The 139,390-nt window shown below is 44.9% G+C and overlaps 12 protein-coding genes and 5 non-coding genes across 25 annotated transcripts in view; 9 read left to right on the top strand and 8 right to left on the bottom strand.

Annotated features, from left to right (window-relative positions):
- Window positions 1-6,070: 6,070 nt before the first annotated feature.
- Window positions 6,071-7,737, bottom strand: foxi3a (forkhead box I3a). Its single transcript, XM_030746880.1, has 2 exons — window positions 7,221-7,737; window positions 6,071-6,810 (listed from the first exon to the last, which is right to left on the bottom strand). Exons 1-2 carry the CDS (start codon window positions 7,735-7,737, stop codon window positions 6,149-6,151), a joined length of 1,179 nt encoding a protein of 392 aa, XP_030602740.1. The 3' UTR covers window positions 6,071-6,148.
- A 5,989-nt stretch (window positions 7,738-13,726) lies between these two features.
- Window positions 13,727-30,915, bottom strand: lcp2a (lymphocyte cytosolic protein 2a). The gene is made up of 21 exons (XM_030746479.1): window positions 30,442-30,915; window positions 26,743-26,805; window positions 26,390-26,436; window positions 25,571-25,636; window positions 23,816-23,838; window positions 21,886-21,926; window positions 20,957-21,137; window positions 20,601-20,686; window positions 20,437-20,494; window positions 20,164-20,241; window positions 19,889-19,914; window positions 19,706-19,725; window positions 19,140-19,238; window positions 18,961-18,979; window positions 18,550-18,562; window positions 18,278-18,365; window positions 17,744-17,796; window positions 16,583-16,659; window positions 15,227-15,301; window positions 14,813-14,962; window positions 13,727-14,406 (listed from the first exon to the last, which is right to left on the bottom strand). Exons 1-21 carry the CDS (start codon window positions 30,517-30,519, stop codon window positions 14,257-14,259), a joined length of 1,491 nt encoding a protein of 496 aa, XP_030602339.1. The 5' UTR covers window positions 30,520-30,915; the 3' UTR covers window positions 13,727-14,256.
- Window positions 30,916-37,969: 7,054 nt separating this feature from the next.
- Window positions 37,970-41,753, bottom strand: zmat2 (zinc finger, matrin-type 2). The gene is made up of 6 exons (XM_030745846.1): window positions 41,633-41,753; window positions 39,685-39,784; window positions 39,433-39,556; window positions 38,998-39,071; window positions 38,685-38,830; window positions 37,970-38,581 (listed from the first exon to the last, which is right to left on the bottom strand). Exons 1-6 carry the CDS (start codon window positions 41,648-41,650, stop codon window positions 38,438-38,440), a joined length of 606 nt encoding a protein of 201 aa, XP_030601706.1. The 5' UTR covers window positions 41,651-41,753; the 3' UTR covers window positions 37,970-38,437.
- Window positions 41,754-44,625: 2,872 nt separating this feature from the next.
- slbp2 (stem-loop binding protein 2) lies at window positions 44,626-50,664 on the top strand. Its single transcript, XM_030745845.1, has 9 exons — window positions 44,626-44,710; window positions 46,724-46,882; window positions 47,038-47,118; window positions 47,911-47,991; window positions 48,319-48,462; window positions 48,628-48,798; window positions 48,974-49,136; window positions 49,413-49,539; window positions 50,140-50,664. The coding sequence occupies exons 1-9, from the start codon at window positions 44,658-44,660 to the stop codon at window positions 50,202-50,204; spliced, it is 1,044 nt and encodes a 347-aa protein (XP_030601705.1). The 5' UTR covers window positions 44,626-44,657; the 3' UTR covers window positions 50,205-50,664.
- An 880-nt stretch (window positions 50,665-51,544) lies between these two features.
- fam53c (family with sequence similarity 53 member C) lies at window positions 51,545-58,898 on the top strand. 7 transcript variants are annotated; one of them, XM_030745841.1, is made up of 6 exons: window positions 51,612-51,674; window positions 53,173-53,288; window positions 54,022-54,366; window positions 55,516-55,573; window positions 55,806-56,818; window positions 57,056-58,898. In XM_030745841.1, the coding sequence occupies exons 4-6, from the start codon at window positions 55,567-55,569 to the stop codon at window positions 57,347-57,349; spliced, it is 1,314 nt and encodes a 437-aa protein (XP_030601701.1). In that variant the 5' UTR covers window positions 51,612-51,674; window positions 53,173-53,288; window positions 54,022-54,366; window positions 55,516-55,566; the 3' UTR covers window positions 57,350-58,898. The 7 variants fall into 7 exon arrangements, with proteins under 7 accessions (XP_030601700.1, XP_030601701.1, XP_030601704.1 ...); XM_030745844.1 differs by lacking the exons at window positions 51,612-51,674; window positions 53,173-53,288 and adding exons at window positions 51,710-52,166; window positions 55,281-55,325; XM_030745840.1 differs by lacking the exon at window positions 53,173-53,288 and having other exon boundaries at window positions 51,545-51,674.
- A 3,444-nt stretch (window positions 58,899-62,342) lies between these two features.
- On the bottom strand, window positions 62,343-64,476 carry LOC115792175 (heat shock protein beta-11-like). The gene has a single exon (XM_030746603.1). It carries the CDS (start codon window positions 64,402-64,404, stop codon window positions 63,769-63,771), a length of 636 nt encoding a protein of 211 aa, XP_030602463.1. The 5' UTR covers window positions 64,405-64,476; the 3' UTR covers window positions 62,343-63,768.
- Window positions 64,477-65,467: 991 nt separating this feature from the next.
- On the top strand, window positions 65,468-65,540 carry trnaa-agc (transfer RNA alanine (anticodon AGC)). The gene has a single exon. It is a non-coding gene; the product is annotated as a tRNA-Ala (tRNA).
- Window positions 65,541-69,463: 3,923 nt separating this feature from the next.
- On the top strand, window positions 69,464-71,953 carry LOC115792532 (early growth response protein 1-like). Its single transcript, XM_030747097.1, has 2 exons — window positions 69,464-69,996; window positions 70,538-71,953. The coding sequence occupies exons 1-2, from the start codon at window positions 69,789-69,791 to the stop codon at window positions 71,707-71,709; spliced, it is 1,380 nt and encodes a 459-aa protein (XP_030602957.1). The 5' UTR covers window positions 69,464-69,788; the 3' UTR covers window positions 71,710-71,953.
- A 2,831-nt stretch (window positions 71,954-74,784) lies between these two features.
- On the top strand, window positions 74,785-74,857 carry trnav-cac (transfer RNA valine (anticodon CAC)). Its single transcript has one exon. It is a non-coding gene; the product is annotated as a tRNA-Val (tRNA).
- A 1,977-nt stretch (window positions 74,858-76,834) lies between these two features.
- Window positions 76,835-76,907, bottom strand: trnav-aac (transfer RNA valine (anticodon AAC)). The gene has a single exon. It is a non-coding gene; the product is annotated as a tRNA-Val (tRNA).
- Window positions 76,908-77,120: 213 nt separating this feature from the next.
- trnav-cac (transfer RNA valine (anticodon CAC)) lies at window positions 77,121-77,193 on the top strand. The gene has a single exon. It is a non-coding gene; the product is annotated as a tRNA-Val (tRNA).
- A 658-nt stretch (window positions 77,194-77,851) lies between these two features.
- Window positions 77,852-77,923, top strand: trnad-guc (transfer RNA aspartic acid (anticodon GUC)). Its single transcript has one exon. It is a non-coding gene; the product is annotated as a tRNA-Asp (tRNA).
- A 933-nt stretch (window positions 77,924-78,856) lies between these two features.
- timd4 (T cell immunoglobulin and mucin domain containing 4) lies at window positions 78,857-99,213 on the bottom strand. Its single transcript, XM_030747022.1, has 8 exons — window positions 99,101-99,213; window positions 98,408-98,586; window positions 98,028-98,190; window positions 97,728-97,835; window positions 97,562-97,641; window positions 95,924-96,035; window positions 95,791-95,824; window positions 78,857-79,536 (listed from the first exon to the last, which is right to left on the bottom strand). Exons 1-8 carry the CDS (start codon window positions 99,159-99,161, stop codon window positions 79,452-79,454), a joined length of 822 nt encoding a protein of 273 aa, XP_030602882.1. The 5' UTR covers window positions 99,162-99,213; the 3' UTR covers window positions 78,857-79,451.
- Window positions 99,214-102,810: 3,597 nt separating this feature from the next.
- Window positions 102,811-114,727, bottom strand: LOC115792580 (uncharacterized). The gene is made up of 5 exons (XM_030747173.1): window positions 114,181-114,727; window positions 111,428-111,636; window positions 110,747-110,864; window positions 108,957-109,125; window positions 102,811-103,578 (listed from the first exon to the last, which is right to left on the bottom strand). Exons 1-5 carry the CDS (start codon window positions 114,658-114,660, stop codon window positions 103,529-103,531), a joined length of 1,026 nt encoding a protein of 341 aa, XP_030603033.1. The 5' UTR covers window positions 114,661-114,727; the 3' UTR covers window positions 102,811-103,528.
- Window positions 114,728-120,440: 5,713 nt separating this feature from the next.
- LOC115792420 (uncharacterized) lies at window positions 120,441-128,915 on the bottom strand. The gene is made up of 7 exons (XM_030746945.1): window positions 128,640-128,915; window positions 127,370-128,056; window positions 125,434-125,642; window positions 123,717-123,831; window positions 122,636-122,822; window positions 122,128-122,235; window positions 120,441-121,452 (listed from the first exon to the last, which is right to left on the bottom strand). Exons 2-7 carry the CDS (start codon window positions 127,835-127,837, stop codon window positions 120,998-121,000), a joined length of 1,542 nt encoding a protein of 513 aa, XP_030602805.1. The 5' UTR covers window positions 127,838-128,056; window positions 128,640-128,915; the 3' UTR covers window positions 120,441-120,997.
- Window positions 128,916-130,990: 2,075 nt separating this feature from the next.
- On the top strand, window positions 130,991-137,495 carry LOC115792066 (post-GPI attachment to proteins factor 2-like). The gene is made up of 6 exons (XM_030746438.1): window positions 130,991-131,614; window positions 132,897-133,065; window positions 133,648-133,897; window positions 133,986-134,092; window positions 134,945-135,053; window positions 136,689-137,495. The coding sequence occupies exons 2-6, from the start codon at window positions 132,898-132,900 to the stop codon at window positions 136,811-136,813; spliced, it is 759 nt and encodes a 252-aa protein (XP_030602298.1). The 5' UTR covers window positions 130,991-131,614; window position 132,897; the 3' UTR covers window positions 136,814-137,495.
- Window positions 137,496-137,804: 309 nt separating this feature from the next.
- LOC115792521 (post-GPI attachment to proteins factor 2-like) overlaps window positions 137,805-139,390 on the top strand; it is a 15,714-nt gene continuing 14,128 nt past the window's right edge. For all 3 annotated transcript variants that reach the window (XR_004021040.1, XR_004021039.1, XM_030747083.1), the window contains exon 1: window positions 137,805-138,105. The gene's annotated coding sequence lies outside the window, so the exon portion shown is untranslated. The remainder of the gene's footprint in view (window positions 138,106-139,390) is intronic.

The following is a 139,390-nucleotide window of genomic DNA, read 5'->3' as shown; positions in this document are numbered from 1 at the left end:
TCGCCCTGATGAGTGTCGGAGGTTGGACTGGATCTGATGTGGTTTCACTTTAACGGACATGAAATGAAACATAGGGGTCGTCTTCAGAAAGCTGTCACGATACCAGCATGACGAGCCGACCGCCAGCTCACCTTTAACTGTTTCGGCAGTCACGCTGTGAGGACGGCGCTCCTCAGGGGACAGAAAGTCCTCAGGCAGAAGCTGGCATAGGTAGAATAGGATAGCTTTATTGTCCTTATGTCACGTATAATGAGATTACAGGTCACTGTGCAGCAATATAAGTATAAAACTATATAGAAATAGAATAAGATAAATAAAACACTTTGTACACACCTGTTTAAGTTATATTTACACAACTATGAATAAATATGACAGTAAGTAAACACACTTATCAAGAATATGAGTATGGATGTATATGTGTGATATGGGTGTAGATATGTGTTGGATATGAGTAGCAGCAGTTTGGCAGGTACTGCACACAGTTATAAACATTATTACTTCATGGAGTTGAGCTAAGTTTGAGCTAAGATTAGAGTTAGTTTGGACGAGAGTCAGTGAGGTCAGCGTGAGTCATGTGTGCAAACAGGAAATCAAAGAGAAACGGATTTTTACACACTGATAAAATAACAGCATGAAGTGGTTGTTTGCTCTGCTGGCTCTTAGCTCCCCTCTTAAACTCTTTCCTTACTCCGGCTTTCTGCTGCAGGCTCATCTCTCAGACTCCGTCTGTGTGTGACGTTATGCAAATATGAGGCAGCCAGACGTCAGCGTGGCGGTTACGGGGTCGATCGTACACGCTCCAGCTCTGCCAGCTCCTCTGTCAGCCCTGCGTGCGGACGTGCCCTTGAGCATCGCGCCTCTGAGGCTCTGTGCTGACACATCTCATTGCACTGCCTGTAGTGTGTGTGTGTTTGCACTTCGTGTTTGATTAAAGACAAACTGCACCGTACACAGCAGAGCCGGGTTCACTCACATACGTTGGTTTGATAAAATAACATGTCAGTGTTGTGATGCATTGATCTGTGCAGAGATCAGGACGTGTTCAGAAGCTCGGCGTGCAGCGATGAGAGCGGTTTGCTGCTGTTTCGGGTTTTCTCTCCACAGCAGAGAGCAAATACAGGAAACAAAGATGATGGCATGATGAAGCACGCACCTTGGCTTTGCATCCTAACATAACACACAGTTTGATTTATTGACACAATCAGTGATAATTAGACGTGCAGGATGAGTGATTAATAATATAATCCTGTTATAGAGGTTGACTTTCTGCAGCTTGTACTTTCCATACTGCAAAATAAAGTTCAGGATAAAGAACCAAGAGGCGTTTTTGTGGTCTGAAGGAGCCTCACAGAGATCACATGTACTCCTGAGGCTGCTCACATTAAATCTGCAGCCGTCAGCTGATGTTTCACAGCAGTTACGGCCCATCAGAAGAGTCTGCTTCACATAAATGTTGGGTTTTTATACGTTTATTAGTGCGAATAAAAGCAGGAAGTGAAATGACTGGTTTATAAAGTTCTTATGAGGACGTCTTGACTGGAGGAGGCGCGCTGAGACTCGAACACTCGGGGAGATGTAATCAGGCTCATGGTGGTGACTCTGCTAAAAACAATAAGTGTCTGCACACCTGCACAGGTGATTAATTTATTCATTCACTCAGAGGGAACATTTACACTCAGAGAGGCGTGAAACCAAAAATATTCAGCGGAGAATTCGACTGAAACAAAACATGAAAAACACAAACGCGATGAATCGTCAGATAAGCCTGCGTTCATGCAGCGAGTTTTAATTTTGAGGTAAAAATAATAAAAGCAAAACTCTTAAACTTAATTAAAAACCAATAAATATGTCATGTTTCATGGATTTTAGTCAGCACTGATTAGCATTTCTGGTCACTTGTGGTTGCAGTGAAACAATGTGGCAGCAGCTTTAGGGCTGATGTCCATCTATGATATACAGTCTGTGGTGGAAATGCTGAGCGGACTGATGGCAGCAGCATTACAGGCTGATAATAAAGTGTGACATCATCAGAGCTGACGGAGGCACGTCCATCTTTGTTTTCCAGGATATCGGGATCCTGTTCTTCCCTCAGAAGAGTGATCGGGCTGTTTCTCAGATTAGCGTCAGAAACCTTTCTGAGGAGGACCTGAGCCGGCAGATCAGCGTCCTGCGAGTCTCAGCTGGAGCTTTGGGTTCGGCCTGAAGTTCAGAGTCAGTGTGATGGTACTGAGAGGAAGAGCCTTCATCAGGAGCCGTTCACACCGTAGATTAATATTCCAGTGTTTTTAATTCTTTTTCAGCTGCTCTTATATCCAACATTTTTATAACAAACTGAAACTAAATGAAAAAAGTTTACACAACTCATCTGCTCACCTGCCCTCCACCTGACCTTTAACCTCCCAACACACACACACACACACACACACACACACACACACACACACACACACACAGACTTATTACTGAGGCTCAGAGTGATCATGGAGGAGGGTCTGTCTGATTAGCTCGGGGCTTACATGATCCTGCCAACACCACCACCCTCCTGCTCTCTGATGCAAATGCTGTTAGTTAATGGGGATTGCTGGGGGGGTGTTTTGCCCCCACACGCAGCACTGATGAGGCATGTGGTGGTAAACAGACGGCACACGCTGCACCCTCCACCTCCTGTTGTGTCAATAAGAGTTTGATGAAAGCTATCAGATCCTGATGCTGCCCTGTCTGTGTGTGTCTGAGGATGTGTGAAGTGTAAACAAGCGGCACACTTACAGATCGAATCAAACGCACCCTGAACACAACGTGACTCCAACAGAGACGACAAGCTTTGCTGTCTAAACACACGACATCCTGTAAGGAGCAGATCTGAGGCTGCATGGCCCGTTTAAAGGATCTGCACCACAGGAGCGAGTGCATCATCAGTATCAGACCCACAGAGAGCCGGTGTAACTACTGCCAGCTTCATCTGTGGGAATATAACATCAGTTATCAGTACATTCACATTTCATACAATAAACCTCCATCAGACAAAAATGTAAAGTTTTAAAATAAGGGAGTAAATCCTGAGGGCCCCTCAGGCTGCAGGCAGGTGAAATCCACCAGAGTTAAAGACCTGTCTGTCTGCAGACTGCCTTCAGTTCAGCTTCTTCTGTCAGTGTGGATCAGAGCAGCTCAAACTCCCCTTTTCTTCATACAGCACTGTTAGAATAAACTCCTCATTTCAGCCAGTTCAAAGGTCAATCACCAGAACGACTGGGGCAGTACCAGCAGCTGAGCTCAGAGCCGAGGACGAGGACGGTCGATACCACAGGTCAGGAATCTCAACATCTGCATGGGCAGAAAAGAGAGACTCCTTCTGCTGAAAGTTTTAGCACAGATAAGATCAGCAGAGGTGTGTTGGGAGGGCTAAATGAGGCATTCGTCCTTTTGTTCAAATAAACATGTTTGCAATGACATCATTCAGTCCACAGAAATCATCTGAAGCTGAATATCTGTGACATTTTTGACTCGTGCTGGACTTTCATACTGAGCTGCTAACAGGAGCCCAGCAGAAGCTTCAGCCCGCTGCTGACATGAAAGCTCACTCAGTGTACTCTCAGTGATAAACATCAGCAGCTGGTTTTATCCTGAACTGCAGCAAACTTCATCCAGTTTGGTCTCTTTTCTGAAGTCTACTTAGATTGAATTGAGTGACTAAAACGTTTCTTCACACAGTTGTTGTTGCTGTAGCTGACCTGCAGCAGGAGAGTTTGTTCAGGAGATCCTCCAGCTGATACTGAGCTAAAGGAGAAGCTCCTGTGGTGTTGGTTGGTGTTCTCTGATGTAGGCACACTTTTTGATGTGTGAATGCAGGTATTTCTCTTATATTTATATTTTTGCATTTCATGCACATTAACTCATTCATACACCTTGGGGAACTGGAAAAGGGTTTGTGACTGAGAGGATGTTGTGTGAGGATGCTGTTCCAAATCCCCGGATTGGCATGTACTGGAAAAATGGGATTTCTACCCTTGGATGGATTGAAAACCATCAGGAATCTGAACCACCACCAAAAAGCCCCAGAGCCTCAGACTGGCACTGGAATATTGAGGCGTTGAGGTGCTGCCTGTCTCTACTCTCATGCTACTTTCCCACCGCAGAGGAGCCGCTGCTTGTGCCAGTAATGGTGCTGATTTCAATGAACCGAAACGCTTAAGAACGGGCCCACGTGTCCACCACACTTTGTGAACTGCTCCTTTACATATGAGTGTGAGCGGGTCCTCGTCTGGACACAAACGTGGGAGAACACGCTCCACTTTCTGTGCTGCAAACACATTTTAGGGTCCAAACCAAACTACTGCAGCATCTGTGTGCAGCACAGAGGGAAACACAGACAGCGATTAGAGCAAGACGACAAGTACACACTTTGTGTCCTTTTATCTGTGATATGAACTGATACAAAGCAGCAAGTTCAGCCTTAGAGCCCAACCTAATTCACAGCCGTGAAAATCGCTTCGCTTTTCTCCTGTAATCCACATGTAATATGGTAGAAAAGTTGATGTTGAGACGGCAGAGTCACGCCCTTCTGCGACCCTAACCCTAACCCTAACCCTTTCGTTCTTGGTTCCAGACCAGCTAGTTTTGGGGGCGGAGTTGAACCCGTTTTTCGGCCGAGCACCGAGTGCGTTTGTGTTGGGAAAACCGCTGAACGGTTCAGATACTGGCACCGGCACCGGAACCCCGTCGGTGGAAAAGCTGCCTCAGTGCACCACTATGGGCCCTTGTGGAAGCCCCTTAACCCCCAGTTTCTCCCCAGGCACCTTCTAGCTGCCCCCTGCTCTACATGTGTATGTGACAATAAAAGTTGTTTGTTCACACACACACACACAAATCCATGTTTTTTAATTATTCTTTTGATCCTGATCCTGATCCTCTTTGGCCCCTGTGGGACATGCACTCTTCTTTTCGCTCTTCTTTTTGTGAAAACTGCTGGAGAGGATCCTGATCCTGATCCCGATCCATATTCTGATTCCAGGCTCTGTGATTATAACAGCATACTGAAAGGACACTGAAAACCTCAGTGGGAGACGATGAGAAAGTTCTGATGTGTGGACTGAAACAGATCGCGGTCGTTTTGAGTGTTTGTGAAACACACCGATCATCGTTGTTGATATCTGAGCTCTAAAAGCTGACCTGAGATCAGATGAAGCCTCCTTTCACACACAGCATCAGCCGTCTCTGTGAGCTGTAATGTGCTTCATCATCTCTGCTGTCCAAAACTGCTGAGTCACCGAAAACACAGTTAAATGCACAGAGACCAGGTCACATGACTCGGCAGACTGACAAACCACAGCGCTGCACTCTCAGGAACAAGTTTCATATTTGATGGTTGTTCATGTGCAAATACCCACACAGAGACCCACAGACTCAGCCCTGCCTCACTCACAAGGGTTTGCGAGAGTCCTGCTGGCAGAGCTGTGAGGTTTCAGGCGGCAGGTGTAAGAATTAAGTAATGATTTAATACTTCAGAAAAGCTGCTGATAGAGAATAAAGTCACAGAGTTCACTGCTAAAACAAAGATGCTAACTGTAAAGCTACATGCTAAATGGCAGAAGTCATACAGATGCAGCTGCCCACATCCTGAAACCAAAGAAGGCCAAACACAGCAGCTAAAGCCACAAAAGATGCTAATCTGAGAGCTACTGTAGCTAAAGCTCAGTGTTACAGCAAACATCCAAATTTCAAAACCAGGAAGAAATCAATCAGCTAAAGTCCTGCTGAGGCTCTGGGCTCACAGTAAGTTATAATAATAATGCAGTACATTAAATAATAATCATTTAATGCATTACATTAGTTTATAAGTCATTATTTTTAGCTGGACTCGAGATATTTGAATCTCATTTTACTTCTGTTTATCCTGATTTTTCTGTCTTTGTATATATTTCATTTTGTTTTTGTGTGCATGTAAAAGTGTATTTCATGGGTAAATTCAGAAAAATGAAGGAACAGTACTGACTTTTAAAAGTTCTTTTTTTATTCCAAACATTTCACTCATATTTACGTGTTTTTAAAAACTCATCACTCATTTTAAAATAGGGAAAAGCTTAAGAAAAGAGATAAATAGAAATATCAACACAGTTTTACAGCGACCTCAGCATGGACAGGTGAGTCTGCTTCAGTGCTGGAGGACCAGTGAGTCCAGGGGCAGAGAGTCACTGAAGCCTACCGAGAACAGAGGCTCGCTCTGGGCCTGCGGCTGCTGGAGCTGCTGCAGCTCCGGCTGAGGGCAGGACGCCGTCTGCAGCTCAGTGTAGAGCGAAGGTGAGCCGGTCTGAGGGTCGGGCAGAGGGTAGAAGTTTCTGGGATTTGACTGGGAGGAGGGGAAGAGAGGAGGTGATGAGGTGTAGAAGGGTGGAGTAGAACTGCTGGTGTCCCACTGTGGCACCACAGCACCTGGTGAATAAGACGAGACGTACCCCTGGGGAGGTGAAGGTGGGGAGGCATGCTCAGGTAACTTCATGTAAGGCGAAGAGGAGTGAGGAGGAGGAGGAGAGAGGAAGCGTGAGTCCCGGAGGTGGCAGAGGAAGCTGCTGAGGCTGGGCGCAGCGCCTGAGAAAGGAGGCAGCTCAGTGTACCCACTGCTGCAGTGCATGCTGGGAACTTTGGGGCTGGGCTCTGAGGAGGATGGCGATGAGGAGGAGGAGGCAGGCGAGGAAGAGTGGTAAAGTTTTTTGTCAGTGGTCTCACAGTCGTTCTTCCTCTTCCTCCTGCGGCGAAAGTTTCCATTATCAAACATCTTCTCACAGTTTGGGTCCAGAGTCCAGTAGTTACCTTTACCTGCAGGGAGGAAGAAGAGGAGGAGGAAGGTTAGAGAGAGTGGTCAGCTTCACTTCATCCTCTCAGGTCATGACATAAAAACATGATTCAGGAGCAGCACAGAGGCGGCTTTCATGGCTCCATCTGTAACTGGAGGCCCATTCATCTCTACACAAACTCTGTTTTCATTTATTCTGTTATTCTGGATAAGAAGTGAGTAACAGTCCATCTTTGGCCTCACAGCAAACACAACCATATGGCTGTGTTTGCTTTGTTTCTTATTTTACACAAAAAATGAATGCAGTTTGGTTGGGACAAAAAAGCCATCATGACCAAAAAACAACAACAAAAGCCAGCTTCCTGTCACTGACCATTTGCTGGAATCAAAGCTAAAACATAGAAGGCCTAAAGCTCAGGTGTGTTCACCTCACCTGGGTCGTTCTCATCACGGGGAACTTTCTGGAAGCAGTTGTTGAGCGACAGGTTGTGGCGGATGGAGTTCTGCCAGCCGGCCTTGCTGTGGCTGTAGAAGGGGAAGTTGTCGGAGACGTACTGGTAGATCTGGCTGAGGGTCAGCCGCTGCTCTGGCGCGCTCTTTATTGCCATGGCGATGAGGGCAGAGTAAGAGTACGGTGGGCGAACCAAACTCAGCATCTCCTCCTGGGAGAACCAGGGCATGCTCCTCTGGAGCCCGTAGAGATGCGGGTGGAAGTCTCTGAATGGCATCGGGAGTCCTGGGGGACTTCCTGTGGTGAAGGGGGTCTGCTCCGGGCTGGGGGCGAAGCTGTGGTTGGTGGACGGTTGGAGCCAGGTGGACTCAGGTGGAGACGGAGGGCTGTAGAGGCTGAAGCTGGTCGGATCGAGGCCCAGAGATGGGAGCTCCTGCTTGGTGAGAGCGCGTCTGCAAGGGGGGGGGGACAGGCCCTGCTCGGGCACAAAGGACGCCATGCTGCTTCTTCCTGTCTGCCTGCACCTGTCTGCTCTGTACACCTGCCGCTCACCTAAGATACTTATACCCTGCTGCCCCGCCTCCATACCAGCCGATTGGCTGCTGGAGGATGAGAGTGAGGAGGGGGCTGATTTGAATAAGAACAGGTTAAATTCCTGCCCCGGGGCAGATCAGAGCCCAAGGTTTTAATGCTGACAAACAACTAACTGAGCCTCTTTTTACAGTTTCAGACGTTAGAGAGCATCACCCACTCAGATCCTCTGATCCACGGAGAGGAAAACAAACCACCACAGCTCCCCCGCCTCAGCTCAGAGAAGCTCAGAGGACTTTTCAGCTCATCATTCCAGAAAGCTATAATAAATGAGAAGAATATTTCCCCTGTGTTCATGGTTTCTCCAGCTTCATTTCAGACCTTTTTAATACTGAATTTCATGTTTGTTTTATTCTCAGATAATTAAGCTGAAGCTGTTTTGATGGTTTCAGCTTCTCAGATGTGAGAATTTGTTGCCTTTCTCATTTTTCATGTTTGGACTGCAGATGTAAAAGTATCCTGAGACCTCAGTTCATCCTCTGATGTTTTTTCTTGGCGAATCACCAGCAACATTTTCTTTATGGGCACAGATGCAGAGTGAAGCTCTACGTGTGAGGTTTATATAAACTTGTGCCTGCAGGAGACATTTGGATGAAGTTTTGATGCATGGCAGCTCAGACAGCTTCTGGAAATAGTTTGCAAGAAATTAATCAAAAATTTTCAGGACATCAGCAGGAAAACATAAAAACTGTATTTTTTTTTTTTAATTTGTTTGTTCACATTCATTTCTCTGCAGCTTGGGCATAATGATTACAGTCAGTGAAATTTAGTTCCAGACAAATTTTTAAAGGAATCAAAGACCAAGCAGAGCTGTAAACTCCCTCTGTTCATCTAAAAAATGTCAAGATTGTGTCTTCCAGTGTTTCCTCTTTCTTGCTGGATGTTTTTGCGAGGATATGAAGGTCCGTGGTCACAGAAATCTCCGCATCCCGTTCATCACTTATGGGAACATTTTCATGCAGAATGTCTCCACAACTTTTAGATAAACCTTCAAACATGACCTCTGTGGTGGAGGTTAAATATGTAATAAATATATAATAATAATAAAGGCTAATGAGTAGTTCATTTGGCCTTCATCAGATTATTGAGCTCCATCCAAAAACCAGTCCAAACTGGGTCTGTGCTCTGACTCCAGCCCACAGTATCTTATCTGCTTGCAGACCCTGAATGGATCTCAACAGCTGCTGTTTGAGGTGTTGCCCGAGCTCATTGTTCTCCAAACGTCCCCCAACATGCTTCCAGTCGGCACGTCTGCAGTCCTGATCAAAATAACTTGAATTCTCCTGTAAATGCTTCAGTGAGGCTCTCAGTGAGGGCTCGCTTTCTCCATCACAGCTGCTGAATTATAATCAGTGTGACTCTAACTCGATACTGTAAAGGTGTTAAGGTGGCTTTACTCACACGTCTTTACAGAAACCTGAGAGGGGAGCAGTATACTCCTGAGTTAAGGAGGAACTTCACACAGCCTGAGCTCTACAGAAATCAACATTCAGATGCACAAAACCTTTTAGCTTTCATTGATTGCATCTTTGTAAAATAACTGCAATCATGGCTGTCATGTTCCTGCCAAACCCTGTGCCACAGTGAATCAGTCCCCATAGACTCCCATCTTAAAACTTTCCAGCAGAAATAAACATGTTTACAGCCTGATACAAAAACTGCTTTGGTCTCTGTAGATAATTTACCCCTTTATAACATTTTATTACTCACCTGTTTAAATTGGAGTAAGGCTTAAAGTTTGCATTATTAGGGGCGTGGCCTCTGACTGACAGGTGGATGGCAACACAGGTGGCTGTAGCTGCTAGCTGTCTGCTAGACTTCACTTCAGCCACTGTATCTACAAGTAGCTGAAGGAGGTGAGGAGGTGGCAGAGACTGCTAGCTCCATCTTTGCTGCTTCAGGGCCTCATGTGTTCCTGGCTGTGGTCCAGGCCAGCAGTTTCACCAGAGAAGAACAAGAAATGGTGAAAATCATTCAGACAGCATTTGGAGAAGAGTCTGCAGATTACACCATGGTCTTGTTCAGGAGATGATCTGGAGGCAGATGGAGTCACTGGAGAAGAATTCATGAGAAGAAATCCAGCTCTCTGTGACTTCATCCATCAGTGTGATGGAGGATCCCTCTCAGCTGTGACTGGAGCTGCTGCTGGAACTGAGGCTGGAACTGGAGCTGGAGCTGGACCTGGTGTTGGAGCTGAAGCTGAGGATGGTGTTGGAGCTGTGACTGGAGCTGGTGTTGGAGCTGGGGATGGAGGTGGAGGTGGAGGTGGAGGTGAAGGTGAAGCTGAGGATGGTTTTGGAGCTGTGACTGGAGTTGGGGCTGGGGTTGGTGTTGGTGTTGGAGCTGGTGTTGGAGCTGGGGCTGAAGGCGGTATAGAAGTTGCTGTTGTAGGTGCTGTTGGACTGTTGGGGTTCCAGTGGAATATACAGTTGATGCCTCCTGCATCCTGTTCAGGAAGTTTCCTCATCTGAACCCAAGTTAGTATTTAGAGTAGTGAGAGCAGGGCTGAAGCGGATTATCTCCTGCTATAGGAAGCAGACAGGTGACACACACCTGTTTGTCTGTGTCCACAAGCTTCTGTCTTTGTGAGGACCAGTGTGGGTTTTAAGCCTTGGAAGAACATCCGTCTGATCCTCGACAGGCCGTGACAGGGGACTGTGTGCTGGCTGAGGGTCCTCACAAACAAGTGTGTGTGTGTGTGTGTGTGTGTGTGTGTGTGTGTGTGTGTGTGTGTGTGTGTGTGTGTGTGTGTGTGTGTGTGTGTGTGTGTGTGTGCAGCAGTTAGTGGTGGCAGCAGTAATCTCCACCAGGAGATGGCTTAGACAAAACAACAAGACCTGGACTGTAACGGATTCCTGGGATTATGGAGTGAAACTGGGAAAAGTCATGAGCACCTGTAACTGTCACACTAATCCACATTAAAGATCATTTTCAGAAACGGCTCTGAGTCAGAGTTCGTGGAATTTGCTTCTAGTATCTCATCTTGATTTGTCACTCACCTGCCATTTTATTAGGTACACCTGTGCAACTGTTCATTGATAAATAATTAATCAGCCAATCACACAACAGTAACTCAGTGCATTTAGGCATGCAGACATGGTGACGATGACCTACAGAAGTTCAAATTGAGCATCAGACTGAGGCAGAAAGGTAAAGGTGGCATGGTCTGAGAAACTGCTGATCTGCCGGGATTTCCCTCACCGCATCTCTGGGGTTCACAGAGAAACCGCACCGAGGCATTTTGTGCAGCTGAGAACGGTCGGACTGCTTTAAGTTGATACGAAGGTAACTCAAAGAACCACTCGTTATAGCCAAAGTACACAGAAGAGCATCCCTGAATGCACATCAAGCAGCAGAAGAGCAAACTGTGCCATTGTGGTCAGCTAAAAACAGGAAACTGAGGCCACAGCTCACACAGACTCACCAAAACTAAAAAATGTTTCCTACTATCAGAATCAGAATCAGAAACAGAATCAGAAGGTTTTATTGCCATATGGGTGAACAGGTTCACAGCATTAGGAAATTGCTGCGGTACTTTGTGCTTACATAAAAACAAATAAGTATAAAAACTATAAGACAATATTACAAATATACAAATTACAAATATACAGAGATATTAGAAAACTATAACACAATATTACAAAATATACAGTGCAGAGAATAATTAAAAGATAAAAGAATGTAAACTATAGTCCAGTAATATGTACATGACAGTGCAGTGATCAGTGCAAACAGACAGATGCATAAACGTAGGGTCATCAGTGTTTGTGGAGGGTGGTGGTAACAGTCTTAGGGTTATTGTTCATGAGTCCAACAGCAGAGGGGAAGAAACTGTTCTTATGGCAGGAGGTTCTGGTCCGATTTCTGCTGCAACATTCAGATAGTCAAAGGTCAAAAGTCAAAGAAATCTTTATTATCCACAGGGGGGCAAATAGTTTTGCAGATAGCAGTGACATTAAAATAACAACAGAACACAACTGTAATCACACGTATATAAGAATACATTTTTAAAAAAATCACCTCATGTTATTTAATAAACTTATTGCCACAGTAACAAAAGAGTTTTTGAACCTATTGGTCCCTGACCGTGGCACAACATATCTGCGGCCTGAGGGAAGTAACCTGAAGTGGCCATGAAGAGGGTGGCTGGAACCAGCCAGGACACGTCCCCCAGGTTGTTCAGGGAAACCCCGGCAATCTTACCAATTCCCTGGAGATGATTTCTGTTCCTCAAATTTAAAAGCCCATACCAACACATAAAAGAAAAAGTTAAAACATATTCTATAAAACAAAGATAAAACATTCTCATAAAAGTATGGTCAACATTAAAATTGCAGAGCTTACGATTAAAATATAGTCTCTGATGTGTTTTCTTGCACACGGCATCAATCTGTGGCTCAAATGTGAGTTTATCAGTGTGCTGAGGTACTTGTACTGATTAACCACCTCAACTAATTGGTTGTTGGTGGTTACAGGAGAAATGATGACTGGATTTTCAGGTTCAAATTTGGAGTAAACAGCATGAAGCATAAATCCGTCCTGCTTTGGATCAGCGGTTCGGGCTACTGCTCGTGTGATGGTACCAGCTGAGCATCGTTTAAACCCCACAGCCTACCTGAATACTGTTGCTGACCATGGCCATCCTTTTATGACCTCAGTGTGCCATCCTCTGATAGCTGCTTCCAGCAGGAGAAAGCTCCACGTCACTGTTCACTGCACTCAGATGGCCTCCACAGTCACAGATCTCAGGCCAGATCCCAGGGATGTGGTGGAAAAGGAGATTCAGATCATGGATGCAGCAGCTGTGATGCTGTCATGGAACCAAAATCTGTGAGGAACGTCTCCAGTAGATTGATGAATGTGAACCATGAAGAACTAAAGTGGCTCTGATGGAAAAAGTGGGTCTTGTCATGGTCCTGGGCCTCGGGCTCAGCGCTTTGTGTTTGTTTTTGATATTCTGTTATATGTGTTGTGTTGTTTTCCTTGTGTTAGGCTCCTGGTTTTTGAGTCCCCATGTGTTCTTTGGTTGTGGATCGTTGTGTGCTTATTGTTTATCCTCCTGTTCATGTGCCCTAGCCCTGGTCATTGTGTTTTGTTACTTCCTCTTTTATTTTGGTAGCTCTGGGTCCTTGTGCTTTGTGTCTAGTTTGCTTCCTGTGTCTCCCTCCCAGGTGTCGTTACCTGTGTGTGTGTGTATGATTTGCCTCAGTCTCCCTTTGTTACCTGTCAGGTTGTTAGATGTTTGATGTCGCCTGGTCCTTCCGCTGTGTGCTCTCCTTCCATGTTTCTACGTACTTCTGGTGATTTTGTAATTTGCTTCTGTTGGCCCCATCCAGCTTTGTTTTTCATGGTTTCCAGCAATAAAGCTGAGGGGGGTTTGTTGTTTTGTCTACATTGTGTCTCTGGAGTCTGCATATTGGGGTCCTAACCTGCCACACAGCACGTTACATGACAGGTCTCACCTGGTGCCAGCAGGTGCATCTAACAATCATCTAGGCCTGGATGTAGGTTTTTGTGTTTTCCTGCTGATTCTGGTTCTGCTTCCTGGTCCTTTCAGACTCTAACCGGATCATCATTCCCAAAGTGTTTGTGATGTTTTATTCAATAAGACCTGAAACTAGCAGCTGAGACCATAAACCCACCAGGAAGGTGTTTACAGAGATCAATTGAGCAGGAAGCTCATTTTCTCATAGACTTCCATACAATCACAGACATCACCCCCTGCTGGACATTAGAAAGAATACACGTTTGGACCTTGGCTCCTTCCATCTTTTATCAGTATTTATCATCTCTCAGGAGATACAGAAGGTTAAAAATCTTTAAATTAAATATTTCAGGAGATGTTCGTGCTTCTTTAGAAAAACCCGGACACGGCTGATAATTTCATGAAGGTTTTATTGAGGACAGCTGAGAGACAAACAGAATAGAAGTGCCACAGTTACAGTGAAGCACAGAGTAAAGTGGAGGGTGGGGGAAGTACACAGAGTCCTAAGAGGCTTCATTAAGCTCACGTGATATATAACAGTACAGTTTTCAGGCATCAACCTTAGTTTTCAAGCGTAGTTTGAATATATTTTGAGTGAACACTGTAAAAATACAGAATCATCCAGAGTCATTGAGTGTCGACAGAAGTCCCAAAATGTGAAAGCTAAAAAGGATTTCTTAGTAGAAAGTTCTTAAAAGTATGAAAGGTTTAATTGTCACAAACCTGTAAAAAATCATGAACAGACACAAAAATGCAAACAAGCAAATAAAGCAACATGTGCAAAAATCCAACATTTTCCTCTCACACCACAGGAAAACCGTCCAGGGAACGGGAAGATGCTTCACACAGCCGCTCTTGGCATTTAAACATTCATCGTAATTCTTCCTTCCGCCCTCAGTCCAGCCATACCACCTCGATCCAGATTAATCTGGTTCAGCCTGGTCAGGACCAGTTCTGTCCACCCATGTAGTATCCTGCCGGATCCGACAGCACGCACTGGTTCTGCTGGCTGGCACTCCGATTTTTGGCATCGATGAGCAGCAACGGAGACTGGGAGTAATGGTTGATGATGTTGGTGACTGATGGGAAGGACTGGACACACACAATACAGCTGAATATGCTGCCCTCTAAAGGCCAAACACTGAAAGTGTATCTTATTGAACAGTTAAGGGACATTTAAATGCGCGCTGTTTATTTAAACCAAAAAGATAAAAGTATATAAGCTTTAAGTAGACCTTAGCCTGTGCATGTTTGCTTGTTTGATGGGTAACAATCCAATCCTAACTTTTACACCATTACAATATACAGAAAATCTACAGTTTTTATAAAACTGTGGATTTTCCTATCACCAGAGTTGAAACATGAGCATCTACTGCGAATTTAACTTTCACTGCATGTCACCAAGTTAAATATTTTGGTGCTTTCAGGTGGGAAAAAGACCTTCTGTGTCTTAAAAGTGACTTGGATATTAAAGTGAAGGCTCCTGAAGTGGTTTTACCTCCTGGACTTTGAGTCCGGTTCCCAGCAGGAACTGCTGGTTCTGCTGCCTGATCTGGATGTTGTAGACTTTGTCTTGGTAGTAGACCATCAGGGTGAAGGGTTGGTTGGGCTGCTGCCGGGTGCTGTCCCTCACCAAATAGGCCCCATCCTTAATGATACAGATGTTTAAAAGGCTAAGAAACTGAACCAGCATCAGGATTTCTGGAGGTTTGTTCTGAATGAACTGAGAATGAACATGATTCAAATCTCACTGAGTTATGAATCTGAGAAGGTCAGCCAGTTGTGTTACTGAAAATAATTTTCATACTGCCCTCTAAGCCTGATGGACATGTGACTGTGACTCAACTGTGTCCTGTTGAAAGATCAAGTGTTATCAGCTTAAAACAACTTTTATTGTGTTGTTTTGTGTTACCTTGCAGAATCGCTTCAGACATCCTTCAGCCTGACCTCGGGTCACTTTACCCACGTACCAGCGAGGGTCCAGCTCCTACACACACACACACACACACACACACACACACACACACACACACACACACACACACACACACAAATAAACTGATGGCATGGTGTGTGTGTGTTTCAACAAACACAAAGGAAACAGCACTGCCTGCTGTTCACACTGAAGAACATCAGCCAAAACAAACTAAACTGGTATTTTCTGTAAAACTTCACATAATAATAATAATAATAATAATAATAATAATAATAATAATAATAATAATAATAATAAACCTTCCAAAAAGTTCAAATTAAAGACAGGGAGTGTTAGTAATCTCAGTAAAACAAATCAAATAAATCAATATAGAATAAGTTGAGGGGAAATTTTAAAAGATTTACTATTTGAAAGATTTAAAAATTTAAAAACAACCACTGAGTTTATTGAGCCTCCTACTTTATAACAAAATCCTTAAGTAATCACAGTAATCTGCGTTGTTAATGATGCTTATGGCTATTTAAGAAAAATAAATACAACTATTGAATTTATTGTAACTTTAATTCACCACAGTTCACACAGGAAGAAAGTATAAGTAAACAATAAATTGTATTTTTATAATTTAATAAATCTTGTTTCACACAGACATGCCAACCACTTTGAAACTTCTCATTTTAATGTTGTCAGTGTGTTATTTTCATGTTATTTTATCAACTTCTTTAACCTCTGTCACAAGAGCTGAAATAATAAAAATAACAATAAAATAGCAAAAGCAGAAGGAAATACCAGTAGAACTCTCTTTTACCTCTGTTTTGTTGTATAGCTGCATGACGTTTGTACAGTTTCATGTTTTTTTTTCTTAAAATCTGACATTTATGTCCTATTTTTATATTTACTGAAACCCATTAACATGCACTGTTCCTGTTGCATGATTTTCAAAAATCAGTCATATATTTCAAATTAAAAGCTCTCTAATGCTTCAGTCTTAATTATGAGACTTTTATTGTGAAACGTACTGAAATGTGCTCTGAAAAAGTCGAAGTTATTTAATGAAATGCAGAATATTCATAAAGTCATCAGGACTAATTATGTTAACTTACATCACCTGTGTGGGTTGTCTGTGTGCTCAGACACTTAAACACAGCACTTCATCTGAAAGAAGAAGTGCTGGCAGGAAGAAGAGTGGCAGGAGTTAATGACTGTGGGTCATTAACTCCTAGCACTCTTCTTTAAAAGGTTCTCATCATTTCAGCCTATGGCCCTCATAATGCCTTATCTGGCCCACCATCCCCATATGTCAGGAAGACAAGTGTGTGTGTACTTCAGTGTTACCTCTGAGTTTCCTGCTGCAGGCGGAGGAGGACGAAACGATTGTCTGTCCGATCCAGCGCCTCTGTGTTCGGCCATCCCTGCAAACACAATGCGATCACTTGTGGGGATTTTACATTCAGTTATTATCGTATCCTGAGGACACAACCAAACCACGATCTACATCAAAGTCACCATAACTATAACCTAAATTTATATGATGTTTTCAACATCGCACAGAAACTGGCTGCAATTAAGGAGGTGTTTGTAACATAGTCCTAATTGAATAGGAATGAATGGAGCTAAATGGGTAAAATATCTCCACCGGCTTCAAGACAAAAGCATTTTATTATCAAAAACACGTCTGAACTGACATTAAAACACGCCTGTCCTTTAGTTTTTGTCACAGTGAAACTGATCTTGATCATAAAACACTAACACCCTAATAATGGTCCATTTTGATTAGTTCAATTCAATTTAATTTTATTCATATAGCTCCAAATAACAACAGTTGCCTCAACCTCCTTGGTACGTTAAGGATGTAGGACTGGACGTCCTCACTCGATGGCGCCTGTTTCCAAGCAATAACTCCAGCAGACATTAGCAGCAAAGTTAAAGACCAGCAGAGACTTCACATGTGGAAAAGAAGCAGCAGCTGTTTGTGGAGGTTAAAGGTGAGCCTCAAATCAAAATGGAGGCTGTAATAAATCAGCTTGAGGTGCTGTGATGTCCCTAAAGCTCACAGAAAGGTGTTTTACTACAACAGAAACCTGAAAAACATCTAAACAAATTTCTTTATTTATCCAGGAGAGTCCAGGAGAGCAGTAGAAACACATGACTTGTTTTTTACAAGAGTCGCCCTCTACTGGACATTAGAAAGGTTAAACTGGTTTTATATTTCATAAATATTTTATGTGTTGTTACTGATAATTGCTTATTTTTGTATAAATTATTATTTGCTGTTGGAGCTGGTCAAATATGAAGATTGTTTTTTTTAATCATTAAATAAGTTTTAGCTTTGAACTGTTGGCCAAACAGAGCAGGCTGTCAGAGGTCCCTAAACATTTTCTCTGGTTTCCAAATTGTTTTCTGGAAGTTTATTTTGGAAAGAAATCATAGGTAGTTATACCCTCAAAAAACAGAAGAAGTAATGCTGTAATGTTGAAGTTTTAATTTTCTTCTTACCTAGTTGCAGTTTGGGTGGCAGAGAAGCAGTAGAGGGGACACTGGGAGGAAAACTGTGAAAATGAAAAAATCTCAATCATGCTAGAAATATTTAGCATTATTTAGCATTTTGGCTGTTGAGTGGTAGATTTTTGTTTGTTTTTTGTTGTTGTTGTTGTTTTTGATACTTTAATAAATTGGTGAAATTAAAAACTGCAACTGAACTAACTGAACAGTTGAAGTTACAGAGTGGTGTCTCTCAGGGCTCTATTCTCAGATCACTACACGCTTCACTTTAATAAATTTGCCACTAATTAAAGAGAATATTTTAACTTGTAAAGTTTGTGTTGAATAATTAAAAACAGTTCTTTTTGAAGAAAATCACAAACAGAAATCTGTGATGTCAGCTCAAAATAAAAAGAAATAAACATTAGAAAAAATGTGCTGAGTACTTCCTAATGGGAAATGTGTAAATTTTCATTAATACGTTTTCAAAGTGTATTTGTTTTGTTCTGAAGTTTTCAGATAAGCAAGGACTTACGGTAATTTACATACCTGTCTCCATGACGACTGGGAGGGCCAGGGAGTCCAGGCCGAGGAGGCATACTTTTATTGTGAAGGGGGAAGGTGTTGTGCTTAGGCACTGAAGGGGAGAAACAGAGCCAAATCAGATTCCCACACGGGAAGAAAGAAGTTTAAACAGGAAACTTTACAAATGTAAATTAAAAATGTTTAAAAGGCTAAAAAAAAAAAAACAATTTTTGATTATCTTTGGGTCGTTTCATTGAGAAGATGAAAAAAATAAATGAAAAATGGATAAATCTCACCATCATCTGGTTGCTGATGAGAAAACAGAAGAAAAAGCTCAGACCTCATTCATGCACAATTAAATAATTCAAATAATAAATAAAATTATCTGTAAATATAAAGGTCATGCCTACATAACTGTAAAACAAAATTTATCTATTTTCAATTTTTTTTATATGTATATAATATTGTCACCCCAAAAGAGTTTTATTCTAGATCAATTTTAATGCTATTTTAAAATGCTTTTTATGCTCAGTGTCAATTTATTTGAAGAAACATGTTGTGATAGATGCAAAATTAAATTACAGTAATTAAACAAACTCCCAGCTGGCTTTTCTTTTATGTCTAAATCTTATAAGTGAGCTAAGATAAGATATATGTGAGATATATACTTATGTGTTATTGTGATACTCTATAGCTTGTGAACGTACCTCTCTCCTCCCCTCAAACCTGTTAAAACAAAACGCACGGGAAAAAGGGATTATTTTAAAAATATCTTCCTTTAGCCGTTAAACAATGCAAACAATAACAACATGCTAGAAACAAACATGTTAAACAAATTGGAAAAGTCCAACTCAATAGGATATTTTGAGGTGATCTAATGGAGCACCTGGAACGTGGAGGCCTGGCGGAGGAGTTGCTTCTGTTGATGTTGGTGGGAGGGGGGACAGGAGGTTTATTTAAGATGGAAGGATCATCCTGCGGAGGCCTGAGTAGACAAGCATACACAAATATATAACTTTATACTCCCTTTTAAAAGGCATGGTGTGGCACAGGACCTGCTGATCATTTTTCTTTGTAAAAAAAAAAAGAAAAAAGTAACTATGTAACGAAATATTTACAGTCTATTAAAACTTGTGAGTAATTTCAAACTGAATTTATGTTATCACTGTAGCCCACACTTTGAGAACCACTGCTTTAAAATAATTAAAGTACTAAAAGGTGTGTATCTGTACTTGTATTCCTGTCTAAGAGGGGACCGTCATTACACATTCACCAACAGTGGACCCACAGATAAATGGGACATTTTCTGGTGGTAGGTTGTTGAGTCTTTAAATCATTCTAAACTTTTGGTAAAGTGTGTGTGTGTGTGTGTGTGTGTGTGTGTGTGTGTGTGTGTGTGTGTGTGTGTGTGTGTGTGTGTGTGTGTGTGTGTGTGTGTGTGTTTGTACACACCTCCGAAGTTGTGCGGCTGGCTGCAAGAAATAGAAATCATATTAGAGCAACAAATAAACTTAAAAACATTAAAATAGAAGTTAGTCTGTGAAGGTGTGACTGTGGAGTTCCTCAAGGTGTAACTATTCATCAATGTGTGTGTGTGTGTGTGTGTAAAAAACAGTTTATTTAAAGTAAACTCACCCTGTCCACTGTGCTGCGGTGAGGTCCTGTGAAGATGATCAAACAAAATCAGAATAAGACAAAGAAATGTGAATAAAAATGTAAAGTTAAACTGCAGTTTTTCTTCTTTTCCTGTGATAAGCCCCTGGGGCAGTAACTCTTTTATTGATGGATCATGATTAAAGAACAAAAAACCCTGTAGTTGTGGCTCTGTGACAAATAAACAGAAGGGGAACATGAATGTACTTTAATAAATGAAATCACCCACAGTCAAAGGCGGTTCTGGGTTATTTTACCTCTGATGGGGGATGGGTTGGATCCTGAATCTCTGCCTGGTTTGTTGTTACGAAAGACCTGCGGTGGTTCAGGATGAGCTGAACACAAACACAAACAGCAGCTTTAATAAAGCAACCAGAGAATAATCACATGACCTGAAAAGATCTTATGTTTTAAATGTGCTTTATGCTCATTTTTCAATGTAACTCTCTATAATTTGCAACATGCTCCTGGCTGAAGTTTTATGTTGAAGACCGTTTTCTGACTGTATCTGTTTGCAAGAAGTTACTTACATTTTCCTGGAGGTCGTGGCCCACAGTGAGGGGAGGGGTCTCTACGTGAGTCTCCAGGCTGCATGAATGCACACACAAAAACACACACACACACTTTAACAAGTTATCTTAAAACTGTGGCGCCCTTTGTGGACAGACTTTGTATTACAATGAGCTTGACTCACCATTCGAGGTGGTGGAACAGAGAGGGTGGAGACTGGAGGGCGGGGGGACACAGCAGGGGGCTGACCTCTGGATGACACATGGTTATCTACACACACACACACACACAAAGTTTATATATACTGATCCAAATACTTTAAAAGGAACACTTTGAAAACACATCAGTTATCAATAGGGAAAAAATGGGTTTTATTTCACTGATTTGAACAAACACTAAAACAAGTGAACTTTGTGAATGCGGCTGTTGACTGAAGTGAAAAAAGACCACCATGTTTGGTGGTTTAAAAGTGATTATGGGTGTACCTAAAAGGTATTTGATGACTAATATTTTCTTGTGCACGTGAAAATATGAGGTTACCAATGTAATCCCCGTCCCCGATGGGTCGGGTGGGACACAGCTTGTGGTCCTCTGCAGGTTCAGAAGGAGGCGGCTCATAATCGTTACCCGCGTCCTGGTCTTCATTCGGGGACTCGTAGTCCCCCCCGCTGCCTTCATCATCGCTGTATGGACTCTCATAGTCATCGTCAAATTCATCATCCTGATGGAGGAAACAAAGAAAAAATTAAATTTAACAGCTGTTACAAACTTTGTGTTTTAGACAAAAAATTAAAAAGAAAAATTTAAATATCTATTTTCTTGATCCAGATGGTGGAAAATGGATGAACAGAAATAATAGTAATAATTTTGTAATAAAAATAAATTATTTTTCTATTCTAAATATTCTTAAAAATTTGGTGAAATGTATTCTGTAATAAATATTAAACATAAATATTTTGGGACTATTTTATACCTTTAAGAGGCACCAGAGTGAGGATGGAAATAAATTAACTCATATTAATAATTAGAAATAAATAAGTTCAAAAAGCTTCTCTGTAAATCACCACCTCATCGTGGTGGAGGGGTTTGTGTTGTTTTTACCTTTAACAGATGTAACATATATATATATATATATATATATATATATATATATATATATATATATATATATATATATATATATATATATTTATATACTCTGATTTACACCACTAGGATCCACAGCAATGACACCAGATTACATAAATACAAGTAGTGAAATATATGCTCATAAAAAGGCAAATGTAGAAAATAACAAATTTGCTTGCATAATTAGTATTTATTTTACTTTATTTTAATTTAACTTTTGGGCTTCTATAATTCTTCTCATGTATATCGTCTGTTTTGTGGAATAAGGAACCTTGTGGGTTGTTGTAATCAAAGTATCACATAGATCAATGAATAAGCTTCAAAGAGCACATCAGACTCACAAATTCGTCTTCGCCCCATCCCTGAGGGTCAGGGTTCATCTCTGCAGAGGAGAAATCAGCAGGTCAAAATACAATCATCTGTATTTAAAGATCTGACTGATTGAAAGAGGAAATATTAACACATTAAAATAAAATTGAGTGCTATAAGCTGCTTGTAACTGCAATGTTGTGCATTGCTATAATAGTAATAATAATAATAAGATGATGATGATGATAATAGTTTGACCACAAAAAACATTTAAATTTCTTCAGTAAGACTGTCCTGCTCCTGATTTGATTCCAAAGACTTGACCAACTAAATACAATACAGTAAAAAGAAAGTACATCCAATGTTATGTGGAGAGGTGAGAAGTAACAAAGTACAAATACTTTTTCAAGTATCTGTACTTGAGTATTTTTCTGACTTTTTACTTTTACTCCCTACATTTTACATAAATATCTGTACTTTCTACTTCTTACATTTTCAAACAGGCTCAATGGTTTAAGATCTGAGGAATGTTTTTATTTCCCATCACTGCCTTCAAACATTAAAGCAATCTGGCCCTGAATGAAGGAACAATAACATATAAGGGGCAATCCTATTAGTGTATCCATCACCGGGGCTTATCATATGCAAATATACAAAACAGGAAAAACATGTAATTTATGTGTTATTTATAGCGCTGTACTCGGGGGTTACAGTTGAACCAGTGCAGCTGTCTCTAAGTTGCGGTTGTGGTACTCTGGGTTTGCAGAATTCTTTCATGCACAGCTCTCTGAACGTCCCACCACAGCATTCAGTCAGACTGAAGTCTGGACTCTGGCTGTGCCGTCGCAGCGGCTTCATTCTTGATGCTGTACTTGGGATCAATCCTCCTGTTGATCCAGTTTGGTCCAAGCTTCAGCTGTGGGACAGACGGCCTCACATGTGCGTCTAAAATTGTTTGGTATACAGAGGAGTTCATGGTCCACTCAGTGACTGCGAAGAGCTCAGATCCTCAGCCCTCCTCCACTGTGCTGACAGCTGGTCTGAGGTGTTTGTGCTGATGTGCTGAGTTTGGTTTCCTCCAAATGTGCTGCTTTGCATTATGAACAAACATCTGCTCTCTGGTCTCGTTTGTTCCAGAAGTCTTGTGGTTTGTAAACCTAAGCCATGCTGCCATTATTTTTTTATTTATTTTTTTTTTTAGAGAACAGAGGCTTTCTCTTGCAGCCCTTCCAAACCATTCATACTTGTTCAGTCTGTTTCTAATTGGCTTGTCATGAACCTTAACATGCTAACTGAGGCCTGCAGAGTCTGAGATGGAGTTCTTGGTTATGTAGTTTCTCTGAGCAGTGCTCATTCTGAGCTTGGAGGGAATTTGCTGGGACGTCCATTCCTGGGAAGACTGGCAGCTGTCTTGAATGTTTTCCATTTGTGAAAAATCTTCTAACCCTTCCCAGACTGACGGGCAGCAACAGCTGCATCTCTAAGATTATTGCTGGTGTGTTTGATCCTTGGCATTGTGTTAGCACACACCTGAATACTGCAAACTGACAAAGCTGTATTCATACACAGGCCGATGCATTTGATTATCAGCACCTGGCTGCTACTTACATTCTGAATTCCTGTGGGAGCAGTAAGAGTGGACTTTGTGTTCAATAACTGCACACTGTTTATGTCATATGTTGTTGTTCATTTTGGGTTGTATTTATCTAAACTTTAAAGGACCAGATGATTTTTTTTTTAATGTCCTGATAGGTAACCTCAGAATTGAAAGAGAATGTACTTTCTTTCTCCTGTGGCTGTATTATTATATATATATATATATATATATATATATATATATATATATATATATATATATATATATATATATAATTATTTGGAAGCTCTATCTAATCATTTTGGGAAATCATACTACCTTTATGAATCTGTGTAAAAACACTTTCATTGTTGATAAATTCTTACCTGGTTCAGTATATTTGGGCGTCCTGTGATGGATAAAAATAAACAGAAAGAAAAGGTGTTAGAAACCACAGAGCTGCTAAGATGACGTATTCAAAATTACCACAAAGACAACAGCATAGAGGTAGAACGAACAAAGGTCCAAGACCGTTATAAATAAAATACACAACTTTTTAGCGCCGTCATCTAATGTTAAACTTTAGGTATACACATGCACATTTTTACTGTGCTTGTCCCTTTGACATGAAATCTTTATTTTATTTTTAAATGCCTGTCATGTCTGGCAGTTTTTGCAAACAGAATCATAATCCGAATGCACTGCTGTACCAAACGTATTTGCTTTTACAAGAAGAGCTCTATATGTTCTCTATAGACTACACTTGTTAAAGTTTGTTCTTTTATGTATTCATTCATTTTGGTCACTGTTCATACAATATGACTGCCAGGTCTGACAGGCAGGAAGGAAAGAGCAAAAAGACAAAGAAGACAAAAGGAGAGAACAAAAGAAATAAGGGGACAGAGCTAGATACATGTGATTAGCTGTGTGTGTGTGTTTTATATATATATATACACATCTTTGCCCCAACATCACTCACATTCCTGTTTGGTCAGAGGCGCTTCACTCCTACATGAAGCCACATCAAATGTGTCAACATTTGATCCTGATGCTTAGTTTTTGCTGGAGTCTGTGCATACCTGTCAGGTTTTGTATTTAAAAATACGGGAAAAATTTCCGCTGCTGAAAATAGAGGTCACTATATGATGTCATCACCTAATTTGCATAACTGTTCATTTGGATGTACTGTAGTTGCAATCAAGACTGCAGAAGAGAGGAAAAACATCTTTGGAGAGACAAAAAGTGAAGAAAAAAACACCATGAATATGTTTAGAACTACAAATAAACTTTATGAAATAACTTAATAACTTTAATGCTTTGCCTAGACCCACATTACATAGATCAATTTTGTCCCGTATTGTTTAATGTTAGAATATCAAATTTAATGAAAACACTGTGGGGGGAGACTGCCAGCTACATTCAACCCTCCTCCTTTATCTGGGCCGCTGTTGCCAACTTGTGTAAGAAAAGTCGCTGTCGGCTGTCTCAAAGGTTGATAAAGGCCAAAGCGAGGACTGAGGATGGGAGCGGAGGGAGCGGGTGGGCAGGCTCAGTGTTTAAGTGAGGTTCAGGGGTTGGAGGGTGGAGACAAAGTGAAGTCTGAGCAATGGCAAAGCATACAAAGGGACACAGTAAGAAGGCTTTATGTACACAAAACATGGTGACAGCGGAGCGTTTCACTGTCGCTTTATCGCTTTATGGGGCAAAAAAAAAACGCTAAGTTGGCAACACTGAGCCCTAGCGCGGCTTTGTTTACGCTACTAAACTAAACCGGAAACACGTCACTAGACTCTGTGAAAAGGGCGCACTGAGGTCCAGTTGTTTTTATGGGGTTGTTCCAGCTGTCGGCACTAACCTAGTGATAGTGACAATTCAGTTTGGCGCGGCACAAGAATGCTTTAAAAAAAATTGAAAATTGGAAACTGAAAATACGGGAAAATAAATATACAGGATGACGCCGGGACAGAGGGGTAAAATACGGGAATTTCCCGGCCAAAACGGGATACTTGACAGGTGTGAGTCTGTGTTTCGTTGACATTAGTGATTAGCAGACAGTTTGATTGCCACGTATGACACACAAGCTATTCCAATAAGCAAAGTCTTAAAGGGTTCAGCTCTGAAGCTCTGGAACTTGAACATACTTTTTACTAAAGAAGCCACCCCTCTTCTCCTTCTTGTTGATTTCACTGCTGAGCTTGGAGATCATCCTGCAGTCACAAAAAAGGTGCAGCAGACATCACAGGGTGGTTAAACCCACTGAAAACACTCACCAGGGTCTCCATTCAGTGTCCAGTACAACCAGTACATAAAGCATTTCAAACATGAAGCTTTTTACTGCAATGAAGACTTTCTGTCAACAGTCCTGATGGTATTTGGGCTTCAGGCTCTGAGCTTCGGCACATCCAATTAGAAATGAAATAATGACACAACATTAAAGAGCCATATCTCAGCTTTAATCTGAGCAAATAAATAGAAATATGTGGGAGAGCCCTGCAGATTTCTGCAGCTCTTCTTCTTCTGGTCTCTAGCTTCAGTATGGTCTAACTTCATCTGATGGACTTCAGCTGGGGGTAGTCCTTCTCTTCACCCTCTGAAGCTCAGCGGTTGCTTCAGTGCTGTGACATCAAGGAGGCTGAAGGACAGAAGGACGTAAGGAAGCACAAGAACAGCTGGACTTCACCTGCATCATGAAGAAGGTTTCTGTCCTGGTGTGCATCATGAAGGACTTTTTCACATAAACACACTCTAAAATCGTAGGTCTGGTTGTGGTTTGTTTGGGTTTTTTTTAGAACAAGTTGTCCTCATTCTTTTGAACAGTCTAATGTGAACTCTTCATGTTGAAAGAACTAATTAGGCATTGGCTCTTTGATGCTGTGTCATCATTTGACCATAAAACTGTTTTGATTTATCAAAGATTTAAAAAATAAACAAACAGTGCAGCAACAGGGGGCAGGACTCACGGAGCATGAAGTTTGGGGAATTTCTGGAGGTCGTTGTCAATCAGATTCTGCAAAAACAAACAGTGCGAGGACAGGGTTACATCCTTCCCCTACATTCCTCTGTAGCTCTCTAGATCCTTCTTTCCATTCCTGGGTCTTTCTGTCCTTACCTAGATCCTTCTGTCCTTCCCTACATCCTTTTCTCCTCTAGATCCTTCTTTCATTTCAGACATCCTTCTTTTATTTCCTATCTTCTGTCTCCCTCCTATATCCTCCCACACTTATTTATTCTTCTTTGGCTCCTCTGTCCTTCTCCAGTTTTATATTTTCTTATTTCTTCTTATTTTCTTATTCTTTATTACTCTTAAACTCACCACAAATCTGGAGCCGCTGATGGAGTTCTTCAGCACGACTTTATCACAGCCGGACAGATTCATCTGTACATGAGAAAACAGGAAATCCAGAGCAGATATTTTATTAAAATATGAACGTTCAGATTTGTTTAACTCAAATTTTACAGTCTTCCTGGAAATATTCATATTTTTTTCAAATACTCATATATGAAAAAAATATGATATGTCCATATATTTCATATATGGACATATCAGTTTCTATGCAGATGACACCATCCTGCATTTGGTTTGTCTACCTGGGGATGTGAAACTACACCAACACGTGTAGTAACTGCCACATGAAATCGAAGATAAGAATCAGTTTATGATATCAAAACATCCGCGGTGCAGAACACCATGGGTTTGCTAATCTCAATTTGGTCATTAACTGCACATTTCTATGCACGAATATAATTTAGGACCTGATGTCCTTCTTTTCACCTTGCTCCAAACATTCATAACTCTTTAAATGTTCCACCAAAGAAAACCTGATGCAGTGCCAAAAATGCCAGAACTACTCCACTCATCCAAGTCACGGTATGGGGGGTTATGGTAGGGAGTAAAATCTGAGCGATGGGTGTCAGCATCACTGCACCCCATGTAATTTTCTCCCACAAAGATTTCCCTAGCTTCCACCATGTAACGCTGGTTCTCAGAACTTTTGAAATGCAGGCTTATTCTCAAAAGATACCAAAGCACAAGCGACTCTTCAGCATCACAGTGGAAAGGAGGTCTAAGAGGTGGTCTGGGGTTAGTGGAAAAGCTTGGAACCGGCTCTAGATTGGACACCAGCACAACAACTGTTAAAAAGAGGCATCAACCGATTTTTCACCAGCACCAATCTTCATGTTGTTGCCAGGACAGAGGCAATTATTCTTCCTTGGTGCCGTTTTGGAAACCTGCCCACATTTAAACAGATTTGAGAACCATACATCATGCAGCTTAACAAGCAAAGGTTGGAGTCATATCTGAGGTGGGCAGAATCTGTGGGCTGCCATTCAATTCAATTTCAATTCAATTCAATTTTATTTATATAGCGCCAAATCACAACAAACTGTCGCCTCAAGGCGCTTTGTATTGTGGGTAAAGACCCTACAATAATACAGAGAAAACCCAACAGTCAAAACGACCCCCTATGAGCAGCACTTGGCGACAGTGGAAGGAAAAACTTCCTTTTAACAGGAAGAAACCTCCAGCAGAACCAGGCTCAGGGAGGGGGGGTCATCTGCCGCGACCGGTTGGGCTGAGGGGAGAGAAAGACATGCTGTGGAAGCGAGCCAGAGATTAATATCAATTAATTGCTGCATCCACCAATCATTGGTGAATTTCTTGTGGATCCTTTTATAGCCTCTGATATCATACATTCTAAATATGGGTCTGGAAATTTCTTGTTGCTCTGCTAGAGCCAGCGGTTTATGTTAGTGAAGAAGAGCATGCAGGCAGGGTGGGGTGGGTGGAGGTTGGACTGAGTTAGAAATTAGTCCATCAGAGGGACAGCTTTGGTTGAGCGGTCGGAGACTGATATGATGATGAAGATGGAGCTGCCAGGCAGGAGGAAAAGAGGAAGACCTCAGAGGAGGTTCATGGGTGTAGCGAAGGAGGACATGCAGAGGGTTGGATTGACAGGGAGGATGCTGGGATAGGGTGAGATGGAGGCTAATAATCTGCTGTGGAGACCCTTAAAGAAGAAGTTCTAGATTGGACACCAGCACATTTACAGCATCGAGGGAAAAACTGAATCACAAAAAAGTTTTGCTGAACGTGATCTTATGTTCAAGCGTTTATTTTTTAGCTCCTCTTTTATTAGGCCGCCTTCTCCTAACACCTCACCTTTGGCAGCGCAGCCACAGGAATGAGTGAGGAGGCATTAAAGTTTAAAATGAGCTTTGAGAGCTCAGAGCAGTCTGAATGTGAGGTTTTGGCCCACAGGGATTTCTTCTAAATAAGTTCACCTCATAATTTGAATTTTGGGCCACGTCTGTAACAAGTTACAGTTGTTATTGCCCACCTGTTATTTTTGCCTCAGCAAAGTGCACAGATCCCAACACAAAGCAATACTGCAGACCTTGAATAACCCCATCTACCCCCAATGAAAAAAAAACACTTTTCCTACAGTTTCTTCCACTCCGCCTGTCTGCTCTCATACTGTATACTCCACTACTGCTGTTAACAAACATAAGCAAACAACTCTACAATGGTTTCATGAACTAAGAGAGCTGCTTAATAATAAGACATATACAAGAAAGGGGAAATCCAGCAGTGTGTCACATCGCAACCATCTTCATGCAGCCACCTTCAGATGCAAGCAGCTAACAGCTAACAGCTAACACTGCAGCTATTAGTCAGAGCTGTGAGCTTTTCAAGTGTAACTGATCCACACACAGCTATTGTTATCCTTCTTCTTGAGGAGTTTGATCCAAAAACACTGCAGTTACTTTTACAGTTAAACCTGCTTCTTCTTTCAGTAATTACATCACAGCCTCTGAGCCTCTGCAGAAACATTTCACCATCTGTCCTGGTTAGCAGGAAAGCTGTATGTAATCAGACTGAGCTGTAGGAGAAAATATTACTGAGTCCAACCTTTAAGTACAGGGAAACGGAGGTCAAAGGTGCAGGTGTGAAAGCAGCATCAACCTCCAGGCTGAAAACTGAAGCTCCAAAATCTGCAGTTCCTCTAACTGCAGCTCCCATGCCAACATGTTCACCTCTAGAGCCTTTTTTCCTCATAACCCACCTGTTTAAATTGGATTCAGGCTTAAAGTTTGCATTATTAGGGGGCGTGGCCTCTTTGATTGATAGGTGGATGGTGACACAGGCGGCTGTAGCTGCTAGCTGTCTGCTAGGCTTCACCTCAGCTAACGGGAGTCCCTGAACTGGACCTCTGGACCCTGTTTGTGCTGTTGGAGCCTTTTGAAGCATTTTTAATACAATTATCTGACCAATAATTTGTCTGCTGTGGCTTCATTAAACTAACAGACTGTCCAAGAAGGCGAAGCTCCAGTTTGGGTGAGAGAAACTCTGGGATTTTAATTGGATGTTACTGATTAGCAGGTATCTGTGCGTGAGGGGTGCTCCATACAGGCTCTGGGTTGATTAGCTGATAGCTTAGCGCTCTGCCCTCTCCGTCCAAATATGGTCACTTCAGGAACCAACAAACCAACCTGGTGATGTCAGAATGCTAATACTGCGGCCTTAAAAACCAACATGTGACATCACCTCAGTTATGTCAGTGTTTTATGTACGGTCCATGATGTGAAAGATTAAACATTAATGCAGGACATGTACAAATGGCCCCCCTGCAGGGTTTTAACACTGAGCTGCTGTTTTCCCTCTGGAAGTTAAACCCAGCCTGCAGCCTCCTCCTTTCTCTATATTTCTGCACCTGCTAAAGTCTGTGAGATCAGCTCTGGGCAGGTGCTGCAGCTCACCTGAGCCTCTCCGTGTTCAGCCTCTCTAATCAGAGCTGAATGAGCATTTCGTGTTTGGTCTTTGTGTGCGCTAACTTTCAGTTTAGCTCTTTCTACTCAGTGAAGTTTATGACTGTCTGACTGTCACCGTGGTCGTGAAGCTCAGGATTGTTTATCCTGTTTCTCTGTGGAATTCAGGACTCTTCTCTGAGGTTTGGAAGCTGAAAGAGAAGACAGACATGAGGACAGACAGAGAGTACCGATGGAGCCTCACCCTCTTCAGGTAGTCTGCGAGCTGCTGGGGGCTCCACCCCATCACATCCGATCTGGACGGCACGCGGTCCGAACTCATCCTGCGTCCTTCTCGATGCTCAAAACCACAACGTCAGTCCGGATGATGTCAAACCCAACAGTCCCCGGCTCTAACGAGAGGACACCAACATCTGAGTGAAGGAGGCGATCTTTGAAACTCTGCTCGGCCTCAGAGGAAGTTTCAGGGCTGTTGGTTTGTTCTCCTTCAGCTCGCTGTCTGACAAGTAGGGCCTCGCTGCTGCTTCCTGTGAAGAGTCAAAGCAGACTTCTCTGAAAGGCTCAGAGAAAACTGCAGCGCTGCAAACCGTCTTCAGCTTTTACTTCCCCAAACCGACTCGGCCTCTTCTAACCGTGCGAGCGTCCGTCCAACAGAGCAGACGGCAAAGTGCAGGCGGACATGTCACCCAGGCCCAAAATGGCTTCCTCCTCCTCCACTTCTTCACTCTCTCTCTCTCTCTCTCTCAGAGGAAGTGACTGTGAAGTGGGGGGTGGAAGAAGGCAGCATCACCCCCCCCCCCTCCGTGCGTCTGACCACAGAGCGGAACAGCGTCTGCAGCTGCACCCACTCGCTGCAGCTCTGCTGAGCGACGCTGTCGAAATGCCAAACAGGGGAACAAACAAACCTGGATCAGTGTGAGCAAAGAGCTCAGCTCTGACCTCAGGTCACCTCCATCAGCAGGTTCACAGCAGGCAGCACCGTAACACAAGCACTGAAGTTACTACGCAGCATTCATCTGTGCAGAAAACAACCTCTGGCACAGTTTTGGCACTTCTTCCAACACCAGAGAAGAACTAACAGTTAGTCCTACATCACACAATGAAGAGATGTCAGAAAAAGTGAGAAAAGTCACCATGTTACCAAAAATATGAGCTCATTTTGAATTTGATGGCAGCAAGATGTCTCATAAAGGCTGGGATGGGAGCAGCAAAAGTCTGGATGAGTAAAAAGAAAGAACTGGAGGAACATTTTGTAACTAATGAAGGGCTCAGAAACATGTTTGGGTATTAAAGAGCATCTCACAGAGTTCCTCAGCGGCAAAGATGGGCAAAAACTGTGGACAAATTATGGAACAATTTCAGAATAAAGTGTAAAACTGAATATGTGATCATCTACAGCAATAACATCATCAAAGGATTCAGAGAAGTCTGTGTGTGCAGGGACGAGGCTGCAAACCTGTGACCTTCAGGCAGCACTGCAGGAAACCCAGGCCCGTTTCTGTCCTGGAGATCACTGCACGGGCTCAGGAACACTTCCAGGAATCCCTAAGCACAGCTCGGAGTGCCATCCACACATGCAGGTTAAAGAAGCAGCCAGATGTGAACCTGGTCCAGAATCAGCAGCATCTCTGAGCCAAAGCTCTTTAAAACTGACTGAGGTAAAGTGGAAACTGCTCTGAGGTCAGAATCCAAACATGGACACTGCGTCCTCCAGACTAAAGAGCAGAGGGAGCATCCAGCTGTTCTCAGCTCAGGTCAAAGCCTGCCTCTCTGATGGTATGGGGGTGCATCAGTGGAACTGGCAGCTGGCACATCTGGAAAGGCTCCATCAGAGCTGAAAGGTAGATCAGGTTTCAGAGCAGCAAGCACTCCCATCCAGGTGTCTCCTTCAGGGAAGGCCTTCTAAACGCATCCTGCAGCTGTTCCAGCAGCACGGCTTCACAGCAGAAGAGTCCGGGTGCTGAACCAGCCTGCAGTCCAGACCTTTGACCAGCTGCATCAGGAGCATCAGGAACCAAAAACAGGACTGCTGAGCAGCTGGAATCCTCTCGCAGACAGGACGGGACAACATTCCCAAAGTCCAGCAGCTGCTCTCCTCAGTTCCAGATGTTTACAGACTGACTGAAGCAGAGGATGCTGCACAGCTGGAAACACGGACCAGTAACAGCTTTAGAGATGCTGCCATCAAACTCAACATGAGCTCAGATTTTTATTAAATTGGAGCATTTCCTCAGTTCAAATATCTGATATGTTTTCTGTACTATGAAGAGAATCTGGGGTTACGGCATTTTTACACAGCGATCCAACTTCTTTGGATCTGCTGTCAGATTTCAGTATCATTTCTCAGCCTCAGACTTTAATCTTTTAACATGAACTGTCTGACTTTATAATGCAAACACTCACAGCTCATGCAGCGCGATGCCCCGCCCCGGCACCTCTTATCTTCACACCGATTATCAGTTTTCATGGCAGAGCAGCATTACAGATAACAGTTACAAACAAAATATTAATATCAGTTCATGTAAAGAAGTTTGCATTTCTAAAATAGTTTGAAGTTTGCATACTTTGAACTCACAGTCACCAAAGTTACACAGAACTCATTGTCTTTTATTTATAAATGCACTCATGAAAATAAATAAATAAATAAATGCACTCATGAGCATTTTGGCACTAAGTGCTCTCCGTACAGACTCCAGGATGCAGAGATAACGATCTGCCCTGAGTCACAGTGAGATGATCACAGTGACTTTATGGAAGCTTTTATGTTTTTCAGTTATTTTCAACTGATTCACACTTATTTTAGTTCCAGAAAGCCCCTCATCTGCTTCCTCCTCCTCTGCTGCCGGCCGTGACAAGCTCATCCCGCATGAGTCAGCTCGGTGCTCACAGGTGGAGGCCACACTGGCTCCCAGTGACTCAGAGGCATGTGGCTGGATGTTACAGGTGCATTATGGGAGAGCAGACATGTAAACAAGGTGGTGACAGCTGCCGGTAACAACTCGCTGCGATGTGCAAGGCAAATTCAGAGACTATAATGGAGGCCTATCTCTTTAAGACCCCCCCGCCTTCTGATTGGATGATTTCAGGAAGCAACAACAGCAAAACCAGTAACAGGAGGGGTACAGTTTTTAAAATGACTGTTTGGTTGCAACTGCTTGTTGCTGTGTAGTTGCAGGCTATTGTCACCTTCCTGTTTTGATGCCGGTTTTGTCAACGATTAATTTCATCATTTTGCTGATTTCCTTCTCAAGTTGCGCAACAATCTGTTGACTGGTTCATAACATCTCATTTCCAGGCCTTAAATCCGTCCTTTGGAGCTGCTAAGCGTGACGTGGCGGCCTGCAGCGAGAGCAAAGCAGCCGCTGCAGCTGATGCTCATTCTGGTCATTAATCAGCAGAGCAGAGAGAAAACAAACCACACTTCCTGTTCTACTTCCTGTTGATCAAACTCAGTTTCAGCCACGACACTAAAATAAGAAAACCCTGAAAACGATTTCTGAGAAAAACCCCAAAGTCCAGAAAACTGACCCAGAACAACCCGGAACCTTTGCGCTTGTACTGTTTGGGCCTTCATTGAACCCAGTGATTGATCAGGCACTGAAGAGTAATCAATAATGACATAATAATTAGTCAGTCGGCAATCAAAACAGAATTATTCACCATCGTGACCAAAAGTATGTGGACAAGCCTTATGTGTCTTTTACATACAGTCTGTAGTTATGTCATGGGTAAAAAAGATGGACATGGCCACCATGAGATCACCCAAAAACAGTCCACGGGGACTGACTCACTGGTGGAGCCTCTGGTGGACGATAGGGGAGCTGCATCTGCTGGTGCGTGAGGGTGGATGCCTGGTATGAACTTTATTGCCATCCTGTTGTGTTCCTGGGGCCTTCAGGTGGTTCTCTCGTTCTAACGGGCCTAACAGGACGGTGGATCCTTTAATATGGTTACCTCTGACTTCACAGGTGAGACCGATGCTCAGCATCAGTGCAGAGCGGCGTCGGGCCGGCGTGTGTCCTCAGCTGACTGCTGCGTTTCTGTTTCGGTTCTGCTGCAGAAATCTTGCTGCTCTCGCTGACTCATTCTTTATTCTAATTTTGATGATGTGGAAGTAGAAATGAGAGTTTCTCCCCCCGAGCTGCTGACGTGGTCACGCTGACCTCAGCATGGAGCCTTAAAGCAGCATTATTCTGACCTGCTGCCATCTCTGTGGGTCACCTGACATCCTGCAGAGGTCGGGCTAAGGGGCGAGCTCCCTGCAGGTTTTACTAATAAATTTACCATTAGAATTCGTATGAATGGTGTAATCTGCAGTGTAAACCCCAACAGAGCACTTTGCTCTCAGGCTGCTGGCTTACTTGTGGTTCCTAGGATACTTAAGAGTAGAATGGGAGGCAGAGCCTTCAGCTTTCAGGCCCCTCTTCTGTGGAACCAGCTCCCAGCTTGGATTCAGGAGACAGACACCCTCTCTATTTTTAAGATTAGGATTAAAACTTTCCTTTATGATCAAGCTTATAGTTAGGGCTGGATCAGGTGACCCTGAACCCTCCCTTAGTTATGCTGCTATAGGCCTAGGCTGCTGGGGGGGTCCCATAATGCACTGTTTGTTTTCATTCACCTTATTTACTTTGTTTATACTCCACTCTGCATTTAATCATCAATTGTTATTGATCTGTCTCTCTCCCCTCAGCAGATGACCCCCCCCCCCCCCCCCGAGCCTGGTTCTGCTGGAGGTTTCTTCCTGTTAAAGGGAGTTTTTCCTTCCCACTGTCACCAAGTGCTGCTCATAGGGGGTCGTTTTGACTGTTGGGTTTTTTCTGTATTATTGTAGGGTCTTTACCCACAATACAAAGCGCCTTGAGGCGACTGTTTGTTGTGATTTGGCGCTATATAAATAAAGTTGAATTGAATTTTACGGCTAATGAGGAAAAGCAGATTCATTAACCTCAGTGTGAGAAACAGGGTCAAATTAATACCCTGAGACATGATTTCACACCTGCCGTTACAGAAAAAACACCTGAATCTGTTTAAGAAGAAGGCAAACGCTGCTTCACGGTCACAGGTTCGCCGCAGGGTCAATCACCTGTCTCTAGTGATGGGTCGGTCGTGAATGATCCGGCTCTTTGAAGTGAACGACAGGAACCGGCTCCTGATAGTGAGCCGTTTTGTTTTTATCTTTGCGTTCATTTGATTTTTTAAATTTTAATTTAAATTTTTTTTATTTATTTTTTTGGAAGCCGCACCTGATTGGTATGATATGATATGATATGATATGATATGAGTGTCTACACTGAGCGGGAGGGGAGGGGACACGGACACACTGCGCAGTGAGTAAACAAACACCAGAGAGGGAGGGGCTCCTGCCAAATGGAGACAGTAAAGAGCCAGAGGAAGTTGTTACATAGAGGCTACACGCGGGAACGGTGAGGAAAATGAGTGACAGAAAACGTAGTAAAGACTGGACACATTATAACCTTATACCTCCAAACATGTCAAATGAGAAACATAAAGTGTCAAAAGTGCCGCTGTTCATGGACTTCCAGCAACAAATACCACAATACCACTACATGAGAGTGAAGTGCAATTTCAGAGCTTTCAGGAACCATTTGAATTTTTTCAATAAGATAAAAGGTTGCGGAGTTATGGTAAAAAGCCAGCTGATCAAAGTTCTTTCATCAGCCGACTCGGTGGCGATACGCTACGTATTACTCAGCTGTTCATGGCTAATAAGGGCAGGAAACCGGCACTTCAGCAGCAATCGCCTGGCATTAAAGGATTAATGTGATAGACAGAGTGTTGACTGCAAATTTAAAATTTAATATCGAGCAGGCTCCACAAACAACCTGTACAGCCATATACAAATTGTTCATCCCTCAGTGCAATTAGAAGAACGAAACAGGGCAGGTCATCAGGCAGGAGAAACAGGATCAACTCCTGAAAGGCCCTTGGATTTTCTGAGTTCCAATCTTTTGTTTTATCATTTGTATTTGGAGAACTCTATTATACGTTGAGTATATAAAGAAACGTTTGATATAATGTATGTTTTTACATTAGTAATTCATTTTACACTTTTTTTTAGGAGAAGCCACTTGGGAGCTGAAAGAGCCGGCTCTTCTCTGAGAGCCGAGCCTAAAGAACCGGCTCTCTGAAAAGAGCTGGAATTCCCATCACTACCTGTCGCTGTCTGAGCAGCTGTGATTGGCTGCTGTCTCGGCTCTCCACACTGCCTCAAAGTTGTGCTCAAACCTGCAGGATTTTGATGGACCTACAGCGCTGTGCAGCGCCCTCTGGTGTGTCAGCCCTATAACTGCATCTTAAACTAAACAATCACAAATTTACCACGTGTGCACACCTGAGTGAGCAGCAGGTACGTGGTTACGGTTGTTATGCACTGATTAACTGCACGAGATTGTGATGATTCCTGCTTTAAGTTTTCTGCTGTGATGTTTGTGATTATGGATCCTTTTGCTTAAAGTTTGCTTAATGGTTACTGAATATTGTCACATGGCTGATCCAGGAAATGCTATTGGCTGATTAGTGATGCACACCTGAAAGGGCCTGTGATTGGATGAGGCTCTTCCTGCATGTATAATGTTTCTGACACAGGCGGGATGGACCGAAGCGTTGTAATTTCATACAGCAGGGAGCGAGTATTTGTTGCTATGGAAACACCTGTGAGGACCTTCAGTTTTAAGGACCTGATTTATTTATTTTACTCTGTGTAACACTTCCTGGATCAGAACAGACCTGCTCACACATGAACACCACCGGGAGACGTCGCTGTTTAAACACAGCAGTGACGCGTCAGATCAGAGGTCGCACTGCAACTTCCTTCCTTATTTAACACCGGTCAGGGTCAGAGGTCACACAACGGTGGTTATCAGCTTGGTTTAACCTGCACTTTCACATGAAAGGGGTGGAGCTGGCAGTATCCGACCAATCACAGTTACTGATTACTCTTGCAGCAACAGAGCAGCCGATTCTTCAAAATAAGATGATAATAAGATAGTTCTGCCACTGAATTCATCCATTTCCTCAGCTAGTTATAATAAAATACATGGACTGTTGCTGTCATCTTAAGGATGAACAATCAATGCAAGCCTTTGGAAACGTGTTCATTTTGATTATCTAAAGTTAGTAACCAAGAATTTAAGTCATTTAGGTAATAAAGACTTAATGAAAGGGTATTTTCCAAAAGCAACAGTCCACATATTTTGTTATAACTAGCTGAGGAAATGGATGAATTTAATGGCAGAACTATTGAAAAAACAATCCTGCATTTTTGACCTCTATTATCAGATATAACAGCATACAGCAATAGTTGCAAGTCAAAACAGTTAATATTGTGAACAAAAATAAGTTAATACTGCTCTTGGTGCGTTTCAGTTGTCTCAACAGCACCCCCTGCTGTCGAGGAGGAAAAGTGACTTTGGCATATCACGTGACTTTTGGCACAAACTTACCACGCAGCTGTTTCGCATGCGAGGAGAGATCATTTTGTGCTCGAGGACAGTTTGTAAAGTATGTTTTGTGTGTGTGTGTGTGCGTGTGTGTGCGCGCGATGTCTGAGTACAGTTTGTAAAACGTTTTCTTTGCGTGCAACAGGTTTTGTGTTCAGCGTGTGTTCCTTGTGTGTGCGGCATGTGTTCTCTGCGCGTGACCTTTTGGCTCGAAATAAACTCCATAGTGATGCCTTTAAAAAAGGTTGGAAAAGACAGACTTGAGGAAAGAAGCCTGTTCTGCGGTGCATTCACTGACACAAACAGCAGTCAGAAATAAAAAAAGGTTTATTACAATCTGACTTTCCCAGCATGCCGAGGGCCGACACAGACGGAGACTGAACTGTCTGAGCTTTGCTTTAAATAAAGTTTTTGTTTTCTAAATCGTGTTTGAATCAAAGCTTTATGTGAAGAAGCTCAAACAGACGCCTCAGAAAATAAAAATAAAAATTTCAGATTTTATCTGTGCAACCCTGAACACATCCTCACTGCTGACAGCTACTGTCTGACCTTTGACCTGCTGCATTTATTGCCTGCAGGATTTAACAAACACAATCAGCATCAGGTGACAGGAAGCAGCTGATTAAATCTGTGTGGACTACCAAAATAAGAGTCTTGTTGTGAATAACAAAATAAGAGTCCAAGACGAGGGGCGACGCCTGCTCCTCCCGTGTCTGAAGCTCTGCCTAGCGTAGGGGTGAGGCAGAAAGCAGCTTCCTGCCTCAGAGTGCTGGAGTTTCAGTGACTCTTCTTGGACGAGCCGAAGCCGGAGAACCCCATCACCGCCGCCATCTCGTCATCCTCCTCAAAGTCCACATCCTCCTCCGCCCGCCGCTTCCGCTCCTTCTGCTTCTCCTTCTTGTAGGCCTTCGCCTTCTCCTCCTGAGGAAACGCAGCAGGCGGTTTGACTGCAACTTCCTCTCACTGCCACTAAAAAACTTTATTTGTGTCCTGTCAGTAACACAAAGCCCCGCCTCCTCCTCACCTCCTCTCTCAGCTCCTTCATCCGCTCCTCGAAGTCGTACTCCTTCTGCTTCTCCTCCAGCTTCTTCTTGTTCACCTCAAATCTCTTCTTCACCTGATCCAGAGACGAGCGCTCGACCCGCATCGACATGCCCAGGTTCCTCTGATCTGAACAGGTAAACACACACACACACGCATGCACACAGATCGACAGGTAAACACACACACACACACACACACACACACACACAGGTAAGAAATGGTGTTTTTACCTGAACACTGATTCAAACCTGACGTGACTGTCAAAATAAAAGCCTCCTCTGATTGGAACTCACGTTTTTTGCCGTTGATGTGATCCAAGAAGTTGATGGAGTCTTTGACCACACAGTCACACACGTTGCAGTAATACCTGAAACAGCAGAACAGAAACACCTGTGAAGCAAACTGAACCTCGACTGAGGTCATCAAGTCAAGTACACTGAAAATGCCCCGCCCAGTTTCTCGAGGATGGTGGTTTCAGAGGTCGAACTGTAAGCGAGGTCCTCTGTGATTTCAGGTGTGAGCGAGGGGGCGCCATCACCTTCAGATATCAGCTCAAAGCTAGCACGGCCCGCCAGCTATCAGCTGACAGGGTGGGCGGGGCTTCTGATACCACTGAGAACAACCTGCTGACACCCATCTCTCAGTGAGGTCATACCTTACAGGTAAGCTCAGGTTGTTTTATGTGTGTATCAAACAATCAAACAGCTGATGTGTGAATGCGTCCCTACCCGCCCATCTCGGCCTGCGGCGTGGTCTTGGTGATGACGATGGTCTTCCCCAGTTTGGACTCCAGATCCACTTTGTAGTCCCGGTGACGCAGGAGGTCCCGCTTGACCGGCGGCGCCGTTTTCCCTGAAAGAGCCAACGGGACGGGTTAACACAGGAAGTGAATGAAAGCATAAAGTCATCACACCGAGTCTGCTCAAAGGGCGGAGCCAATTTTCAATTCTGAACAAAGACATGAAGTCAGACGTTCTCACCATCTCGCCGCTCGCGCTCTCGCTCCTCCGCCAGGCGCTTCTGGGCGAGGTTTTCGTACTCGTCTTTGTCCCATTTCCGCCGGAAATCGTTTTTACTCGACTGGAAGACAAGATGGAGAAAGCGCCGTTAAACACACACTTCCTGTCAGGCCTCAGATCGCAGAAAGATTGAGTCAGGAAATTATCAACGTGCAGCTGATATTATTGATTAGCTCCAAATCAAAGGTTTGATTTTTAGCTTCTACTCGTTCTTCATGTTATGTGTTTATTTCCTCCCCATGTCCAACGCGCAGCTCTGAGTGAACAGAAACCAAACCAGCCTCATCAGCTCCTTTACTCTGATCTCAGGTCAGATTTAACCTGTGAGCATCCTGTGTTTCACTGCTGTGTGTGACTGAACTTTAGCTGCTGCAACAGAGACACGTCTCAGCTTCTAGAATAAATATTCCCCTATCCCAGCATCCTCCTCTGTCACACCAACCCTCTGCATGTCCATCCATGAACCTCCTCTGAGGTCTTCCTCTGTTCCTCCTGCTCCTGTCAGAGTCACCATCTCCACACCATCCATCACGGCAGGTCTCACTACCATCCTGTAAACCTTCTCTTTCACTCTGGCTGCTCTCCTTCTGTCACAGGTCAACCCTGACACTCATCCCCACCCACTCCTCCCTGCCTGTGCTCTCTTCTTCACCACTTTTTGGATGGGTGACCCCAAGCATTTAAACTCCTTCACCTTCACCTGTCTCCCTCTCATTCACACACATGCATACTTCCACCTCTGCAGGCTCTCTGCAGGCTTTATCTTTAGTTTTATTTAAAAAGGGACCATGTACAATATTAACATAAATGTTGCCATTGATGCATTGTACCAGAGTTAGCTTAAAGCTCATTTATATCTGCAGACCCTTGGCAGGTTACATTCAAATAATATCACAAAATATCACATAAAAATCATCCCCAAACCCACAACCATTTATATATATATATATATATATATATATATATATATATATATATATATATATATATATATATATATATGTCTGTGAATCTTCCAACAAATATTTCAGTCTGTTTATGGAACTGTTGATAGAGCTACAATTCTTAATGATATCGGGCAGAGTACTCCATTGAGTTGAGACTTTCACATTGTCCAAAAGCAGAATAACAAACGAGTCCAACACAATCTTTAGTTGAAGATATCCTTATAGATTTTATGGATTAATAAAATGAAGCAGTGGAGATGGGGCAAAACCATTTAAAATCCTAAACAGCAAACACATATTAGAAAATAATTTAAAATGTTCTAATCTCATTAAACGATGCCTCTCCAGAATCTAGATGTTTAGATGTTTTTTTTTCCATTGTTTTCAGAGTTTTATAAAGAGACTCCAGCGGTTTAATAACTGTTTCCCCAGCTTGTCCCCAACATGTTATAGAATATGACATATGGGAAAGGATCACGGCATGCATGAAGGTCTTAGCGGCATCCATTGAAAAGCAGCCGCTAATGTGCATGAAATTAACGAGCTTGTTAGTCTCTCACTACAGATCTCAGGTCTGCAAACATCAGTCAGCTGTTCAAACACCTGGATCATCAGGAAGGTTTCCAAAAACCGGTTATCTTAATTTGAAAGTCAGGAAAGCAGCAGCTGCTTACACACACACACACACACACACACACACACACACACACACACACACACACACAGGTATATTATTAAAGGTAGTCAATGAACCCGGAACCCTTTACGGTGATCACAGTTAGCATGCTAGCTACTGCTAGCTGAGCGCGCTGCAAACAGCTGTTGAACGGCGGAGCACCGGACCGAACCGGAGCCGTTACCGGCCCCGGCCGTCACACACTCCGGGTGCAAAGCACGCCCTCCTCACATTGCGCGGATTCACGGTTTTCACACCAAAGAAGAAAAAATGCTCAGACACTCACCCCACTACCTGACGCCATCTTGTTTACTCTGTGACCGGAAATGACGACCGCGGCTTCTTGTTCTTGTTTTTCCGGTTTTAAATGGTGGTTGAAAACCACCTTAGAGGTGCATTACCGCCACCTAGTGGACTGGAATTGATGGACAGGAGAAAAAAACAAAACAAAAAATTAAAACTTGCGACAGCCCCTTCAAGAAGGTTCTCTAATGTGAAAGTAAACCTTATCTGTTTACAAGTGTCCATCACTCTGAACTGATTCAGGTTCAGTGCAGTGCACACACTGTCCATTTTGGTGCTTACCTATCAGCTGGAGAGTTTTATTAAGCAGAGGTGGCAAAAGTACTGGCATTCTGTACTTAAGTAGAAGTACAAGTACTTGTGTTGAAAAATACTTTGGTAAAAGTCGAAGTACTGGTTCAACTTCTCTACTTAAGTAAAAGTAAAAAAGTACAGGCTCTGAAATGTACTCAAAGTAAGAAAGTAAAAGTAGCTCTTTGGAGGATGTTTCTACCTGCTATTTTTGTGTAAAGCTAATTGAACCTCATTATATATTATTGTAATAATATAAAATAGTACATGAGAATACAAATGTTATTCCAATCTAAATTTTAATCCTAATGAATGCACTCAGCTTGAATCTGTTATGTAGGACACAAACTGTGAAAGGGAATTTAAACACAGCTCTGTTCTCTGTGTCCTCCATAGTAGAGGGTGACTGTGCCTCCACCTAAACACCAACATGAGGATACTCAGGGGTTACAGTGGGATTCAGAAGGTGGAGGAACCCTAAGATCAGCTGTAGTGGCTCTGCATGGGGAGAAGAACCACAGCTTTGTATTGTAGCTGCAGTAAATGATGTTGGTGTGCAGGCTGTGATCAGCTGACCTGCTGCTGCTGCTGCTCTGAGGTTTACTGCTCTGTGTGGATGAACTGAACTCACAAAGATGTAACCCAGTATTTCACAGCTCTCTGAGCTGATCTCCATCCCCTACACTGACAGCATACAGGCTGTAGAAATGCTGGACTCAGTGAATGAATCTCAGCATCAGCAGCTTTGATTCAGACTCATCTCTGCTGCACTGATGTAACCTGTAACTCTGACCATGAACACAGCCTCTGTGCACCAACACAGAGCTTTACTGTAAATACAGTACAACAAGCTGACCTGTTTATTACACACTAAACTGCAGTATTTTCATACAATCTTTGAATTACACAAAGTCGACATACTTCAGTTTGTTTTGCAGTCCTTATCTTTAAATCTAACCTCTCTTCTTTCTCTTCTGTCCTCTTTCTCCATCTCTGAGTGAACTTCTCTCTCTTTGCTCTCCCTGAAATACAGCAGCTCTTCTTTTAGCTAGCAGACACACTGTGTGACAAACTGCACACACTTTGTGTGTTTGCTGATATTTGTTGAGCATTTACAAACGTTGCATTTACCTGCCACACGTTACTCCCTTCATGCTCGCTCCTCCTCAGTAGCGCTAGCTAAGCTGTTTATGTCCCGCAGTGCAACTTACGGACTCGGTCCGGCCCGCTGTGACCCCTGATTATAGCGCTATAAATGAGACATTACTTATATGGGTTTGCGTATTTAATCCCTTTGTACCCGATAAGCCAGTGATGGAGGACACGCAGTACGATTGTCTCTTATGTGTTATTATTCCTCCGTTTATGCTCAGATCGTTTGAGGAAATGCAAACTTTACTCTGACATGTTAAAAAGTAACGAGCCTGTTTTGAAAATGTAAGAAGTAGAAAGTACAGATACTTGTGTACAAATGTAGGGAGTAAAAGTAAAAAGTAGTCAGAAAAATAATTACTAAAGTAAAGTACAGCTACCTGAAAAATCTACTTAAGTATAGTAACGAAGTATTTGTACTTCGTTACTTCCCACCTCTGTTATTAAGACCTGTGTGTCCCAATCTAAGACTATCTCTTCTGTCCGGTTCCTACCCACTCTCGTCCCATGACCAACATGCCTTTGAATATTATATAGATTCCTTCCTCTGTCACAGACGTCCCAGTGCTCCTGCCATATTTTCAGGACTTGAATGAATGAATACCTTTATTATGGGGAAATTACAGACTATTGACTATTAATAATGCTCTTGACTTCAGCTTTACTCAGTGGTATAAATCACCTGATTGCACTTTCAATGACTGCTTAGCCAGCATATCCACATCCTCATTCCCTTCCACACCTACATGTGCTGGAACCCAAAGAAAACCCACCTTTACACCCCTACAACACAAGCTTTGCAGACTATAATATATCTCATATACAACTTCTAATCTAAACAGATTCCCAGATCTAATACTCATTAGAGCTGACAACCTATCTGATGAAATAAGTACATCTTCCTGTTTCCCTCTGCCCACTGTAAACCCAGCATTACGGCCACCAGCTGTACGACAGCCGCGGCTGAACTTCTGTTTAAAACAGAGATGGAAAGAGCGCCATCTGCAGGAGGAGAGGAGAGGAGAGGAAGTCCAGTATGAACAGTAATCTGATTATTGTTGTTGTTGTTGACTTTTTAAAATATTGTTTTATTATTTATTTTTCCATCTATTTTTGGCAAACATAATAGAAACCACAATAAACAGATGTTATATATATATATATATATATATATATATATATATATATATATATATATATATATATATATATATATATATATATATATATATATATATATATATATATATATATATATATATATATATATATATATATATATATATATATACATATATATATGTAAAGTGAGAAAAAGAGGACAGGCAAAAATAAAACCTCTGAGCTTTTTACCGATAAAGAATTTCACAGTAAAAGAAAATATTTCAAAATAAAACGGAAACCCGTTCCAGTTTAACCCTTAAAAAACTGACCAGACATGAGTTCTTAGGTGAAGGCCCCGCCCTCCTCGCGGCCCCGCCCCCTCCGTACAGGTGGCGCTCATTAAAAAGCTGTGAAAGCGGAACGATGGCTTCCGTCCCAGAAGCGAAGCGCCGAGTCCGAATATGTCAGCGAGCAGAGTGGAACCGGCAGCGCAGAGCCCGCCGCTCTCATCCAGGTATGAGCCCGAGCCGGGTCCCGGTCTTCATTTAGGCTGCACCTGAAAACGTGTTCCCGTTTCTTCGCCTTAGGTTTGCGTGTCTTTTATAAAGTTCAGTGGGCTGAATGACCTCCGAGCAGCTCGCCCTCCCGTTCAGACCACCGTGATCGCATGTTTGTGAGCCTGAAGAAAACCTAAACCGGGCAGTTTTCCGGGCGCTCCCGCAGCGTAACGGAGCGGCTGTTTCTCGTGTTTTGAGGTTTATTGCCGTTGGTGACGAGCTGGGAGAGCAGAACTCCTCCGGCTCTGAAAGCTGCGTCTCCTGATCCTCAGCTCAGGGCTCCGTTTGAGTGTTTCACAGTAATTTGTGTTGTGGGGGCTTCAGCGCCGAACTCCGTTAAAAAGCTTCTTGTTTATATTTGTCAGTTCAATGAGCAGCTACAGACCGCTGTTTGTTTTCCGTGAGCGTCCTTAAAGAGCCCTGAGATGAAACCTGGACTCACCTGTTTTCACTGAGCCTGGAGCTCAAACATCTACTGTTGAACAAACCTCAAACTGCATTTAGCATTTTTATCTCAACATAATGTCTCAAATCGGTCAGTTTAATTAGCTCAGATTCACTGAGCAGTTTTTTTTTTAAAATGGTATTAATGTTCCACACATCCAGTGTCACTGAAAACATCTGTAACATCTGCACACCGTGAGGCCCACACGCTCCAGACCAGCAGGCCTGCTGATGATGGTGTAACTATAGAAGTTGTTTTTGTTTGAAAATCATTTCTACATTTTCAGTTCCTGATGAGACAGCAAAGCTGAGGCTGATCACGTCTGATCGTCTTTAGCTGCTGAGTTGTTGGCAGACTGCAGGTTTAAGCTGCTGATTTTTCTGTGAAGGAAACTCAAACTGAAAAAGCAGCTGTTGGGAAACTTGTCTGCATCATTTCCTGAGACAGAAACCCAGAAGCTGAAAGCAGTCATGGAGTTGGTCTCACTGTGGAGGTGCTCCTGAGAGTCGTTGACCTGTATGACCCCAGGTGTGAACCCTGTCATTGTGAAGCCAATGACTCTGATAACATTACAGGGTGGGGTCAACGACTCTCAGGAGCACCTCCGAGGTGACCGTGACCACCCCCCACAGGGTAAAATCTGGGACTTTCCATCAGCTTTCATCTTCCAAAGTCCAGCTGCCTTCCATTCAGGCACTTAAGCCTGAGCCTGACCTGGATGTCTGGGTTTAGAGCTCTGAGGGTCTCACCTGGGCTCATTAAGAATCAAGAGTCAGTAAAGAGAGCAGATTTCTCCCATACTGGCTTCTCTTCATTGGCTCCCTGTTAAATCTAGAATAGAACTTAAAATCCTTCTCCTCACCTACAAGGTCTTGAATAATCAGGCACCATCTTATCTCAAAGACCTCATAGTACCATATCACCCCAACAGAGCATTTCACTCTCAGACTGCTGGCTTACTTGTGGTTCCTAGGATACTTAAGAGTAGAATGGGAGGCAGAGCCTTCAGCTTTCAGGCCCCTCTTCTGTGGAACCAGCTCCCAGCTTGGATTCAGGAGACAGACACCCTCTCTATTTTTAAGATTAGGCTTAAAACTTTCCTTTATGATAAAGTTTATAGTTAGGGCTGGATCAGGTGACCCTGAACCCTCCCTTAGTTATGCTGCTATAGGCCTAGTCTGCTGGGGGGTTCCCATAATGCACTGTTTCTTTTCATTCACCTTATTTACTATGTTTATACTCCACTCTGCATTTGATCATTAGTTATTAATAATCTGTCTCTCCCCCCTCAGCAGATGACCCCCCCTCCCTGAGCCTGGTTCTGCTGGAGGTTACTTCCTGTTAAAAGGTTTTTCCTTCCCACTGTCACCAAGTGCTGCTCATAGGGGGTCGTTTGGACTGTTGTGTTTTCTCTGCATTATTGTAGGGTCTTGACTCACAATACACAGCGCCCTGAGGTGACTGTTTGTTGTGATTTGGTGCTATATAAATAAAGTTGAATTGAAGTGGGTGTCCTTGTTTCCAGCTTCTGTTTCAGTCCTTGGTCGTGTGTTTGTGCGAAGGGCTGGTCGGCGGCTGTGTGGAACGGCATTTCTGACCCGGTGCTGACCGCCGCCTCTGGATGCTCCGCCCCTGAGCCGTGGCTGCTCCCCGGCTGTAGCTCCGTGTATGACAGCCTGGTCAGGTAGGAAACTCACCTGGTGTTTCTGCTTTCTTGCTGAGGAGCTAGTTTGGAGAAAACATGTTCATTTTCTGTAGCACTCTGCAGAGCTGCAGGCAGGTGGCGCCCTCTCCACGTCTGTGTTTTTCCCCTGATGAATGGTTTTCTCCTCTCCACAGAAACGTCTCTCCGATCCCGTCTCCTCGTGCTGGCGGCGGTCTGCGAGGACAGGAGCGAGCCTTCAGCAGCAAACCACGCAGGTATTTAGCTTCTTTAATCCAGACTAATGAGCTGTTATCAGGATCAAATCATCCTGTAAGGCTGCCATTCAGAGACTAAAACCTCTGAGAAGTTTGCGTTCCACCTGCTGGAATGAAAATGGTCAAAATCTGAATCCAGTTAAATATTCTGTTGGGAGGTTTTTGGGGTCTACTTTTTTCCTGTAATGTTGGATCTTTTTTATAAATCAGGATTGAAAGGAACCAAATGCAACTCAAAGTGCTCTGAAAGTGATTTTTGGATTAAAGGAAACGGGCAGTGAGTCATTAAACGCCACCGGCTTTAACGTGTCACTTCCTGTCTGGTTGTTGGAGGCTCACTGAGGTTTTTGTTCCAGCTCTGAACCTCAGTTTAGCTTCAGAGCCACGATGGTTCTTTTAAGATACGTTCTGCCTGGAAGAACCTTTGAAGCACAGTGCATGCTGGGAAATGTATGCAAAATGGCTAACATCTGTTTTTCTATTTGAATTTTAACCACCTGAACTGTGCAGTTTAGAAGATCCTCAGTAAGAAATTTAAAGTTGAATGAGCTGAACGCTCTTCAGTTCTCCGGCTGAAGAACATGAAGGACTGTTTAAACTGTCCAAAGAAACTCTGGAAAGATTCAAAGATGCACAAACGTGTACCTGAAAGATGGCCGTGAATCCAAAGAGCTGAAACATTTTTACATCCTGAGGGCTCAGAAAGCTTTAGCTACTCAAATATGAGTTCTTCAGCCGTTTGACTTCCTTGTGTGTGAATGGCAGATGTTCACGGTGCTGTTTCTTCCTCAGGCCTTCCATCCTGGAGCGCTGCATCCTCAAAGTGTCCACGAGCAGCGTGGCTGTGGGGACGGACGACGTGGACAACAAGAGGTGGGTTTGAGAGGAAACTGTCAGGTCAGCAGGAGCGTGATGGAAACCGTAAAACCAGCAGTGCCACAGAGACGCACTCTGACCCCGAGCTGTGTTTGTCAGAAGGAACTCTGTGAAAATGATTCTTCTCGCTCCATTTGGAAGGTTCAGTTTCTTTAATGTGCTTCACTCAGTATCTTACCTGCATCAGGTGGCTGTAGGCCACACCCCCAAATAAACTGGCATAAAATCTGTTGGCCTGAGTGGTACCTGTGTAAAGCACACTGCTGGACTCACTGATTTTCTGTGGCTGATGCTCCTGAACTTTGTCGCCCTGTGTGTCTGAAGGCCCCACATCGGCCGCTGTTACCCCCGCCTGCCAGACCCCACCAACACCGAGACCAACGCCGCAGTTCTGAAGCGGCGGCAGAAACAGATCCAGTACGGCAAGAACACCAGCGGATACCAGAACTACATACAGCAAGTCCCCAAGTAAGAGCCTGAAACCTGCAGGGCCGCTCAGGGCAGGTGTGCTGTGTTCCTGGCTGAAACGCTGGCTTCATGTTTCAAATGTGCAGAAAAATCCAAATGATTTCTTCTCTGAACCTCTGTTTGAGGCCACTCAGATGCCTCCTAAACCTCTGACCTCCTCCTCAGACACCTGAGGGATCCAAAGCTCCACCCCTCCACTCCCAACAAGTACAGGAAGTACAGCCGGCGCTCCTGGGACATGCAGGTGCGTCTGTGGAGACGAGCGCTGCACCTGTGGGACCCTCCAATCAGCACCCAGCTGGACACCACCGACACACCAGACCCCGTGGAGCAGCTGTAGGTGGAAAGCTGAGTCATGTGATCTGAACCACAGTGCCAAAAATAATATCTGGGATATTTATTATAATCTGCAAATCAGCAGCTGCTCGGCTTCCTTCATGTGCTTTGAAGCTGATGCTCCAGCCTTCTAACCTGATAACACTTCCTATGGTGGTTTCATTTGTCTTTTTAGGCAGAGTCAGCTGGAGAAGATGACCTCTGACCTCTTTGAGGATGGAGGAGATGAGCAGAGAGAGAAGGAGACCCCAGCAGCCTCTAAAGCCTCCTCTACGTCTCCTCAGCTGGCCGCCACATCCTCAGAGCTGCCCGGAGCCTGGACCGTCCCGACGTCACCGGTAATCAAGGATCACATTAACAGCTCGTTAAAGATTGATAATCAGCAGGGTGTTAATAATGTGACCTGGCTACAGGCAGCAGATCCTTTCACTAAACATGTGCAGAATGTTCCTGTGGGGCTTTTCTGTGGCATAAAAATGCTGCCCTAATAAAAACAGGACGTCTTCCTCTTTGGTCAGTTTGACATCTTTTAGCCTGTTGAGGACTTCATGCGTGTCAGTTATATTTTATTTAAATTTTTCTCCTCAGTCATAAATTTTATTGTTTCCCCGCAGCCGGAGGCGGGCCACTGGCCTCTTCGCTCTCCTCCAGGCCTAAACTACTCATTCAGCAATCAGCTGACCACTGATGACAGCATGACCGACTGGCTCCGCCTCCTGATGGAAACGGACCAAAGCCAAGGTGAGGTCACAGAGCAGGTCTTTAGCATTAACTTTGCCAGAAGGGGGTGACTCCTGACTATGAGCCTCCTGAGTTATTTACCCGAGTTTGGTAAATTTCCCCCCTGAGCTGTTGCAGTGGTCACAGTCCCATTGGAGTCAGAACCAGGGAGGGGCTTGGTCAACTCCACCTGCTCGGGAGGGTTCAGGAGTTGGGCTCGGCCCCTTAGTTCCAGTGAAAGGAACACTTAATGCTTCAGCATACCAAGACATTTGGGACAATTTGATGCTCCCAACTCTGTGGGAGCAGTTTGGGGATGGCCCCTTCCTGTTCCAACACGACTGCACAGCAGTGTACAAAGCAGCTCCATAAAGACATGGATGAGCCAGTTTGGTGTAGGAGAACTTGACTGGCCTGCACAGAGTCCTGACATCAGCCTGATAGAACACCTTTGGGATGGATTAGAGCGGCAACTGAGAGCCAGGCCTTCTCTCCAACATCTGACGTCTCACAGCACGAGGGAAACTAAAAACTTTGAAATTTAAATCAAACAAAAACTCCTCTTCTGTGATGTTTCCTCACTTCTACTTGTCGACTCACCTCCATCTTGTTTCTCCTCAGATTTTGGCTCTGATGACCAGCAGGTGCCCGTGTTCTCTGACCGGCTCCTCTGGACTCCATACTGACCCCCTGAAGCAGACCCGGTTTAGTCCTCGCCATTTTTCTTGATCATGTGTCTTTTAAAGATGTCTGAAGATTCACTGAACGACAGCATTGATCTGATTGGCCCCGTGTCCACCGCCCCCACCTCCCAGGTGCTGAGGTTACCTGGCTGCTCGTCGTCGGGGCGGACAGCTGAACACTCTGATGCACCTGAACATTTTCATTGACCTCATGAAGCACTTCTCACCTGTTGGAGTTCTGCACGTGTTTCTGTACCCACTCACTTTGGTGTCACTTTGTTGTTGTTGCCCCACCTTCACCTTTACCTTTGTGCTCTGCTGTCTGTCCGGATCAGGCTCCGCCTCCTCCTCCTTCACGTCATGTTTTTTCTCAAAAACCAACCCCTGCTGAGTGGAGGAGAGGGCGTTTTTGTGTTTGAGTTTTCTTTTACTCTTTTCCTCCTTCTTGCTGCTTGATTATCAAGAGCAAAGCTCAAAGATATAATTAATAAAGACGTGAATAAAGTGTTTAAAAATCCACAGGCTGACTGTTTCTTCTTCTACTCGCCCTAAAATTGTAGCCTGGTAATGTTCAGAGGAACTCAACCAGCCACAGAGGTTAAATACAGGGAGCTGAGTGAGCTGCAGTGAGCCGGGACTTTAACCACGAGGGAGATCAGAGTCCTTCACTTCAAGCTGATGGAGAGGAAGTTTGTTTCCAGGATAAAGAAGCTGAGTCAGGTGTTCAGGGTGCCTTTAAAGACTGCTAGCATCTCAGTTATTTTCAGTCTTCAAATGTGCTTTTGAATAACTGCTTAAAAGTGCTTTATTTTTAGCCACAAACTCAAACCTCTTAGGAGAAAGTGAAACAACTGTTTCATTAAAATGATATACATTTTAAATCTGAGAATATATTTTATTTTCATAACATTTTCCACATAAAAAAAAAGTCTGTTATTGGAGCTGAATTTTAAATTTTCTCAATTTTTACAATTTTTATAAAACCCAAAGGGTTTTGAGGTTTTTTTTTTTTTTCATTTTATTTAGGATTTTTGAATTTCATCTACTTAAGTGTATTTTTCAAGTTTTTTTTTTTTACTTTCATGCTGGTTGCGATTTTAATTATTGTTCCATGTACTGTATAATTCTAAATTGTCAAATTTTAAACGGCTACGTTTTTTTTATCTACTTGTTAAGCTACTTATTTTAAAAAAGATCAGTTTAATGAGTTGAATGATGGCTGTTCACTCTACACCCCCCCCCCCCCCCCCCCCCCTCCCGTTTTTTTTTTTTTTCCTGTCCGCTTATTTTTCCCCATGTCTATTAATTTGTAGTGTCCCGGTGTTCCGGGGCTCTGCCCGGTATAACCGTCCAGCAGCAGCCGGGTTCTCTAGGGTTCCACCGTGCGGTGCCCGGCCTGACGGTCCCGGTCTGGGCCTGTCCGGGCTCCGTTTCTGCGGGTCTGTCCTTTAACGCGAGCTGGTGCTGTAAACGGTAAACAAGCCGCTGCGGACTACAGCTCCCATCATGCCCCGCGCAGCAGCGTTCACGGCGATTCTTACCGGATCCGTTTGATTTCTGGCAGGTTCGGCAGTGCTGAGCGGCTGTCGGCGGCACTGCGGACCGGATCAAACGGATCAAACGTAAATAAACGGCAGGTGCCGGTGATGCGCTGAAGCCCCGCCCCTCCCGCCGCTGGCACCGTAAATGTTATTTATGAATGCCCGCCGTTCACGGGCGTGTGCGCGTGCAGCCTCCGTTATTATGATGTTTTAAGAACCGGGAGACGGAGACGCCGATCACGGCCGATGTGCGGGTCTGTCCCGGAGCCTGCGGTGCCCGCTCCGTGCGGTTAGAGCCTCGCTTTGGTCGGGTCGGTGCTGACAGCGGCGGGCGGAGTAATAATACTGGGTCAGTACACCGAGCACCGAGCTGTCTGCCGGCCCGCTGCACCCACGGAGCCGCCTCACCCCATCACCCGACAAGGTAAGCACACCGCCCGGGCTGGGAGGGAGTAGGACGGTCGCCTGTTTGGCTCCGTGTGTCCGGGCTCCGTCCCGCAGCATCCCGCCGTGCGTCGCCCCCCTCACGCCGCTCACGGGTCGGCCACACGCCGTCAGCACCGTCGTTATTATCGCTGCTGACGGCCTTCAGTGGTTCTGGTCTGAATGGGCCCGTAAGGGATCCGGGTTTGTCCGGAGAGACAGAGCCTGGGCGACGACTGGAGGCGGGACAGACCCGGAGCATCAGTGATGTTCGCGGGTTGTTTGTGAGACCGCGGCGGTTAACAGCGGCTAACGGGTCAGCTAGCAGCTAACGACGGCTAGCGGGTCAGCTAGCCCCCGTTAGCTGCTACCTGCCGCCCTGTTTGCAGCCAGGCGGCCGCTGTTAGCCCCGCGGAGCCCCGGAGCAGTCCGGCCCGGGCTCCGGAGCCTGAGAAGCGGCGGAGGAAGAGCTGTCACTCAGCAGCTCCATCCTCCGAGCAAGATGGCTGAGTTTATTGTGCCGACCTTGAGCGGAATAACGGGATGACTTATTATTATAGCAGCGAGCTAACGGCTCAGGTGAGCTGCCCGGTGTTGTAACGCTCCGCCAGAGTAAAACCAGCCCGAGTTATTTTATTTTTCACCAAATGGAGCTTCACAAACACACCGGCCGTCTCGTCAGACGGCTAAACAGGTACACGGGCGGGCCAGCATCCCTCATTGAAAACAATAGGATGCTTAGCCACAAGCTAACAAGTAGACTGAGATGACCGGCGGCCTCGGTCAGTCCGGCTCGGCTCGGCTCGGCTCGGCTCGCCGTCATTAGCGTGCACCCAGAGCCGATACTGTCCCCAGCAGAGCCGAGTTAACCGGACCCCCATAAACAAGTAACTGTGGTTCCGCCCAGAGAGCGGGGTGAGGGACCCCTCTGTGGCCCCTGACCTCATTTGCAGTAGCCCCGGAGCAGAGGAGAGTAACGGAGTACCGTTACTCGGTTATATTTACAGGACTGCAGCTGGAGAGCAGTGACAGGCTGAGGGAGCCTCGGGTTATCATCAGCCGTCTTTAAAAGATCAAACAGTTTGTCTCAGGGACCCCTAAAGTCTGAAACATGGAAGTAAAGGTGCAATAATAAAGTAATAATAAGATAAAGTAATATTATTATTACTTTAATAATAATGATTTTAGTGCAGTAATAATAGTTTGGTGTGATCAGAGGTCTCAAACAGGGCTCCCAAACATTTTCCTTTCTTTTTAAATCTGGCTGTTTTTTCGTCCCTCTTCATGTTCTTTTTGTGCTCATTTGTATTTTAACCATTTTGTGCCGTTTTCCCGTCGTTGTGTAACGCTGGCTCGTGCTGCTGGTTTTTGTGGTAGTCTTTCCTTGCTGGCTCTTTGGGGGTCTTTGTGGTGGATTCTGTCTGCAGAGGGTCTCGTCGTGTTCGAGGCTCCTGGTTTTCATGGAGTCTTCAGGCGGTCGTTCTCTTTGATCTTTGTGTTGTTTTTGTCGTCTCTCAGACGAGGGAGGTTTTTCCCAGGCGTTTAGCAAGATTTCTTCAGGCTGCTGTTGTTGACTTTGAGGCGGTCTTCATGGTTTCCTGAGGTGGTTGGATTTTTCTGTTTTTCTTTTCTGTGGTCTCTTGATGTGTTTTGGAGGTTTTCGTGGTCTCTCTGAGGACGTGTGTTTTGGGGGGGTTGTAGTCTCTTTGTGGTTGTCGGGTTTTTTTCGTGCTTCTTTGTCGCTGTGTTGCCCCTTTTCTGCACTTTGTGTTTTCTGATGTTTCGTGCGCCATAGAATTGTGAATGTTTGTGAAGTTAACCTCACCTGTGTGTGTGTGTGTGTGTCCCCTTTCCAGGTGTGTTGCCGGGGCAACAGCTGACAAATGATGCCCTTGTGAGAGTGGGCGGGGCTACGTGGCCCTGAGGCGGTAAGGAGGAGTCTCACCCCCAAGCTCCCCCCCCCTCGTCCTGCAACGGACCAAACGGACGGACACACAGACGGCCAGAACTCTCCCCTCCCTCCTCTTCCTCCCCCCCTCTCCCCCCCGTTCTCTCCCCCTCCTGGCCCCTCCTCCTCCCTGCCGCCCTCCCCCGTCTCCCCGCTCGTCCCCTGCCACCATGCTGTGGTCACGCTGCTGGTGGAGAGCCTGAGGAAGCAGACTCTGGAAGGTGACCCTGCTCAGCCAGGGGACTTCTACCTGGTGAGTGGCACACCTGTAGCCTCACCTGCATGAGGTCACAGGGCAGAGACAGGAAATGCATTTCTGACAGATTTGAAGCACCACCTGAGGAATGATGAGGCGAACTCACCTGGATGTTGTGATAATGCAGCTTCACCTGATCTGACTCGTTTGACGTGTAACGACTCTGAAACGTTCTGAATGAGTCGATGTGTTTAAGTCGGTCTGAGCGCGCTCACAGCAGTGATAACCGAGACGCTGCTGTTCACTGTCAGGATATTTTTACATGAGAGTAAAACCTTCAGTTTGAGCCTGCAGCTTATTTTTAACGTCTTTTATTTTTGTGCAACTACGTTTTTGTGCTGTTTGTTTTTCTTTTTGTTTGTGTTTACATTGTTTTTATTTATTTATTTGTCTTTGAGGTGTTTTTTTCCCTAGTGTTTTGTTTTATTCCTTTTTATTTTGTTTTCTTTCCTTCACAACATTTGTATGTTTGACTTTATAGTGTTTTTTTAACCCGTGAAGCAATTTTTTGTGTGTTTTTGTGCAGTTCTTTTTGTTTTCTGTTGTTTTTAATGCACGTCTATCCAGTTTTTTTGTTTGTTTGTGTGTTTATTGTTATTCTCATGCCTCAGTCTGTTTGCGTCTGTGTTTTTTGTCAGGTCATTTTTGGCTTCTTTGCTGTGTTATTAGTGTTGTTAATGTGCTTATTAAGTGTGAAGTGGGCCTTTTCTGCACACAGACTAAACCTCAGGGTTTTCAGATTGCGGCCCAGCTCACACAGGTGTTTCCTCACATGAACGTTTCTAACTTTAACCTGACAGAGCTGCAGGTGTACGTCTGAGGCGCTCTTTAACCTGCAGCTCCATCTGCTCCTGAGCCACACAGAGAAAAACTCTGGAAGATATTCTGACCTGATTCATGTCTGAAAACAGCTCACTGGCCTCCAACAGGAGGTGAAGCTCTCTGCAGTTCTCCAGGTGAACACCAGGTGGTGCCACAGGTTACCTTGTCTCAACTAAGTGAGCGATAAAGCTGCATGAATAAGGACTGTTTAGTTTGCTTCTGCTGATTTTAGGCTTCAGCTTAAATCTAAGATTAAACATCAAAATCAGAAGTTTAAAGCTTTTCATGTTTTTGTGACTGACAGATTTGATTTTTGTCTTTCAGTCCCTGCTGGACCCGAAAACCCTCGCAGAGTGCTGGCCCCCAGATGGCTTGATGCCTGGTGAGTGTTTCATGTTTCACTAAGTAAACTCTTCTGAAGGCCTCAGTGTGACAGGAATGAAATAATACCTGAACATGGAAGTGTAACTGTGTGAGACAGAGCGTGTGTTCACCTTAGTGAACAGAGGTGTGTACATTATGCATACATGAGTATGATGATATTTCTAATTTAGCTGTGTGTGTGTGTGTGTGTGTGTGTGTGTGTGTGTGTGTGTGTGTGTGTGTCCCCTCAGAGAGCAGCTACTGGCAGCTCTGCCCTCCCTCCAAGTCCGGCCTGCAGGGGGGGTTGCTGAGCTCTAGTTTCCCACCTGGCCCCTCGGCGCTGGTGCCACCTGATGCTCACTTGCAGGATGGGGGCGACCCCCTGGACGGGGCCACCTCTCAGCCACCGCAACAGCACCGCCCCCTGGCGCCCAGCACTTCAGCATCCGAACTGTCCTTACCTGGAGCGCCGGTCCCCCCTCCTGGCCCCGGGCCCCCTCCCCCTCCTCCTCCACCCCCTAAACGACACTGCCGCTCGCTGTCGGTGCCCGAGGACCTGTCGCGTTGCCGCTACACGTGGCGGCCCAGCGCCTCACGGGTCTGGACTCCTGTCAGCCGCCAACAGTGCCACGGGGGAGCAGGGGGAGGGGTGTCGGGTGGTGGGGTGGTGGGAGGGGGTGTAGGGGTGGGAGCAGCAGGGGGCGGAGCCTGTCCTCTCCGCGCTCCCAGCTCCTCCCTGAACTCGTCGCTTCACTCCTCGTCCAGCCCCACCTTCTTCAGCCTGGCGCTGTCACCGGACTCGCCACTACCTTGGAGCTTCCCCTGGGACCCCAGCGAGGCGGCGGCGGGGGGAGGAGCCTGCTGCTGCTTCTTCCCCTCCCCCTCTTCTTGCTCCTCCTCTCCCTCTCCGCTCCACCCGCCCCCACCTCCTCAGCGGCGTTTCTCCCTTTCGCCAGTGCTCATCAGAGACTCTGCTGCCTCCACTTTCCTGCCCCCGCCCCCAGTGCCCAGCCAAGCAGCAGCAGCGCCTCCACCCAGCTGTGTCACAGCAGCGGCAGGCGTGACCGCGGGGGGCCCGGTTCCTGCCTCACCCTCCTCAGCCTGCAGCACGCCGTCGTCCCTGCGCCGCAGCCTCCCGCCGCAGCTGCCGCGCTGCCACTCGCAGCCCTGTGACCTGCTGCTCCTCAAACCGGGTCTGAAGAGACGCCGCGACCCCGACAGACCCTGCGCCCGGCCCGTCCTTGACTTCACCAAGATGACACAGGTAAAAAAACATGTTTTCTCTATTGTAGTATGTTTTCTTACAGCGAACGGAGGTATCAACACCTCAGTTTATCGCCACCGTCGGAGCAGATTACAGCAAAACAAATAAAATGACATCACAGACGGCGTTACCGTGAGCTGCTGTGGAGCTCCATGAGGTTCCTTGATGATCGGTGTGTGAAGGTAAAACATTGAGCAGCAGATTTACAGCTGTGAATGTTTTGCTGTTGTCCCGCAGACGCGCAGCATCGACCCGCAGTGTCTGGAGCGCGGCGGCAGGCTGGCCTGCGGCGGTGACCTCTGCATGGGAATGGAGCCGTTCATGGGCGACTTTCGGGGCTCCTGCTCGCCAGCTGAGTGCTTGGGCAGGACCAGCATTGGGCCGCTGAGTGAGAGCGACGAGGAGTGCCGCGAGGACGACGATGACGACGACGATGGGGAGGAGGAAGCAGACGAGCGTGAGGCGGCGCAGCAGGCGGTGTTCGAGCGGGACTGTACAGAGCTGGACTTGAACTTAATAGAAGAAAACTGACGTATTTGTAAATGAAGGCTGTTCTCTGTTTTTTAGTTTTATTTTGAAATTATCTAACCTCCCTCCCCCGAATCCCCACTTCCTGGACCGCCACCGTCTCAACACTTGGCGCCTCCTTGCCACCAATCAGCAAGGCTCTCAGGAACAACACCTTCTCTCATTGGATGAGCTGATCGACACGACAGTGATGATGTGGCTGCCGCCGTTAAACACTCACCTGGACTTTGAGGCGAGGCGTACCTGGTGCCGCCATTTGACGCCTTCAGACATCTGAGGCCCAGAGTCTCCTCGCCTCAGACCCTCCAGGTGTCTTCCAGCACTCGAATGCTGAGTCTGTGACGAGGCGTTTGCCCTCCGCGCCGCAGCAGCGTCCTGAAATGGCATCACCACACCGGCCTGACCCCAAACCAGAGAGGAACACAAAGTTCACTTCCTGAAATGTTTCCAGAATATGAAACCTGTCAGGTTACGTCCAAAAAATGAAAATACACGTGAAGCACTGCAGCAAAAGATGTCTAATCTGCACTCGCGGTCAAAGAACTTCTTACTTTAAACAGGAAACAGTTTAAATAATGTTTCCTGATCTCAGGCTAACAGCTGGAAACAGTTTTTGATCTCAGAATAAAAAATGCTCAAAAAAAATTACAGAGATGCAGAGGAAACATGGATGGATCATTATCAATAAATGAACGAAGACAAACAGAACATACAATAAAAATAGAATAAATTATAATGATCAGATAAGTTTAATTATTAATAAATCTACCAGGAACGCTCTCACAGAGCAGCAGCTCTGCTCACAGGGAGGACTTCATCCTCCAGTCACACACCTGCCAATCACCTGCTGGGCTAACAGACAGTAATCCAACATTAGCATTTTAAATTGACTTTCAGTTGTTAAATAAAACCTTTCAACTGTGGAGCAGCATGAACTCGTGGTCTCATGAAGTCCAGTGATTGCCCAGAATAAATGCTCCCCAGCCTGGGTTAAACCTGTTCTGCTTCAAATGAGAGGCTGAGTGTTAAAAAGTGTGAAAGCTGCCCGAGCAGCAGGAAGGTCTTCACACCTGAGCGCAGGTGTGTTTCACAGAGAAGCTACTGAAACGCTGCAGTCCTTCCTTTAATGTGAGGCGCCGCCGTTTAAACTCTAAAAGTCTGAAATTGAACCTAAAGTTCAAGAATCTGAGGTCCACACACACCTGTACCCTGTGAAAGTCATGTGACCTTGGTGTGGTGATGCGTTCAGGCTGCTCTGCGGCAGCAACCTGGCGGGCCGTGCTGAAGGCCGGCAGCTACTGATGCTGTCGTTCACCTGAGTGTTCGCACATTCCTGCTGCACACACCTGTCCCTGAAAACACTGACCCCCGCGTGTGTGTATATGTGTGTGTTTGTGTTCTGGCACTGATGTCACGACCCTGGTGGTCATGTGACTTGTATCCAGATTGAATCCAGACAGTTTCAACCCCTAAAACTTCTCCTGTAAATGTGACAGAAGCAGGATGGAGCTGAGCTGAAGAACAAACTAATAAATGATCAGAGAAATATGAACAAACAGCGTAATAAGAAAAATCTTTGACAGAATCCGGATTTGGTTTAGTTTGGTTCATCCCATCAGCTAACCTGGACGGGGCGGGGCTTTTTACCTATAATTTAACCAGCTGCCAGGGGGCAACAGAGAGTAGGGCTCTTCCGAGTTTCACTCTTAAAAGCAGCAAAAGCTGCAGTTCCTCTGATGCGCGCCTGAGTCAGTCCCTGTAGACTCCCAGCTCACCTGTTTAAATTGCATTAAGACCTAAAGTTGGTATAACTAGGGGCGTGGCCTCTTTGACTGACAGGTGGATGGTGGCAAATAATATGGCTGCTGTGTGGGTACTAACACTGTCTAAGAAGTCTGCTTAGAAATTAGCAGGGACAAACAGAAGTACAAGTACTTATACTCTAATATATGAAGTACTTGTAGTACATTTGTAATACACCTATTGGTGTATTAGTGGGAGGCGGCTGGTTCAGTTAAAAATGTGAGCTGCGTCTCTGAAGGGTCTGTTAGTGGTTTTGAAGGGTTTCTGTTGTGATGCCTCACACTGGAAATGCTGACTCGTTTCTGAGGCTCTGGATTCAGTGCGGATGCGCGGAAACATCGGGTGCTGTGGACGTGGAGCTGCTGGCTGAAAACAGCTGCCAGTAAAGAGATTTTTCTCTGATTCTGACTTGAAAACAAAATCAAAAACAAATCAAAAAAACTGAGAGATCCACGTTCGTTTCACTGAGCGTCCACTTCATACTTTACATGTTTGTATGTATGCATCGTGTTTTCACGCCAGCGTGTGGCGCTGCCCCACAGAAGCTTACCGCAGTCATTATATTTGGTTAAAACTGAGACTTGGACTGAGCGTTTTATGGTTTCTGTTATTAAACAAGCAGTTGTGATGTGCCAGCATCTCAGTTAAACAGCTGAATTAAAACATAATTTCACAATAGGTAAATACTGTTAATGCTAAAAGCTAACTAGCTCAGCTTAGCAGAGCAGCACTGCCTAGAAGAGCTGAATTATTTGATTAAGCTAAGTCAAATCATATGGTTAAATTTAATTAAATGTATGAAAATAGCTTTTTGTTTTAGTGAGAGACTGATGTAAACATTTTCTTTGTCTGAAAAAATGTGTAATATTTATTTATTTATATATATATTTTTTTTTAGGTTTTCTATCAACAGTGTGTCTAAAAGGGTATAAAACTGAGGCTTTCTAGCTTAAACTGTTTTAAACTTTAATCATTCTCAGCTTTAGCTTCTGTCTGCCTGTAGGGGGCAGTGTCGGCGTCTGAATGTTTTTTTTGTTCTTGGTTTTAAACTCATTGAGGATAAAATGCAGAGTTTTATTTTTTCTGACTAATGTAAGATTTCATGTCAGATTATGAAACACCTGCTGGTGTTTCTGGATTAGCACTGATAGAGGCAGCGTTTGTATGTTTCCAGAAATCGTTGCATCTTCCTCACACGCTTCACGTTTATGTATTCAGATGGGAGCTGACGTTAGCTTGGCATAAAAATATTCGAACCATGAAAATGTTAAAATGTCAGATGAGTTTCATTAAATCCTTTAAACAATAATTATGTACTTGAATTCACGTTAGGGAATATTAAGAATTCATTAGATTTTATTTAAAACTTTTAGCATAGAAGTGCAGTTTAAATTATCAGTTTAAGATTAGAAAAAAACATTAACATACAAATAAATTGATAAGGAGGTGAGCAGCGGAGCTAACCGCCTTCCTTAAAGACGAGGTTAAAGCTGTAACGGCTGAATTGCTTTTTTTTTTTTTTGTCACTTAAAAAGTGTCAAAGGGAAGAAAACAAACACCTAAAGGTTAATTTGCCAAAACTTGTGAAAGGAAAAAAAAAATCCAGTTATGTCTTCAAAAACTGGGCCTAAGAAATAAATCCATGCTGTGTCCCCATAACACACATAAACACGGTGTCCTCATTCCACACATAGGAAAGCACACATACACACACGCTGTCCTGGTTCGGTTCGGTTCTGTTGATTGGTCCATAACACCCAGCATAAGCCTTAACTGAACATACTCTATTATTCTGTAAATCGAATCATTAAAAAGAAAAAAAAAAGACAAAACTAAGGGAGAAGACAAGGAAACGTGTACTGTAGCTGTTAAATTTTTAGTCCTTCGGTTCATTTTCTGCTGTTTTTTCTTAATATTTCTAATCTGATGTCTGAGCGCGGCGAGGTCGTCGTCATGAACGCATCGTGTTTGAAAAAAATGGAAAATGCTCCGTGACGGAGGAAGAGGAGGAGCAGTCGTGTACAGAGTTAGCGAGAGTCTCGGACATCTCTTGTCTTTTAGAAATGTTTTTTATTGTATGTGATTTAAAAAAAATGACCACATGGCAATTTGAAAAGCAGTTTGTGAATAAATTAAGTTTATTGAGAATTATTTTACAAAGAAAGGGGAAAACTGGTGTCTTGTGTTTTTTTTCTCACTAACATCAAATCTGTTCAGGAGCTCCACGCAGTGGCGGATCTAGGATTTTTCAGAGTAAGGGGCCATCAAGGGGCCACAGTATTCATAGAGGGGCCAAGTATTTGTGGTAGATGTGGTGATATACGGACCAATAAAAATTAAAGCCATTACATTAAGGTTATGTAAATCTTATCACCATGAGGTGTAAGAATTCAGTGAACTTATGTGCCATTACACTAAATAACAATATCAGACATTTCATATATTACAGCATTAACTGTTGTTGCTCTCCCTAAATGATTTCTGACCTGATGAAAAGGGGCTGGAGGTGTCCTGCTCCTGACCAGCCTCTGGTCTACTGTGTCCTGCTGCTCTCTCCCTCCTCTCACCCTGCTCATCTTCAGCTGGCAGACTCACTCTGCTCAAAAACTGCTGAATTCCCGCCTGAGACCTCTCTTTTCATATTCTTCTCTATCACTGCCAAACATTATAGTACATGAAGTATAGTACATGAAGTACATGAATTAGTGAATGCTAACATTCATGCCCAAACACAAGTAGGGCCTCAGTTAACATTACTCTTAACTAACTTTGCTTCTTGATTTAATGTTTATCAGACTTACGCTGTGACAGCTGTGAGTAAAAATGGATTTATGACTTATCATTACCAACAAACTCCTCAAAATGTAGACTGGCATCAGTTGTTGGTTAAAAAAACTTTCTCCGCAAGATCATTCAAATCTTTTTCTTCTGTAAGCTTTATTCACGCTGAGCATTCCTTTTTGGCTCATTAGCGCTACTGGTGTTTCGGCATGGAATTGCACCCACCTATAATTTGATCCTCGCTCTCGGGCAAAGGACAGATGAGTGACAGGACAGGGGCACTTCAGGGGGCCAATCAGATTTCAGATGGGGCCAATGCCCCTGTGGCCCCGCCCCTAGAACCGCCCCTGGCTCCACGAACTCCAGCTTTACTGACACTTTCTTTATTAAACAGCTAACAGAGTAAAGGGAAAATCAAACCTATCATTACAACATGAGAATAACTTTCAAGAAAAACGTTACAAACAATTTCATAGTAATACAGCGTTTTAAACTAAAGCGGTACAGATCAATCCTGATATGGTCATGAAGTTACGGTGTTTTGGATAAGAAAGTATTTTATGAGGGACGAAGTGCTGATATGAGAATAAAGCCAAACAGCATGAGAGCGCACAAAGTATTGGACAGAAAAGTCAACGTAAAACAAAATAAATTTGAAAGAATAAAGTTTTAACAAAGAGAACATTATAAAAATGTGTTTATGTGATAACTGGTAACAGAGGTCTCCACGGCTCAAACCTGCCGTGAACTGGAAAGAGCAGAACGCCTTCTGGAGAAATGTTTGATGGTCAGAGAGACAAAGAGCGAGCTGATTGGCTCAGTGACAGAGATGATGATGGTGATGATGATGACTCAGGGATGTTTGAAGGAGTGAAGGTTTCAAACGCTGTACCAGCTGTCGAGCATGGCGGTGGTAGTATCGTGCTCTGAAGCTGTGCTGCTGCCAGGGGTACTGCTACAGTGCACAGAGTGGACGGAGTAATGAAGGAGGAGTTACCTCCACGTTCTTCAGCTTCACCTCACATCAGCAGCTAGATGTCTGAAACTTGGACACAGTTGGACAACGATCGCAAACGCCTCAAACTGCTTTAGGACTGATGAAGCAGGCTAACGCTAAGCTGCTGGAGCAGCCTTCCCAAAGCACCGACCTCAACCCTACTGAAAATCTGTGGAGCACGCTTAAAAGCCAGGTCTCTGCCAGGAAACCAACCAGCTTAACTGAAATCTCCCAGTTCTGCCGAGCGGAGCGTCAGAGATCCTGCCGGGATTATGCCAGAAGTTTGTTGATGGCTACTAAAAGTGTCTGATCGAGGTGCAACTTACTTAAGGGTAATTTATGCAAATATTAGTGGGTTTATGTAGAAATTTAATTTATGTGCATCAGAGGAAACCCCAAAGTGTTTCTTATCATTGCAGTTTGGAAAAAGATCAGTTTAATGGAATCATTAAAAGTCCAAAGTGACCCTGGCATTCGAGCCCACGATCCGAGGACGGAAACTTCTGACCACAGCTGGAGTTTGATGTTTGGGACTTTATTATAAGCTGCCTGTTACTCTCTTTTATTATTATAAATCAGAGATGAAGCACATCGGCATCATGTTTCCTCCGTCCAGCAGGTAAAACTACAGCAAAGATGGGTGACAGGCTCAGATGCTTCACTCCATCAGAAACTGTTAGTCTCACACATCTTTTGTCTGAGTGGATTTCCATGAATGAGAAATTCTGAGACACTTAAAGCTAAACATGGCGGTTTATTACAAACAGTTAAAAAGTGCACGTGAAGAACATCAGCTCCATGTTCCCTCCATCCGTCACACACAGTAAAACTACACAAAGACTCAGTTTTTCTCGGAGGAGGGCTCGCTGTTCCCCTCCGCTCCACTGCTGGAGGTGGTGGAGGTGATGGCCGGGGCTGAGGTGAGGCTGATGGGGACAATCCTCTCCTTCCCGTCGTCCACGGGTTTCTCCCGTGGCGCCTGGATCTGTAACTGGCCGCTCACCAGCGAGCAGGTGACGGCCTCGGGGTCGACGCCGTCCGGCAGATCGAACTCTTGCCTGAACTCCTGGCACTTGTAGGTGTAGGAGCCCTTCCCGTCCTCCTGCTTCTTCTCTGTCCTGCCGCTCACCCTCAGCTTCCGGCCCACCTGTTTCACCGACAGCTCCTCCGGCGAGAACTCCTTAGTGTCCAGGCTGAGGGCGAAGGTGCTGCTGTCCTTTCCCAGCTCCTGGAAGGCAATGGGCTTGAAGACCCCAATGTAGGAGGAGGTCTGGTCGATCTCCTCGAAGATCTTCTGGTGTAGCCTCTCCATGAACTCTATGCTCTGCTTCATCTCCTGCATGTGGCGGATCATCTCCTGCTCGATGTGGTAGAAGAGCGGCCGGGTCTCGGGCCACAGGCTGCGGACGGGCCAGTGCAGGTCCAGGAAAGGCCTCATCGTGACGGTGGATGGCTGGAAGGCGCTGGGGCACAACATCCCGTTATCCTGCTGCTGCGGGTGGAGGCGAGGGCGCTGGTTTCCAATGAGCTGCTTCAGTCTCAAGGCTGTCTGTCTCTCTGCCTGAAGCCCGTCCTCCCTGCTGCTTATATACACCGACCAGCACCCACCCACACACACACACACACACCCACGGAAAGTTCCAGCAGCATTTCTGTGTGTGTGTGTGTGTGTGTGTGTGTGTGTGTGTGTGTGTGTGTGTGTGTGTGTGTGTTCACCTGCTTTATAAAGACCATGACTGAGTCCCTCAGCAGAAATAGAACAAAGCTGAGACGTGTTGGCATGTGGCATCTGGACACACACACACACACACACACACACAGGTCTGTGTGTCTGTCTTTGTGGGGATCAACCCTGACCACAAAAACAGAACACGAGTTTCATGGGAAATAACAAGTACTCCTTTTTTAGGAATAAATTATGTATCAAGAAATGACATAAAAACATAAAGAAGACCTAAAATTAAAAAAAAAGAAAGCCTGTTTTGGGGTAAAAAAAAAAAAGTCCCAGTTTTTCTTAGGAAAAATGTCCTAACATGAGAAAAAAGTCCATTTTAGCTGTAACAAAGTCCTAACACCAGAGTAAAGCTGGGATTTCATGGAGTCCCTGTTAAACCGTGAGGGGCAGGCGGTGTTTCTAAAGGGAAAAAGTTATTAAGCCAAAGTAAAGTCTCAGTTGTTGCTGCAGAGTAACAAACGGTCCTCCACTGGACCACAGGGACAGGAAGCAGCAGCTGCTGCGCCCTTTAACCCCGTTTCTGTAAAACAAACGCGTTTAAAAGGAGCTCTGCTGGTAAAGCTCGGAGTTCAAATGCTGCTGAGTGATGTCAGCCTCCAGCTTTAGCCTCTGAGCAGATCACACTGCGCCGTCACCGCCATCATTTCTATTTTTGCCTCCATTTTTCCGCTCCTCCCGCCTTTCTCTTCCCTGGCCAATCAGATGTGGACGCGAGTCGCTTTGAACCAATGATCTGCCATCAAACATGAACAAGCATCCGTCGCCGTAGTTTTAAGGGGCGCGGGTTCATCCGTGTGATATCAATGGGGGATTAGCTCAAATGGTAGAGCGCTCGCTTAGCATGCGAGAGGTAGCGGGATCGATGCCCGCATCCTCCAACGGTTTTGCCGCTGTTCCACAGTGGGATTCTTCACCCGAGCCTCCGGCGCTGCTCCAAATGCTCACGTATCATTTTCACCACCGTGACTCAAACCCACAGCTGGAGGTCAGGTTGTGCGGAAACGGCTCAGGTGTCATTAAAATGAATTAATAAATATATTAAGAAATGTTAAATCTAGGAAAAGACCAGAGGACGTTTAGCAGACACTAATAAATATTTACACCCGTGAATAAATAAATATTGAGTTTATATTTAAAATAATTTAGATTATAAAGTCTAAATTATAGAATTTATATATATATATATATATATATATATATATATATATATATATATATATATATATATATATATATATATATATATATATATATATATATTCATTAATATATATATTTTTTTAATTCCAAGAATAAATACAGAAGAAAATACACAGAAGTAAATATGACAAATAAAATAGATTAATAAATAAATAAGCACTGGGATAAATAATTATAACTGCAAACAAATAGATAACATATATAAATAAATATAGGGATATATAAATAAATAAATGGATACATTGATAAATTCTTAAAATAATCCATTAAAAAATGAACAGAGCGATGATAAATGCAGGAATAAATGCAGAGTTATCAGTGAAACTCCAGATGTTTTCTGTCACCACACATTTATTCAGATGTTTTATAGACACAAATTAAAGGTTCCATTTATTTCTCAGATTCAGACACAGTTCCGAATACAACAAACTGATTTTCATGGGTCACTGATCAATAACTGGCCCCAAACACCTCTTTATTAAATCCACCGGGGGGCGCTGCTCGCCTCCAAACATCAGCTGATCCTACAAACTGTAACAGTCACCCTTCCTCCCCCTGAGAAGCTTCTGAGGCCGAGCGGCTGAAAGAGCTCACCTCCACTGATGGGCCTATCAGCAGCACAGGTGAGGCTCACTTTGGTTAATCAGCTCAATGAGTCACCTTTATTAGCTCACCTTTTCAAACCTGTAATAACATCAGAAAGGTTTTAAGAGTTGTTTGTGCTTATTGATGCGTTTCTGTCTCTTTAAAGCTGCCCGTTTAAATCGTCTCACCTGCAGACGTGCCAAGGTAACTTCCTGCTGATGTGAGGCGGGAGGAAGCAGACGGAAAGTTTCACTCAGTTTGATCCAAAGTGAGCGGCTAAAACCAAAACGTGACCGGGAGAGTTTCGGACCTCAGGACTGAGTGACGTCCCTGCATGCTTCAGTATGACCACAGGTGTTGTTGCAGCCACAGGTGTCGCCCCCTGCTGGACAGAATTCAGGTTCAGCTGTCATATTGTGTATATTTCCTGTTTATCTGACCAGCCTTAACTGGGGCTGACAGGTGAGCAGTTGGTAAAACTCTGCCCCCTGGTGGGAGAAGTGTTGGTTACACGTTGAAATTATAAACAGCACCTTTAACGATCTGAATGACTTATACGGTGAAGAGCAGCTTCATATTTAATAATTCAGCTTCATCAGATTATGGTTTAAATCAGCAGAGCTGTGAGTTTGACTAGTTTATTCTAACTTAAAATTGATTTTTGTTTCTCATGTGATCCAAAATAAAAGAAAAACACAAACCTCTGTAAAATAAGGTGACACAGACTCTTTGACACAGTGTCCCGGGCTCGGTGGGGGATGGCCCTGCAGCCGTGGCTGCGCTTCAGCAGGTTCATGGTCGTGTTCCTTTGCTCCTGCCCGATGTCTTCCTTGTCACCCCTGATGTTTTACTGGGAGGACAGTTTCCAAAATCAAACCAGCCACGATGAGCTCATCTGGTCGAGCTGTGATCAGCTTCATAACTGCAGTTATGATTTTCCCACCCAATGAAGTTTTATTACATCAGTTCACCTTCACTTCATCAGAAACATGCACACTGGTGTTTCTGTTTTTCACCAAACATGGGGAGCATTATGGGATGTTGCCCTTACCTCTGAGCAGCTAAAGCTTTCAGGATAATGCAGTGGATGCAGTTTGTCTCTGAGGTGGAGCAGAGCTGAACTGATAGCTGTCCGGCAAGTTCTTCAGGGCGCACAGCTCCAGCATTGGCTCCAGCGTTGGCTTCCTCCGAGCGGCAGCAGCAGCTTCAGCCCCGACAGAGCGCCTCTCCGCGGGGTTCAGGAGCGGACACCAGCTCGGTCCGCCGCCTCCTCTTCGTCCTCTTTATCCGCCTCCTCCTCCAGAGACATGGCAGCGACTAAAGCGTCCACGCTGCAGCTCTCGGAGCCGCTGACCGGCTTCCCGTTGCCGCTCTCCCCGCTGGACGGATACCCGAAGCTGGAGGAGCTGCAAATGCTGTTGCAGACCGCCGCGGCCGGAGGCTCGCTGCTGACCGCCTCTGGGCAAGTTCTTCAGGGCGCAGCACACCCTCAGCTCTGCTGCTGCACCCACAAATGTGGCTCCATTTAAGGGCAAATAAACAGGATAAGACTCCAAGAAGCAACAAAGAAATGATCCACTAAACACAAATTTAATGACTTTCAGTGTGAAGTTTGGAATATTATTATTATATGAATGTATTATTGCTAATTTACTCCTTGCAACTTCACCTTTTCCACCTGCTGCCTTTCATTCACATGAGAGGGATGTGGATGGAAAGGCTGATGAGTTTAAATGCCTGGGCCGACCATCCAAAGAGAGGTGAAGAAGAGTGCAGGCAGGGTGGGGTGGGTGGAGATGAGTGATCTGTGACAGAAGGAGAGCAGCCAAAGTGAAAGGGGACGTTTCCAGGATGGTTTGGAGACACAAAGACAGGAGGCAGAGCTGGAGATGCTCAGATCTTCTCTGGGAGTGAGCAGGATGGACAGGATTAGAGTCAGAGAGGCTGAGATGGTTTGGACATGTGCAATGGAGGGAGGGTGGATATGAAGATGGAGCTGCAGGAAGAACAGAGGAAGACCTCAGAGGAGGAGGTTCATGCAGTGAAGGAGGTAATGGTCCTTTTATGTGTTGCAGGTCCTTTTCATTGTGTTGGATGGGGATTTGTGTCTCTCACTGCCACTCCTTTAGGCCTCAGTGGACTCAGCAGGTGAGGGCGACTGTGGCTCGCCCTCACCTGTCCTGTGCACACTCGAGTGGTGCTTATGCTGTGAGTCAGTTTGAATCAAGTGGAGTGGATGCCACTATGCTCTGAGGCCTCTACTGTTTATTTTCCTTTTTAATGCTTTCTGTACATGTCTGTTTGTTCTTTATTGCATTTGTAAAAACTACAATAAAGGTACTGAGCTCGGAGTCTGCTCTGCAGAGTAACCGGATGTGCTTCAGATAAGGAACACAGAGTGCTGGAGCCTCAGGAGGACATCAGCGGAACTGCAGCTTTAATTTTTAGAAAAGTATGGAGGTGTTGCTAATTTTCTGTCCGCTCCTCATACAGAGTTATGCGTTTGCACGCGCTGGTTTGTCTTCGCGCTGTTTCCGTTTTCGCACGCGGACAGTGCGGTCTGTGCAGGTGCACAGAGCGGCTCGGACCTTCAGGTGTTTCTTTCTGCTTTCAGCGGCAGGACTGGACTCGCTCTCGGATCAGCAGTCTGACAGGAAGCCACCCAAATAAGGCCCGAGGAAGTGATGACGCGGCTGGACGCTCTCCATGTGACGTCGAGCCCAAAAAAAATGAACTGAGCCGTGACGTGTCTCCGGGGTTTCCGGCCATGGCGGTTGGCCGTGCGCCCCGTGCGCCGTATTCCGGTCTCGGTCCAGTGGGCACGCGGTGCGCAGGGAGCTAGGCCGAGTGCCGGACCGTACCGGACCGTTCACGCTCCAGAAAGCGCGGGACAAAGAGAGCCGGGACGGCCGACGGGCTGGTGAGCACGTTCCCCGCTCTGACCAAATATGGGCTTCCTGCCTGCCATATTTGGGAATGTACGTCACGCAGGAGTCTTTATAAAGCCGGGAATCCTCATTGAGGACTTGACAGAAGTCAAGTTCAAGTTGTGAGCGGTCGCTCATAAAAACAGCCGGACACAAACACTTGATGTTGTTTACGTCTCTGATGACGCAGCAGCTTCATCTCCGCCGGTAAACATCCGTTAAAAGCCCCGCACAGCTCCAGCGTTGGCTTCCTCCGAGCGGCAGCAGCAGCTTCAGCCCCGACAGAGCGCCTCTCCGCGGGGTTCAGGAGCGGACACCAGCTCGGTCCCTCTGCAGGAACAGCTCCAGGCGCAGCCGAGCTCCGCTCCCGCCGCCTCCTCTTCGTCCTCTTTATCCGCCTCCTCCTCCAGAGACATGGCAGCGACTAAAGCGTTGCTGTCCACGCTGCAGCTCTCGGAGCCGCTGACCGGCTTCCCGTCGCCGCTCTCCCCGCTGGACGGATACTCGAAGCTGGAGGAGCTGCAAATGTTGCTGCAGACCGCCGCGGCCGGAGGCTCGCTGCTGACCGCCTCTGGGACCGAGGGAGCCGGGCAGTTGAGCGGAGAGCCCGGAGAGTATGGAGGTGAGGATCCAGGGTCACCGGAACGCGAAAAATAAACTTTTAGCGGTTCGATGCACAGAGAGGAGGTTTTCTGAGGCGGAGCAAAGGCACAGAAGCCTGCAGAATAAAGTGACAAATGCCAAAAAATAAAATGATTTCCTGTTTTTGTCTGGGAATGAAGCTCCTTTCAGTTGTGTTTTTAATCAGAAAAGCATGAACTGATGCTTCCTGCAGCCTGTAATGCAATAAAGCTGTGACTCACGAAGCTTCTCCTAACTGTAATGCAGGCTGAGGTTGCTCTGCAGGCTTTAGGTGTGGTTTTGCTCCTGTCCTGGTTCTCCAGAACAATCCTAAAACATGACGAAGTGTCAGAGTTCAGAAATGTAAACAAAAAAAAGAGGAAAAGTGGCCAATCAGGCAGCTGTACGGAGGTCAAACAGTGACCACAGTAATACATTCAGAATAAACAGATGCATATAAAAAACAAGCAGCCAATCAGATTGGAGTAAACTTCCAGGTGCGTTGTGATGTGTCTCTCACCTGTCTTCTTTCTTCCAATCAGATTCCCTCTCGGACCTCCCAGACCTGCAGAGTCTCCTCCCTCTGACGCCCCGCCTCCCCCCGCTGGCGTACAGCGGCCGTTTCACCTTCGAGCCATCTGTGTCGACCTGCGGCGGTGGTGTCAGCGCCAGCAACAATCTGTGGGCGGAGTCTCTCCTAAGCCTGTTGGTTGGTGTAGCAGCTCCGCCCCCTGCGGCCTCCAGCCTCCCTGTCTCTTCATCATCAGTGACCTCTTCAGTGACCTCATCATCGCCGTCCCAGCCGATGATCAGCTCCGTCCAGGTTACCTGCGGCTCTGCTGACATTGCCTCAGTCTTCTCAGCGATGCCAACCTACACCTCCGCCACCGGAGTCGAGCCCCTCCTCCCCACTGTGGACTCCCAGCCGGCCCCTCTGGCCTTCCCGCCACAGGGCCAGCCTCCCGCCTACCCCGCCGCTGCCTCCTCCAGGCTCGGCCTCCAGGCATCCCCGCTGGTGCCGATGCTGCCGGACTACCTCTTACCGCAGCAGCCGGACGCTGAGCTGCACCAGCCACCACTCACACCACTCTCCACTATCAAAGCCTTTTCCTCGCAGATCCAGACTCAGCCTACAGGCCCCGCCTACCAGGCCCAGCTCACCAAGTCCGGCAAGCCCAGGAAGTCTCCTGCAGGCCGCCAGTGCAAGACGCCTCCACACGAGCGGCCGTACGCCTGCCCCGCCGAAGGCTGCGACCGCCGCTTCTCCCGCTCTGATGAGCTGACACGCCACGTGCGCGTGCACACGGGCCAGAAGCCATTCCAGTGCCGCATCTGCATGCGCAGCTTCAGCCGCAGCGACCACCTGACCACGCACATCCGCACGCACACCGGCGAGAAGCCGTTTGCCTGCACCGAGTGTGGACGCAAGTTTGCCCGCAGCGATGAGCGCAAGAGGCACGCCAAGATCCACCAGAGGCAGCGAGACCGTAAAAATGACAGGAGCTCCGCCTCCTCCACCACAGTCACCACACCCCCCACATACTCCTCCCCTGCTCACAGCTCTTCACCGTGCTTCACCTCCTCTTCCTCCTCCTCGCTGTCACACATTTACAGCTCCTCGCCGTCCCCCCAACTCTACTCCCCCTCCTGCTCCTCCCCGATGGCGAGCCCTCAGGCAGAGCTCCCCTCTCCCCATAGCTCCAACGTGTGCTGACCTTTGACCTCAGACTGACAATGCTGGACTGCTGAGGCATGTTTTGATGTGCAGGGTTAAAGGTCGGCAGCTTCTCAGACACTTTGATGATGTAAATGTGAATCTTGTAGTTTGTACATATTGTTTACACATGTTGGTGAGCACATGTTCACAGGCTCCGCCTACTGAGTAGGCCTGTAAGTTTACATTTTATACTCCACCTGTTTCCTCTTAAAGAGCTTCAACAATAAAAGTCTGAACCCTACTGGTGCTTTTATTTTGTAGGAAGCGTTCTGTGTGTTTGAGTTGTGTGAAGTTCGACCCTTTCACACGGTTCCCATCAGCTGATGCGGTTTGGGTGCTCAGACAGAGACCCTGTAGCCGCAGAGCAAGCCAATCAGCTCACGAGGATCATGTGAAGTGGTCGAGAGCTCGGCCGAGTGAAACACCCAGAAGGTCCGAGCTCAGATTGATGGGCTTGACACACGGGGAGCGACAAACGACAGCGACGAATGGGTCGCATCGCCACTGGGGTGAAACCGAACACACGGGAGGCGATAGCGACGGCAGCTTTGCGAATCGCGCTCTTACGTCACTCGTCTCCAAGAAATGTGATTGGTTATGAAACTGGAGGGATTTAGACATTTTCAAAGCAGTCCGTGTCAGACACGCCAATAAAGATGAGGAGTCTGAAGATTTTATTGGAACTGACAGAAATCTTGCTGTTAAGTCTCCTCTACAAAAGAAAAAGACAACCTCGGGTTCATCCTATATTAGCACAAAAGTCCTCTCTATCGGTCTGTTTAACGTTAGTGTTACACCAACACGTTCTCATACGGCTGCCTTTTATGTTTAACTCGATAATCACTGCGTGAAGTGTCATATAATATAGGAAAGTCAAACACAGCTAAAACGATGCTTTCCTTCCTGCTGAAAGTGGTTGCAGACTGCAGCGTGTAGCATACTCTTCGCTCATTGGTCAGTCAATGAAACTCTTGCTGATTGGTTTAGTGCCACGCGACAGCGACAAAAGTAGAACATTTTCCAACTTTGTTGTGTCGCGTCGCCTGGTCGCGTGTGCACGTCTACGTGTACGAGCTCGAAATTTCACATGCACGAATGTCGCCGGCCGCTTAGCTGGAGGAGGGCAAGCGATTGTCGCCTCATCGCACAAGCTCCATAGGAAATGAATGGAGAGCGAGCGACGTCGCTCCCCGTGTGTCGAGCCCCTGAGTCTGAATGAAGTCAGGGAGAGGGGCGAATCTGGGACCGATGAAACGTCACATGAACGTGAACACAGTCAAAGCTTTGAAACGTGTCAGTGTGAGATCACGTGACTGTTCACAGAGTTAAAAATGTACCTGAACACGGTGTAAAGTTTATGTGCAGGTAAAATCTAAAATAATTCAGCTCGGTTCAGCCTCACGTGCAGCTTCCATAAACCAGACTGACCCAAACAGGAGGAGACGAAGGAGAACATCGAAGAAGATTCTGCAAACAAAGATCAGGAAACAGTTTAAAGGTTCAGTCTGTGGATTAAATAGTGACAGTTTCAGTGAACTCTGCAGTCTGCTGCTAATGACAGCACTAAATCCTCCCTGTGTGTGTGTGTGTGCGTGTGTGTGTGTGTGTGTGTGTGTCAAACAGCCAATGGGCTCAGACTGTGACCGCAGCTCAGCCAGCTCCCTGTAGGAAAAAAACAGCGCCGCTTAAGGCCAAATATGGTGTTTCCTGCTGCTGCAGCGGACATCCTGATGCCCATATAAGGAGCTTCCTGCTGTGTGTGATGTAACAGCTAGAAGGACTGGGATAGCAGGTCAGACTGGAGTCTGTGTATGTGTGTGAGTGTCTAAAAGTATCTGAGCTGCACATGCATGAACTTTTGTAAAAGTACTGTAAAAGTACACAAATATCAGTGGGAAAAGAATACTATATCAGGAGTAAAAATACACAAATACTAAGAGGAAAAAGACACAAATCAGACACTACTTCCTGTTACAGTACATAGTGTTGTGTGGCTCAGTTAATTACAGATCTTTAGATAACGACTTATTCACAGTGAGATCTTGAACAGTAAATGGACGGCTTCTTCTCTAACGCTCTTCGACTCTACCTGAGCCTCAAAGCGCTTTAAACAGTCTCACTCACACAATCATGTTTGCTATCATGCCCGACGGTACCTGCACACAGCCTGGAATCGAACCACCAACCTTCTGATTAGTTAATCAGTACCTCCTGAGCTGTAGTCACCCCGACAGCTGCACATGTCCTATCTGAAGTACACGCTGCTGAATGAGCTGTAAATTAATTATAGGATTGATTGGATTGATATGCAGCATTATTAGAATCTATGCTGGTTAAACATGTTTTAAAAAGCACTCAAACAAGTGAAAAAACAGATTTTAAACCTGCTAAATGATATGTAAAAGCTCTGCAATTTAAGCATTACTAAAGTAAATGTAAAAAAAGTATAAAAGTATTATTAGCAAAAGGGTATGTCCACATTGAATAAGCGTAAATAGCGTCAAATGCTTCTACGGCATAGTTGCAGGCCGGTCTAAGCCAAAACTGGCAGGGCCTATTTTTTTGTCTCAGTCCAGCCTGTCCCAGCAGATGACTGCCCCCCCCCCCCCCCCCCCCCCCCGAGCCTGGTTCTGCTGGAGGAGTTTTTCCTTCTTTTCCTTCTCAAAAATTCACACAGTACTCTTGTGGTGGTACTTCTTTATAGGACTGATCTGCTGTTGATCTGAATTCAGGGGCAGGGGGAACCTGGGATCAGGTGTGCGGACTGATACAGAGCCAGTGTACCGTGTGGAGAGATCCATCAGATCCATCCGCGCGCTAATTGGTGAACTTTCTTAGGATGTTCGGTTTCACCGGGAGGCACCTGTTAACGGAAACCGGCCACGAGGGAAAGCGGGAGCCTTGCCGAACGCCTAGCGGGAGCACAGGTGAGTTTTTACACGCGACACTCGACGTTTTTGTCGAGTTTTCGTGGAAAAAATGATGCAACCCAGGGGGTCGTGCTGCAGCTGTTAGCATGCACCAACCTACTGAACAGTACACACTCGGTTGCCTGTGGCGCTCCACGCAGCGGTTTCCGTAGTGTAGTGGTTATCACGTTCGCCTCACACGCGAAAGGTCCCCGGTTCGAAACCGGGCGGAAACATAATTATGCTTTGGTTCTGCTAATGAAATAAAAACTTCCGCTGAGCGGAATGAAAATGCTACTCAGCTGTCATTTTATATCACAACACCCTGTTCCGCGTGGGTTAGACGTATACACTGTGAACTCTGGAGCTTGAAAAAGGCGACTGGACTTCTTTTTGTTTCTTGAAGACGTTTCACCTCTCATCCGAAAGGCTTCTTCAGTTCTCAACCAAATGGTGGAGAGACCCAGGTATTTAAACCCCTGTGGGCGTAGTCCCCTGGAGGTGGTTATGACCCTCTATTGATCATGTGCGTGAACACATGTGCCCAGGTGTGAAGGGGGCGTGGGTCATATTTAATCAGTGGTTTCAGTTGAAACCAATTTAGGACTCCGCTCCATTGTTTCCTGTGGCCTATTGAGGTCACTGAATTTTCTCCAAGCATGACATCTCAGTATACTTCAAACCAAGTCACACCCTAAGACAAAAACTGGTTCATCCCAAGGACAAACCCGCCAAACACAAGATCAGCGATGTAGTGTATGCTGTTCAGTGCAGTGAAGAGTGCTCGGACCTCTACATTGGTGAAACCAAACAGCCTCTTCACAAACGAATGGCACAACATAGAAGAGCCACTTCGACAGGACAAGATTCAGCAGTACATCTGCATCTGAAGGAAAAAGGGCACTCTTTTGAGGATGCCAATGTCCACATTTTGGACAGGGAAAACAGATGGTTTGAAAGAGGAGTGAAAGAAGCCATCTATGTCCACTGTGAACAACCATCATTGAACAGAGGAGGTGGATTACGTCACCAACTTTCCCCCGCTTACAGTGCTGTCCTGAGCTCCCTTCCCAGACGTCTCAACCCCCATTCACACCTTTGTTCCAGTGACCTCAATAGGCCACAGGAAACAATGGAGCGGAGTCCTAAGTTGGTTTCAACTGAAACCACTGATTAAATATGACCCACGCCCCCTTCACACCTGGGCACATGTGTTCAAGCACATGATCAATAGAGGGTCATAACCACCTCCAGGGGACTACGCCCACAGGGGTTTAAATACCTGGGTCTCTCCACCATTTGGTTGAGAACTGAAGAAGCCTTTCGGATGAGAGGTGAAACGTCTTCAAGAAACAAAAAGAAGTCCAGTCGCCTTTTTCAAGCTCCAGAGATCACTAATCAGCCAATAGCATTTCCTGGATCAGCCATGTGACAATATTCAGTAACCATTAAGCAAACTTTAAGCAAAAGGATCCATAATCACAAACATCACAGCAGAAAACTTAAAGCAGGAATCATCACAATCTCGTGCAGTTAATCAGTGCATAACAACCGTAACCACGTACCTGCTGCTCACTCAGGTGTGCACACGTGGTAAATTTGTGATTGTTTAGTTTAAGATGCAGTTATAGGGCTGACACACCAGAGGGCGCTGCACAGCGCTGTAGGTCCATCAAAATCCTGCAGGTTTGAGCACAACTTTGAGGCAGTGTGGAGAGCCGAGACAGCAGCCAATCACAGCTGCTCAGACAGCGACAGGTAGTGATGGGAATTCCAGCTCTTTTCAGAGAGCCGGTTCTTTAGGCTCGGCTCTCAGAGAAGAGCCGGCTCTTTCAGCTCCCAAGTGGCTTCTCCTAAAAAAAAGTGTAAAATGAATTACTAATGTAAAAACATACATTATATCAAACGTTTCTTTATATACTCAACGTATAATAGAGTTCTCCAAATACAAATGATAAAACAAAAGATTGGAACTCAGAAAATCCAAGGGCCTTTCAGGAGTTGATCCTGTTTCTCCTGCCTGATGAACTGAAGAAGCCTTTCGGATGAGAGGTGAAACGTCTTCAAGAAACAAAAAGAAGTCCAGTCGCCTTTTTCAAGCTCCAGAGACTACTATGACCTGGATGACTGAGAATCTACACAGATATACACTGTGAACATTTTTACAAAGAGGGGGGGAAGAAGGAAAAAAAAAAAAAAAAAAAAAAAGCTACTGTTTCCGCCCGGTTTCGAACCGGGGACCTTTCGCGTGTTAGGCGAACGTGATAACCACTACACTACGGAAACTTGTGTAGATCTGTCTGTGGACATATTTAATTTTACTGTAACTGTACTGCAAACATGTAGAAACGTGTGAACGTTATATGTTTATGGCCTGAAATTCCTCCGCTTTGGAGGCCGAACCTTAAAGTCAAAGCATGAAATTCTGAGACTCTCCTGTCATATTTATGTAGTTTATGCCATGATATTTATGTCGCCTTCCAAAAAGCGAGAAGTGTAGTTTCCGTAGTGTAGTGGTTATCACGTTCGCCTCACACGCGAAAGGTCCCCGGTTCGAAACCGGGCGGAAACATGAGTATTTTTTTTTTTTTTTTTTTTACCCAAAAACCGTGTTTCCTGTTACAGCCGGTATTCACCGCAGTTCCCGATCTTTGTTCTACCTTCATCGCGTTTGTCGCGGGTAAACCCGTGACCTCTGTCTCCTCTGGCTTCCACCCATTAACTCCTCTGCTGGTTCGTAGCAGTATAGCTGTTGTACCACAATGTGGAGTACTATGACCATACGGCGGTGCTCAATGTAAACTAGATGAAGATCCTAAAACAGCCCAGCCACCCCGGCCTCTCTCTCTGCTCCCTGCTCCCATCAGGCTGGCGTTACCACTGCCTGAGGACTAAGACTGAAAGGTTAAAGAGTTTTTACCCACAAGCCATCCGTCTGCTCAACTCTGAGCCCTAACTGGACTATTATTGCACTATGTAAATATATAATATTCTATAATTCCTGCAGACAGAATTACTTATTTTTGTTTTTATTCTTCTTATTTATATGTGTGTGTATATATGGTTGCAGGTACAAAATACATTTCACTGTGCATTGTACTGTGTATAACTGCGCATGTGACAAATAAAGACTATCTTATCTTAAATTCATTTATTACAACTATATTACAGTGTCATTAAGCCTGTGTCATGGTTAAAAATGGTACTGCCTTTTTTAGTATCTGTAGCACTCCTCGTTAGTATAGTGGTGAGTATCCCCGCCTGTCACGCGGGAGACCGGGGTTCGATTCCCCGACGGGGAGGCAAACTTTATTATTGTTCCTGCTTTTTTAACTTTTTGGTGTTTTCTGTGAAAAAGAAAATGAGACCCTGTGAAGTCCTCCATGTAATGATGAGCAAAGCGCAGGTACATGTTTGGACTAGGGATGCGCCGATCCGATATTCAGTATCGGTATCGGGTCCGATACTGGCCTAAATTACTGGATCGGATATCGGAAAGAAATAAAAAATGCAATCCGATCCGACCCACATTAGCTGCATTGCAGTTTTCGGTCGTCTTCTTCTTCTTGTGGGTCTGCGGTTGAACAAACCAGCTTAGAGCTGCATTACCGACACCTACTGGAATGGAGTGGATCAGGAGTTAGAAAAAACCCTCAGATTCAGTTACTCGGGTAATCGATGGAATAATCAATAAAATACTCGATTGCTAAAATAATAAATAGTTGCAGCCCTAATGAAATTTGCAACATACCATAAGCCAATGCATCACCTTCTCACATAGGAGCAACAGGATTCAGGTGATAGAGCGATTGTTGTAAGTAAGTAAAGTTTATTTATATAGTGCTTTACACAGACAAAAAGTCACAAAGTGCTGTACAATAATTAAAACACAATGTCCAAAAAAAACCAAAAAACAGATAAAACACCATGTTAAAATGTAACATTACCATATTAAAATAAAAAGAATAAAAATAAAGTCAACAGAAAGTCTGGTTAAACAGAAAAGTTTTCAGCTGTTTTTTAAAAGACTCCACAGAGTCAGCTAAATGGAGATGGAGTGGTAAACAGTTCCAGAGCTTTGGTGCCACTGCCTGAAAAGCTCTGCCCCCTGGTCCTTAGTCTTGTATGTGGGACAACTAAAAGATTTTGATTTTTGTTGTGTGAGAGACTGTTGACTTACCTAAAATTGATCCAGGCATTTAAAAACAATTTTTAAAAATAATAATACAAAAAAGATCGGATTTGTATCGGTATCGGCGATAGCCAAATTTAAAATATCGGTATCGGTATCGGACATAAAAAAGTGGTATCGTGCCATCCCTAGTTTGGACAGGGTTTTATTGGCCCTTTGTGAACAGAAACCTACTGAGGAATAACAACCAGGATATCAAAGAACAGAAATAGATTATTTTAGGCAGGCATGCAGCTTGATTATTGAACTTCCCATCACTGCAGATTATGAATGCCACATAATGAAAACCACTGAGATTCAAGCCCCCAAATTGCACGCATATGAGCCTCGGGACTCTTTCTGGATGGGAGTTTAAACTTTGTGAAAAGACAGGAAGTGGAGCAGACGTGAACAATCAGCAAAGATAACCCGGAGGACAAAGCAAGAACAGAAAAGAGACTAAAAACCTCCAGAAATCAATGTAGAAATCATCATAATAAAACCAGCTGAGACTTTACTCCAGACTCAGTCATCAGTCAGGCTGATGAGCTCTTCACAGACAGGATCTCTGAATATTTTTTAATAACAGTGTAAACAAAATCAGCTTCTTCCCTGTTTCACCGCTAATGCAGCTGCTCCACAGTGTGGTGCTGGTCTGGTCAGTCCAGCGTGTAGATGTTCTCCTGCACTGGCCTCCTCATGCGGATCTCATAGATGATGTGAGGAGGTTCTTCAGAGGAGAAGCTGCAGGGTTCAAAACAGCAGAGTTAATGATAACTTTGATTCATGGTCTGTGTTTCTCCCTGTGAAGGTGTGCATGTGTAACCCATGTTAAAATCTGACATAAAAAAGAATAAACAGTTGATTAAAAGTCTGCAGACAGAAAATAACGTCACTGCCCCTTTAAGGAACTAGCGTTACAGACGCAGCACCTGAGTGACGCTGCAGTACACAGACCGGAGGGAGAGAGCAGAGGAGGAGTCAGAGAGAAGAGCGGTGATTAATGAACAGAAAAAAAGTTAATATTATGGTGAAAAAAACATAATCTACCTGGTCGGGAACTGACGGGGATTTTATGAGAACTAAGCTACATCGGGTTTGGTGAGTTTTATGTTTATTTTCCTGCATTTTCACCGTGTCGTACTTTTTCTTTTGGCGGAGGGCTAATGCTAAAAAATGTAGCCGTTACAAAGAAATGCTCTGTCATAAACTGTTACCTGATTAATATATTGGGTTTATGAAGAAGAGTTTATTTGTATAATTTGAGGATTTAAAAAGAGTTTTATTGTGTTTGTGACCTGTTACACAGGTCAGGTTTTTTGCTTGGTTGGAAGCTCGGTCGGAGCGAGGATTGGTTTGCCGTGTGCGGCGTGCACATTCACAGACAGGATTCAAGATGGCGAGCCAGACCCAGACCTTCAATTCATCTTCTCCATCGCATTAGGGAGGGATTCTCCTGCGTGTGGTGATTCGCTGCCGGAGCGGTAGGAATATCAGGGACTAGTTCGAACTGAACTGACCAGAACTGAGAACTGATTGAATTATTATCCTTTTTGGACTGAGTCAAACTGAAGCTTTTCACTGAACTGAGTACCTGAATTTACATTTTGACTTGAACTTGAATTTAAAGTGCCATACTTTGATTTTCATATGTTTATGTGTCTGAATGTGATTTGAATAGTTGTGGTCCACTTTGATTTAATTGTGTTTGAAGGTATTTTTCTTACCTGTAAAAGAAAGGAGATTGAGTTAACTCAGGAAGAAAAATAGGAATCTTAAAATAGATGCAACCTAGGAAAAAAAGACTGGTTTAACTAACTCAAATTAGTCTTATTAAAATAAGCTAGGTAAACTAAAGAGCAAAAAGAAAGAGTGACATACTCTTTATTTTTTCCTTTTCAATTATATTTGCCTCCTTATTAAGAACCTGCAGGGTAATTTTTGTTTTATGTATTGTATTTTATGTGTGTGTTTTTGCATTCAGTAAATTGCCGGCCTGTTCCACTTAAAGCAGCGGTCTCTGGTGTTGTTATTCTTGCTCCCCACTCCTTAGAGCCTAGAACTGGTCTAGTGGCGCAGTTAGCAGTGTGACACCGGTGCTACAAACGTGGCGAGCCAGCCAGGAGTGGCTTAAAGCATTTAAACTAGAAACCAGAGACCGTATTATAATATTATCAGAAAAAAAAAAAGAGAAAAAAATGGATGTCGTTCAAACCAGTAGTGTAAAAATCCCTAACTCAGTCATAGTTAGCAGCATGACCGATACAGAAACTGATGACGAACTAAGTGACTTCCTGAAACAATATGGTTCCATTCAAAGAGTAATCCCAGTGGATCTCACTGAACCAGATTCAGCCAAACAGGTTATCATAGAGTATGTGTATGGTACAGCTGTGCAATCTCTCTTACCTTCATTGCCATACAGGCTTAACAGTAAGACTAAGACTGACGTCACCTACCACATCAGAGCCCTAGCTAATGTTTACACACCTGTAGCTAGCAAGACAGCTACACAGACTTACCTTTCAGAGTTGAAGGACATTGCAAAACAGACTGGTAAAGACTTTGCAGCTGTCCTCAGAGAAGAGCTCTCCCTCATCAGTGAGACTGTTGATCTAGATCACTCAGAGTCCCAAGATGAAAATGCAGAGCAGAACTCACCTGATACCCCAGAGCAACATGCTCCTGAAAATGCTGCGCAGGTAAGCTCCCTGCCCAGTATGACCCCACAGCAGCATGTTCAACATCATTGGTCCCCACTGTCGACATCATCTAAGGAAAAGACACTGCCTGCTCTGAAACTTTCTGACGTCAATCCACCTGACCTACAAAAAGTAGTTGTTGAGCACATAGTGAGAAATGAAGACTCTGCTCTGCAGGTGCACACTTCCTTGAGACTCAGACCCTTCTCTGGGCGTGTCCCACGTCCCAACAGTGAAGTGGATTATGAGACATGGCGCTCCAATGTGGAACTTCTTCTTAAAGACACAACACAGTCTGATATTTACAAGTCACGAAAGCTTCTTGAAAGTCTCTTATCACCCGCCATTTATATTGTGAAGCACCTGACACCTGATTCTCCTCTTAGTGTGTACTTAGAGATCTTGGACTCTGCTTTCAGCACAGTCGAAGATGGAGACGACCTCTTTGCAAAGTATCTCAACACAATGCAGGATAATGGTGAGAAACCCTCAGCTTATCTGCAACGGCTGCAGGTGATGCTGAGCACCACCCTCAGAAGGGGAGGTGTAACTGCAAGCGACCTTGACCGGCATCTTCTTAGGCAGTTTGTCAGGGGCTGCTGGGATAACATCTTGATAGCTGAACTCCAGCTAGAACAGAAGAAGCAGGATCCACCTACCTTTGCTGAACTTCTCCTGTTACTCCGCACAGCAGAAGATAAACGTTCTTCCAAAGCTTCACGCATGAAACAGCACTTCAATGTTTCAAAGCCAAGAGTGTCTTCTCATTATCAAGGTGTTTATGTGCAGGGTGAAGAAGACTGCAGCTCATCTCAGCCAGCTCCTGATCACAGGTCTGAAATCCAAGACTTAAAGAAACATATAGCTGATCTACAGTCTCAGCTCACACGTATCACACAGAAAGACAGTAGAAAAGCTAAATCAGCTACCAGACCACTAGCTCCCCCAACAGCTAACACACATTCCCCAGCTATCACTCACACATCTCAAAGGCTGCAGCCCCACAGCCGAGGTGCAAACGACAGCACAAGCAATAGACCAAGGCCTTGGTATTGCTTTAGATGTGGAGAGGATGGGCACATTAAGCCTCAGTGTGAAAGTGAGCCGAACCCATCTCTTGTGGCTGAGAAGAGGAAGCAGCTAAAAGAAAAGCAGTTAGCATGGGACAGTCAATATGGCACTTCAAAGCCTGATACTTTAAACTAGACCCAGTTCCGGTTGTGGGACAAACGGGGACTGGAGCACAGGCAAAGTGTCCCAGAAAGGAGTTTTACAGAGCCCATGTGTTCTCTCACACACAAAGACAGTCAGTGACTTTGCCAAAAGGTCTGATTGGAGCCAAGTGCACCGCACAAGTGACCATAGCTGACAAAGACTGTAGTTGCTTGTTGGATTCAGGATCCCAAGTAACAACGATCCCCAACTCTTTCTATCTAGAGAACCTGTCTCACTTGCCTCTCAATTCCTTGAACGACTTGCTTGAAGTGGAAGGAGCCAACGGTCAAAGCGTCCCTTACCTTGGCTATGTTGAGGCCACCATCAGATTCCCAAAGAGCTTGCTTGGAGTCGACATCGAGGTACCTACGCTGGTCTTGGTTGTACCTGACATGCGCTCCACATTGTCATCAGTGGTTATAGGCACAAATACTTTGGATGTTCTCTATGAAAAGTATGCAGAGATCGCACCTCAGAACTTTGAGTCTCTTCCTTATGGCTACAAAGTCGTCTTAAAGACCCTTGAAATCCGGAAAAAACAGTATGTTGATTCCAGCCTGGGAGTGGTGAGGCTTCATAGTAGGGACCTCGAGACCATTTCAGCTGGACAGACAAAGGTCCTTCAAGGATCAGTGAGCTGCACAACATCTGGTGTTGGAAAGTGGGTGATGGTGGAGTCACCAAAGTCATCGTCCCTGCCTGGTGGCATCCTGGTGACAGATAGCCTGGTAAGTCTACCACCAAAGCCATCACGCTGCATACCAGTCATACTCAGAAATGAGTCACAGCATGATGTCACCCTGCCCCCAAAAGCTGTGATAGCAGAGATACACGCTGTCAAGAGTTTTTAACCTGTCAAGACCCCTGACTCAGACTCTCCTACAAAATCTGACAAAAAACCAAATCTCGACTTTGACTTTACTGATTCTCCTGTACCCAACGAGTGGAAGGAGAGGATAAAGAGAAGTTGAATTCCATGCCAGAGGTGTTTGCAATGCACGAGCTTGACTTTGGCCGCACTGACAAAATCAAACACCATATAACTTTCGGTGACGAAATACCATTCAAACACAGGCCAAGACCTATACATCCGCAGGACATAGAAGCTGTGCGTACCCATCTCCAGCAACTCCTCGACGCAGAAGTCATCCGTGAATCAGAGTCATCTTTCTCCTCGCCGATCGTAGTTGTCAGGAAAAGGAATGGCGATGTCAGACTCTGCATAGATTACAGAAAATTGAATGCACAAACGGTAAAGGATTCATATGCCTTACCCAATCTGGAAGAGTCCTTCTCAGCATTGACCGGGTCCAGGTGGTTCTCGGTGCTCGATCTCAAATCGGGCTTCTATCAAATAGAGATGGAGGAGGCAGACAAACACAAAACCGCATTCGTCTGCCCTCTAGGATTCTTCGAGTTCAACAGAATGCCTCAGGGGATAACCAACGCCCCTAGCACGTTCCAGAGACTCATGGAGCGTTGTATGGGAGAGTTGAACTTGAAGCAAGTCCTAGTTTTTCTGGATGACCTCATCGTCTTCTCCTCTACATTGGAGGAGCACGAGGAGAGGTTGATGCACGTGCTTAACCTGTAAGAGACTGTGTGCGTCTAATGTGTGCTGATTACGGATCGCTCGTCAACTGAATCTTCCTCGGTCAGAAGGAATAGGCCAACTCCAGTGGTGCCGCTTAGAGGGTTTATTGAGGAGGCGATAGAATCAGGTACATGGGAAATGATGAGGGTACAGAGGTTGTTGTAAGTATTTCTAGGTGCGTAAAGGTGTGCGTGTGTGGGTGTGGGTGTGTGTGGCCATATCATAAGAACGCACACAGCACTCATACACACAAGGTTAAAAGGGGATTGGCAGTGGATGGCGATTCCTGCTCCGTGGATGCTGTTCTCACGGCACTGAGCCCCACCGAAGCACACAAACCTGGCTACCTACGAGCGAGTAGAACTACAAAGTAAACAGGTGCATCATGGGTAACGTAGTGCCAAATGAGGGCACGGACTTTTAACAGCCGCCCCTGTATTTGCAAGCAAATACACTCATTCAAAAGTCCACTAGTTTGGAGAAGTACAACTTAGGTCTTCAGGCTCTTCAGGGAGCTCCACCAGTTTGGTTACTGGGCGAACGTAGATATTGTCCTTAACCTTCACCTCAGCAGCTCGAACAACGCCATCTGTCCCAGGGAAAACCTTGGTGATGGTCCCCACTGGCCACAGTCCTCTGGGAAGGTTAGAGTCAACGATCCTCACAATTTGTCCCACAGCGGCATTATCAGTAGATTTCCTCCATTTCGGTCTCAACTGGAGCCCTGGGAGGTAGTTCTGGATAAAGCGCTTCCAAAAATGATCACTGACCACCTGACTGTGTTTCCATCTCCTGTTAGACAGGGCATCGTGAGGACCATACACTACCTGTGGTAGTCCTGCATCCCGCCGCCCCATTAACAGAAGGTTTGGCGTGATGGGGTCTGGGTCGGCCACATCAGAGGAGGCATAACCTAGCGGTTTAGAGTTAAGAATGCCTTCAACCTCTATGAGAGCTGTTAGGAGGACTTCCTCTGCCATGACTTGGTCTTTTAGGACGACTTGTAGAGCTGACTTGACTGACCTGATTTCTCTTTCCCAGGCTCCCCCAAAGTGAGGAGCATGCGGTGGGTTAAAGTTAAAGTTGATGGTCTGTTTTGCCAACTGGTGCTGCAGCTCTGGGGCCATTTTTTCAAAGGCGCTCTGTAGTTCTCTGTGGCCACCCCTGAAATTGGTGCCTCGGTCGGACCACAGCTCATACGGCTTCCCCCGGCGAGCAATAAACCTGCGTAATGACATCAGGAAAGAGTCAGTATCAAGACTAGGGAGGAGATCCAAGTGAACACATCGAGTGGTGAGGCATTTGTAGATGATCCCCCAGCGTTTTTCTCTCCTACGTCCAATCTTAATCAGATACGGTCCAAAGCAGTCGACCCCTGTGGACCAGAATGGGGGTTTGTACAGTCTCAGCCGAGCTGAGGGAAGGTCTGCCATCTTTGGTGTAGGAGGTGAGGCACGCCATCTTCTGCAGTCCATGCACTGGTACTGATGTTTCTTAATAGCCTGGCGACCTCTAAGGATCCAGTAGGTGCGCCTTATCTCTGCATAGAGTCTCTCTGCACCTGGGTGAAGCAGCTGAGCATCATAGTGCTTTATGATGAGGTGAGTCAGAGGGTGATCAGGTGCTAACACAACTGGATGGAGGCTGTCAGGGTCCACATCCATGGCTTGACGCAAGCGGCCTCCCACTCGGATCAGTCCACTGAGGCTGTCATACTCAGGGGAAAGAGCACTGAGACGACTGCTTGAGCGTACAGAGTTGCCTGCTTGGAGCGCTTGGACCTCCTCTGGGAAGCTGTCCTTCTGTGCAAAGCGAAGCAGCTCGGTCTCTGCTTCCAGCCGCTCAGTAGCAGTGTAGGAGGTCGCAGCCACCCCATGCAGTGATTGGTGAGTGGCTAGAATCAAGTCCTCTAGTGAAGTGCTCTGTGCGGGATCTGGTAGGCTCTGAGATACAGATGTGAAGCTACAGAATGCGGTCTTTCTGAGTTCTTCACTGCCACAGTCTGGGAACTCTGTCGGGGGTTTTGGCCAGGTGTCAGGAGTCTGGGTGAGGAAGTGTGGGCCCTGTGACCAACGGCTGGAGGCAGTGAGCTCTGACAGTGGTTTCCCTCTTGTGATGTCATCTGCTGGATTTTCATCAGAGTTCACGTACCCCCACTGTTCTGGGGAAGTCAACTCCTGTATTTCACAAATCCGAGTCCCCACAAATACCTTGTACCTGCATGAGCTGGACTGGATCCACTGCAGCACTGTAGTAGAATCAGTCCACAAGTAGACAGAGTCCAGTGGTAGTGAGAGTTCAGTTTGGAGTACCTTCGCTAGTTGGGCTCCCGTCAACGCTGCACACAGCTCCAGTCTGGGAATTGACACCTGTTTGCGGGGTGCAACCCTTGAACGTGCCATGATGAAGGAGGTGGAGATGTGTGCCTGCTGCTCTGTTACTCTGAGATAAGCCACTGCTCCATAGGACCTCTCAGAGGCGTCACAGAAGATGTGAGCCTCATATGTAGCACCGCTGCTGTTGTGAAAAGGACTATAGCATCGAGGGATGGTGATATGCTGGAGATTAGGCAGTTCCTTCTCCCATTCGGGCCAGGAATGAAGCAGGTTTCCTTCTATGGGCTCATCCCATCCTCTCTCTGTGTTCCACAGGGCCTGCACAATGTGCTTTGCTCTTGTGGTGTAGGGGGAGATATAACCCAATGGGTCATACTGACTGGCGAGCACTTTGTAAATATTGCGCAGTGTGACCGTCGTGTAGGACACTGGGCGGTGCTTGTATCCCAGGACATCAGTTGGGCAGTGCCAGCTGAGACCCAATGTTGACTCCTGTGGATCGAGGCTTTTGAAGTTTAACCACAGTTCACAGCTTTCTGACCTGGCCGTGCTGGGCAGATGGGCAACCACCTCAGGGAGGTTGCTGGCCCACTGTCGTATCTCAAATCCACCTTGGAGGAGCAGCTCTCTCATTCTGTCAATGAGTAACTTGGCCTCTTGTGGGGTAGAAAGGGACTGCAGGCAGTTGTCTACATAGAAGGCTGTGTGGACAGAGTCATAGATGTCTTTGTGGGTGTCTCTGTGGTCCTTCACATGCCTCTGAAGGGCGAATGTAGCACAGCAGGGGCTACACGTTGTCCCAAAAGGTAAGACTCTCCACTCATATACGTCTGGGGGCCTCTCTGTTTCACCATCTCTCCACAGGAACCGTAGCAGGGGGCAGTCTTCAGGAAGCAGGCAGATCTGGTGAAACATGGCTTTTATGTCTCCGCTCACTGCCACCGAATACTGGCGGAACCGGAGGAGTACACCCAGCAGTGTAGGCCCCAGAGGAGGGCCGGGCAGGAGGTAGTGATTAAGGACGTTCCCTTGGAACTCAAAGGAGCAGTTGAAGACTACTCGTGCCTTGTTGTTATGATGCACAATGTGGTGTGGTACATACCAAGATTCAGTAGAGCCATGGATCTCTTCTGGAGTCAACTTCACCACATAACCGGAATCTACCAACCTCTTGATCTCCTGGTTGTAGGTGAGAGCCAGATCAGGATGTTTAATCAGCTTACGCTCTGTGGATCTCAGCAGGCCTTTAACTACGTCAGGAGGGACGTGCATCAGCGGAAAGTCCTTCTTCCTCAGCAGGGGGGTGGCATATCTCTCTACACCGTTCACAGGTACCCTGATGGTCTTGGCCTCCAACATGGCTATGGCCTGTCTGTCCTCCTTTGAGCGCGTGACCTCCTTCTCGGGTCTATGTATGGGAGCATCTAGTTGCCACAGACGTTGTACATCCTGATGCAGGGCTTCGGCAGGAGAAAGGCATATGTTCAGGCAGTGCGCCTCCCCTTGCTGTGTAGGCATGCTACTGCTTGGACCTTGGATGGCCCACCCTAGCTTGGTGCAAACAGCGACAGGTCCATGGGCTGGGCCACGCAGGACTGGACGGACAGGAGTTATTAGGTGAGCGTTATCTGAACCGATTAACACTAGAGGCTGTATCCGGTTGAATCCCTCAACCTGCACTTGCCGTAGGTGGCGATACTTCTCCTTCAAGAGCTCCACTGGACATGACTGTTCAGCTAGGCTGAGCTGTTGGGCAGTAAAGGCACGTGTGATGTTATAACGTATCTTGGGTTTAGCCTTGGGAGACACTTGGAATGAGATGTAGCCTCCATTTATATGAATCACATCTTGACGGATGGTGCGCAGAGACAGTGTTTCCTCGTCTGGGGATAAGCCTAATAACTTAACTGCAGCTGGGAGTATGATGGTTTTCTCTGATCCATCATCGAGGAGAGCATATGTGTTCAGAGATTTCCTTTGATGGTGTAACTGGATGGGCACAACCTTGAGCATCACCCGGCCAGAGTGACTGACCGGATCCAGAAACACTCTGCTGGTGCTCACTGTTAGGATGTTAGGGTCCCGCCTCCTAGCTTCAGCCAGGTCATGAAGCACTAATAAGTGCTGTTCTCCACAGGTGCTGCACAGCTTCTTCAGAGTGCACTGCTCCGGAGTGTGTTTACGGCCACAGCGCCAGCATTTGGACTTATCCTTTAGCCAGGTGGCTACAGCTGTGAGGTCTAGCTTCTTAAAGTCTACACAGCCACTGAGGTAGTGCTCTGTTCCTTCACAGTATGGGCAATATGGCTTAAACTTCTGTCTCTTCTTACAAGGGGAAGAAGGATTAATAGCTTGTGCCTTAGTGTCCGTCTTTGGCTGTGTCTGAGTAGGATCTGAGCCATAGTATATGGATGTGGACTTACTCAGTGCTTTAGACCCTGCGGAGGCTCGGGGGTTACTCCTCTCTGGGCGTGGTCTGTCTGATGACTGTAGCTGAGTGGCTTGCCTTGACAGCTGAAGAACTTGGGACTTGCGCTCGAGCCATTCAGAGAGGTCATACATGTTGTATGTGCGGCTACTGCCAGTGCGTATGATGCCACGTGTGATACAGTACTCAATGAAGCTGTCTCTGTAGCTAGGAGGGAGTTTGGTGAGTAACCTGTCTACATGTGAACCGCACTGGAGCTCACTGGCTGCTACATCGTCCATAGTACTGAGGAGACCTACTAGGCTAGATACTGCCAGGGAGAAATCTTCAAATGCTTGAGGGTCACCTGCCTTAATAGGCAAGCAGTTAAGTATAGCACTGAGTTCACTCTGGACCAACTGTCTAGGCTGTCCATATCTCTGCTCCAAAGCCTGAATTGCACTAGTGTAGGGAGTGCGGTCATGGATATAGCGCCTGGCCACTTGTAAAGCACATGGATGCTCGAGATGATCCAGCAGGATGTGATATTTATATTCCTCTGTGAGGTGTGCATGAGGCCTGAGTAGGCTGTCCAGTCCTTTCTTCAATAGTGCAAAATCACTCTCTTTCCCTGATTTAAATGTTACCAGTCTGGGCTTTGGAATGCCATATGATGATGCAACAACCATCTCCATCAGGTTTGGATGGTTAACTTCCGCCTTAGGAAATAGGGGGGCTGGTGCATGGTATGCAGCAGGCGGTGATCGAGAGGCAGCAGAGTCGTGGTTAGCCGAATCAGCAAGTGCAGCTGCATAATGCTGGCTATAGGTCTGCTGTGCTGCCACTCCCTGTGGTGGCTGATACCGGGGTGTAGCAGAAGCTGGGTAGGGGTCTGGTGGTGCAGAGTGTATCTGGTTGGAGCTGCTTGGAGGCTGTGGATGTTGGTACCTCTGACTGTATAGGGACTCAGTCTGATGCGGTTCGCACCTCCGGAGCGGCATGGATTGTGCTACTTGAATGACAGGTTGTAGAGCAGGCTGTATCATATGACACACTCTAGGAGGTGGAGCTGGTAACGACGCTACCTGGATACCTGGATAAACTGGAGGGCCCCTTGGCGATGGAGCGGGTTGAAGTACAGGTTGAGGCTCTGGCCGTGGCTGAATCATCTGCTGTGGTGCTTCAGCTGCATCTGACTGTGGAGCTGACTGAACTTCCAGTAGCAATAGAGCTGGCTGGTTAATCAAGCTTAGAGGCCGTGAAGCTGGCCATGGTGCTGACTGCACCAAGAGGTTTGCCTGCTGTGTTGGTAAGAGTGCAGCCGGTTCTATTGGCCTCAGTAGGTTCACTGGTGTTCTGTTGCCCTGCCTTTCTGGTGCCAGGGTGTTCAGCTGATCAGGGCCACGGCTGTTGTGCATGCCCACACTGCTAGGCTGTGGTGTTAGAAGGAATGCAGGAAGGGATTCTGCTCTATCATGTCTTGGAGCATGAGCATGTGGCAGGAGAGGGCTGCATGACTTACATGTTCGCTCCAGTTGCTCCACACGCTTGGTTAGTGTGCCACTGGTCTCCTTCATAGTGACTTGCATCTCACTCATCGTTTCCAGTACTCTGCCCAAAACGGCCTCCATCTTCTCCCATCTTCGCATCTTCTCCTTGTTAGGTTCCTCTGAACTGCTGCTGGTAGATGACTCTGACTCCTCTGGATCAGGTACGTCATGCTCATATTCCACCAGATGTCCCGGAAGCTTCCTGTTCCTGTGTGGACGGGGACTGTGCTTATGACTCTTTTCCTGAGAAGCTTTATCCTTGGGAGTTGCCATGTTGTTGATCCAACCAATAAGCACATCCGGCTCGAAGGACCACTTGTAAGAGACTGTGTGCGTCTAATGTGTGCTGATTACGGATCGCTCGTCAACTGAATCTTCCTCGGTCAGAAGGAATAGGCCAACTCCAGTGGTGCCGCTTAGAGGGTTTATTGAGGAGGCGATAGAATCAGGTACATGGGAAATGATGAGGGTACAGAGGTTGTTGTAAGTATTTCTAGGTGCGTAAAGGTGTGCGTGTGTGGGTGTGGGTGTGTGTGGCCATATCATAAGAACGCACACAGCACTCATACACACAAGGTTAAAAGGGGATTGGCAGTGGATGGCGATTCCTGCTCCGTGGATGCTGTTCTCACGGCACTGAGCCCCACCGAAGCACACAAACCTGGCTACCTACGAGCGAGTAGAACTACAAAGTAAACAGGTGCATCATGGGTAACGTAGTGCCAAATGAGGGCACGGACTTTTAACATAACCGATTGAAAGAGTTTGGCTTGAAACTGTCACCAGGGAAATGCAAGTTCTACCAAACTTCTGTAAAGTACCTCGGGCACATTGTGTCTCAAAAGGGCATTGAGACCGATCCTGACAAATTAGCAGCACTAAAAACCTGGCCAAAACCAAACAACTTGAAGGAGCTAAGAATCTTCCTGGGTTTCTGTGGTTACTACCGCCGGTTCATTAAAGACTATTCTAAGATCGTGAAGCCACTTAACGAGCTCACTGCTGGCTATCCACCACTAAGAAAGCACGCTAAAACCACAGTGAACCCTGAGAAGTATTTCAATCCAAAGGATGTCTTTGGTGACAGATGGACACCTGCTTGCCAAACAGCGTTCGACACTATAATCGAAAAGCTGACAACCGCACCCATCCTCGGGTTTGCTGACCCTAAGCTCTCCTACATTTTACATACAGATGCAAGCACGTCGGGCCTCGGTGCTGCTCTCTACCAGGAGCAACAGGGACAGAAGCGCGTCATTGCTTATGCGAGCCGAGGTCTGTCGAGGTGTGAGTCCAGGTATCCCGCTCACAAATTAGAATTTCTTGCCCTTAAGTGGGCAGTAACAGAGAAATTCCAGGATTACCTGTACGGAAACACATTCCTTGCTGTCACAGATAGCAATCCATTAACATACATTCTTACCTCAGCTAAGCTCGACGCCACGAGCTACAGATGGTTGGCCGCTCTGTCGACGTTCGATTTCCAGCTACAGTACAGAGCCGGTAAGCAGAACCAGGACGCGGACGGACTGTCCAGACGTCCTCACGGCAGAGTATCTGATGACACATCATCACAAAAAGAGTTGGAGAGAATACAACAATTCACAAAAAGACACTTGTCAGAGGCTGATTATGCACACCTGAATGAAAGCACCATCAAAGCCATCTGTGAGAAGCATTTGGTCCATGAAGTAATCAACAATCACCCTGGGGAAACATCACCCAGCACCGCCTTGGTTGTGTCACTTGCCCACCACCCAAAGGCTCTCCCTCAAAGCTTTGAAGAGGAGGATCAGCTTGGTGGCTTACCTGTCATTCCACCATTAGCACCAGCTGAACTAAGAGACAAACAAAATGCTGATCCCTGCATTAGTGAAGTCATCAGGCAAGTGGAGTCAGGAGAGAAACCTCCACCCTCCTTGAGGAAAGAACTTCCTGAGCTTGGTCTCTTACTGAGGGAGTGGAACAAACTGGAGGTCTCAAATGGTGTTTTGTATCGCAGGCGACAAGAGGGTGCTCAGACTCACTACCAGCTTGTACTCCCTGAAGCCCTGAGATCCGTAGTCCTCGAGAGCCTCCACGACGACATGGGCCATATGGGCACAGAGCGCACACTAGATCTTGTCCGGAAGCGATTCTATTGGCCCAAAATGTCAACTGAGGTGGAAAATAAAGTCAGAACCTGCAACCGTTGCATACGACGTAAGACCATGCCCGAGAAAGCGGCACCACTCATCAACATCGTGGCTACAAGACCACTTGAACTCGTGTGCATGGATTTTCTCAGTGTGGAGCCGGACTCAAGTAACACAAAAGACATTTTGGTCATCACCGACCATTTTACGAAATATGCAGTGGCAGTCCCCACCCCAAATCAGAAAGCCAGGACAGTGGCCAAGACCCTGTGGGACCACTTTTTCGTTCATTATGGCATTCCTGAAAGACTCCACAGTGACCAAGGTCCTGACTTTGAGTCTCAAACAATAAAAGAACTGTGTGAGCTCATTGGCACTCAAAAGATAAGAACCACGCCTTACCATTCGAGAGGGAACCCTGTAGAACGCTTCAACAGGACCCTGCTCAACATGTTGGGCACCCTTGAAAACCAGAAGAGTCACTGGCGTGAGTATGTCAGGCCATTAGTACACGCTTATAATTGTACTAAGAACGAGACAACCGGCTTTACCCCCTACGAGTTAATGTTCGGGCGTCAGCCGAGACTGCCAGTTGACCTAGCCTTTGGCCTACCAGTCAATCATCAGCCAGGCTCTCACTCGCAATATGTCCGCAACCTGAAATCTCAACTTGAAGACAGTTACAGAGTAGCAACTGAGAATGCTAAAAAGATAGCCAATCGCAACAAAGCAAGGTTTGACAAGCACGTTGTTGACTCCACCTTGAAAGAAGGCGACAGAGTCTTGGTTCGAAATGTCCGTCTCAGAGGCAAGCACAAGTTAGCTGACAGGTGGGAGTCCGACGTGTATGTTGTCCTGAGACAGTCCGGAGACATCCCAGTGTATGTTGTGAAACCTGAGACAAGAGATGGTCCGCAAAGAACTCTTCATCGTGACCTCCTGCTGCCATGTGGTTTCCTTCCTGCGACCCCGGTCGAAAGCGAAACTAACCCACCAAAAGCAGTAAGGTGACCAAGAACTCGACAACATTCTAAAAATGACACATCAAATGGAGCTGATGGGGATGAATCCCAATCTGATTCTGAGGGATATCACTATCACAGAAACCTAAGAGTGGAAACACTAGGTTTCAACCTGACTTCAGAACCTACGGAATACTTACCTGAAAGGAATGAACCAGAACCTGACTTGACTGCTGTTGAGCAAGATCCTTCAGACGTAGCCAAAGCTTTCCCTGAAGATCCTCCAGTAGAAACTTATGATTTAGGCTTACCTGATACTGAAGAGAAAGACCTACCTGATCCTGAAGAGAGAAACTCAATCGCTGAACAGGAAATTGGAAGCCTACCTGAGAAAGACCTGGATAATGTCCATCCTTCTACTCAACCTGCTCAGGAGAGCAAAGAAAACACAAGTGATCTGGGTCAAACGGACAACCAAAATGAAAGTGACTGTTCAGGAAGACCTGTCAGAGACAGAAAACCGACTAAAAGACTGACTTATCCTGAGCTAGGAAACCCGTTGGTTACAATAGTTCAGTCTTTATTTCAAACCTTGAGTGATGTGTTTACAGATTCTCTTGAAGAACCTAGCTTTCCAAAAACTCCTAGAGTTATGACAGTATAAATTCAAAATGCACAGGGACGTGCATTAGGTAAAGAGGGGAGGATGTAACCCATGTTAAAATCTGACATAAAAAAGAATAAACAGTTGATTAAAAGTCTGCAGACAGAAAATAACGTCACTGCCCCTTTAAGGAACCAGCGTTACAGACGCAGCACTTGAGTGACGCTGCAGTACACAGACTGGAGGGAGAGAGCAGAGGAGGAGTCAGAGAGAAGAGCGGTGATTAATTAACAGAAAAAAGTTAATATTATGGTGAAAAAACATAATCTACCTGGTCGGGAACTGACGGGGATTTTATGAGAACTAAGCTACATCGGGTTTGGTGAGTTTTATGTTTATTTTCCTGCATTTTCACCGTGTCGTACTTTTTCTTTTGGCGGAGGGCTAATGCTAAAAAATGTAGCCGTTACAAAGAAATGCTCTGTCATAAACTGTTACCTGATTAATATATTGGGTTTATGAAGAAGAGTTTATTTGTATAATTTGAGGATTTAAAAAGAGTTTTATTGTGTTTGTGACCTATTACACAGGTCAGGTTTTTTGCTTGGTTGGAAGCTCGGTCGGAGCGAGGATTGGTTTGCCGTGTGCGGCGTGCACATTCACAGACGGGATTCAAGATGGCGAGCCAGACCCAGACCTTCAATTCATCTTCTCCATCGCATTAGGGAGGGATTCTCCTGCGTGTGGTGATTTGCTGCCGGAGCGGTAGGAATATCAGGGACTAGTTCGAACTGAACTGACCAGAACTGAGAACTGATTGAATTATTATCCTTTTTGGACTGAGTCAAACTGAAGCTTTTCACTGAACTGAGTACCTGAATTTACATTTTGACTTGAACTTGAATTTAAAGTGCCATACTTTGATTTTCATATGTTTATGTGTCTGAATGTGATTTGAATAGTTGTGGTCCACTTTGATTTAATTGTGTTTGAAGGTATTTTTCTTACCTGTAAAAGAAAGGAGATTGAGTTAACTCAGGAAGAAAAATTGGAATCTTAAAATAGATGCAACCTAGGAAAAAAAGACTGGTTTAACTAACTCAAATTAGTCTTATTAAAATAAGCTAGGTAAACTAAAGAGCAAAAAGAAAGAGTGACATACTCTTTATTTTTTCCTTTTCAATTATATTTGCCTCCTTATTAAGAACCTGCAGGGTTTTATGTATTGTATTTTATGTGTGTGTTTTTGCATTCAGTAAATTGCCGGCCTGTTCCACTTAAAGTAGCGGTCTCTGGTGTTGTTATTCTTGCTCCCCACTCCTTAGAGCCTAGAACTGGTCCAGTGGCCCAGTTAGCAGTGTGACACAGGTGCTACACATGGTTTGTCTCAGCTGTGAGTGAGAGTATGCTGACTAGCTGTGATTGGCTCCAGCTGGGTGACATAAGCAGCATCTAATCCGCTGTGTGCTTCATGCAGCCTGTGCTGAACTCACCAGCTGGGCTTCAATGCTCTTCTGTAAATTCCACCTGCAGCAGAAAATAAAAAAAATCAACCTCAGCTTTATTTGGTGTCTGTATGCAAACATAAAAACCTGCTGGAAGAAGACAAAGATGTGAAGGACGTACGTCTGAAGGCCAGGAAGAGGAAGACTGCAGCCAGGATCATCAACACGCTGATGGAGAGCGAGAGGACGGGAACGTTGATTTGAAGGGAGAGCGAGGGCAGAGGGTCCTCCACCTGGATGCAGAGAGGACTCATCAGCCTGCAGCACTGACAGCCTACCTTTGATTTGGTTAATCAAACTCCAAGGCTGAAACGATTACAGTGACATTTAGAAACAGCAGAACTGTTGAAGCTGTGCCTCTAGAATACTTTGGTCTACAGAGGAGTTCATGGTCCACTCAGTGACTGCAGGGAGCCCAAATCCTCAGCCCTCCTCCACTGTGCTGACAGCTGCCCTGAGGTGTTTGTGCTTGTGAGAGAAACTTTCTTTCTTTTTGTATTGTATGCATTTTTTCTGGGTAGAAAAAAGGGCTCCAATCTCATTGTACATCCTGTATAATGACAATAAAGGCATTCTATTCTATTCTATTTGGACACTAGGGGGCACTCATGTTATGAGTTACTGCATTTTTTATACAGGAAGGGGTTCATTCATTGAGGGGCGTTGATGGGGAAGCACAACAGTTTTTCACCGTGGTCTGTGTCAGGTATGTCAGCACTGGCTATGTCAAGTTAGGCTGCATAACAGTGTTCAACTAAAGGGACAAGAGCTGCATGTTTGTCACAAACAATAAAGACACAGTGGAGGCAGAGATGTTTGAACTTGATGATGTTTGAGTGCACAGTTTTTCAGAGGCAGCTTTGCAGACCTAAGCTGTGCTGCCATGCTCGTTTAGAGAGCAGAGGCTTTCTCCTGCAGCTCTTCTGAAGAGCCGTTCGTGTTCAGAGGGTCAGCAATAAACTCGGGGTTCAGTCTGTGTGATCTGGGGAGCTAAGCTAAAGGCTAATGGCTGTACAATCCTGAACAGCTGGTAAGATTTAAAATACTTTAACACACAGAATTTAAATCTGCTTCATGCTCAGTGGGAGGCGATGGTAATGGAGGGGGCGGTGTAGCACTGGGCGATATATCGAGTTTTTTAAAAATATCGATATATTTTCATATGCGATATAAGATGAGACAGTATCTTTATATCAATATAGTCTATGTCTTTCTCTTCTCCCACTTCACGCTGCCCCGCCTTTCTCCACTTCACCCATAAATCATGCAGGAAGTGACCACGTGGCAGTGTTCCCATCTTAGCGACTTTGTCGCTAGATTTTCAGACCCAGTGGCTTTTTTTCCAAAAAGCGAGCAACGACAAATTTGGTGACTTTTTCCGGTGAGTTCGGCGACTTTTGGAAAGTTTTTTGAGGACCTGAATCTTCCGCTGTTGCCGTGTTTTGTGTACATACAGCCTTCGTACTGTGACAGCTGCAAGTCTTTTGTTATGGCGAAAAAAAGCATTAATTTATTTGATGAGCATTATTATTTAAATATGCCAGTAGTTTATTTTTGAGCAGTTTCTCATGTACATCTAGAGCTGAATGTTAATAAAAGTGTCTGTGTGACATTTGGGACGTGCAGCTTTGACCTTTTTGTTTAAACCTTTGTGAAGAAAAAATATTGAGATATATATTGTATATCGCCATTCCGCTAAAAAATATCGAGATATTACTTTTGGTCCATATCGCCCAGCCCTGGGCTGGTGGCTACTCACAGTGAGGGTGTCGGAGTGCAGCAGGGTGGAGTTTCTCCTCAGAAGGTCCAGCTGAGACGACAGCAGAGTTTTCCAGTTCACTGAATGAGACAGAGACGGAAACACGGTCAGCTTTATCGCGGACAAAAGTTCAACAGGGACTTCACCATACCTGTCGTTGTCTCACCTGTGGAGGTGGGCGACTCTGTTACTCGTTCGGTCGTGACCTCTGTTGTTGCGCTCGTCGATGTTGTGGTTGGACGGGGAGGGCTGGTGACGAGGACTGAGACTGGAGCTGAGAAGGAAAAACGTTTTATCACCAATGTGGTCAAAAAAGGAAAAGTTTCCACTGAGCAGAGGAGGCGCCGCCATGTCAAGATCCAGAGATGAAGAAACTTTGGATCAGCCTCAGCTGTCATTAAAAAGGCCTCTGAAGACGTCTGCCAATGAGGAGGAAATAAAAGGTGAGGAAGCGCGGGTCACTCACCTTTGACCACTCTAAGGTTCATGATCATCTTCTGGTCGTTGAAGAGCCCGTCGATGTCCACCCTGCAGCAGTACGGCCCGCTGTCCGTCCGCCTCACATTCAGGATGTCCAGGTCCATCTGTCCGTCCATGACGTCCCCCGTCAGGCGGTACCGGTCCTCCACCTGCAGCACCGGGTCAGGGTTAGAGAACCGTTGACAGAAGAAGAAACGAGGACACAGCCTTTAAAAGGGGAGAGCTCAGAGCAACCTCAGATGCTGGTTACGAGTTTATCTGCAGTTTTTACTCTGAATGTTCTCCTTGTCACACAAATGAACACTTATTGTACAGTCAGGACATCCTGTAATCATTTATGCTGGAGTCGCTCCTTTGACCTCTGACCTTGGTGATGACGCCGTTCTCGTCTGTCTGCACCAGGATGTTGCTGCACCAGAACGTCCCGCAGCCGCGACCCCAGCAGACCCGACTGAGACCGAAACGCTGCACAGAGTACTGACAGGACAGAGAGGCCACGCCCCCTTCCATCACCTTAAAACAGGAAACGGATGAAAACGGTCCTCCTGCAGCACAAAGACACACACGGGCCAAAATATTAACGTTTACACATCAGCTCAGCTGTTCATGTGTGAGCTGCACAACAGGTGAGAGAAAATATGATGTGATAAAATATCAATAAAAACACATGTAATACAATAACAACAACAACAATCCAGCTGTGGGCTACACTTCTGTACTGGGTTCAAGCCTTCTTTATACAAGAGAGAGAGACGAGGAAACAAACACAGAGACACAAAACAACCACAAAGATACAAAAAACAAACACAGATATAAAAAACAAACACAAAGATACAAAAAACAAACACAAACACACAACAGAGGCACACAAAGCAAGAGAAAATGATCATAAATTGAAGGAAAGGCATCAGAGTGACACTACTGTAACCGTGTTGTGTCACACCTCATTCATGTGCACTAAACAAAGAGCTGCTTTCACTCTGAGGAGTCTGAGCGGGTGCTGTGATGTCAGAGCGGGTGCTGTGATGTCACACTGATGTCAGAGTGTGTGTTTCTCACCTGACAGGAGGAAGAGGAGGGACGTGAAGGTCTGAAGCGTTGGAGGAGAGACGGCCGCCATCCTGTGAGTGTGTGTGAGTGTGTGTGCGTGCTGACTGTCCAGTCAGACAGAACAGTGTGTCTTTGTGACAGAGGGTCAAGGGGAGGTCGTTTGAGGAGGAGCAACACACACACACACAGTGTGTTTGTGTGTCTGTTTGCAAGTGTGAATGTCTGCAGTGTTTCTGCTCATTTGTTACACCAGGACGAGCGCTGCGTTTATAGTGCACATGATTGTGGGAGAATACAGTACTGTAACTGCCCTGTGCTGTATTTTATTACAGTAGTAAAAAGTATTAGTGTATACTATTTTATATACTGTATTAATACTGTAATATTAAAAAAAATAAAGTAATGCAGCAGTTAGTTAAACTTTAAATGGGAAAATGTAGTCATGCTGTTAATGAAAATATGGTAATAGTGGTGTAAATACAAAAATATTTGACTTTGTCATCCTTTGGGCATTTTTTTTTCCACTTTTGTTTATTAATTGTTGCTCGTTATGTGTTCCTGTCAGTGTGACTTCCTTTGGTAACAACCTGCCTCACCCTGATTGGTCTCACCTGTGTGTCCTTCCTAATCTGTTCCGTCTCTGTCCAATCTGCTTGTTAGAATAGATAAACATGTAACTGTTTTTCTAAGTATCACAATGTGTTCATCATAAACATGCACATGACCATCAGACTGTAAGCACAAAACATACTCTCATACACCTGGACCCTCCAGGTGAGGAAAGCAGGTAACGCCTGTTTCCTGACGTCACACACACATACACACACCCCCCACGCACCCACGTGATGCTAAAATAAAAGCACCGGCAGGAAGAAGGAAGTCAGACTCTCTTTCAGAGGCACGTGAGTGTTAGCTGACTGAGACTCTCCCTGCAGGTAAAAAATCAACTACGGGTTTCTGTGTCTTTCTTTATTCAACGGTGGTCCGAACCTAACACTGCTAATCTCACTGCAGTATTTACTCCCCACCTTTCCTTCATTCTCAGCCAGATTGCGTGTGAAATTTCTTCTGAGGCGTCTCTCTGTCTGTCCACAGTGCAGAAGAATGGCCGATCCTCCTCGAGATCTGGTCATAATTTAGTGAAACGTGCACAAAGTTCTGTTCTGTTTGTTTTTCACTGTCGTTTTCTGAATGACCGCTGCAGGTTCTTTGGCTTCAGTGTCTCCTCCTTGTACATACGATAGAAGTATAGAAAGCTTTTATTGTTATCAAACATGGAGCATAATAAAAATATAGCAGCTGCCACAGTTCGGGACCTTTTCTTAATAAAACCTAAACAAGAATGTCTGTGACCTTTGGACCATGTGGTTTGGGATATCAGGAAGTGATGCAACAGTACTGTCATGGATGGTAAGGAGAAACGGATAAAGAATGGCAACTTCAGCTTTAACGCGCTGCCAACTGGTTCTCTTGACCAGACCAAAGTTATTTGTATTTACTGTAAATGTGAAATGAGTTACCACCGTAGTACCACTTTGTGGCCAAGCACACAGCTGACACAGAGAGTCCTCCTCCCCATCACCAAAGGTAGACCATGCTGAATAGCTGTCAACAGAGACCAGAGCCAGCCCAAGCCTTTAAGGGGCCCTAAGCAAAATTTGATTTGGGGCCCCCCTCATACCACTTCATTGTCCCCTGGATTGAAGTTAAATATTATTTTTTTGGGGATGCATCGCTATTTTAGTCTGATGTGAATAGGCCCATTGAAAAACAATGTATTTCAATATGATACACATTGTAAAGCTGTGTCATGTGCATGACATTGAGAAGAGTGGGACAAGTATGAGTGCATGCCATATCTGATCTAGAGGGCATAGACTTTTTAGAAAATATGTAGTTTAGGGTGTTTGACCTGCTCTTGGATATGTTGGGCTGTTTTTCATCCAAAAGATGTTTAGTTTTGCATAACTGTGCAAATGCACCTAATTACAGACTAGTAAATAAGCCATTTGTAATTATATAAATATAATTATTCAGCATTCAGAATTTATGAGCAACTGGGCCCAGTGCTACAAGAAGTGCTGTAAATATGCTATTACACTTCTATACCACAAAATGGTGTGGTGGCACTCCAAAAGCACAAAGGAGGCATAAAAGTGAGGTCGACTAGTCTATCCATGCAACCTGACCACAGTGTGAAAACAACAAAATGCTGTCACCACAGGAACAGTGAGTAAACCAGTCAGATTAAACCAACATAGCTCACAAATGCAGTTATGCCTGAACATGCATGAATTAAACCAAGATATGCAACGCTAGCACGTCCCATCCACTGAACCTTGTAAATATTGAACAACTCTGACAGTCATGATTCTGCAGCATGGCAGGCAGGATAAGGACCCAAACACAGGACTCAGGAAGGAAAGCATGAACTCAAAAATTCACAGCTTTATTGCTGGATGCACATCAGGTACAAGGAAACTAGAAAAGTTCAACTGGAGCTAATAAGTCAACAACTAGGAAACTCTGAACAAGGAAACACACTACCTGAGTGAGACGATGTGATAAAGAACAGGACACAGACGATACACAAACGAGGACACACCAGGGAGCACAACTGAACAAGACAAGGGGAGTAAAACTGAATATGATACAAAGTAAAACAGGAAGTAGTCATGGAAACAAATGCTGCCTTGACACAACACAGGGAAGCAGACACACTGAGGGACTACAACACCTACACAACAGGCACAAGATCATGTAACTGACAGATGGATGAATGGTTCTCATTATTTCAACATTTTCTCGCATAATTTGCTCTTTTTATTTCATAGTCTATGTTTCCTGTGGCACAGATGTGAACTTACCATAAGCATTTAATTTCATTAATGGGTCGGGTGCATTACATTTATGTAATAACTAGAATGACCGTCGGTGTTGGTTATGCTATTAAACATGATTCAGAGCTGATGGAGGAGAAACGGCCGAGGCTGAAAGCTGAGTTTAAACTGAAGGAAACACTGAGGACAAAAAGACTTTGTTTCAGTGTAACACACACTCACAGAAACACACACTCTGCTGCTGGCTGCATGGAGACATCGCTGTCACACAGAGGACTTCTTTATACAAACTAAATATTTCAGTTTTCTTTATTTCATCTCTTCCCAAACTAAAAATCTGAGAGTTTTAGTTTCAAATAAAAACTGGTCCAAGCACATTTTAAATGTAACAACATTTTTTAAAAAGTGAGCTAAATAAGAAAAAACCTAATGAAGAAAACATGAAATGGTTCTAAATGTGAAGTAATAAAAACAGCTGGAATAGTTCACTTCATGGTGAGTCAACATTTCTGACATAACCTGCAAGACTGTTGTAAATAATATCACAAATATATAATGTCATAATACTAATAATCCATCCATCCAACCAAGGCCACACACAGTGGAAAATTATTATATCTTAATGCTTCACCAATAAAGTCACCATCACCCAGTATTCATAAACACATCACTGTCCCATCTTTGGAAACACAGCAACAGCTGGAACATGAACATCTCAGGTCCTGTTGAATTGAAGTAAACACTGACTGAAATCACAATGATTTTGACATTAATAGACATTTATTACCATCAGCCACACATTAACCACAAACACATGAATGAATGAATGAATGAATGACACACAAAATGAAGTTAAGGAGTTTTTTTATTCCTGTTCCTGGCAGTGATTATTCCCATGCTGACAGCCAAGAGGCCGTCACAGCTGAAATGACATAAAGGTTTTGACCAGCCGGAAAGGGGGGGGTTGCACATGAACCTTTTTTTGAACCAATAGGATGAAAAGCTTCAAGCTTCGTGAGGCTTCATCTGCCCATCACTAGGAAATCCCAACTAAGACAGTACTGGAGACAATACTAAACCTTGGACACAAAACAATGAGCTGAAGAAAACTGAGGGCTTAAATACACACAAGGTAATTGAGGTCATGAGAGGGGAGATGGCTGGGAGGAACAGGTGAACAGAACGAGTGTAATGACACAGGAAAAAAAACTGAAAATGAAGCACATGGAACAAGAGACTGCCAAAGTAAACAGGAGGTGACCAAATGTGACACAATCAGACTTGACACAACACAGGGAAGCAGGTACACTGAGGAATACAACGACATAGACAACCAGACTAAGACACACAAACTGAATACAGGGACAGATGATAACTAAACATGGATACAGAATAAGAACAGAAAGGAATTACACAGATGAAGGAAGAACCTAGAAACTAAACCATAACAAACTGAAGAAATCTAACAGTAACAGAACTTGAGAGTCCCCACAACACAAAACTCTGGGTCCGAAACCCAGGATCATGAGAGTATGTTAGGTTTTTCAAACATAATGAACATGGATAAACCCAGGGACTGAAGACTGAGGGTACAGCTTCACTTCTGGGAGTCTTCAGACTCCATCGGCTCTTCCTCTGGTTCGTTTGCTGAAAGAGAGCAAGAAAGAGGGGAATATTTTAGAGTCATCTATCTACACTGTAAACCCAGATTTTGATTCCACTTAAAAATATTGAGTTCATATTACTTAAAATTACCTAGAATGTGAACATTACTTGTTAATGCTGAGTAGAATGTACTTTTTGATGGTCTATCTTATTGTAATCATGTGTTTGAGTTCAAACAACTTAATATCATCAAGTTTTGCACCTGCTAAAAATCTAGTTTATTCCAGTTTTAACAGACTGGATTAATGCGCAGCTGCATGGTGGCATGATGAATGCCATCTGGAAGGTCTGGGTTCAATTCCGGCTTGGCCCAGGCCTCTTGCTGTTTCGAATAGTTGACATTTGGTGTTTTTGTTCACAACGCTCTCTCGTATAGTTTTTTTATTGTTCCATGGACAAATTTGTAAATGTTAATGTACCAGCATTCGACAGGGCTGAGTTTTATCATGTTTATTTACCAAATTTAAACAGACACAGTTCAACACTGTAAAAATTATTTGTGTTACTAGGCAGCACGGTGGTGTGGTGGTTAGCACTGCTGCCTCACAGCTGGAATAGCTATCTGATAGTCTGGGTTCAATTCCACCTTAGCCCTCCCTGTGTCTGTATGGGTTTCCTCCCACATGCAGTTACTGGGGTTAGGTTAATTGCTCTCTCTAAATTGCCCACAGGTGTGAATGGTTGTCTGTGTCAGCCCTGCAACAGGCTGGTGACCTGTACGGGGTGTACCCTGCATCTTACTGCCTTGCCAGCTGGGACAGGCTCCAGCCCACACAACCATGAAAAGACTGATTGATCAAAAAGGCATTTTTTTTTTCATGAACTATAAAAGATAAGTTTGGTCAATTAGAACATGCAATTTAGTTCAATTGGAAATGGAGTCGTGCTTACTTAACAGGCTGAGTTAAATAAACTGTTTCATTACTTAAAAAATTTAAGGCAACGAGTTACCTTGGTTTAAAAGGGAGTTTTTCCTTCCCACTGTCACCAAGTGCTGCTCATAGGGGGTCGTTTTGACTGTTGGGTTTTCTCTGTATTATTGTAGGGTCTTTACCCACAATACAAAGCGCCTTGAGGCGACAGTTTGTTGTGATTTGGCGCTATATAAATAAAATTGAATTGAATTGAATTGAATTGATTGATATGAAATCATTTTTTCCATTCTACAAGCTGGGAGCGCCATCGGGCAGCTGTGTGCGCTCAACGTGCTGATCCGAAAAGTAATGGCAGCGGTCTGCCGAGAAAGCAGCAGAGTCCCATATGGAGTTTCTTTGAGTACGATAATACAGATAGAAATGAGTGTGGTTTTGTGGGTGATGAAAAATGTGAGGAACACTTCTCAGTCAGGAAAAAACCACCAACATCAAAGTCCAGCTGAGAAGAACACACAAGGAAACTGCTCTGATCCTACCAGGTAACCTGACGTGCACCTCTGGAGAAACGTGACTACTCATTGGGTCCACGCAGCTGCAACATTGTGATTAACCTGTTTAGTCTTTGTGTGTTTCCAGCTACTTTATCAGTGAGAGAATAACAATCAGGAATAATAATCAAATCATCAATACAAGGACTTACAAATGTCAGCAAATTCCTGGAGGGAGCTGCTGAAACTATCGGGATGGACATGAAGGAATGAAGAAAGTGGAAAAACAGGAACAAATATGTTTGCAGCCAAAAAACTGAGCACAAAGAGCAAGGACCAAAAAAAGTCCCAGCTGGCACCGTATATAAAACACCTGCACACGACCACAAGGTGATTAACACACACAATCCAGCTACACAAGCAGAAATGTGACATGAGTTCAGCCACTTCTGTAGGTTGTGTACAGAGGCCGCAAAGACCCTGAAGGCTAATTAGCGCATCTAACCAAGCTAGCTCCAAAACAGAAGCAGCATCAACATCAGGATGCAGCTGGATTTGACCTTTGACTCCTTCAGAGTTTGTTTTTGTCAAACACCACATGTAGGTGTTGTTAATCTGCTGCACTGACGTTGAACTTTATTGTAGAGTTTATTAGGGCCCAAGCGCAGGTTGCTTTGGACATTCCGGCAAATGAATTGCTTTTTTGAGGACCTAAACATGCTCAAAAACTCATGAAATTTTGCACACACGTCAGGTCTGGTGAAAATTGAAGTATTTTAATGGTTTCAGGTAATGCCCTTTCAAAATAGCTCTACAGCGCCACCTTTAGTTCAATTCCCACTGCTGTGTTTCACGTACATGAATGAAATTTGGTACACATATGTAACATGTCCAGACAAACAAAAAGACCCCTGGGTCCAATACCCTAAACCCAACAGAAAGTCCACCATTTTGAATTATATAGGTGATTTTAGCGATTTCCTGCCCTTATACTTTCTCTAATAACTCAGAGGTTTTGGATGTTATCAACTTCATATTTGTTTTGTCTTATCTACACACCAGGGGAAATCTAAATTTCAAAAACTGTGAGTTTTCGCCAAAGGGCGTGACCCTGGCAGGATGGCAGTATTCGGTGTTTTGCCATGAAGACAAAATTGGCAGTAACTCAAAGCCACATTGCCCAATCTGCATCAAACTTTAGTGGTTTGATAAGCCTCCTGCCCTGAACACAATAATATGCATAAAGTCCCTAAATCTTAGAGCGCCACCTAGTGGGACTTGGAAATATCATGTTTTTTGCATAGCCCCAGAGTTACATTTTATCTACATATCTGAAATTGTGCAGACTCATGTAGGGCTGCATAAAACGATTATTTTAGTAATCGAGTATTCTATCGATTATTCCAGCGATTAATCGAGTAATCGGATAAGAAATCCTTTTTTTTATTAACAGTTTATCTGCATATTTTAACTTCCGTAATGCAGTTTCTCGCCATGTGAACAAACAGCGGTGAATGGAGCAGCTACAAAGTTCTCTTTTCTTCACCTTAACACTTGCTGATCAGGTGCTTGATGAAGGACCTCCAGCTGTTTCACAGATTTAATGATTGTTACTAAAAGAAAAAGCTGCCTTTTTGGACGCTGGAAAAACGTTTCCTTTTTCACTACTTGAGCTCACCGTCACAGCTTCGCCTCTTTGCGCTTGCGCAGTTAAAACCGCTGCCTGCTATGAGTGTTTTGAAAAACTAGTGGCTGCGGGAGCCATGGCGCATGTGTGAGTAATGGTGTAATGCTTTGTATTCACAAGCATTCTCGAAAATACGTTTCTACTGCAGGTCTATATTTAGTCACTAATAAGGGATTAAAGTATAAAAAATATTTTGAAGGAGCCTCTCGGTCCTGGGGGGCGGGCCTTCCGGTACCGAACCATCGCTAGTGCTAATGGCCCGCGCTCGCTAGCAAACCAGTTCTGGTAGCTACAGCTGAAGTAAAGACAAAAATAGCAGCTGAAATTCTCAGCGAGCACAACACACACAGACACAAAGAGAGCAGTGGAGGCGTGGAAATGCATGTCAGCGACAGTTGCCACCCGTCCCGTCAAGTACGGAACACGGCATGTTACGGAGCCGTATTCCACGGAGTCCCGTAACATACGGGGTTCTGTATTTTACGAGACAGGTGGCAACTCTAGATGATCCACTCTGTGTTAAAGGAAATCCATCGCAGCGACGGAGAGCTTTTTAGAATGTGTGCTTGTGTATATGTGAGTGATTCACACTCCAGTCCAGTAGGTGGCGGTAATGCAGTTCTATGTTGGTTTGCCAGCCCCCAATAAACCCACAAAAAAACGTCAGCAGTAATGCTGCTAATGCTAGTGAGGAGCGCCGCTTACACCGAGACAGCTGAGCGCTGCAGAGTTTAAACGAAGCATCGACACAGTAAATTTGTGTCGATAAATTTTTAGAATCGATTTAATCGAGTTAATCGATGAATTGTTGCAGCCCTAGACTCATGTGACATCCTAACAAAAAAGTCTATTGGACTCATACCTGAAACCCTACAGGAAGTCAGCCATTTTCAATTGAAGCTGTGAATTTTTGCTATTTTCAGGCCTGCTATTTTCTCCTTGACCCAGTGAGACCAAAATGGCTCCAAATCATGTAGACAAGTAGCCCATCAAAAGTTATTCATGGTTTTGTAGAATATTCAACGGCCTTGTCACACCAGGCCATTGAATTTGGCCTTCGTTTTTTCGCTTGCCACAAAATTGTTTGTGCACTCGTTTGCACATGCTTTACCCAATCAGCCTAAAAATGTAATCACTCATGTACAAACTCAGGCTGAACCCATAACTATGGATTTAAGGCTATAGGTGCAATAGTGCCCCCTACAGAAGCAAATTAACATTTGTATGGTGGTCCACAGAATTAGTTTCTCTGAATTTAGTTTCTCTGAACTGCATGAAAATTTGTTTCAACATTCCTGACGTCATCCTGATCAAAAAAGTCAGTGAGACCCATGCTCTATTTTGCACACTGGAGCCATGACCACCCTCCATATATTGCATTAGGTATATATGGAGAGCAAAGGATATAGTTTCCCGTAAATTAATGAAATTGGTTACAGACTTTCTGTACACCATCACGATCAAAAAACCCCCAGGGCGGCACGGTTCGAGTGTGCCACGGGTGGACGCGCGCTAGGTGCAAGAGCCTGATCATCGCCGCTTGCGGCTTTAATTGAGTTTTGGAGTTCATATTTTTCTTTGTTTCTCCCTGTTGATGTTCATGTGTGTCCTTAATATTACACACATTTAGCACGTAATGCTGCTGTCTTGTGAACAGCTGGTTGTTGAAGCCAATTTTTAAAAACTGTATCTTTTGTTGAGTTTTATTACACGATAGTCACTCTTTCACCTGACAAAGTATGAAAAACTAAAACTAAGCATGAACCCAAAAATAAAAACTAATAAAAACGAGCAAAACCGCTCTGAAAACTAACTAAAACTAAACTATAATGTAATGTATTTGGACCTCTTTAAATTTTATTTGAATACCCCTGCCCTGAAGACTGAATGAAATAAACTGTCTCCGTTTATCAGACTTTAATCCCTGCTCTGTCAGACTGGAGTTGCTAAACTTGATGAGAATTCAGTCCATTCTCCATGCTTGGATCCTTCTGTTCATGAGAATACCCTCTGAAGCCCAAATCATCACAGATGGAAAGGAGAAAGGAACATTTTGAGGGAAAGGGGTGAACATTTTCTGATGTGATTGCCAAAACTTGGGAGAACAATTCCATAAAAACAGAAATGACATATTCTGATTTCCTAGTTAGAGTTAGATGGTTAATTTTCTTATGTAAGTTGTGTTTTAAGTAAGCAGTAATCACTGGAGCTGAAAAATTATCAAAAACTGCAGTTGGCCTTATGTCGACCTGAAGCTGACTCCACCCGCCAAGCAGAAAGGGGGGTTTTAATAATAGCTGATTTTATTACCTGTGAAACTCTGCTCCTTCTCCAGTGGGGCAGATTCAGGCCACAAATTTTTAACATGGCGTTTAGCATCCTGGAATTCATTAAAGTGAAGTTTAAGTGGGAGATTCACTTTGTCTTTATCGCAGAACGTGAGGTTTTTTCTCAGTTGATTAGCATCAAACTTCAGCACCTGAGAAGAAAAAAGACAAAAGGAGACACATGAAAATGAAAAGGTGAGAATAAACAGGTCTGAGTAGGTTCTCAGTTATTCAGGTCATGATAGTCTCTGAAGCTTCAGAAGAACGCAACTGGACTTCTTTAAGTTTTTGAAGACATTTTACCTCTCATCCAAGAGGCTTCTTCATATAAACAAAGGCATATATTGTATTTTTACAGGAGACACACATGTCCAAAACATTCCATTCAATTCTATTTTATTTATATGCACTAATAATTAAATGCAGATTAATGTAAAGGGTACATCTGCACACTCTCCTCTCCACAGTTCCCTCACATGTTCTCAGCCTGTTACAACTCCAAACAAAGAGGTGTAGATATATTGAATAACAGGAAGATTAACTTTAACACCACAATAGATCCAGAAAGTAGATTCATAATACTTAATTTATCTATTTCATTAATGAAACAAGATTTCATTAACTATTTCAGTGGTGGCTCCATAAATATTTTTCTGCAGGTGCTAAGGGGGGGCTAAGCATTTTACTGAGGTGCTATGAAGGATCATTTGTTATTTTAGTTCTCAACACACAGACACAAGCTATTTTCTTGGGGGTGCTATGACTTTTCCAGGGGGAGCTATAGCACCCCCTGGCCCCCTCCCCTGGCACCGCCACTGAATTATTTCAAAAAGGAGTGGGCAACTCATCTCTTCACTGCTGTCTGCCCCTTAATTTTATTAGCACCTTAGACATTGAGGGTTTTGGGGGCAGAGTGGATGAGTACTGTTCACCAGCTGTCAGGTGATCATATCACATCTGTCCCCTCAGTTTTAATCACACTCTAGTTTTCACACAGTCACACTCATCCTTTACATCTCATACACTCACTTATACTAACACATACACCTGAGTGCCAGGCTATTCTTGGGCACTTGAGGCCGTATTATCCTCTTTTCTGGGGCTCTTGCTCTTTGGCCATGGGGGCTCTGGCTGGGTCTACCTCTTCCATCTGCTGGTGTTGGCATGCGGATGTTATCAGGATGTGTGGCCTCGGTTCTTCAGCGCTCCTGGGGGCCGGCAGATGGCCTGGGTTTTCTGGGTTTTTCTTTGTCTGACTCGGGCTTCTCGGGGGTGTTGTTGTGACTTCTCACCCTCATTACTGAGTATGTTTCATAACAAGCACACAGTACTGGTGCTATCAATATCAATAATAAAATTAATAAAGTTAAAAACAACAACAAAACAAACAAGAGGAGCCTTTTTAAAGATCCTCCTGGCAAAGCAAATGTGCCTGGCTCAACACAGCATGTCAACCATTATTTTGCTTGCTTGATCTGCTGGACAGGAAAGGTTCAATTTTAAAAATTAATTAATTAATTTAAAAAAATGATAAATTATGAGGTAGTTCTGCATTTATTTAGCTGCATCTGTTGAAAATATTAAAGGTAAACATATTTGTGCTAGGTGGAATTTGTTTAGTCCTTAAGTAGAAGATCTGAGAACTTCTTTTACTGAGGAGGCTACCTAGATGAATTTTAGGAGCAGCCAACAGCTGCAGTTACCAGACAAACTGTGTTCTTCTTCTACAATTCTTCAGGTGTTTCTAAAGATTGAGGAAGAGGAGCAGAGTACCTGTTCATTCTCCATGTGCAAGGCAATGACGACGTGATCCCAGACATAGAATGGAGGCCTCCAGGACACAGCCTCAGTGGTCATCAGGTTTTCTTCAGGTCTTTCGATCAACTCATGGCTGAGAGGAAGGTCAGAGAGACACAAACTGCATTTTAATCAATCAGCTGACAGATGACTTTAAACTGAATCAGCTTCACAGAGCTCACACTGCCAGCTGATACCAGCACTGAAAGTTTACCCAGAATGCACTTAGTGAAGTTTCCTCCTTCTGCTCCTCTGTGTCACACACACTGCTGCAGTCTGTGGTAGATCATCACACTGATGCTCACAGTTGGTTCGAGGACTAAAGCAGAATCAGATTCAGTCTTTGGATTGTGACTCTTGGAGTGGGTCTCAAACATGTTTTTCAGCCCTGAAAGTTTCATGCTGTTCTTATGAATTTATGACAAAAATGCCGAAAGAATGAAAACAAAACATTCAAATGTGTGTCCTCTGAGGGTCTGGAACCTATGAAAATGTTTATAGTACGAAGGTAAATTTTGTGTGGCTTTATTAAATAAACTACAGATATACATGAAAATGAGCTGATCCTGATAGGGTCAGCTGGAACTTTATTCTGCTTTTATTGCTTTTTGTACATTCAGTGGAGTCCATTAACATTTTTATGTTTGTGTTTCTTACCTGTGTGTCTCACACATGGCCTCCGACCTCCAGATGAAGCATCCGTCTCTGTAAGTGCAGACGGCATTCAGATCGTCATCAGGAAGGAAAGGATACTCTGAGAAGTGCTCCTGATTGGCCGGGCTGTGGACCAGCACAGCATATTCCACTTCCTGTCTGAACAGGGAGGTCTTGAACACCCTCATTACGGGTGGAGCCCCGGAGCAAAACTAGAGATGAAAACGTGAGAAAGTTTCAGTGGAAGACTCACACCTGTTACACAACTACAATTCACTATGTGGTGTACTGATAACACACAGACACACACAGACACACACACACACACACTGCTGGTTAGCAAATTCTTTTAGTTGTCATTTTGTTCAAACTGGGGAAACACACAGCTCAGGAGGGAAACACTGATGACACCGCAACAACAAACAGAGAAAAACTGAAGGCTTAAATACGCACAAGGAAATCAGGGAGAGTGGAAACAACAGGGAACAACAGGTGAAACAAATGAAACTAATAACAAAGGGGAAGCAAAACTAAACACAACGCACAGGGAACACAGGACTAAATAATACAGGAAGTGACTCACCATGATGTACACTCAGACTTAACAGAACACAAGGACTGGGATACACAGAGGGAACCTAAATACCAAACAAGGAACCGCCCAAAGGGAGACTAAACATGAAAAGGGAAGACAAAAGAGGGGGGAAGCAACACAGGAACACAGAGACACAGGAAGTCCAGGGCCAAAGCAATAACCCAAGCCCAAAAACAATACAAAACAATAACAAACTGAGAACCTAAACAGTAAGAAACACAACCCAAAAAATACAACAAAACAGAATTACACAACAAAGAAACTCAAAACTCTGGGCGAGCGGCCCGGGATGTGACAGTATCAGCACCTGCCCCTGATCCTACTACTGCACAATGATTCAAGAATCCAGTCCCACTGTGCTTGAGGGACTGTTGAGCATGATGTACCTTAATTGTGTGGCTTAATCTGTGTAGCTCGATTAATTACAAATCTTTAGTGATGACTTATTTCATAGTGTAATTTTCACAGGCTTTATCCAAAGCACACACTGTGTCTCCTGCCTGCTTTAACCAGTGTAGCAAGTTAATTTAGATCAACATTCTCAAAACTCCACAGTGAAAGCCAGTTTGTGTTTATATATATATATATATATATATATATATATATATATATATATATATATATATATATATATATATATATATATATATATATATATACTTTTTTTTTTTTTTTAGTAAATATATTGCTATGTATCAAGCCATTAATGTTATCATGGCATTTTACTATGGTTCCTTATTGTGGTTCCTTATCGCCACCTGTTGCTTGGGGACATTAAATGGTGTGACACACCCCTGCTACATGTGTCACAGCTGCTGTGTTTCCCGCTCGGGGGGAGATGAGATGAGAGTGTAGCCCGGCTGTGTACACCAAACCAATGCCCCTTGTTTTCCATTTTAAAGGGGGATTGAAATAAAAGCTGTGACCAGAGCAAGTGTCCTCGTCTCATTAACAACCGATTCAGAACTGCTGCACCAGCATAGGCAGATCAAATGCACACACCAGCATCTGAGGGCACAACACTTCACTTGATAACACATAACATGCCAAAAGATTCAGTATGATGATATATCACATCTTTCTTTTTTTTGTAATTTCAGTTCAACATTAATGTAAACCTTTGAAAAACAATGTTTATATTTGATTTTTGTCAGATTATTTATAACGCAATAGTGATGAATGCTGATAGAAGCTGCTCCTGTGAATTTTTGCCTCTCTCAGAGACTTTGTGATGGATACATGGGTTCCTGTGTAGACAGATGATCACATATCTGGGGTCTTTGGGTAGACACAGCCTCCCAGCTTCATCCGAGACAGTGTGTTTGCTTATCTGAGGGAACTTTGCTCTGTGTTAATATCTGTTATAGTTATGTTACTGTCAGTGTTAGAGTGTTACCTCACAGCTGTTGTGAAAAATTCATCCTGCACTGCCAGCAGAGGCATAATATCAGCAGGTGAGATGAAACAGCCCCCTCTGGTGGTTGTGTGGTGTATAGCGTGCAGGGTGGCAGAGAGCCCTGAGTGAAGTGCTGACTAACTTCTCTGTCTCAGTGCATCTTATCTTGAGGCTCGGCCACAATGACGCATACTTAAACATCAGGAGCCACTGCTGATGAGAAGAATCTGAGTCATGAAAACTAGCTTGAACAAGACTGAGTGATGAAGGTCAACTCATAGCACCCAGAGATTGTTTCATCTATAATTAGGGCCCGAGCAGGAAACGTGCGAAGGCCTTATTGTAATTTCAGTTAGTTTTAGTTCGTTTTTTAAACTCACAATACAGTTTTAGTTAGTTATCGTTTTTTCTCTTTAAATGTAGTTTTTATTTATTTCAGTTAACGACAATGTTTTTTTCCGTTTCAGTCTTCATTATTTCGTTCATTTTCGTTAGTTACACTAACCCTGGTTACCTCACAGCTGTTGTGAAAAAGTCATCCTGCACTGTCAGCAGAGGCTCATATCAGCAGGTGAGATGAAACAGCGCTCTCTCGTGGTTGTGTGGTGTATGGCGTGCAGGGTGGCAGAGAGCCCTGTGTGAGGTTTTGCCACAGTGATCTCTCAGCAGGTTACAGTACTGAGCTTTTGTGATCATGAGCATTAATACTGCTAAAAACAGAATTCATCACCTCAGATGTAAACATTCGATGTAGGGAGTCAGTACCTGTTGGCTGTAGGCACTCAGGACGTCCTCCAGGGGGAAGGTGAAGCGGTACGAGCCGTATCTTGAAGCACTACTTAAGGCTGGAGATGTTGCAAACTTATACAGAAAGCTCTTCTGCTTCTCAGCCTGCTCCTTTGTTCGCTTTGGGTAGATCTTCTCCAGGAGCCTCGCCTCAGCTGACTGGATGTCCTTAGGTCCCACAGCCAGACTCCACCACACCAGGGGCAGACTGCAGGGATCCCTGAGGGTATTCTTAAGATATTTGAAGCCTCCGTCTGTCTTGATCCCAGTTAAACCCGACAGGTGTGTGTCATGTTTCAGGTGAGACACATGAAACTCGGGTTGAGGGTATTTAGGGATGTCTTCTTTGTAGAGGTACTTCTTGTACAAATAACTATCTGTGGCTTCCAGTTTCAAGTCATTCAGCCTCAAATGCTTACTTTTTATAGTCTTGACTTTATATTCTATTGGTGTCTGCATGATCACACAGAAGATGATTTAGTTCAAAAATGAATAAAAAAGAAATGTCCTTGTTGTCAGGGGTTGAGTTCAGTCTCAGCAGATGTGGAAAAAAGTGATGTCTGCTTTGTCTGACAGCCCGTACCTTTATTCAGACTCCACCCAGTGACGAATGGTGGAGTTATTCATAACGAAACTTAATCTTTGAACACACACACACACACACACACACACACACACACACAGTTCTGATACTGTAATGATCTCTTTTGTTGAGTAATATCTGTTAAAGACTGTGAAGAGAGCAGGAAATGAGCCAGTACAGTTAAAGCTGACTAATCACTGAATGGAAAACTGGTTTCTTGTTGTCTTTGTTTTAATGTCCTGATTTTTATGGTCCCTTCTATGAATTTAATGACGTCTTTGTGGATGTGTGCGTATGAATGAGTGATCCCAGGAAGAATAGAATAGAATAGAATAGAATGCCTTTATTGTCATTATACAGGATGTACAATGAGATTGGAGGGCCACTCCTGTTCAGTGCCATGTAACAGAAAAACAAACTCTCTAAAATAAAAATATTATAAAAATATTATAATCTCGTATGATCAATATAATCAAGAGATATACAGAAATAAACAATGTGTAAAATATACAAAAAATAGAATGTATAAAAATATATACATACATTGGTGCATCTGTACATTGTAAGAAAAGTAAATATGTGTATACATATAATAATGAAGATTGCACTTGGTGAATGAATACTGGATATTACACAATATAGGAATGTCAGATATTGTTCAGTATGAATAATATAATATTGCACAGTTACAGTGGGTGAGTGTGTGAGTTCAGGGTGGTGATTGCTCTGGCGAAGAAACTGTTCTTGAGTCTGTTTGTTCTGGCTTTGATGCACCTGTAGCGCCTGCCAGAGGGCAGCAGGTCAAACAGGTCAAAGCCAGGGTGTGAGCTGTCCTTGATGATGTTCCTGGCTCTGCTGATGCAGCGGGAGGTGTAGATGTCCATCAGGGAGGGGAGAGGGCAGCCAACGATTCTTTGTGCTGTCTTGACTACCCTCTGAAGCCTGACCCTGTCTGCCTCAGTGCAGCTGCCGTACCATACTGTGATACAGTACGTCAGCAGGCTCTCAATGGATGAGCGGTAGAAGGTCAGCAGCAGGTTTGAGTCCAAGTTGTTCTTCCTGAGGACCCTCAGGAAGTGAAGTCGCTGCTGAGCCTTCTTGATAACAGCTGTGATGTTATCTGACCAAGAGAGATCAGCAGAGATGAGGACACCAAGAAACCTGAAGGTGTGGACCCTCTCCACATGCTCGCCGTTGATGTAGAGGGGAGCTGGGTCAGTCCTGTGCTTCCTGAAGTCGATGATGATCTCTTTGGTTTTCATGGTGTTCAGTACCAAGTTGTTCTCTGAACACCAGGCTGTCAACCTCAGGACCTCCTCTCTGTAAGCTGCCTCATCTCCCTTTGAGATGAGTCCAACCACTGTGGTGTCGTCAGCAAATTTGACGATGAGGTTGTTATTGTGGGCCGGACTGCAGTCATGGGTGTAGAGGCAGTACAGGAGGGGGCTCAGCACACAGCCCTGTGGGGAGCCAGTGCTCAGTGTGCGGGTGGAGGAGAGATGGGGGCCAAGTCTCACAGTCTGGGGCCGGTTGGTTAAGAAGTCCTTGATCCAGGAACATGTGAGAGGGGGGAGGCCCAGGGTGTGCAGTTTGGTGGTAAGAATGTCCGGGATGATTGTGTTGAACGCTGAGCTGTAATCCACAAAAAGCATGCGAGTGTAGCTCTGCTGCTGCTCCAAGTGGCTCAACACAGAGTGGAGAGCTACAGCGATGGCGTCCTCTGTGGATCTGTTTGCTCGATATGCAAACTGATGGGTGTCGAAAGTGGGGGGCAGGTGGTCTTTGATGTGCTGGAGAACCAGCCTCTCAAAGCACTTCATGATTACCGGTGTGAGGGCCACAGGGCGGTAATCATTTAGGCTGGTGACAGATGACCTTTTGGGGACAGGGATGATTGTGGCTGTTTTTAGGCAGGGGGGGATGACTGCTTGGGCCAGGGAGAGGTTGAAAATCCTGGTGAGAATCAGGGTGAGCTGGTGGGCACACGCTCTGATCACCTTGCCAGGTACTCCGTCTGGTCCGGCAGCCTTCCTGGGGTTCACTGCCAGGAGCACGCGCCGTACCTCATGCTCCTGGACAGTGAGTGGGGTGCAGCCTGGTGGGGGGGGCAGGACTGGAGCAGATGGGTGGTCCTGAGGCATCTCAAAGCGAGCAAAGAAACAGTTAAGTTCCTCTGCTAGTGACACACTCAGGTCTCCTGCAGTCACATCACAGCCTCTGAAGTTTGTGATGTTCTGAATGCCCTGCCACACCTCCCGTGTGTTATTGCTGGACAGATGGGACTCTATTCTCCTCCTGTAGTCCGTTTTGGCTTTTTTAATTCCTCTTTTCAGGTCAGCTCGAGCAGCGCTGTACAGAGCTCTGTCGCCTGACCTGAAGGCAGCATCACGGGTTTTGAGGAGTGAACGGACCTGGCTGTTCATCCAGGGTTTCTGGTTAGGGAAAACCCGGATGTTTTTGCTGACAGTCACATTTCCGATACAGAACTTAATGTAGTCCAGTACCGTCCCTGTGAATGTTTCTAGGTCCTCGTGTTCGAATAAGTCCCAGTCTGTGTATGCAAAGCAGTCCTGTAGGTCGGAGAGTGCGTTTTCAGGCCAGGTTGTAATGGTTTTTACAGTAGGCCTGGCTCTCCGTCTGAGGGGGGTGTATGCTGGGGTGAGCAGCAGGGAAAGATGGTCGGACTGGCCGAGGTGGGGGAGGGGTTTGGCTCTGTAAGCGTGCTTAATGTTGGAGTAAACATGGTCAAGAGTGTTCTCCCCTCTTGTGGAACATTTGACATGTTGGTGGAATTTCGGGAGTACAGTCTTTAAGTTGGCCTTGTTAAAGACTCCCGCGATAATAAGAACACCGTCGGGGTGGAGCCGCTGCTGTTCGTTAATGGCGTTCAGCAGGAGAGAGAGCGCCATGCTAACGTTAGCATCGGGAGCTATATACACAGCTGTGACGATCACTACTGTTAGCTCTCTGGGTAGAAAAAAAGGCCGACATCTTACAGACATGTACTCGAGGTCTGGGGAACAATGTTTGTCTATGATTATTCCGTTGTTACACCAGTCCTCATGCACGTAAATACAGAGACCCCCTCCCCTGCTCTTACCGGAGTCCTTGGTCCGATCTCCGCGTAGCAGAGTGCGGCCTGCTAGCTGCACGCTAGCATCGGGAATGTGGGGGTTTAGCCAGGTCTCAGTGATAATCATTACACAGCAGTCACGAACATAGTGATTTACAGCCAGCTCTAACTCTAGGTTATCCGTTTTATTTACCATGGACCTGGCGTTGGAGAGATACAGGCTCGGCAGAGGAGGCCTGTGTGGTTGGCATTTCAGCTTCAGCATAAAGCCGGACCTGCAGCCCCACTTCTGCTTCCTCTCCCTCCGCCGTCGGCGGCGCCTTCCAGACCCGATAACAATCCACGGAGCCCCCGGCGGTCTCGCTATGTTGTCTGGGATGTTATGAGTGTAGTGAAAATCACTCGATACTGATATCTTGTGCTGGTAGCCAATGTCCACAAGATCCTGGCGTGTGTAGCAGTTGTTTGCAGAGACAAATGCACCAAAACTAACAAATATGAAATACAAAAAGTACAAAAAAGAGCACCGAAAGGAAGAGCCGTGAGCCGCTGCGTCTGTGCGCGCCGCCATCTTGACTTGAAGGATGTGGGTCACATGTTTGTTTCACATGGTTGTGTTTATTTATTTTACACACTGAATGTTTCTCTCTTGTTCACATGAGTTTGTATGTTTGGTTCATTTTAAATCAGCGTGCAGATCAAAACTAGCCTGTGTGGCTGAATCTCACATTAATTAATGTGCATCGTCCCTTTTAGATAAAAATGAATGTTTCTGCTCTGCACTTCAATGATGTTTCCACCATCTCAGAGCACACACCCAGATCCTGTTAATCATCAGCTCGTGCTCCTGTTTCACATGACCATCATTTAGATAATAGTGTGAATGCTCCAAGCTGATAGCTTATCTGAGCTACAGCAGTCAAACAGAGTGTTTCTCCATTTGATGTGATGGACTCACTAAAGGTTTCACTGCTCCTGTTTCTGTCTGTACACCTGCAGCTCTGCTGAAAGGCACCTTAAATCTGTCCTCCATCATCCAGGAGCTGTGGGCCCTCTTCAGGACAGAGAATACACAGATTATTGTCTTTATCAGTGGCAGAGCTGGTCAGCAGTAATAAATCTATGATCTATTTCTCCAGCACTGACAGCAGTACCAATAATTCAGAGCTTATTAAAACTCTAAATGTAATACCAAGTTTCATTACTTATCCCAGAGTGTAATCACAGTAACCTGCACTCATGTGTTTTGAGTGCTTCAAAGGTCTCTTTGTTCGGCCCCGTAAATGTGACCTGACATGTGATTCCTCAGCATCACTTCATCAGCTCACATTATCAACCAGTCATGACTGCAGCAGCTGCTCCACAGTGATAGCTTCATCACGTCCAGGTGAGCTGTGCTGACATCACACTGATACTCAGGTAAGCAGGAACACTTGCTGTCAGGACAGGGTGAAGGTTTCCTCTCGCTCTAAAACTACACCTCACGTGTATTTATACTCTGACTCAGTGATAAAACTGCAGCAGCTACCTGATAATCTGACTGTTAAACATGTGACTGAGATTTGTTATGATGGGAGGAAGTACCTGATCGTGGAGCACAGGTGTGACAGCAGGAAGGACCTTAATCAGTAAGCTCACATGTTTTCAGGTGTTCAGCAAAAACTGAGACATGCACTTTGTTTAAAGGGATGTTTTTATTTTTATTAATCATTTATGTATTTAATTCATTTATTCAGTCATTTGTGGTTATTTTGTAATAAAATTCTAATAATTACATTAAAAATGTCTCTACAGGAGAGGTTCTGTAAGCACGAAATAAATAAAGAATAACTCCAAACTGATTACAAAAATCTGAAAATTTGTGACTGTCTTATAAAAAATCTTATGAAAAATCTTGAATGTGGCGCCTGAAAATATTATATTCTATACCTGCAGATTAAAGTAAACACTCACACAGTAAATGATCCCAGCTGTGCTAATGCTTCAGCTAAGTAGTCTGCATCAGGTGTAGCTTCAGCTTCACACAGGAGCTGGCAGCTGATTGGCTTAAATGTTTCCAGCAGCATGATGTTGGTGCGTGATCTAAAGCAGTTTCAGAGAGAGGCAGGACGCTGATGAAAACTGGGCCCAGAGGTGGAACCACTGAGGCCAGTGTCTGTGGGAGGGGCTTCAGGGAGAAATACACCACTGATTGGCAGGTGGAGCACTCAGGTAAGTTTGGTCTGAGGGTTTGAAACATGGAGACGTTCTTAAAAGGCACAAAAAGGCAGAAGTGGCTCCACTGCAGCTGCTGGAAACATGGCGATGGTTTTGCTGGTAGTTCCTCATGGATGCTGTCAGATGTACCATTTCCAGGTTCTTTCTGAAAAGCCTTCAGCTGATCAAAATGCTGCAGCTAGAGTACTGACAGGGACCTCTCCTCACCTACAAGGTCTTGATTAATCAGGCCCCATCTTATCTCAAAGACCTCATAGTCCCATATCACCCCAACAGAGCACTTCGCTCTCAGACTGCTGGCTTACTTGTGGTTCCTAGGATACTTAAGAGTAGAATGGGAGGCAGAGCCTTCAGCTTTCAGGCCCCTCTTCTGTGGAACCAGCTCCCAGCTTGGATTCAGGAGACAGACACCCTCTCTATTTTTAAGATTAGGCTTAAAACTTTCCTTTTTGAGTGTAATCTAATTTCCTAACATGTCTTAGTAAAGCTGCATGTGGGACGGCTCTGTGACATTCACCTGTAGGAGGTTAGTATCACAGCTGTTCCTCAGACAGACGATGGGATTTCAGATTATCGCAGAAAATAATTCATCCAAATGTAAACATTGACAGTCAGCTGTAAACAAACTGCGACAGGGTTTCATGACCCCTCTGACTTCAGGATGAGGGAGACCGTTCCAGGACTCGTTCCTGAAGGCGCTCTACGAGCTCAGGCTGTTGGGGGACTTCCCATGATGCATCATGGAAGCATGAACCTGAAGTCCTCACTGAGTCCAGCAGGTGTTGCTGTGCTGAGTGTTATGATCCAGTGCAATTATTGTATGATGCGCTCCATCACCTGAGTGTTTATGATGTAAACAACACTGAATGACACACAGCAGCATTAAACATGCTGCTTATACATATAAGTACATACTGATGCACTCAGACTGTGCTCCTGAGGACTTCCCCTCTGGCCATAACCATCCTCGCCACGGCCTGCACCACATCATAGACCTGCTGACCCTCCCAGTAGTCGGGGTTGTTGTTGAGAACGTGGTATCTGTAGCCCACTTTCCAAAGCAGCTCAGGTCCCGTCTCCTGCTCCTGTCTCTGGATGTCCGGAGCTGCCTGGTTAACATAGGTGTAGAGGATCCTGGTGTACCTCCACACATCCATTCCAAAGATCTCCTCCATCTGCCTCACAGTACCTAGGTCCTCCACAGTGAAAGACCCCACCCTGGCGACCAGCAAGATGGCGTGGGGCCTCAGCATGTTGACACATCTGCAGATGTCCTCCTTCACCGCGGTGTTGGATGTTTCCGAGAGGCCGGGAGTGTCAGCTATGGTCACCCGGTGTCCGAACACCTGCTCGCTCTGCCAACAGCACAATGACACCCCTGAAGAACGAAAACACCCAGTTTACTCTGAGAACACTTCCAGTTGGACCAGTGAGGCCGAGGACGCACCAGCACAGGGTGACGATGACTAGAAAAGATTCAAAGAGTTTGTACATTTTTATCACTTTGAATGTTCAATGATGTTTCTACTAAACTATTGTGTTTGCATGTGTTGGGTTTAGTTACAGACTGATGCTGATCAGTCCCAGTGTTACAGCTGCTGATGAGTACAGACTTCCTGTTACGGTGTCCATCTATGCTGAAGACAGTCACTGCTGGAACACCAGCTTTCTAACGGTGTGACGCCTCTGCCAAGAACACAGCAAACACCTCAAAGCTGATGAACTTCGGTGCTGGCAGAGTCGCCGATGGAGCTAACGACAACAGGAGAGAAGCATGAAGGTGGATGAACGAGTCCTTGTTGTGTTGTGCAATAACAGTGTGAATATATTGTGTAGTTTTCTGTGTGTAGTACAGTCCAGATGTCAAACCTTCCAGTTGAATATAGCAGGACAAACAGGTTTAGCTAACTAGCTGTTTGGTGATGTTAGTGATTGGTGGGCTCTGATAATCAGTGCAGCTCTCTGTAGCACTCTGTAGACCCAGCAACACCTCCGATCCCGAGACCATCACACAGAAATCAGTCTGCACACTGGGTCAGGGTCAGGGTGTTACCTGAGAATGACTTCCTTTGACTGAAGGCGGGCCTTCCCAGGATGGTGTTTCCACTGGAGCTCTTCCCCACTCCAGGTCTCCCAATGAGAACCAGTCTGATGTCTGACACTGAAACACAGAGATGGAAAAATCACGTCCAGGCCTGCTGTTAAAGATTTAAAGGATACTTCCTGTTAATGTGTCTGCTGTGTGTCTGCGGTCACACTGATACCACAGCCTCCATCTCAGAGTAGGAGTCACCCTCAAGAACAGATATCAGAGAATAAAGGCAGAGCGGCCTGCAGACTTTCACAAAATTACACGAATCACTGAATCAAATCCTCCTGAGACTCAGGCTGGATCTGCTGCTTGTGCTTTCATCACTGAGGATTCAAAGGGTTTCAGTTTGAGTGTTTTTAGTTTAAAGTCAGTGGAAGGATTCTGGGACATTAAATCTGGGACAGGTTTGACTGTGTCACAGCCTAATGAGCGGGTTGGTGGAGAAGCAGGTGGAGGTGTTTGCAGATACCTGTGTAACGCTGCAGGAGCGAACGCTCCTCCTCCAGTACGAAGCGCCGGCCCGGCCACAGGCATTTAACCAAGTTTGTACCATCTTCAAAATCATCAAAAACATCATCATCGTGTGTGGCGGGTACTTCGTCGGGCCAGCAGAACTTGAGGTTCTGTCTCAGTCGATCAGCATTGAACTTCAGCACCTGAAGAAAGAAGAGAAACCTGCAAACGTTACCATTAACTCTGACGGAGCACAGAATTTTATGGAGGCTGTAATACTGATGGACAGTTAGAGACTTTAAGTCTGACATGCAGTCAGTAATTCAGGAGCAGCACAGGTGGAAACTAAATAATCACAACAAATAATCTTCAGCTGGAGGATCTTCTCCGTCTGATTGTGGTTCAGACCTGTAGGCTGAACTCAGTTTGGTTGTTTCCTGCAGTCAAACATGAAGCCAGCTCAGAAGCTCCAGAAGCTGCAGTTCCTCTGGTGTCCAGCAGAGGCACCACAGTGAGTCAGTCCCCATAGACTCTCATGTTAGATAAAGATGTTTACAGCCTGATGCAGAAACTGCTTTGGTCTCTGTGGATCATTTTATAACAGCTGTACAGGGAGGATGTTTCTATAACTGTTTAAATAAAGTTTGCATTATTAAGGGCGTAGCCTCTCTGACTGACTGGTGGATGTGACACAGGCGGTTTTAGCTGCTAGCTGTCTGCTAGGCTTCACCTGAACTGGACCTCTGGACCTTGTTTGTGCTGTTGGAGCCTTTTGGAGCATTTTTAATTCAATTATCTGAACAATAATATGGCTGCTGTGGACTAACAGACCATCTGAGAAGGCGGAGCTCCAGTTTGGGTGAAATTCAGGATTTTATTTGGATGTTACTGATCAGCAGGTATCTGTGTGTGAGTGATGCTAAAATACAGACTGTGTATGAAGCTTGATAACCAAGCTGGTAATAATGCACAAGTAATCTTCTCATAATATGAAATATGAAAAACCTTCAGCTACAAATAGAGAAACGATGTTCTTTTTCTAACATAAAATGCTTCAGGTGTGTCTAAAGAGTGATGAGGAGGAGCAGTGAAGGTACCTGTCCTCTGTCCACATGCAGGGCGATGGCGACGTTATCCCAAACATAATAAACATCTCGAAGCAGTCGATGAGCATCCACCTGGTTTCCATCAGGTCTGCGGGTCAACTCGTAACTGAGGGGAAAGGAGAGCAGCACACACAGCTTACTGCCTCTGTACACCAGCGGAGTTTAAATTTAAGGATATTAAGAATTACTTTTTTACACGACCCCCCAATTTCATGGTCAGCTGTTCCCTCGTTATTCTATGACACGTTTCACAGGTGAAGCATCTACAGTTGTAAAAACAAGTGTTGAACTTGTATTTACAGTGTCGTAAATCATTAACGGTGATTAAGCACCTATTTATTGGAAAGCTGGGCTCAGTTTCACCACCACACTGCAGACCTGCAGGACCAAGAAATCCCTTAAATAGAAGCTGTCTGACAAAGTGAAGCAGGCTAAAGAGCTCAGGCAGCAGTACATCATCCACAACCTAAAGAACCAGCTGAGAAACAAAGTCAGTGACATCGATCAGTCTGAAAGGGTTACACAGTCATTTCTGAGGCTTTGGGACTGCAGAGAACCACAGTGAGAGCCGTTATCCACACATGGAGAAACCCTGGAACAGCGGGGAACCTTCCCCGGAGCAGTCGGCTGCCAAAATTACTCCAAGAGAACATCAACTCATCCTGGAGGTCAGAGAAGAACTCAGAACAGCATCTAAAGAACTGCAGGCCTCACTTGGCTCAGCTAAGGTCAGAGTTCATGATTCAACAATCAGACAGAGACTGGGCAAAAATGGCCTCCACGGGAGAGCTCCAAGGAGAAAACCACTGCTGACCAACAACAACACAAAGACTCGTCTCACATCTGCCAACAAACATCTGGATGATCCCTGAGACTTCTGGGAAAATATTTTGTGGACTGATGAATGCATAAACTAACACAGCATTTCATAAAAGAACATCAGACCAGCAGTCAGACATGGTGATGTAGTGTGACAGTCTGAGGCTGCTGTGCTGCTTCAGGACGACTTGCTGTGATTGATGGAACCATGAAATCTGCTCTCTGCCAGAAAATCCTGAAGGAGAACGTCCAGCCGTCAGTTTGTACCCTGAAACTCAAACATAGCAGCAAGTCCACCTCTGAATGACTCAAAAACAAAACTAAATGAAGGTTTTGGAGCAGACTAGTCAAAGTCTGGACTTAAATCCAACTGAAGTGCTTTGACCTTAAACAGGTTGTTGATGCTGGAAAACCCTCCAGTCTGGCTGAATGCAAACAAAGAAGAGTGGGCCAAACGTCCTCCACAGTGATGAGAAACTGACTACCAGCTGCTGCCAAGAGTGGACCAGCCAGGTATCAGGTTTGGGGGCAGTGACTTTTTCACATAGGGCAGGTAGGTTTGGATAGCTTTTCCCTCAGTAAACGAAATCATCATTTAAAACCAGATTTTTGTATTTAGTCAGGTTTTCTTTGTCTAATATTAAAATGTGTTTGATGACCTGAGACATGAAGGTGTGACAAATACACAAAAAAGTAAGTAATGAGAATGGTGTGGATACTTTTTGGTGTTACTGTAGCAGCTGTTACTGGAGTCCTGAATGAGAGACGTGAGCTGTAGTCAGGACGTTATTGGACACTAACACCAGTTTTGTCATTTTGCCTCTTCTGTCATCAGACTGTGTAATATAGCGTTGAGTGGAGTCCATTAACATGTTTGTCTGTTTCCTACCTGTGTGCCTTACACATGGCCTCCGACCTCCAGATGAAGCGTCCGCCTCTGTAAGTGCAGACAGCGTTGGGGTCATCATCGGGGAGCAGAGGAAACCTGGAGAAGAACAGCTGATTGGCCGGGCTGTGGACCAGCACAGAGTACTGCACCTCCTTTCTGAAAAGGGAGGTCTTGAACACCCTCATGACGGGCGGAGCGCCGGAGCAAAACTGGACACAACAAAAGGGGTTTCAGTGGAAGACTCACACCTGTTACACACCTGCAGGTCACTAACTTTGTGTCACCGACTCTCTGTGAGGTCCTCTTTGTACTTCAGCTGTGGTCAGAAGTTTCCATCACTGTGGACATGAAGGAGTTCTCTGAAATGTTCTTCTTCCAGGCTGGAATGATTTTACATCTTTAAGGACTTTAAAAACAAGAAATTATTTTGGATTTTCTCTGATCCACTCGGTCAAATTTATGCATACAGGCTCAATTTCAGTAGGATTCAATTCAATTCAGTTTTATTTATAAAGCGCCAAATCACAACAAACAGTCGCCTCAAGGTGCTTTGTATTGTAGGTAAAGACCCTACAATAATACAGAGAAAATCCAACAGTCAAAATGACCCCCTATGATCCAGTGGGAAAGAAAAACTCCCTTTTATTGAGAAGAAACCTCCAGCTCACTTCACTGCGGACAGTGATGCTGGTGTTCACGGCAGCCTGGAGTCCTGGATCCCCAATGAGACGTTAACAGGCTGTGGCCTCGTCACGTTAAATTACACTGAAGAACCTTCAGAACTGAAGTGTGTGTGTGTAGATATTTGAGTCTGTGTGGATCAGAGAAAATCAGAATAAATTCAAGCTTGTTTTTCAAAGTCAATAAAGACGGATGCTGGAAAACAACAGCTCAGAGAAATCATTACAACTTCAGAATGACCCTCACATTCATGCCCATGATAAACGTAAGTAAACTACTGACCACAGCTGCATTCTGGGTATTTTTGTAGTTCCCTGAACTCTCTTTAGTGTCTTTGTGGTTGTGTTAGGGATTCTTTTTTACTCAGTGAATAAAGGACAAATGTTTAAAGGTAAACTCCAGTAAATTAAATAATTAACAGTGGATCAACCAAATAATAAAACAATTAAATAATACATTAGACAGAGAGCAACAGATCAGAAAGTTCTAGACTAACTTCTCTGTCTCAGTGCATCTTATCTTGAGGCTCGGCCACAAGAACGTACAATTAAAACATCACCAACGTCACCATGTTCTGTTATTAATCTGGACAAGATTTCTCTGTGACAAACATCAGGAAGAAGATGTGCTCATGACTCCACAGCTGAGGAATCCATGAAAAACCAGCCTGAACACGACTGAATGATGAAGGTCAACCGGTAACGCCCAGAGATTGTTTATGCTTAGATAACAGGCTGTATAAAGATGTTATGATTAGACAGGAACACTCTGAGTCCCCACATGGCCATGTGTGGATTTTTTCTGATTCTTTAATATATTAAATGTCTTACTTTTTTAATTGAAGTGTTTCAGGTTTGCTTGGTGCTGCTTCTTTGTGGTTGTGTGTCTGTAGTGTCTCTTTTTGAATGTGTCGGACATGTTTTTGTCTCTTTGTCCTGTGTTGAAGATCTTTGTAGTGATTTGAACTCATTTTGTTATTTGGTTGAAGTTTCTGTGTCTTTTTGGAGTTCTGTTGAGAAACTTCATAGTAATTCTTTGTGTTGAGTCTCTTTGAGGTACTTTGCTGCTTCTTTGCTCTGGTTTGGTGTCTCCTTGTAATTACAGTCTTTGTGGACTTGCTCTCTTTCTGACTTACCCCTGTTTCTTGTCTTTGAGTCTTTGTGGTCCTGTGAATCTCTGTGAGTAACAAATTTGTAATATTTTCTTTTTTATGGACCTGAATTCAGACCGCTGTGCTAATAGGAGGATTTAGTACCTGCTCGCTGTAGGCCTTCAGCACCTCCTCCAGGGGGAAGGTGAAGCGGTACGAGCCCAGCCTGGACTTCTCACTGAAGGCCGGAGACGTGGCAAACCTCCACAGGAAGCTCTCCTGCCCCGTGGCCTGCTCCTCCGTCTGGTTTTGGTAGATCTTCTCCAGGAGCCTCGTCTCCGCCGATTGGATCTCCTCGGGTCCCACAGCCAGACTCCACCACACCAGGAACCTTGAGTATGGATCCTTGAAGCCTTTATCAACCCTGATACCACATAACCCCAACCGCTCTGTGTCGTGTTTCAGGCGGGACACGTGGAACTCGGGTCGGGGGTACGGAGGGATGTCTTCTCTGAAGATGGACTGGTTCTGCAACCCATACCTTTGAACTTCCTGTTTCAGATCACTCAGCCTCAAGTGGTGAGAGTATATAAAATGCTCCAAATTTTGCCTCCTGTTTTGTTGTGTCTGCATGATCAGGTCTGATCCATCATCGGCAGGCGGGTGTTCAACCCTCGCCAGCGAGCGTCAGGACGCAAGAACGAGGACTTCTGACTTCTTCATCAGCAGGTCTGCAGTGAAGAAGACATCTGTGTGTGTGTGTGTGTGTGTGTGTGTGTGTGTGTGTGTGTGTGTGTGTGTGTGTGTGTGTGTGTGTGTGTGTGTGTGTGTGTGTGTGTGATGTGGGAGGTCCTACAGAAACAACAGAGCAAAGAAAACAGTAAGGTGATATAAAAAGAAGAAGAAATTTGCTACATGGAAACATTCAGTCCATTTAGATCTGATCATTTTCATAGAAACATTGTAATAAACTTAATGTGGGCCTTATAATGTGTGAGGGAACACTGAAAACTCAGTTTTATTGGCAGGTACATCTTTTTTTCTTCTGTGTGTTTATTTGTGTGGCACTGGTTTCATTGCTCAGTTATTCCAACACTATTGTGGTCATTTTAAATCCCTTTGTGCTGGTTTTGTGTCTCTTTGTTCCATCTGAGTTATTTTATGTCAGTTTGTGTTATTAGAGAAATAAACTGAACATGTTGTAAATGGATACAATATAACCAGCCTAATAACACACTGTTAAATACATAACATCTGGAATTTAAAACACTTTCTGGTTGTGTTTGACTCTCATATTCATCACCTTAAGTTTATAATCTTGTTTATGTCAGATGGGAAATGTAATTAAACTTTATGTCTGACTCGTTACTGCCCTTCATAAACCTAGTAAACATAACCTCAGCATATATGCAGCAGGATGACAAACACGTGGTACCTTCATGAAGCAGCTCCGCTGCTTTCTGTCGCTGTTAGCTCCGTCCTCCAGTAGGTGGCGTGCTGGTACCACAGCAGACCTCAGTGATGACGGGTGGAAGTGGGGATCATGTGACGCTTGTTTCCCACACACAGACTCTCTCGTGGAGCAGCGCCGCGGAGTCCGTTTAAACTTCCTGCAGCTTCCTGTCAGAGCGGAAGTCAGTCTCACACGAAGATCCGAGAAACGCTGAAGAGTCCTAACTGTGAGGAGCTGCTGCTGCTGCCGTGGACAGGAGGGGTCTGTGGGAGGCTCAGCCTTGGACCTGAGACCTCCCACAGACCTATCAGCTGAAAGCAGCCTGCAGCGGGACCTCCTCTCTGCCCCCTGCTGGTGGTTTAAGTCCCTGAGCTTCTGGCTGCTTCACTGCAGTGGAAGGTTTACTTTCTTCATTTTTAACTGAGCAAGATTCAGTACAAACATGAAGTTGTGTGTGTGTGTGTGTGTGTGTGTGTGTGTGTGTGTGTGTGTGTGTGTGTGTGTGTGTGTGTGTGTGTGTGTGTGTGTGTGTGTGTGTGTGAACTTAGCACAAAAAGTGTTTGCTTGATCATTTCTTTGTTGTAATGATGCTTCTTGGTGATAGATCTTCTAAAGCCTGTTTATTTATTGGAGCCACATTTGGGAGGAAGCTGCATCTGTGTGAGCAGCAGAGCTGAGCAGGTGAAAATCAGCTGATTCTGCTGCTCTCTCTGCTTGCTGTCATTCATTGGGTTGGATGATTGAAGTCTGAAGGAACACACACATCGACAATTTATTCATGTAACAAACAGGAGCCTCAGCAGCATGAGGAAGAACCACACACAACCAGAGCAGCCGGGCACCTCCTCCTCATGCTGCTCACCAGCTCGGTCACACACTCCAACCAGGAATCATCCAATATCTTAAACTATGGACTTTTTAGTACATGCCAGTAAATTGTATTTATAGATTGTATTTTGCATTTATATTTATGTCAGTACATTTATACTATGCACAGGGTTCTAAATTAACAATCATTTTGGCGGGTGTTAATAAAAACTTATTAGCCAGTTTTGCCAGTGATGCAAGAGGCATGACATGCATGATACATAAGGCTCCGTTCTCGGTCATTCATCCCCAGGCAGTACTTCCTACATTTCCCATGAACACTAGCCGGCTCCTCATTTTTTTTTTTTTTTTTTTTTTTTATTGGTAACACAGACATAAAAATAACAACCACGACTATACTCATAAAAACAGGTCAATTTCTAACAGGTAAAAGAACAAGAGACCCAACTCCTAAAACATACAGTAACCAGTAATATATCATAAATACTTAACAAAATAAAGAAAAAAATTGAAATAAATAAAATATACAAAAATGAAATAAAATAAAATAAAAATTAGGGGGTTACTAGCCGGCTCCTCATAGTGAGCCGTTACGTTTTCTTTTCGTTCGTTTCTTTTTTCTTTTTTTTTTTTTGTGGAAGCCGCACGTGATTGGTTAAGATGAATGGTAGCATATGATGGTCTACGCTGAGCGGGAGGGGAGGGTCCACGGACACACTGCGCAGTGAGTAAACAAACACCAGAGAGGGAGGGGCTCCTGCAAAATGGAGACAGGAAAGAGGCAGAGGAAGTTGTTACATAGAGGCTACACGCGGGAACGTGAGGAAAATGAGTGAAAGCGTAGCAAAGACTGGACACATTTTAACCTTATACCTCCAAACATGTGAGAAACAGCGTACTTCAAAAGTGCCGGCATTTGCGGACTTCCGGTCACAAATACCGTAATACCACTACGTGACTGAAGTGTAATTTCTGAGCTTTCAGGAACCATTTGAATTTTTTCGATAGCACGAACGGTCGCGGAATTACGTGAAAAGCCAGCTGATCAAGTTCCTTTGACCAGCTGACTGCGGTGAGACGCTACGTCTTAATCAGCTGTTCGCGCTTTGTAAGGTCAGGAAACCCGCGATTCAGCAGCGATCGCCTGGCGTTAAAGGATTATTCTGATAGACAGAGAGTAGACTGCAAATTTAAAATTTAATATTGAGCAGGCTGCACAAACAACCTACATAGGTATACTGTGTACGAATTGTTCATCCCTCAGTGTAATTAGAAGGACAAAACAGGGCAGGTCATCAGGCAGGAGAAACAGGATCACCTCCTCAAAGGCCCTTGTTTTTTCTCATTTCCAATCTTTTGTTTTATAATTTGTATTTGGAGCACTCTATTATATGTTGATTATATAAAGAAATGTTTGATATAGGCCTAATGTATGTTTTTACATTAGTAATTAATTTTACACTTTTTAAAAAAAATTAAAATCTAAGCAGCCATTTGGGAGCTGAAAGAGCTCTTCTTTGGGAGCCGAGCCTAAAGAGCCGGCTCTCTGAAAAGAGCCGGAATTCCCATCACTAGTGTCCTGATGTCCTTGATCTTTTTGATGCTCTCCTCACCATCCCTGCAACAACAGCTGACTGCGAAAGAGGGTTCAGTGTCATGAAGCAGGTGAAAAGTGACTGGCGCTCATGCCTTAAAGATGATATCCTCTCTGACCTCTTGAAAATACAGTTGTGCTCACCTGACATAACTGACTTTGACGCGTCCAAAGCCATTGATATATAGCATGCTGACAGCGTGCGCTCACGCAGGCCTAACTTTGGGCGCAAACATGCAGCAAAAAATGAGAGTAGCTCAGATTCTGATGCCGCTTCTGAAGAAGAGCTCTGACTTTTATTCTGAAGGATGTGATCAGCGGAAGTTGTGTATGTCGTCAGCAGAGCGTCGCTGTCACGTCCGGTAAAACTGCTAATTAAACTAAATTAAAGATGCTGCTTGAAGCATGTGGGAGACATTAAAACGGTGAGAGACGCTTTAAGTGACGCTCGAAGCTGGAAAACCGTTTAACAGGTGTAAAACTCGCTTCCGGTCCCAGCAAACTGCAGCCACGTCAGAGGACTGCACCTGTTCAGGTAAGAAGGAAGTGTTCAGAGCAGCACGCATAACTCCATTTATAGTTAGTAAAGTAAATCTACTTTCTGCACAGATCAGCATGAATACAGCTCACCAAACTCCGTTTAAAACATTTTTAAAAAATCTGCAGATTTAATAACATTATTAGTGATGGGTAGATGAGGCGTCATAAAGCGTTTCGACACATTGCCAAATTGTATTGATCCTGTATCACTGAATACTGACACCTGCTGGAACTTAAAAATCCCTACAGGAAACCTAGTTGACAGACTCATCTGACACTGATGTGGTGATCTAGTATATACAATAATATATTTAAAGTCATTGTATTTTATATTGTATTATTTCATATCTGCATTTAAATTTAAAATATCTGTGATATTTTTAGATACAGTCAATAAATAATGTGAGCATGTATCGTAACGTGAAAATATAAGTGAACGTGTTGTGAATGAGGATGCTTGTGGACTGGGATTTTTTTCTTACAAATCTTTATTCAAAAAAATAAGTTTCCCCAACGTTTTGAAACTGAGTCTGTTACTTTTTTTGATGCAACTTCTCCAGCTGTAGAAAACACGGCACAGATGAGGCTGGAGTGCAGAGAAATTATAAGGAAAGGCGGAAGAGGTTTGGATAGATTGTCTTTTGGTTGTCCCTGTATCTCAAAGAATCCTGGGACCTCTGCCAGGTATCTCTGCACCTCCTGGATGGCATCAGCTGAGGCACTTTGGGTCTGCTTGCCCACTTCGATGTCAAGATGTTGCCAAAGGTTATCTAAAAAAAAAAACAACAAATTGGCATTTTATGACATGATTTCCAAACAACAACAAACAAATAATTCTGAATAACGTGCCTGAAGTGGGTGCAGACAGCTGTCGTGAAGACGGTCCCGGCTGGGGCTCCAACAATGGAGCGAAGTCCTAAATTGGTTCAACTGAAACCACTGATTGAATGACCCACGCCTCCCTTCACACCTGGGCACATGTGTTTACGCACATGAACAATAGAGGGTCATAACCACCTCCAGGGGACTACGCCCACAGGGGTTTAAATACCTGGGTCTCTCCACCATTTGGTTGAGAACTGAAGAAGCCTTTCGGATGAGAGGTGAAACGTCTTCAAGAAACAAAAAGAAGTCCAGTCGCCTTTTTCAAGCTCCAGAGAATCATAGAGATGAATTTATTTCCATCCTGGACCTCTGCAGGTGGTGTTAGTCTCACCTGTCTGAAGTCTGAGATGATTGAAGGTTCATTCACTTCTTTTTGCCCCTCCTCTCTCCAGGATGCTCCAGGGGCCGTACGGAAACCCGGACCAGGACCGGCTCCTCATTCGGCTGCCTTTCAAGACCTTCGCCGTGGGAACGGTTCTGTTGCCGGTGACCGGCTTCATCACCTGCATCTTCATCTCCCTCTTCTACCACTATGAAGATGTGATGCACACACACTGTAAGGTAAGCACTGATGTGGTAGCAGGAAACTCTTATTATTTCTGATGAGGCCATGAAGCCTACAGCAGAACTCACCCTTAAAAAACAGACCTGCTTCAGGGAGGTGGACGTCACAGATTTTCAAATTAAAATAAAATAATTTGTGTCACGTAGTCATAGTAACGGTTCACAAAGAAAACAGAAGGCGAGCATCAAGATTATTTTATTTTGAAAATAGAAACCATTCCAAATGTCTGTAATTCTTCGTGAACCAGATGAAATGATGCCAACAGGAAGTTTACAGATCTCTGCGCTGACTGAATACTTCACGTCCTCTGTGCTCGGGGTCATGACCTTTGGTTCAATTTCAGAGCAGATGGCCAGCTGTCTGAGGGCGGTTCAACGGGCTGTGGGAGGAAATCGTAGGCGTGGTGTTTGGTTTTAGTCGTTGTGTATGACCAGCAGCACTCCTGAGTGTTGTAGGCCTTCAAGGTCAGCACACGTGCTACACATTTAGCACTTTCTGGTTTTACAGTGTGCTGTAGCAGGAGAGGCGTTCAGGGCACGTTACGACCCGGGAGTTGTTTCATTGTTTCTTTCCTCCAGGTATCGAACTACCTCCCATCCATCAGCTCCACCATCGCCCGCTTGCCGGAGCGCTACGTCTGGCGCGTCTGCATTGGGCTGCACTCCGCGCCGCGATTCCTGGTAGCCTTCACCTATTTCAGCTTCTACCGTGGCCGCTTCAGCAGTCAGCGGTGGGAGCGGCTGCTGAGCAGGCTGGCATTCGTCTGCGGCGTCGCCGAGAACGCTGGCCTGCTGCTGCTCACATATGTGTCGTCTAAAGAAAACCACCGTGAGTACGGCGTGGTCAGCTGACCCGGGTCGCTAAAGCTTCAGACGTCTTTAATCTGAAACATGTTGATGGTTGTTTGTCTCCGCAGGTTACCATGACAACGGATTCAGAGTGTTCACAGGGAGCTCGCTGCTGCACATGCTCATTACGTGCTGGCTGTGGTACGTGATCAAGAGAAGCTACGAGAGCGCAGAGGTAAACCGACCTTCATCATGTCTGTGCCTCAAGTTTCAGAACAACCAAAGTGCAGTTTAAGATCCACCAAAACCTGAAGGTCAAAGGATTCGGAGTCACTCGCTCTTTCTAAAAAATGCCTTCGTTCTCATGTTACCGAAAAATAACACATCCCAACACGCCGCCTCCATCAGGGAATGAAACACGCTGAGGTTCCACCAAAACCCCTGCAGGGTGCAGGAGTCCAGAATGATCTCAGCACATAAAGCCCACACTAATTACCTAACCAGAAGCCCACAAAGGCTCTTATTTTGGTGGGGCAGTGTAGGTAAGAGCCTTCTGGATTGGAGGTCTAGGTTCACCTACATTATGTGCTGAAAACGTGAGGTCAGCTGACTACCTGAGTACAAACAACCAGGTAAGAGCTGTTATTTCCTCCACAGAGCCCAGACCTGAACCCACTGAGGACCTGTGGGACGTAGATCCACGCAGCGCTCCAACTCCCATCATCAGCTCTGCGTGGAAATAAATGTTGTGACATTGCAGAAGCTTAAATCTGAGCAAACAGCTGGTTTCCAGATGTGCAGAAACACTTGAAATATTCAGAATACTTAAATATCTGAAAGGCTGAAACATTAAAAACAGTTTTTATTCACCACACTGACAGATTTAATCTGTAAAATCTGTCAAAAGTTTAAAATTCTTGGTAGGAAAGGTGTTTATGGTTAAAGACGTCACAGTGGCACAAAAACACAAACATGTGGTCGCTCCCACGTTAAACCTTTGTGGTGAATCCGGTTTGTCATTGCTCTGTATTGATTTTAATTTTTTGGAAATTACCTATAAATCTGGTATCTTTTGTGTCCTTCTCAGGAAGAGAAATCATATCGTTGGAAGCTGCGTTTCTTCGTTTTAAACTTCATCTGTTTTCTGGCTTCCTACCTACTCTACAAACGGCACAACGAGCGCTGTGAACCAGGAGGTCAGTCCTGCTCTGAGTCGCCTGGTTCAGGAGTATTTCAGGCTTATTACCCATGTTCAACATTAAAAAAATTATTTCTGTCTTTTTATTTGTTTTGTTTAAAATGTTTCCTCTTTGTTCTCTGGTTGTAGCCAAGGCAAAAACTCAGGAATGGGCGGAGTTTGGTGAGGTCATATAGCAAGACTTTTGGTTGGCCTCAAAGTGATTCTGGCAAACCATCTGGTGACTCAGGAGGGGGAAGCAGTGCCCCACCCACACTGTATGCAGATTAAGGCTACAGTTGGGTGGTGGAAGGAATACTTCAGTGCTCTCCTTAATCAAACTGTTACATCTTCTGTAGAGGAAGTAGAGTCTCAGGACGAGGGGGAAACTGAGGTCACTGAGGAAGTTAAACAGCTCCTTGGTGGCAGGGCCCCTGGAGTGGATGAGATTCACCCTGAGTTCCTGAAGGCTCATCCAGGATACATGTGCTTTGTGGACTTGAAGAGGGCATTCAGCTGCATTCTTCAAGCTATCTAGGAGGGGGTGCATCAGGAGTATGGGTTGTCTGGCCTGGTGTTACATGCCATTCAGACCCTGTGCATTGCCGACAAGAAGTCCAACTAATTCTCAGAGGGGTCTTGGACTCTGATAGGCCTGGCTTTTGTCACTGAATCTGTTCATAATTTTTATGGACAGAATTTCTAGATGTAGCCAAGAGGCTTAAGATCTCAGCGTCACCTCTCTGCTTTTTGCTGATGATGTGGTTCTTTTGGCTTCAGCTGTTGTTGACCTCAAGCTTGCATTTGGGCAGTTTGCAGCCGAGTGTGAAGCAGCAGGAATGAGAACCAGCACCTCCAACTCTAACTCCACGATTCAGCTGGAAAAGGGAGGAGTGCCTGTTTTGGGTTGAGGAGTATCTCAGGGTCTTTTTCACAAGTGAGGGGAGATTGTCACCAATCCATCCATCCACCCTCACCTATGGTCACGAGCTTTGGGGAGTGAGACCAAGACTGCAGATATAAGCGATGGAAATGAGCTTCCTCTGAAAGGTGGCTGGCCTCTCCCTTAGAGATAGGATGAGCGGTTTGATCATTCAGGTAGAACTCTGAGTAGAGCACCGCTCCTCCACATCGAAAGGAGACAGTTGAGGTGGTTCAAGCACCTGACTACAGTGCCTCCTGGTACTTCCTAGGTGAGCTGTTTTGGGCATGTCGTACCAGGAGGAGGCCCCAAGGAAGACCCAGGACACTCAGGAGAGACTATTGCTTTTGGTTGGCCTGGGAACGCCTCAGTGTCTCTCCAGATGAGCTAGAGAAGATGGTCAAGGAGAGGGAGGTCTGGGCTTCTCTGCTTAGGCTGCTGCCCAGACCTGGATAAGAGGATAGATGGACACCAATCTGGTCCATGATTCTCATGTTTGATAATAGTCTCGACTTGTGTACATCTGTGTGTCAGTTTTAATTGATAGTCATAATGACAACTGGAAATGTCATGTTTTAGACTTCATGTGCCGCTCCAAGCTGGTCGACCAGAGCTCCTAAAATTTGGTGTGAAAGCTTCAAGGAGTTGGTGTTGCTTTATTTTGAAAGCTGATCCTTCATCAGATTGCTGTAACTCAGGCTGTTCAATCTGCTCCATCCCTGTTTCCTGCAGTCTACACTCTGTTCGCCTTCTTCGAGTACCTGGTGGTCTTCTCCAACATGGCCTTCCACATGACGGCCTTCTGGGACTTTGGAGGCAAAGAGGTGATTGTGGCCACGCCGCTGATACGACACTGAGCTGCATTTAGTGATTCTTTTTTCTTTACGATTAAAATATCTGCTTGTAAAGTCTGATCAGTATCCACGCAGCAGACATTTTCTTGGAAACCAGCTACCTATGTCCATCTTTTATATACAGTCTACAGTCAGTACCAGGCTGCACCTGAGCCTCACAGCAGTTCATAAAATATTCATGACCTCTGATCTGCTGATTCATGTTTCATCAGTCTGCTCTCATGTACTGATTCATGTCCACAAATTGAATATTTTCCACTTTTAAAAGGCGGTAATGGTTCAATATTTCTATTTCTGATGGTTGGAGTCCCTGAACTGGACCTCTGGACCATGTTTGTGTTGTTGGAGCCGTTTTGGAGCCTGCTTTGGCTTCATTGGACTAACGGACAGTCCAAGAAGTTGGAGCTCCAGGTTTGGATGTTACTGAGCACCAGGGACCAAATGCAGTGGCTGAATATCAGTGAACATTTTGAAAAATATGGAGCTGATAAATTTACAGAATATCATCTATGAAATGTTATGCTTTAAAAAGGAATCTCATCTAAAGTCAGGGGCTTTATACTTTGTGCTTTTATGACCTTTCTAAAATGAGTTTTACACATTATTGTATTTTTCTATCTTTATGTTCTGAGGTTTTATAATCCATCAGTGCCGCAAACTGCTGTAAACATCTCTCTGATGAAGCTCATGTTAAACATCATGTTCTGCTCATTCTTGAATAAAACCAGAAGAAGTGACTGAACTGTTGTTTTATGGCTGCTCTTCATCTGACTGTTCCAGTACTTTTAGTGCAGTGTGACGGTCCTGCAGCAGGACTGCAGAGCTGGGACATCAGAGGTGTTTTAAGCTGTGAGCGAGGGCCTGTTTTTGTGTCTTCGTGCATAAAAAATCTTTCTAATGGATGAAATTAGTCCTAATACTGTCCCAGAGACACTCACATCTGTGTGGTCCCAGAGACGCTGCAGCAGGTAAAAGGAAGGCTTTTATTCTGAAGGATGTGGTTACCGGAAGCAGCTCAAGCCGTTAGCAGAGCGGCGCTACGTCGTCCAGTAAAATTATCGTTAAACTGAATTAAAAACAGCGTACAAAGTGTGCGTGTGACGGTAAACAGGTGGGCGCAGCGTCAAAGCAGCCGTGTGGCGGGAAAACAGACGGATTAAGAAGTTTGAAGCCGTTTCCTGTCAGTCCCTGAAGTTCTCAGCTAACGGCTGCTAGCTGCTGTGATTAGCTCCTGAAAGAACACCTGCTGAGGGGCCGATGGCATCGAGGAGGAGCGAGCTCGGGGACCCGTGAAGGTGAGCCTTTCACCTGGCCTACCTACTCCTGCTTAAAGATCACCCGCTCACAGCTAGCTGTCAGCCACGTCAGAGGACTGCCTCACCTGTACAGGTGAACAGGCACGCGTTCAGGGTAAAAGCAGCGGAGTAACCGGCCGGAAGCACGCAGATCCTCGCTGATGATTCGTGAAATTTAACGTGACCTGTCTGTGCTGTGGGTGAATTTCTCTACAGATCAGCACACAAACCGCCCACCAGACTCCATTTAAAATACCTGACAAAGTATGAGAGTCATGCTGGCTGACTGACGGCTCCTGAGAGCTCTGCGTACACGCTGCACTGTACACCCCACTGAGAGCCACACATTAAAGTCACACAACAAACTCACAATTTAGAGGGAAAAGAAATCAGAGCGGGCCTGATGGCTAAAGCACAGCACTCTGAGGTTTGAGTGTGAACTTTGGAGGAGCCAGGGGGACCTCACCTGAGGATCTGAGGCTGTTCTGTAGCTCCAAACCCAGACGGGCTTTAAAGGTGATCCATAAAATCTCAGAATCAGGTCTGAAACGTGCAGGAAGCCCGCAGAGAAGCCGGGGCTGCTTAAAGCATTTGAGCCAGGCAGCAGTGTAGCAGAGATTAATGTTGGTGTATGGATGGCTTATTGATGCCTCTAACTTACAGATGATTCTCTCTTTATACACTGCACACCAAACTCCATTAGGAGTTATTAAGATTTTACACTTTGCCAACACTGTAGCAGTCATTAATGTAGACCGTTCTGACCCCCAGATGCTGTCTGGGGGTCAGAACGGCCTGAATCCGCTGGATTCAAAGTAACTCCTAATTTTAGTTTTTCAGTAACATCCGTCTGATCCAGGGGAGCTGTTTGGAATCACAGTCACCTAAGAAGGTCAATGATCTCCAGAAACTCCACATGTGGAGCTGCTGAGGTCTGTAATGCACGTGTAATAAGATGCTGTAGAAGTTGCACTCATTCTAGAGCTTTCTCAGGCATCTTTATCATTTTTTTTCTGTAATTGAGTGGTTCATTAAATGTGGACGTTGTTCTTCTTTACCTTAAAGAGAACCAGGACTGTGTGCAGCAGTTTTACATCAGACTGGGCTCAATGTGGTCCTCTAAAATAAGTTTGACTCTCCTGCATTAGACCTATGAACAGCTCTACTAGGGCTGCAACCATCAATTATTTTAGTAATTCTATTAATTATTCCATCATTAATCAAGTAATCTGATAAATACTTTTCTTATTAACAGTTCATCTGCATATTTTAACTTCCGTACTGC

Source organism: Archocentrus centrarchus, chromosome 14, assembly GCF_007364275.1.
Source record: "Archocentrus centrarchus isolate MPI-CPG fArcCen1 chromosome 14, fArcCen1, whole genome shotgun sequence".
NCBI lineage: Eukaryota > Metazoa > Chordata > Actinopteri > Cichliformes > Cichlidae > Archocentrus > Archocentrus centrarchus.
This window is presented reverse-complemented; position numbering and strand designations above follow the sequence as displayed.

Coding starts and splice junctions, on each gene's coding strand:
- fam53c (XM_030745840.1), top strand. Junction 56,819..57,055: donor ACTTCACCAAGATGACACAG/GTAAAAAAACAT, acceptor GTTGTCCCGCAG/ACGCGCAGCATCGACCCGCA.
- LOC115792580 (XM_030747173.1), bottom strand. CDS start 114,660: ATGCAGACACCAATAGAATATAAAGTCAAGACTATAAAAAGTAAGCAT. Junction 111,637..114,180: donor TGAGTGCCTACAGCCAACAG/GTACTGACTCCC, acceptor TTTCATCTCTAG/TTTTGCTCCGGGGCTCCACC. Junction 110,865..111,427: donor GCCATGTGTGAGACACACAG/GTAAGAAACACA, acceptor CCTTCCTCTCAG/CCATGAGTTGATCGAAAGAC.
- timd4 (XM_030747022.1), bottom strand. CDS start 99,161: ATGGCGGCCGTCTCTCCTCCAACGCTTCAGACCTTCACGTCCCTCCTC. Junction 98,587..99,100: donor CCTCCTCTTCCTCCTGTCAG/GTGAGAAACACA, acceptor TTTGTGCTGCAG/GAGGACCGTTTTCATCCGTT. Junction 97,836..98,027: donor GAACCTTAGAGTGGTCAAAG/GTGAGTGACCCG, acceptor TTTCCTTCTCAG/CTCCAGTCTCAGTCCTCGTC.
- LOC115792420 (XM_030746945.1), bottom strand. CDS start 127,837: ATGCAGACACAACAAAACAGGAGGCAAAATTTGGAGCATTTTATATAC. Junction 122,823..123,716: donor TGCATGTGGACAGAGGACAG/GTACCTTCACTG, acceptor TTCTTTCTTCAG/GTGCTGAAGTTCAATGCTGA. Junction 122,236..122,635: donor GCTCCTGCAGCGTTACACAG/GTATCTGCAAAC, acceptor TCTGTGTTTCAG/TGTCAGACATCAGACTGGTT.
- LOC115792532 (XM_030747097.1), top strand. CDS start 69,789: ATGGCAGCGACTAAAGCGTTGCTGTCCACGCTGCAGCTCTCGGAGCCG. Junction 69,997..70,537: donor AGAGCCCGGAGAGTATGGAG/GTGAGGATCCAG, acceptor TCTTCCAATCAG/ATTCCCTCTCGGACCTCCCA.
- lcp2a (XM_030746479.1), bottom strand. CDS start 30,519: ATGAGTTCGGACCGCGTGCCGTCCAGATCGGATGTGATGGGGTGGAGC. Junction 21,927..23,815: donor GCCCAAATATACTGAACCAG/GTAAGAATTTAT, acceptor TCTCCTCTGCAG/AGATGAACCCTGACCCTCAG. Junction 19,915..20,163: donor CAACCCATCCCCCATCAGAG/GTAAAATAACCC, acceptor TCATCTTCACAG/GACCTCACCGCAGCACAGTG.
- foxi3a (XM_030746880.1), bottom strand. CDS start 7,737: ATGGCGTCCTTTGTGCCCGAGCAGGGCCTGTCCCCCCCCCCTTGCAGA. Junction 6,811..7,220: donor CCGTGATGAGAACGACCCAG/GTGAGGTGAACA, acceptor TCCTCCCTGCAG/GTAAAGGTAACTACTGGACT.
- zmat2 (XM_030745846.1), bottom strand. Junction 39,557..39,684: donor AGAGCGCGAGCGGCGAGATG/GTGAGAACGTCT, acceptor TGGCTCTTTCAG/GGAAAACGGCGCCGCCGGTC. Junction 38,582..38,684: donor TGAAGGAGCTGAGAGAGGAG/GTGAGGAGGAGG, acceptor GCGTTTCCTCAG/GAGGAGAAGGCGAAGGCCTA.
- LOC115792066 (XM_030746438.1), top strand. CDS start 132,898: ATGCTCCAGGGGCCGTACGGAAACCCGGACCAGGACCGGCTCCTCATT. Junction 133,066..133,647: donor TGATGCACACACACTGTAAG/GTAAGCACTGAT, acceptor TCTTTCCTCCAG/GTATCGAACTACCTCCCATC. Junction 135,054..136,688: donor CGAGCGCTGTGAACCAGGAG/GTCAGTCCTGCT, acceptor TGTTTCCTGCAG/TCTACACTCTGTTCGCCTTC.
- LOC115792175 (XM_030746603.1), bottom strand. CDS start 64,404: ATGTTGTGCCCCAGCGCCTTCCAGCCATCCACCGTCACGATGAGGCCT.
- slbp2 (XM_030745845.1), top strand. CDS start 44,658: ATGTCAGCGAGCAGAGTGGAACCGGCAGCGCAGAGCCCGCCGCTCTCA. Junction 44,711..46,723: donor AGCCCGCCGCTCTCATCCAG/GTATGAGCCCGA, acceptor CCTTGTTTCCAG/CTTCTGTTTCAGTCCTTGGT. Junction 48,799..48,973: donor CCAGACCCCGTGGAGCAGCT/GTAGGTGGAAAG, acceptor TTGTCTTTTTAG/GCAGAGTCAGCTGGAGAAGA.